The following is a 144,179-nucleotide window of genomic DNA, read 5'->3' on the forward strand; positions in this document are numbered from 1 at the left end:
TATAATTATGGAAATGCCGTTCTACCTTGAGCAAACATAGATTCTTCGAGCTTGACACCAAAAGTTGTTTTGGCGTAATGACATCAAAGTTTTTGGGACGAGCTCTCTCCGTTTGCCGGCCTGAGTGGCCGAACGATTCTAGGCGCTTCAATCCTAAACCGCGCGACCGCTACGGTCGCAGGTTCGAGTCCTGCCTCGGGCATGGATGTCTGTGATGTCCTTAGGTTAGTTAGGTTTAAGTAGTTCTTGTTCTAGGGGACTGTTGACCTCAGAAGTCCCAAGTGCTCAGAGCGATTTGAACCATTTTTCTCTCCGTTTCCCTTCCGCCTCTCACTATCGGATGTGATGAGGAGTGGGGCAGCATACTATCACATTACTAATAGGCAGTATTTGCGCAGATGATTCCCGCCCACCACGTTACGTCATCGACAATAAATGTTCGTGTTCTAGGCGACGTTACCCAGCGGATGACTAGGTGGAACGCTGCTTATAGTAGATTACGCTCTCTGCAACCATCTCCTGCCGACGACGATGGTGTTAATCTTCGAAAGCAGTAGTTTAACTCCCGGTTGACGTTAACTGAACACCGGCAAGATTTTATTCATGTTTAGGTGAAGTTTCAGAATGGTGAATGGGTTCATTTTTTCTCTGTCGAGTAACATGTAAATTTACGTTACACGGTGATACATAACAGTTTTGGAAATAACGATATTTATATTTCTCAAATTATTAACCGGGAAAATATGTACGTTAGTATCACATACTGCTGTTTACGTGGCAGTGTGACACTAGCAGTACAGCTTGTATTTCGCTCCAGTTTGTCGTCTGCCCCTAATAAGGACTTTTCAATACCATTTTACATATTTTTACCGAATATTAGGTCTAAAATGAAACTATTGCGTTTTTCCGCTTTCCTAATGCTAGCTCATAGTACTACTGTCATTGCAGGTGGAGACGTATTAACGTGACAGCGCCTATGCTCGACGTCAACTAGCAACAGCGACTCATAGATGGCAGCAGTAGCAGTGGAGGGTATGTAAAGTGTTTATGGCACTCGCAATACGGTCTAATCGTTGTCATAATGCGGAAACGGAGCGATTTATCTGACGTCCATAAGGGCAGGGGTAGAATCATTTGCAAAACGCGTAAGTTTAAAAAGTGTTGACATACCGCCTTGGCTAAAGTACAACGTGCGTGTCAAAGTGCAGTTCACAACCTGTGCCGAGACAACTGCTGCAGCGCGGGCTATAGATGACAGGTGTGAACGACGGCTCTGAAGTGTGTGCACGGAAAGGCGTTCAACAGCTGAACAAGTGACCGTGCACATGAACTAATGGCCCATCAAAAGTGTCTCTTCAAAGTTCGTTCAGCGAACGTTGCCATGTATGGGCCTCCACACCAGGCTCCTGTTTCACGCTTCCTTTCTGTTTGCTGTCCAACGGCGACGAAGCCTGGAATATGCAGTCCAGTACCGCAGCTGTACGTCCACTGAATTGCTACGTGTGTGCTTCCCAGATAAATCATCTTTTATGCATCATCGGACAGAAGGCCGTTGGCGTGTACGGCGTGAAATACCTGAAAGCATGCTTCATGGTCTGGAAATGTTTTCGTGAAGTTCCCTAGGTGATCTCGTCAATCTGGAAAGCACAATGGGTCACCAACAACACGAATTTACCCTTGGGGACCATTTCTGTCTTTACATACAGCTTGCTTACCCTCGGCACGATGGCATCTACGAGTACGACAATGGAACGTGCCACACAAATGGCTCTGAGCACTATGGGACTTAACATCTGTGGTCATCAGTCCGCTAGAACTTAGAACTACTTACACCTAACTAACCTAAGGACATCATACACATCCCTGCCCGAGGTAGGATTCGAACCTGGGACCGTAGCGGTCACGCGGTTCCAGACTGAAGTGCCTAGAACCGTACGGCCACACCGGACTGCTACAAATCCGTGTGAAATATGTTTGACATGTGTGTACATTTGTAAAACCAGGAGTACAAAGCTCAGCCAAATCTCCTGTAACGATTACAACTATGCTTGGTGCACACATTAGCTACAATCTGGAAAGAAATACTGAGGAAGTAAGAGCCACCAGTCTCCTATTGGGGTGAGCGTGATAACGTGGAAAGAGAAGGGGGGGGGGGGGTGAACAGACAGCGAGATGGGCGGGACAAAGGCATCAATAGGGGCAGGAGGAAATAGACAAAGAGAGAGGAAAGAGGAGAGGATGGACAGAGAAAGGAAAGAGGAGGAGATGGGCAGAGAGAAGAAAGCGTTGGAGATGAAGAGGAGAAGAGGAGAGGAGGAGAGATCAGGTAGCAGGAGATGGTAACAGAAAAAGCAGAACATGCGCGGAATTACAAGAACCGTCGGTGGTGCTTTACGAATGGAGCACTTAAACGAGAAAGAGAAACATGGAGTAGAAAAACTGTTTAGTGAATATTGTGATGTGTTTCCCTTGAAAGAAGGCAGATTGTCATTTATGGAGACAGTAAAACATTTTTTTTTTTTTTTGTCGTCAGTCTAGTGACTGGTTTGATGCGGCCCGCCACGAATTCCTTTCCTGTGCTAACCTCTTCATCTCATAGTAGCACTTGCAACCTACGTCCTCAATTATTTGCTTGGCGTATTCCAATACCTGTCTTCCTCTACAGTTTTTGCCCTCTACAGCTCCCTCTAGTACCATGGAAGTCATTCCCTCATGTCTTAGCAGATGTCCTATTATCCTGTCCCTTCTCCTTATCAGTGTTTTCCACATATTCCTTTCCTCTCCGAATCTTCGTAGAACCTCCTCATTCCTTACGTTATCAGTCCACATAATTTTCAACATTAGTCTATAGCACCACATCTCAAATGCTTCGATTCTCTTCTGTTTCAGTTTTCCCACAGTCCATGTTTCACTACTATACAATGCTGTACTCCAACGTACATCCTCAGAAGTTTCTTCCTCAAATTAAGGCCGGTATTTGATATTAGTAGACTTCTCTTGGCCAGAAATGCCTTTTTTGCCATAGCGAGTCTCCTTTTGATATCCCCCTTGCTCCGTCCGTCATTGGTTATTTTACTGCCTAGGTAGCAGAATTCCTTAACTTCATTGACTTCGTGACCATCAATCCTGATGTTAAGTTTCTCGCTTTTCTCATTTCTACTACTTCTCATTACCTTCGTCTTTCTCCGATTTACTCTCAAACCATAGTGTGTACTCATTAGACTGCTCATTCCGTTCAGCAGATCATTTAATTCTTCTTCACTTTCACTCAGGATAGCAATGTCATCAGCGAATCGTATCATTGATATACTTTCACCTTGCATTTTAATTCCACTCCTGAACCTTTCTTTTACTTCCGTCATTGCTTCCTCGATGTACAGATTGAAGAGTAGGGGCGAAAGGCTACAGCCTTGTCTTACACCCTTCTTAATACGAGAACTTCGTTCTAGATCGTCCACTCTTATTATTCCCTCTTGGTTGTTGTACATATTGTATATGACCCGTCTCTCCCTATAGCTTACCCCTACATATTTCAGAATCTTGAACAGCGTGCACCATTTTACATTGTCGAACGCTTTTTCCAGGTCGATAAATCCTATGAACGTGTCTTGATTTTTCTTTAGCCTTGCTTCCATTATTAGCCGTAACGTCAGAATTGGCTCTCTCGTGCCTTTACTTTTCCTAAAGCCAAACTCATCGTCACCAAGCGCATTCTCAATTTTCTTTTCCATTCTTCTGTTGTAAGCACCTTCCATGCATGAGCTGTTAAGCTGATTGTGCGATAATTCTCGCACTTGTCAGCTCTTGCCGTCTTCGGAATTGTGTGGATGATTCTTTTCTGAAAGTCAGATGGTATGTCGCCAGACTCATATATTCTACACACCAACGTGAATAGTCGTTTTGTTGCCACTTCCCCTAATGATTTTAGAAACTCTGATGGAATGTTATATATCCCTTCTGCCTTATTTGATGTTAAGTCCTCCAAAGCTCTTTTAAATTCCGATTCTAATACTGGATCCCCTATCTCTTCTAAATCGACTCCTGTTTCTTCTTCTATCACATCAGACAAATCTTCACCCTCATAGAGCCTTTCAATGTATTCTTTCCACCTATCTGCTCTCTCCTCTGCATTTAACAGTAGAATTCCCGTTGCACTCTTAATGTTACCACCGTTGCTTTTAATGTCACCAAAGGTTGTATTGACTTTCCTGTATGCTGAGTCTGTCCTTCCGACAATCATATCTTTTTCGATGTCTTCACATTTTTCCTGCAGGCATTTCGTCTTAGCTTCCCTGCACTTCCTATTTATTTCATTCCTCAGCGGCTTGTATTTCTGTATTCCTGATTTTCCCGGAACATGTTTGTACTTCCTCCTTTCATCAATCAACTGAAGTATTTCTTCTGTTACCCATGGTTTCTTCGCAGCTACCTTCTTTGTACCTATGTTTTCCTTCCCAACTTCTGTGATGGCCCTTTTTAGAGATGTCCATTTCTCTTCAACTGTGATGCCTACTGCGCTATTCCTTATGGCTGTATCTATAGCGTTAGAGAACTTCAAACGTATCTCGTCATTCCTTAGAACTTCCATATCCCACTTCTTAGCGTATTGATTCTTCCTGACTAATGTCTTGAACTTCAGCCTACTCTTCATCACTACTATATTGTGATCTGAGTCTATATCTACTCGTGGGTACATCTTACAATCCAATATCTGATTTCGGAATCTCTGTCTGGCCATGATGTAATGTAATTGAAATCTTCCCATATCTCCCGGCCTTTTCCAAGTATACCTCCTCCTCTTGTATTCTTGAACAGGGTATTCGCTATTACTAGCTGAAACTTGTTACAGAACTCAATTAGTCTTTCTCCTCTTTCATTCCTTGTCCCAAGCCCATATTCTCCTGTAACCTTTTCTTCTACTCCTTCCCCTACAACTGCATTCCAGTCGCCCATGACTATTAGATTTTCGTCCCCCTTTACATACTGCATTACCCTTCTAATATCCTCATACACTTTCTCTATCTGTTCATCTTCAGCTTGCGACGTCGGCATGTATACCTGAACTATCGTTGTCGGTGTTGTTCTGCTGTCGATTCTGATTAGAACAACCCGATCACTAAACTGTTCACAGTAACAAATCCTCTGCTCTGCCTTCCTATTCATAACTAATCCTACACCTGTTATACCATTTTCTGCTGCTGTTGATATTATCCGATACTCATCTGACCAGAAGTCCTTGTCTTCCTAAACTGCCCGAGCACACGGGCAAGACTATAAATGTCACACCATATCGGATACCAGAATCCCAGAAGGAGATAATACGACAACTGCTAGAGGATGATATTACTGTAGAAGTCCAAGCCCATGGAAAGTGGCACTATTTGTAATTCTCAAAAATTCGATTCCAGTACACACTGAATATATAGGTTGGTGCCTGATCATTGTAAGTTAAACGAGATTTCATTAGGGGAAGCATTCCCGATCCCGAATATATCGAAAATCCTGGATCAACTGCGAAAAGCTAAGTATTTTTTCACATTGGATTTAGCCATCGGATATCATCAGATATTGATGGAATCCTAGAACAGGAAGAATACAGTGTTGAATGCTAATTATCAGCATTGTAAGCAAAAGAGGATGCCTATGGGTTTGAAAGAAGCACGTAGTACATTTCAGAGGTTAATGAACACTTCATTGTTAGGACTGGAAATGTAAATGAAGTCCCATGCTTCTCGACAGAGCGTAGGAGAAGGATGCGGGAGACCCACACCGTCGTACTGGGCAAGGTCCTAATGGAGGTGGTTTGCCGTTGCCTTCCTCTGACCTTAATGGGGTGAATGATGATGAAGACGACACAACAACAGCCAGTCATCTCAGGGCGGGTGAAAAATCCCTGACTGCGCCGGGATTCGAACCCAGGACCACGTACTCGGGAAATGAGAACATTACCGCGAGACCACGAGGGGCAGACATTGTCAGTATTACAGGGAACAGAGGGTTTAGCATGTTTTGACGATATTGTCTCTTACGGAACTTCTTTAAAAGGACATAATGGGAAATTAAGAGAGATTTGTAACAGGCTTAAGGAACACAGACTGAAGTTGCAGAGAGTGTGAATTTTTACAAAAGTAAGTAATATTTTTGGGTCACAAGATAACCGATATAGCCTGATGAGTAGAAGACAGAGAATGTAAACAGATTCCAATTGTGAAAGACAAAGAAAGAGTTAGTAGGATACGTCGATCTAAGAGCTTACTATCGAAAACTTATAAAATATTTCTGTAGACTTGCAACCCTTTACGTAAACTGCTAAAGGACAACGAAGAATATAAATGGGAAAGGCAGCAACAGGAAGAATTAGAAGAATTAAAAAAAGTATTTATCAGTTCTCTCGTACTACAGTATCCTATTCGAGGATTATTTTATTTATTTATCGTATGGCAACAAAAGCATACATTGACAAGTACATAAAGTTTAATTTTACATTTACATCTAGTTAAGTATATACATACACTTTAGTTTTACTTTTTGGCACAAATTTTACACATTTTAAATTGTGAAATATACTAACTTAATATTACTGACTACTTTGACTGATATAATTGCAAGTATAAAAAAAGGCAGACACATTTAATCATAGTTCAATATCTAACGACTGAAGCCAACTAACAGCAGAGGGAGTATCATTAATAAAGTCACTGTATGGTCCAGGATACTTCCTCTGAGGATACTCTCTAACAATACGTTGAACAGTTTGTTCTTGGGCCCCACAATCACAGGCTGGAGAATATCGGAGTCCCCACTTGTGCACCATATCGTTGCACCTGGCGTGGCCGGTTCTTATTCTGTTCAGCCTCGTCCACTCACTTCACTGCAGATGGAATCCTGGCAACCTGGCAGTTGGGTCTTGGATACTTCGATGTGCTATTGTTGCAGCATTTCACCTCTTGCGTCACTCATCTTTAATGTCGAACTTCTTATCGTTCCTTCCATTATGCTACAGTGGATTGAAAGATTTTAAGTTGTCTGGGGGAGGGTTGTAACTTCGAGGAAGGTTGTTGCATTATTACGACAGACGCAAGTGGAACAGTAGTTGGCGCAATATTAACACAAAATTAAGTTGTACGTGACCTACCAATAGCGTACACTTCCAAGACATTACACAAAACAGAGAAACTATTCATCCATCAGGCTGGAGCGTTTATCATTAGTATGGGCAACGGAACACTTCTGACTACACATCTACAGGACGAAATTCAAGACAGTATCAGACCACAAGGCATTAATGTGGATTTTTGGTGTGAAAGACCCATCATAACGTTTATTAAAAATAAGACGGAACCTATAAGATTATTCATACAAGATATATGTTTATATGTAATACAGAACGACTGAATGGTAGTGAAGATGCACTAAGCAGAATGAGACAAAGTGATGAAGAAGCACAGGTAATAAAAGACAGTCAGATAATCAGAAGGATAAGAGAGGTTACTGAGTTAGATGAAGACACGTTAGAGCTAGGTGTGGAGCAGAAGGCAGAAATTATGAAGGAAGTACATGGTAATCCATTGGGTGGACATCAAAGAATTCACAGAATCGTGAATAGTCTGAAGAAATATGCTTCGTAGAGGAGAAATGCAAATAGGAGTTGACCAATGCATTAGAAAAATGTGATAAATGTCAACGAAATAAACTTACACTAAAGAAGACTAAGATGTCATTAGTTATTACAGAACTATCAAAAAAATGTGTTTGACAAATTTTATATGCATATAGTCGGTCGGTAATTGCGGGAAGTAAGAGATTTACTAGTATTTTAACTTTTCAAGACGATCTGAGCAATTTTACCGCAGCTGTTCCGATAGAGGTATGAGGAGCGGCTATACTAGCAGCAAATTCGGTGAAGAAATTGTTTTTATGTATGTAATTCATTAAGTAGTGTTTGAAGGATCAACGTTCAAATATTCTAAATCAAATAGAGTATGCAAAATACTAAGTAGGAAGAAGATACAGATAACCGCCTTCCACCCGCCGACGAATGGAGCATTGGAAAAGACATATTTGACACTAGTGGAGAATTTGAAGCATTTTATAAATGAAGGTCATAGCAGTTGGGGCAAATGAGTTCCATATAACACTTACGTTTTTAATAACACATCATACAGCAGCACATATATACACGTTTTGAATTAATGTTCGGAAGTTCGGTGAATTTGCCTAGAATACTACAACAGGAGGTAGACACAGTAGGGTATGATTATGATTATTAATTGTATCAATTGAAAACTAGGATGCAAGAAGAGCATCAAGTAGCAAGAGACAAAGTAAAAGAGACCACAGAACCAAGAAACGTTCATGATGATGGAGTATCAGACAACATTTCAGATATAAGAGAGTGTTACTGCATGATGATTCAGTAAGCGGGAGATCAGTTCAGAGGCCCATACGAAATAACAAAAAATCGAATTGTCTAACGTAGTAACCAAGATGGATAGGAGACAAGAACGGAAAATACACGCTAATACACTCCTGGAAATTGAAATAAGAACACCGTGAATTCATTGTCCCAGGAAGGGGAAACTTTATTCACACATTCCTGGGGTCAGATACATCACATGATCACACTGACAGAACCACAGGCACATAGACAAATGCAACAGAGCATGCACAATGTCGGCACTAGCACAGTGTATATCCACCTTTCGCAGCAATGCAGGCTGCTATTCTCCCATGGAGACGATCGTAGAGATGCTGGATGTAGTCCTGTGGAACGGCTTGCCATGCCATTTCCAGCTGGCGCCTCAGTTGGACCAGCGTTCGTGCTGGACGTGCAGACCGCGTGAGACGACGCCTCATCCAGTGCCAATCATGCTCAATGGGAGACAGATCCGGAGATCTTGCTGGCCAGGGTAGTTGACTTACACCTTCTAGAGCACGTTGGGTGGCACGGGATACATGCGGACGTGCATTGTCCTGTTGGAACAGCAAGTTCCCTTGCCGGTCTAGAAATGATAGAACGATGGGTTCGATGACGGTTTGGATGTACCGTGCACTATTCAGTGTCCCCTCGACGATCACCAGAGGTGTACGGCCAGTGTAGGAGATCGCTCCTCACACCATGGTGCCGGGTGTTGGCCCTGTGTGCCTCGGTCGTATGCAGTCCTGATTGTGGCGCTCACCTGCACGGCGCCAAACACGCATACGACCATCATTGGCACCAAGGCAGAAGCGACTCTCATCGCTGAAGACGACACGTCTCCATTCGTCCCTCCATTCACGCCTGTCGCGACACCACTGGAGGCGGGCTGCACGATGTTGGGGCGTGAGCGGAAGACGGCCTAACGGTGTGCGGGACCGTAGCCCAGCTTCACGGAGACGGTTGCGAATGGTCCTCGCTGATATCCCAGGAGTAACAGTGTCCCTAATTTGCTGGGAAGTGGCGGTGCGGTCCCCTACGGCACAGCGTAGGATCCTACGGTCTTGGCGTGCATCCGTGCGTCGCTGCGGTCTGGTCCCAGGTCGACGGGCACGTGCACCTTCCGCCGCCCACTGGCGACAACATCGATGTACTGTGGAGACCTCACGCCCCACGTGTTGAGCAATTCGGCGGTACGTCCACCCGGCCTCTCGCATGACCACTATACGCCCTCGCTCAAAGTCCGTCAACTGCACATACGGTTCACGTCCACGCTGTCGCGGCATGCTACCAGTGTTAAAGACTGCGATGGAGCTCCGTATGCCACGGCAAACTGGCCGACACTGACGTTGGCGGTGCACAAATGCTGCGCAGCTAGCGCCATTCGTCGGCCAACACCGCGGTTCCTGGTGTGTCCGTTGTGCCGTGCGTGTGATCATTGCTTGTACAGCCCTCTCGCAGTGTCCGGAGCAAGTATGGAGAATGGCTTTCCCATTTGTAATACCATAATTTACTACACCACAAAGAGATAAAAGTAACGAGAAGTAGCGGAAATGAGAATAGCGAGAAATGTAGCATTAAAAGTAGTGGCCACCTTCAAAGCAAAATAACCAGTGGAGAACAAATCGAGGAGGGCATAAAAAGCAGACTGACACGAGCAAAGACGGCATTCCTGCCTACAGCCTTAACTCGGGGGAGGAATTTCTGATAACGTACGTTCAGAGCAGAGCATCGCGTGGTAGTGAATCATGGACAGTGGAAAAATCGAAACAGAAGAGAATCGCAACGTTTGAGACGTGATGCTGGGGAAGAATGTTGAAATTCTCCGCAGAATCGACGGTGAAAAGAATACATGGGAAACACTGACAAGTTTGGTTTGTGGGCCGCTAGGGAAACATTGACAGGAACAAGGGACAGGATGATGGGATACGTATTAAAGCATAAGGAAATGATCAGGAAATGTAGAACTGCAGCAGAAGACAGTAACTGGAATACAACCAGTGTATAGCTGAGGCCGTAGGCACCAAGTACTACTCTGAGATGGAGAGGTTGGCGCACGGCAGGAATTAGGGAGGGGCCGCATCAAACCAGTCAGAAGACTGATGACTGAAAAAAGAGTGTATTATACAGGGCCTTCCGAGACTACTCAGGTTGAGAACATCAAAACCAAAATACTTTGATAAGAGACATATGGTCTCTGAAGTTAACTTGTAATGATAGGGACCATTTCGTTAGCGGTGCTGACGTAAGCTGTTGTATCGGTGTCGCTGACAGGGAACGTGTCCTGACACTCAAAACTGCTCTATACGCGGTTGGCTGGCTGTGCTGGTTGGATGTACCTCTAAATTTTGGACGAAGGATGTACTTCCAGCACAATGGGGCGCCGGCCTACTTCAGCACTGATGCGGAGAATCACCTGAGAGCCATCTTCGGGAATCGACGGATCGGCCGAGGTGGTCCACTGGCCCAGCGACCCAGGTCACATGATCTCACGTGCCCGGATTCCTTCCTCTGGAGGCGTTTGAAGCAGATTGCGTAGGGAACCATTGAGGAAGAAGTAGTAGACCTCGTCAGCAGAACTGCCTTCGCTGCCGGTTCCATTGCGGACGCACCAGAACGGGCACCACAGTCTATTGTCCGACGAAATGCTACGTGCATACAAGCCAGTGGTCGCGCATTCGAGCAGTTCCTGGGAATGGCACTGCTGTAATTAACATGCTAAACTGCCATCTGTGAAAGTTTTCCCTAGCATCTGAAACCATCGTCACGGAACTTATATACCTTAACTAAACATATTTGTTTAATATTTTTTTCATAATTCGGGGTCACAGTCATAATATATTATTTTAAAGTCAGTACCGCCATTAGACTGTTGTTTATCTACAGTGTTACTTTTACACTTACACAATCATGATTTCGGCTTCAAGTGTTTTCTGAAAGCAGGTTATACAATAAAAATGAAATACATAACAAGTGATATAACCGTATAACAATCCATATTTGTAATGCTTGCAAGTGTTATAAATTTCCTGGGATGGCATACTGTAGCATTAAAATACACTGTGAGACACGTTGCCATAAATATCGACTCTTAGACAATGTGTCTAATAGTGTATTTTAATACTACAGTACGCCATCCCAGGCATATGCTTTCAGTCATCTGAGCCAACCCTTCACTAGACTTCACAACGCTGGTGACCTGCAGCTGCTGGCCCACGCTTCAATCATTTTTCGAATGTACACTATAAGATCAAAAGTATCCGGACACCTCCATCAGTAATGCTGGAATATGGTGTTGGCCAACCCTTAGCCTTGATGACAGCTTCCACTCTCGCAAGCATACGCTCAATCAGGTGCTGGAAGGTTTCTTTGGGAATGGCAGCCCATTCTGCACTGAGGAGAGGTATAGATGTCGGTCGGCGAGGCCTGGCACGAAGTCGGCGTTCCAAAACATCTCAACGGTATTCTGTAGAATTCAGGTCAGGACATTGTGCAGGCCAGTCCATTACAAGGATGTTATTATCGTGTAACCACTCCGCCACAGGCCGTGCATTATGAACAGGTGCTCGCTCGTGTTGAAAGATGCAATCGTCAACCTAAAGTGGGAACCAAGAAGGAGCTTAAAACAGCAATGTAGGCCTGTGCTGTGACAGTGCTACGCAAAACAAGGGGTGCAAGCCATCTCTATGAAAAACATGACCACACCATAATACCACTGCCTCCGAATTTTACTGTTGGCACTACACACGCTGGCAGATGATGTTCCCCGGGTATTCTCCATACCCACACCCTGCCATCGGATCGCCACATTGTGTACCGTGATTACTCTGTCCACACAACGATTTTCCACTCTTCAGTCGTCCTTACATCAAGCGAGGACTCGTTTAGCATTTACTGACGCGATGTGTGGCTTATGAGCAGCCGCTCGACCATGAAATCAAACTTTCCTCACCTCCCGTGTAACTGTCATAGTTCTTGCAGTGGATCCTGATGCGGTCTGGAATTTCTGTGTGATGGTCTGGATAGATGTCTGCTTCACATTAAGACCCCCTTCATCTGTCGGCGGTCTCTGTTAGTCAACAGACGATGTCAGCCAGTACGCTTTTGTGCTGTACGTGTCCCTTCACATTTACACTTCACTATCACGTCTCAAACAGTGGACCTATGGATGTTTAACAGTTTGGAAATCTCGCGTACAGACGTATGACACAAGTGACACCCAATCACCTGACCCCGTTGGAAGTCCGAGAGTTCCGCGGAGCGCCCCATTCTGCTCTCTCACGATGTCTAATGACTACTAAGGTCGCTGATATGGAGTACCTGGCAGTAGATGAAAGCACAACGCACCTAATATGAAAAACGTATGTTTTTGGGGTGTCCGGATAATTTTGATCACATGGCTAATTTCAAGCTCTACTTTCGCCAACGTGTTTTTTCCGGTTCCGACACCTTCAAGTAATATGGAACGTATTCCTTGACTTGTCAGCACATTTCCTGTCATTCAATCCCTTCTTCTTTTCAGATTTTGAACTTGCTCGTCTCCACGCGGATTCTACGGAAAACCTCCTCATTTCCTGCCTTACCAGTAAGTCTATTTTTCAACGTCCGTCTGCAGTATCACATCTGAAACGTTGCGATTCCCTTCTGTCACTCTGATATCTTACTGCAACGAAGCATAGAGCAATAAACTGACTCACTGCGACTTTGATATGCGTCGGTTATCTCTGTCACTGGTTTGTTTTGGCGCCAGAGTGCGGCGCCTGCGTCCTCTGAGGTACAGAGGTTGGACAATAATACCGCGAGAAGTGAATGCTTGAACATAAATGCAGGTGCTAGCCAAGCCTCGAGTTTGCGCTGTCGTATCTGACCACGAACGTCAGCTGTGCAATGCGCTCAATACGTTGCAAGTGTGAGTCGTAGTCAGATGTATGTTGTGAGTGCTTTACGCCGGAGCTAAGTGAATTCGAACGTGGGCAAATTGATGATGCAAGCAAGAGAGCCACGGTATTTTGTATTTGAAGAGGCACCGTATTCGAAAATTATACCGCATACATGGAGAGCGGAAGTACATCATCTTCTATGTCACAACATGGACGTACGTATGTGTTGATTAAACTTGGCAGATCGCCATCGAAAAAGATTGTGACGAAAACCTGCAGCTGCAAAACTCACTGCAGAAGTGAATGTCGCACTCGTGAGCCCTGTCCTCACCTTTCGCGTACAGACGCAGTCCCCCCCCCCCCCGCATTTTTTCCTCTTATGGCTTCGATTTTATCTGCTTTGCGCAATAAGGACGGTAACGACAGCAAGGGTTTAGTTAGGTTAATTGTCAACCTTAATAGCGGAGAAGAGATGGAGGAACTCTCCTTGATTAGGAGAGTCATTACTTTTAGTCAATTCGATTATTGCTTTGACCAACACGTTTGTTTACTGAGGTGCAAGACCAAAACCTCATACCAGAACGTCAGATGCTTTCAATAACCATTAGGAAGGACCTTTATCAGAGACGAATTCTTTCACTGCCACTCGGTCTGCTAACCACTGGCCACTGGGCCTAAATCATAAATCATCAACACTTTGAATAATTCACTATCAGTTAAGTGCCACAAGAGAACAGCATCAATCAGTAACTTATTCCTGCTGTTCATTCAAACCTTTCTAACTTAATTCTTTGAGACAGAGTCGGGCCGTCCCTGGTCAATGCTATTCCAGTGAATAGTGAAAATTGCTGCTTAGCTTTCAGTTTCCGTGTTTCTAAAATATAAGTATTCCTATTCCACTTAATTTGATGTCCTTTGCTGGACACATACTACATAAAACACTCTTGTCTTCCTCTTTAAATATTACGAGTAACCATTCATTAGTGCTTACACTGGTCCATAACATCTTTCTAATGAAATCTCATTCTTTTCACTGTTAATAGGTTTGTTCTTGTCCTGTAACAATTTCACTTCACAGTCCTCCTGTTCGTACTTGTGCACTGAAACGAACTCATATGTTTATTTACATATCCCTCTTTGATTAACCATTTCTTGACAATGTAATTAATGTAATAATTATCATTCAATTTCAAAGAGCTATCCTCCAACAAGTTTTATTCTCTGGCTATATATGAGCATATTGATCTGCACCAGAAGTTCACTTACTTGGAAGTGGTAGCATTTTATAGAAATTAAAATCCTTTTTTTTCAATTATTGTAATACTAATCTCGTATCCCAATATCTTATTATTCATAAATACATTGATGTACATAATTTTCAATAATATGTATTCATGTTTCTCAATTGAGGCGTTGGAAATTTTAGTCCCTTAACTTATTTTGAATTAGCCTTAAATAACCGACAATTTCTGCTGTATATACAATCCGAGGGGCAAGAATGCCCTTTTAAGCTTGAATTATCGCACTTACTAATTGCTTGTATTCAATATTTACTTCACTAGATGAAATCTGTAATTGCTGAAATTGTCTGTTGAGTGTCATGAATGCAGCAATCCCCTTGAGACCATAATCTGTAGTCTTCAGAGAATACGTAACAAATTGTTCTAATTCATTCGTTTCGATTTCAGCAATCGCTCACCAGTCGCCGTTAAGTCTATAGTTTTATTCAAACCTGACAAAATGACGTTGACTGCGACCACTTGTTCTTTAGACAATTTCAGCAATTGTTCCTCCTCGACTCCGTACTGTCGATGTGTGTTTTGTAATATGGAGAATCTGCCTCGTCCAATGTTCCAAATAAAATTTTACTGATTTCTCCTACAAAGTAAAGATTTCTTCCCTTTTATCTCCTTATTGATCTTGTTAATTGACTTATGAGAGATTGTTCTCTCGCAGTCGTTCTGCATGGTGCATGAACTCGTTAACTAGCATATTACATTGTACTTGGGTGATGTTTATTTGCTCCAACCTGTCTTTACATTGTTGACTCATTTTTAACCCTATCTTTCTTAAAGCGTGAAAATTTTCGACTAGTGTCCTCAAGTTCACATAGGGTACTAATTTCCATGTTGGTTATCTCGACATCTCCTTTACCCTTGGTTCAGTGTGGGGCGGCGGGGGGGTGGGTGGACTGCTGTTGCCTGATGTGGGGTTGTGAACCACTGAGGGCTACGGCAGGACGAAGCCTCTCCGTCGTTTCTAGGTCCCCGGTTCAGTGCAATACAATATAACAGTCTTTATCGACTACGGGAAAGTTTTTGATAAAGTTAAAGGAATTACATTATGCGAATGTTTATAAAAAAAATGGTATACCTCATATCCAAACCTCCAGATTCCACTCAGATCGGTACCAAACGTGTGTCGATAGAGCATGAAGGAAAGCTCTCATTTAGTTCGAACTATGTGCTCTCGTCCAGCAGAACGGGATAAACCTTAATTAAAAGTGACACCCGAACTACGGCGCACAGGAAAAGCATAGCTGTGAATAACTAATGTATATGGCTTCTGTGGGGAAATTGGTAGAACATTAGATTGTCGCATGAAGCGTCCTTGGTCATACCTCAATGACTACAACTTTTTATTGCCTTCTACGTGAATGTGTTATACGGGAAAACATGTTTATGACATGTAAATGGGCGGTTTGAGTTTACAGCAACTTTCTCTTGGCAGTCTGCTTTCGATTCGTTTCTTTGAAAGTAGTGAACCTATAGAGTACATTTGTAGTTTCACAGAATATACAATCAGAATAGAAAAAAAAGGCCGGCCGCGGTGGTCTCGCGGTTCTAGGTGCGCAGTCCGGAACCGCGCGACTGCTACGGTCGCAGGTTCGAATCCTGCCTCGGGCATGGATGTGTGTGATGTCCTTAGGTTAGTTAGGTTTAACAAGTTCAAGGGGACAGATGACCTTAGATGTTAAGTCCCATAGTGCTCAGAGCCATAGAAAAATAAGGAAAAACATGCATCACACGTGCGGAAGTAATGATAGTAATAATAATAATAGCGGTTGACAATAGAGCTTGTGTTTGCTGGAATTGTGTGAATTGTGATTTTGTCTTCTGGTAGGTTATTTCGTAGGCGCAGATCACGAAGAACATTAGAGTATTACTGTTATCATTATTATTATTATTACTACTTCCGCAAGTGTGATGCAATTGTTTCTTTATCCTACTTTTCGATTTTTTATGTTTGTTCTGTGAAACTATAAATGCATTAGATGCTTCATTACGAGTTATGTCTGTTCTGTAGCACATGTGTGACAGAACACCACACCTATCTATACAAATTTACTCAACAGCTATGCTACTTTCAAGTACTCAAGCGAAAGCAGACTGCCAAAAGACCATTGCTACGAACTCCGAAAAGGCCTTTTCTATGTGAGGAAAATGTTCTACCATATAACAATTTCACACTTAAACAGTTAAAGAAAAATGGTCATCCCCGGGTTTCAACGCGGAATTTTGGATATGACGACCTCACCCTCTACCGACTCACCCATGAAAGGTCTAACCAACAGTTACTCACTGATACGCTTGTCCTTTGCTGCGTAGTTCTGGTGTTACTATTGATTACCGGATACGCATGTCCTACTGGATGACAGCAGACAGAACGAACTAAATCGGCGTTTCGATGATACTCTATCGACATGTAACATTCGACACTAATCTGAGTGTCTGACATCTGCAGGTTTGGGTGACAGCATCTAACAAGTATGGTTCAAAGCATATCTGCAGACAACAAAACCAAAGTACAAAAAGGAAATCCTTTTGCGTGAACAGTATCTCAACGAATGAGACAAAGGCTTCCTTTAACACCCACATTATTTAATGTGTATATGGACGACGTCGTAAAGACATGGCAGCATAAAGTACCTTACTATTACAAGCTTAATAATACATTTATGAATACACTCCTGTTTTCAGATGATCAAATAATATTAGTGGACTCTGAAGATAAACTACAGAGAACAGTTTGGTCCTTGCAAAAGGTAGCAAATGGTTAGAATATAACAATATGTAAAGATAAAACTAAGACAACAGCATTAGGAGCATCTAAGAGTGACAACAATAACTGAAGATAAACTGCAAGAACAAAAAACTACCTTGAAACACCTGCGAGGAGGCATCCAGTTGTAATGTATGGAGCAGAGACTTGGACTCTAACCATCAGTGAACGTAGGAGTATTGAGACAGGTGAGACTCACAAGTCCAGTAGCTGGTTACTAACGAGAAGATGTGATGAGAAACAGTGAAATCAGAAATGAATTGGCGCCTAAAGGATACTTCAGAAAACAGAGGAGAACAGAAAGGAGTCGTACGAACAAACAAAGCCGCGCGGAGTGGCCGTGAGCTTGAAGGCTCCATGTCACGGACTGCGCCACACCTCTCGCCGGAGGTTCGTGTCCTCTCTCGGGCATGGGTGTGTGTGTTGATCTTAGCATATGTTAGTTTAAGTAGTGTGTAAGTACCCGTGGTCTTCGGGTAGCGTCTTGGATTCATAATCAAAACGTCTTCCGTCCAGCGTTCGATCCCCACCACTGCCGAAATTTTGATAAATAATCAGCATTGGCCGCCGAAGACTTCCGGCTAAGAAATCAGCCTCATTCTGCCAACGCCCTTGTCAAAGAGGGCGGAGGAGCAGATAGAGGTTCAGGGCACTCTCTTGTCCTAGGGGTGAGAAATTGCCCCTAAAGGCGGAAGAATCAGCAATGGTAACCACTGCATTAAAGACACGTAACGTGTAACCACAGAACATGTGGCATGTAGTTGAAGAAGTGTCATGATGATCTCTCCATTGGCGAAAGATTGCGGAATAGTCCCCCATTCGGATCTCCGGGAGGGGACTGCCAAGAGGGAGGTTACCATGAGAAAAAGATTGAATAATCAACGAAAGGATAACGTTCTACGAGTCGGGGCGTGGAACGTGGTAGGGAAACTAGAAAATCTGAAAAGGGAAATGCAAAGGCTCAATCTTGATATAGTAGGGGTCAGTGAAGTGAAGTGGATGGAAGACAAGGATTTCTGGTCAGATGAGTATCAGGTAATATCACCAGCAGCAGAAAATGGTGTAGGATTCGTTATGAATAGGAAGGTAGGGCAGAGGGTGTGTTACTGTGAACAGTTCAGTGACCGGGTTGTTCTAATCAGAATCGGCAGCAGACCAACACTGACAACGATAGTTCAGGTATACATGCCGACGTCGCAAGCTGAAGATGAACAGATAGAGAAAGTGTATGAGGATATTGAAAGGGTAATGCAGTATGTAAAGGGGGACGAAAATCTAATAGTCATGGGCGACTGGAATGCAGTTGTAGGGGAAAGAGTAGAAGAAAAGGTTACAGGAGAATATGGGCTTGGGACAACGAATGAAAGAGGAGAAAGACTAATTGAGTTCTGTAACAAGTTTCAGCTAGTAATAGAGAATACCCTGTTCAAGAATCACAAGAGGAGGAGGTATACTTGGAAAAGGCCGGGAGATACAGGAAACTTTCAATTAGATTACATCATGGTCCGACAGAGATTCCGAAATCAGATATTGGATTGTAAGACGTGCCCAGGTGCAGATATAGACTCAGATCACAATATAGTAGTGATGAAGAATAGGCTGAAGTTCAAGACATTAGTCAGGAAGAATCAATACACAAAAAAGTGGGATACGGAAGTTCTAAGGAATGACGAGATACGTTTAAAGTTCTCTAACTCTATAGATACAGCAATAAGGAATAGCGCAGTAGGCAACACAGTTGAAGAGGAATGGACATCTCTAAAAAGGGCCATCACAGAAGTTGGGAAGGAAAACACAGGTACAAAGAAGGTAGCTGCGAAGAAACCATGGGTAACAGAAGAAATAATTCAGTTGATTGATGAAAGGAGGAAGTACAAACATGTTCCTGGAAAATCAGGAATACAGAAATACAGGTCGCTGAGGAATGAAATAAATAGGAAGTACAGGGAAGCTAAGACGAAATGGCTGCAGGAAAAATGTGAAGACATCGAAAAAGGTACGATTGTCGGAAGGACAGACTCAGCATACAGGAAAGTCAAAACAACCTTCGGTGACATTAAAAGCAATGGTGGTAACATTAAGAGTGCAACGGGAATTCCACTGTTAAATGCAGAGGAGAGAGCAGATAGGTGGAAAGAATACATTGAAAGGCTCTATGAGGGTGAAGATTTGTCTGATGTGATAGAAGAAGAAACAGGAGTCGATTTAGAAGAGATAGGGGATCCAGTATTAGAATCGGAATTTAAAAGAGCTTTGGAGGACTTAACATCAAATAAGGCAGAAGGGATAGATAACATTCCATCAGAATTTCTAAAATCATTAGGGGAAGTGGCAACAAAACGACTATTCACGTTGCTGTGTAGAATATATGAGTCTGGCGACATACCATCATCCACACAATTCCGAAGACGGCAAGAGCTGACAAGTGCGAGAATTATCGCACAATCAGCTTAACAGCGCATGCATGAATAATATACAGAAGAATGGAAAAGAAAATTGAGAATGCGCTAGGTGACGATCAGTTTGGCTTTAGGAAAAGTAAAGGCACGAGAGAGGCTAATAATGCAAGTAAGGCTAAAGAAAAATCAAGACGCGTTCATAGGATTTGTCGACCTGGAAAAAGCGTTCGACAATATAAAATGGTGCAAGCTGTTCGAGATACTGAAAAAAGTAGGGGTAAGCTATAGGGAGAGACGGGTCATATACAATATGTACAGCAACCAAGAGGGAATAACAAGAGTGGACGATCAAGAACGAAGTGCTCGTATTAAGAAGGGAGTAAGATAAGGCTGTAGTCTTTCGCCCCTACTCTTCAATTTGTACATCGAGGAAGCAATGATGGAAATAAAAGAAAGGTGCGGGAGTGGAATTAAAATACAAGGTGAAAGGATATCAATGATACGATTCGCTGATGACATTGCTATCCTGAGTGAATGAATGTGCTGAACGGAATGAACTGTCTAATGAGTACACATGGTTTGAGAGTAAATCGGAGAAAGACGAAGGTAATGAGTAGTAGTAGTGTAAGTCGGCTGTTTAGGTTTTCTTCTTGGTAACGCCACGTAACGCTCTGGTTTGCATTGTTGTCTGCCATTGTAGTGTTGGGCAGCGGCAGCTGGATGTTAACAGCGCGTAGCGTTGTGCAGTTGGAGGTGAGCCGCCAGCAGTGGTGGACGTGGGGAGAGAGATGGCGGAGTTTTGAAATTAGTAGGAATTGGTGTCGTGAAGTGATATATACGCTTCTGGAAATTGAAATAAGAACACCGTGAATTTATTGTCCCAGGAAGGGGAAACGTCATTGACACATTCCTGGAGTCAGATACATCACATGATCACACTGACAGAACCACAGGCACATAGACACAGGTAACAGAGCACGCACAATGTCGGCACTAGTACAGTGTATATCCACCTTTCGCAGCAATGCAGGCTGCTATTCAGCCATGGAGACGATCGTAGAGATGCTGGATGTAGTCCTGTGGAACGGCTTGCCATGCCATTTCCACCTGGCGCCTGAGTTGGACCAGCGTTCGTGCTGGACGTGCAGACCGCGTGAGACGACGCTTCATCCAGTCCCAAACATGCTCAATGGGGGACAGATCCGGAGATCTTGCTGGCCAGGGACGTTGACTTACATCTTCTAGAGCACGTTGGGTGGCACGGGATACATGCGGATGTGCATTGTCCTGTTGGAACAGCAAGTTCCCTTGCCGGTCTAGGAATGGTAGAGCGATGGGTTCGATGACGGTTTGGATGTACCGTGCACTATTCAGTGTCCCCTCGACGATCACCAGAGGTGTACGGCCAGTGTAGGAGATCGCTCCCCACACCATGATGCCGGGTGTTGGCCCTGTGTGCCTCGGTCGTATGTAGTCCTGATTGTGGCGCTCACCTGCACGGCGCCAAACACGCATACGACCATCATTGGCCGCAAGGCAGAAGCGACTCTCATCGCTGAAGACGAAACGTCTCCATTCGTCCCTCCATTCACGCCTGTCGCGACACCAATGGAGGCGGGCTGCACGATGTTGGGGCATGAGCGGAAGACGGCCTAACGCTGTGTGGGACCGTAGCCCAGCTTCATGGAGACGGTTGCGAATGGTCCTCGCCGATACCCCAGGAGCAACAGTGTCCCTAATTTGCTGGGAAGTGACGGTGCGGTCCCCTACGGCACTGCGTAGGATCCTACTGTCTTGGCGTGCATCCGTGCGTCGCTGCGGTCCGGTCCCAGGTCGACGGGCACGTGCACCTTCCCCCGACCACTGGCGACAACATCGATGTACTGTGGAGACCTCACGCCCCACGTGTTGAGCAATTCGGAGGTACGTCCACCCGGCCTCCCGCATGCCCACTATACGCCCTCGCTCAAAGTCCGTCAACTGCACATACGGTTCACGTCCACGCTGTCGCGGCATGCTACCAGTGTTAAAGACTGCGATGGAGCTCCGTATGCTACTGCAAACTGGCTGACACTGACGGCGGCGGTGCACAAATGCTGCGCACCTAGCGCCATTCGACGGCCAACACCGAGGTTCCTGGTGTGTCCGCTGTGCCGTGCGTGTGATCATTGCTTGTACAGCCCTCTCGCAGTGTCCGGAGCAAGTATGGTGGGTCTGACACACCGGTGTCAATGTGTTCTTTTTTCCATTTCCAGGAGTGTATATTATGACTATTAAGGTAACCTTTGTTTGTTCTGTATTAAAACCTTTCTTTTGCTAACTATGCCTGTCAATAGTTAGTGCCTTCAGTAGTTTGAATCTTTTATTTATCTGGCAGTAGTGGCGCTCGCTGTATTGCAGTAGCTTGAGTAACGAAGATTTTTGAGAGGTAAGTGATTTGTGAAACGTATAGGTTAATGTTAGTCAGGGAAATTATTTCGTAGGGATTTTTGGAAGTCAGATTGCGTTGCGCCAAAAATATTGTGTTTCAGTTTAAGCACAATCTTGTATAATTTTTCTAAGGGGACTTTTCATATGTCGACCCTTAGCCGAGGATACCTCACTGGAATCTTGTGATATTTTTCTTGTAGTTTGGGTAATTAGTGTAGATTTTGTTTATTGCTAGCGCGTAATTGTAGAGACAATTACCTCTGTAGTTGTAGTTTTTCATTGTTGTACAGTAAAACAGTTGTGGCATGCATGTAGATTTGCACCAAGTATTTCGCAGCTACACTTGCAATTAACTAGATATTATTTTTAGTGCTACGTTAATGTGTTCTCTTATTTTGCTCTTGAAATTGTGGCTTCCTGTGTTGTCGTGTGAAATATTGTGACAATAATGGCGTGTGAAAAACGTAACACTAGGCTCCAAAGTAAACTGAGAAATAATAGTGACGACGAGCGTAGCTTACCAGTACCACTGTGTAATGAATTAACAGACATTCTAAGTAGTAATTTGGTAACTATGCATAGGAAAATGGAGCGGGTGTCAAATAATGGTGTAGACAGTGAAACAGGGAAGCATTATCGATCGATCGGTCGGCAACAGCTCGCCTCAGGAATCCGAAATGACAGAACACAATATTGCAAATACTGTAGACTTAGGTTTTGGGTCCTCACCGTTTTCTAAAATAAGTCAAGACACTTTTTCTTCTTGTCAAAATGTGAATGTTGCTGGTGCAACTTCACTGCCGAAAAGCACTGAGGAACATGTTTCAGACACCAGTGCACTGTTATTACAGTTAATGCAATAAATGGGACAAAGGCTACAAAAGTTAGACACAACGCTTGAACAAAATCAGAAACAAATGGGACAAAATCTTCAAAAGTTAGACACAATGGAACAAAATCTTCAAAAGTTAGACACAGTGGAACAAAATCTTCAAAAGTTAGACACAATGGAACAAAATCAGAGACAAACACAGCAAAAGCTTCAAAAGTTACAGACAATGGAACAAAATCAGAGACAAACACAGCAAAAGTTAGACGCAATGGAACAAAAGCTTCAGAAGTTAGACTAAGTGGAACATAAACTTGTGACAAACACGTGAAGATTTAACTACTGAATTACATAAAATCGAATCTAAATGTCAAAAAGTCTGTAATGACGTAAAAACACAAATTTGTGAGCATTTTCAACCTATTTTTTCGCGGCATGAAAATGCATTACAGGATCACGAGGCAGCCATAAAAGAACTGCAAACTATTGTTCATGAAAATCATGAGACCTTGCAAGCTAAAATTGACTCAGTTGCATCTACCGATTCGGTTATGCAACTTACAAAATCTCAAGAGAACTTAAAGGACACGGTAGATACTCTGAAAATTGGTTCATAAAGACACATGGAGGACTTTAGTTCATTATCAGAGAAAGTAGTTGAACTTTCGGATCAGCTAAATAATTTATCTACGAAGGTAGATGATAGTCTGAATGACACAAAACCGGTAGTATTTAATGACACAGGAGAGTTCGAACAAATTAGGAAATTCAAACAAAATCAGAATCAAATTAATACGCAACACCAAAGAGAAATCCGGGAAGTACAAGATCAGCTGACACAGGTAATACAAGAATTACGTATTTCAGAGGACACTCGCACTCCAATACAGGAAGAGGGTCATAAAAATACGGAACTGCCACAAAATAATAACACAGGGCACTTCGGAAATTATGAAAGAAATTGGCAAGGTACACCGAATTTGGAGATGGAACCGCCGAAACAACGTAACAATGACCGACATGCGACTCGCCGACATTATGATTTTGACTATAAGCTGTTCATTACTACACGTAAATTCAAAACATTTAAGAATTCTGGCAGCGACATTCATCCACAAGCGTGGCTTCATCAATTCTCTCATTGTTTTCCTCCCAACTGGTCATTAGAACACAGATTAGAATTTATGTGTGGCTACTTGGAGGATGAACCAGCTGTAAGAATGCGATTGGTCATTCACAATTTCCACAGTGAAGGACAATTTTATCATGCCTTCCTCTCAGCATATTGGTCTCAAGCTACACAAGACCGAGTAAAACATGGCATCATAATGATGAAACATTTCGAACAATCTGAATTTTCCAGTCTTGTGAAGTATTTTGAAGACATGTGGCACAAGAATCAGTACCTGTCAAAACCATACAGCCCCTCAGAAGTCATCCGCATTTGCTTAATCAAATTGTCTGAACATTTACGACATATTATTTTGGCAGGACGTAGCAAAGACAACACTGAAGCTTTTCAGCGACTCTTATAAGAACTGGAAATTGACACTGACAATCGCGGAACGCGAAAACAAAAGCACGACAATTACAGGTCATATCCGTCGCAATTCCGCGATGAAAGAAATAATAACTAGACACGACCATGCCATTCTCACAACACAAATCGTAACCAAAACAGACACCACCCATATGACAACCACTGGCAGAGTAATAGTTACAGAGAAAGATCGCATTTCCGTAGTAATGAATATTACGCAGACAATCATAGAAACAGGCAATACGGGAACCAAAGTAAATATTATCAGGGGAGACAGAATAACTTTAGACGCAACGGTCCAGCGCGCAGTTACGATTCAGGGAGAAATTCTCCACCACATGACCGACAAACACAAAACTATTTGAGCTACCGACAAAACGACAGACTTGAATTCCATCAGAACTGGCGAGCTTCAAACAGGGCTGGGCCTTCTCGTCAAGGTGAATTTGTAGAAGTTAGGTCTCCTAATCCCAATAAAGACGCGCGCCAACAAAGAGACAGACATTGACTCACACCGCAGGCAGCCACCTGCGCCTGCTGGCTCAGAGAAACATAACAGACACTAACCTTGAGAAAAGATTTAGCATTCCTTACCGACGTATAAAACATGATAATTGCTTTTCAGTTGACCGTCTGCGTACTAGGAAGAGTAAAGGTTTACACCACATTTCACATGTAAAACCGTCTATTGAAATATAATCTGCTTTTTAGCTTTGGCTTGCCATAAAACATTTCACTTCACATTTCTAGTATGCTTTGTCACACTGAGAAACTGTTAACATGCAACAATGTTTTGAAGTTAACTATCCAGTCTAGAACCTAGGGAACATTTTTAAACAGAAATTACGAATGCATTGTTATAGTGAACAGACGACTCAGTGTTGTTATTTGTACATTCTTGCTTGTTAGTTGCACGATTACGTAACGACTGTAAAGCTTACATACTTAGAACATATACTGTTAATGAGATTTTAATGCAACATTTTGGTTTAGTTGAAAAGACCTTCTTTATTTGAAGTACTTTCTGTGAGATTAAAGATGACTTAGCATTTGGTTTCTTTGATAGCTACACGATTATAGCATTACGATACTAATGTGTGACACAATTTACAATGTTGCTTTTGCGGTTTATGTATTTTATATCTGCACAGTTTTTCTGAATTTTTCTGGAAAGTAAAACATGTTTTAGTAGTAACTTTGTGGTACAGCTACAATGAGACAGCCTTTTCTGTAGCACAACAATACGTTACAGTACAGTACTTACTTCATCACAGCAATAAGCGTAGTAACTACGATATCTATACGCAAAGCTTCTCACTTTTGCTTATCATGAGGTAAGTACATTGACTTCTGCAGAATTTAGCTTTCGGAGGACGATAACTAAGACACTTCCACAGAGATTATCTTACGACAAGACGCACAGTTCAGCGCTACAGTACACGTATTTGAGTGATTAATTTTGTACTTAAAACATTTATTTTTAAAGATATTTGAATTACAATGATACAAAGGTTTTCCGTGATACATTTCATTCCATTGCTGTAATCTGTAACGCCTGAGGATATAATTACATTAATCCTCAGGGAGGTACACGCTTACTTTGTGTACCATGTGTATGGCAAGCACAAGGAGCCCTAGCTAATATCGTATTTGCTTATACAACTTTGCACATCGGTACCATATTTCTCTAACACAGAATTACACAGCTATCTTGATCATTTAACTGAGAGAGCCAAATATTCATTTCACTACATCAGTGACAGATGTTTACGTAATTACACGGTTGGATAACTTCACACTTATGTAATTCTATTTTGTCTGTACTTTGTGAAATGTTCATATTTTTTCGGAACCATTGTGATACTATGAGAGCTTTGAATGATGTATTTGGTATGGGATCATGATTTTTAAAGTACGTTTGAGGTAGATGACACTTTTGACATCAGCAGAGAATTTTTTTAGGTTTTGAAATTATTGGAGGAAGCTCCAACTATTTTGAGATTTGGCTGAGGTTTTATGATGTTATGATGACGATATGTATTACGCTGTTGCGGTATGTTTATGATCAATAAGTTGATGCTATATGAGGAATTTGATTATGCTATGTATTTCTTATGATTAAATATTGAAGAAGTGTCGTCAAATATGTATATGTGTAATAAAGCAAGGAATAATGAGTAGTGGTTAGGGACTCTGGTTTGTGAAAAAGGTTGTTGGAAACCAAGAATCGTACTTTAAGAGTTATGAAATGTATGTAAATGCGTGAATGTATTACAATGCGGACGAAAATTTTTTGGACGCTGTTATATCAATAGGATTTTGTTTCTACAGATTTGTAACGCAAATTCTTGACCTGTGAAATATTTTATATGAGAGTGCCACTGTAGCGGAAACTGCTGTCGTAAATATTTTCGGTAAGAAAGTTAAGTGACCTCCACGTAATGCATCATGGGCGCCCAGCTGCGCGACAGCCACCTGGAAACAAGCCATTAGTGTGTGCCTTTCAGAGGCACAAGGAAAAAAAGGAGGCCATTATCGTCGCTATTGACATTCGTTTGTAGAAAGCATCGCAAAAACGACACGCTCATTACTTGGAAAAGATACTTATTTACATCTGCACACCTGATAAGACAAGCGTCTTTCTACGAGAGTTGAGAGAATTTGTACTAACTTATGAAATGTCACATGAGTATTGAATGATATCTTTATGCTTTGCCTTTCATAGTTGCTTATTTCATTTGATATCTGGTTTCCAGCTGTGTTGCAGCATTGGTTTTATAAAATAAAATTAAATGCATTTGCTAATGTGAACATTTTCTGTCAACAGATCTATTAAATAATCATTTTATGATCTACGTTCTTCGAAAAAGGAGCACTTCGAGAGGAAAGAACAATAAGAAGGGATTAATAACAGTCACTGCATACTTAATTTTCTTTTCAACTACTTGGTAATTTTTTTGTGGTGCACCACTTTAATGACATAGACATTAAGATGTGAAATACATTTCCCTTATCTGCATTGTTGTCTTTACTGTAATATTTTTTCTGCTTGAGCTTTGTCATGTTTAGATATAAGTTATTGTATTTGCTGCTGCTGTTTGCCAGGCATAGTGCTACTAAATTTCACATTGTATTACTCTGTTAAGCTAGTTTTACTACTGGTTTATTTCTCTTGTTGCTGCACATTGGTTCATATCAGTTGTAAAGTTGCATTGCTTGGTAATTTAGATTTACTGTAGCTTGCTTTGCCCATTGCCATTTTTTTGTCATTGCTGTTTGTGTTAATGGTTTAATGCTGCTGCATTGCGTCGTCCCTTAGTTTAGCATCTGAGCTCAGTAGGTTTAAGTTAGCTTAAGAGGGGGTAGACTACATAAGAAACTAACTATGATGAATTGGAAGAAAAGAATTGAGAAGTTATAAGAAAATGGTTTGGCCAAAAAAAAGTAGTGTACAGTGGAGAAACACTACAGAAAGCATGCTTGGATAGGAATTTTTTTTGGCTGGAGCAAATGTTGAGATAAGAGGGTCGATCTATGGAATGAAGTTTTGGGTTGGACTGCAGTACCAAATGTTACCCTGAAAACAAACCCTGTCTTTTCCTTTTGTGTTATCCCACTATGTGTTTGTGTACCCTTGTGTATTTATTTTCTTCCTGTCTCTGTGTACTGTTTCAAAGAATTTTTTCTCTTGTAATACTAAGCTACATTCACTATGATGAGGAATACTGTTATCCTCAAATATAATTTGTATTAATGACATGTTATTTACTTCCTAAAGATGTTTACACATTATTTATTCTGTTTTGTTCTAATGCTCATGTGTGAAGTTGATGTTTCAAAAGTTATTCTGATCTTTTATGTGTGTACTTATGTCATAATTTTTGTAACACTGATGTATTTGTTATTTCGATTCTTTTGTAAAGCCTGTATTACTGCAAATATTATCTGTACTATTATGTTCTTTAATGATGTATTTTTTACCTTTGTTATTGTATTCTTATGTTATAAAATTGACACCAGTTCAATTGTAACTGACACCTGTTCAGCAAATTAAGTAACTTGTAAGTTACATTTCACTGCACACGTTTCTGTTGGCCATAGTATATGGACAATATGTGAGAAGCAGGGACTGATAGTGTTTGCACGTGTGTTAATAATTCAGCAAGGGACTGGGTAAGAGCATTGCTGGTTCTAAGGACATTTCAAAAAAAATTGTGAGTGCACAAGTGGTGGTTTATGGACTTGCTATATTTTCCACAAGACTCTTCGATGATGATTGTGCACCTGCACAGTCACAACAGTTGGCTGCTAGCCATCTCTACAAGGACTACAGTGGGTCTGCACCTCTGGTGGCCCACCAATACTATAATCTCTACAAGGACTACAGTGGGTCTACACCTTTGATGACTCACCAATACAATTATTTCTACAAGGACTGCAGTGGGTCTGCAAATCTGGTGGCTCACCAATACTACAATCTCTACAAGGACTACAGTGGGTGTACACCTTTGATGACTCACCAATACAATTATTTCTACAAGGACTGCAGTGGCTCTGCACCTCTGGTGGCCCACCAATACCATAATCTCTACTAGGACTACAGTGGGTCTGCTCTGTGATGACCTACCTAACAACAGTCTTCAACTTCAACTGACTCTGCTGTGGGTTTGCTCTGTTGTGGTGCATTACTTGTCTGCATGTAAAGTGTCAGCACTGTCTTCCCATTGGAAGGACAACACTACATCTTCAAGACTGCTTAGAAATCCACAACTTCCGTGTGAATTCTCTTTTACTACTCAGACTTTGAAAAAAAAGGAAAGTGTAATTTTACTGTGATGAATGATCATGACTGTCTTTATGGGACTGTGAGAACATTTTAGCTTTTGACCAACATTGTATTAATAAGTGTGTGCATTTGATACATTTCTTACAGTAATTATGAAAAAATTTTTCAAATTTGTATTGGCCACTGTCCAAAACAATTTTTTTGTGGGGAGCATGGGGGCTATGTAAGTAGGCTGTTTAGGTTTTTTTATTGGTAATGCCAAGTAGCGCTCTGTAAGAAAATCACTGGCTGTGCTGTGTGCAGTCTGTGGCTGGTTTGCATTGTTGTCTGCCATTGTAGTGTTGGGCAGCGGCAGCTGGATGTTACAGCGCGTAGCGTTGTGCAGTTGGAGGTGAGCCGCCAGCAGTGGCGGACGTGGGGAGAGAGATGGCGGAGTTTTGAAATTTGTAAGAATTGGTGTCATGAACTGATATATATATTATGACTATTAAGGTAAATACATTGTTTGTTCTGTATTAAAATCTTTCATTTGCTAACTATGCCTATCAGTAGTTAGTGCCTTCAGTAGTTTGAATCTTTTATTTAGCTGGCAGTAGTGGCGCTCGCTGTATTGCAGTAGCTTGAGTAACGAAGATTTTTGTGATGTAAGTGATTTGTGAAACGTATAGGTTAATGTTAATCAGGGCCATTCTCTTGTAGGGATTACTGAAAGTCAGATTGCATCGCGCTAAAAAAATATTGTGTGTCAATTTAAGCACAATCTTGTATAATTTTTCTAAGGGGACGTTTCAGTAGAAATGAGAACAGCGAGAAACTTAACTTCAGGATTGATGATCACGAAGTCAATGAAGTTAAGGAATTCTGCTACCTAGGCAGAAATAACCAATGATGGACGGAGCAAGGAAGACATCAAAAGCAGACTCGCTATGGAAAAAAAGGCATTTCTGGCCAAGAGAAGTCTACTAATATCAAATACCGGCCTTAATTTGAGGAAGAAATTTCTGAGGATGTACGTCTGGAGTACAGCATTGTATGGTAGTGAAACATGGACTGTGGGGAAACCGGAACAGAAGAGAATCGAAGCATTTGAGATGTGGTGCTATAGACGAATGTTGAAAATTCGGTAGACTAATAAGGTAAGGAATGAGGAGGTTCCATGCAGAATCGGAGAGGAAAGGAATATGTGGAAAACATTGATAAGGAGAAGGGACAGGATGATAGGACATCTGCTAAGACATGAGGGAATGACTTCCATGGTACTAGAGGGAACTGTAGAGGGCACAAACTGTAGAGGTAAACAGAGATTGGAATACGTCAAGCAAATAATTGAGGATGTAGGTTGCTACTATGAGATGAAGAGGTTAGCACAGGAAAGGAATTCATGGCGGGCCGCATCAAACCAGTCAGTAGACTGATGACCAAAAAAAAAAGTCTAGGGACAGATGACCTCAGCAGTTTGGTCCTTTAGGAATTCACACTCAGTTGAACAGCTGAACACACTAAAAGGATATCAGATGAACGAATACCTAAATTAATATACAAATACATACCTCACCGGGAAAAGAAATGTTGTGTTCTAAGAAGAGATGGGAGGGTCAGCTCGCTTCCGGGTGAAATTGGAAGAGGCAGGGATGTCTACACCAAAAATGGATATTATGATGAATACAGTAAGTAATAAATATCACGGATGATACAGACAACAGATATTTTCCTACGCTTCTGCCACATTATATCAATGAAGTTCTGCATATGTCTCTTTACATCGATGAAGTTCTGGGTGCAATGTGGACAGCGTGGACCGCATTGCAAACCCTTAACAACACCATGTGATGCAATATCCAAGGCCTCCACTGTCATCTAGGCCTAACGATTACTTGTAAACAATAGTCTTTAGTGTTAACATCTTACTTACATAACGAATAACTTCAGTAGCTTCTTGACTTTCATTGATGCAAGGTCATCGCGATACCGAAACAGAAGTAGCAATTAAATTTATCTCTGATAATTTTATCGTTGTGAACTTGACAATGGAAAGGACCTAGAGTACTTGTCACATTAAGCAGCGTTCCAGAAACTGGAGGAAAACAACATAAAACGCTGCAACTTCTCTAACAAATTTGAAAAGATCTTAACAATGTGTGATTCAATTAAATGTGCAACTGTACAGCTCAGCGGATGATCTTAGTGCATTTATTATAAACTTTTATTTACCCAACTGTTGTTGTTCGTAACTAAAGCGTCCTACAAGCTAGAATTAGGGGAGGATGGGGAAGGTAGTCGGCCGTGCCCTTTCGAAGGAAACATCCTGGCGTTTGCCTAAAGCAATTTAGGGAAATCACGGCAAATCTAAATGAGGACGGCCGGACGTGGGTTCGAACCGCCGTCCTCCAGGATGTCGGTTCAGGTCGGTTGTGCAATGCATGTATTTCATTTCACCCATTCACTCTCCCATACTACACATGAAATTTTGTCGTATTATATGATACGTCCCTCAAGCTTATAACGAAACAGTAAACTGACTAGAACTATGCTTTTGTATACTCCATCATCCAACAAGGTTCGTGACTAGATTAACAAAAATTGTAGAATTTAAAATGGCGCTTTTAATGACTCGGGTGTTGCACATAGTCTCCCTTCACTTGAGTACGGCTCACAGAACGTTCATACAACAATATTAACTATCAGAAAAGCCATTCTTTGGGATATTGGCTTGGAAGCCGAGTAGGTCATCAAAGCGTTGAAACTTCCCGTGAATTTCTGAACTATATCGTTTTGGGTAGGTTCGTATTGATACCACCAAATCTCGTCACGGGGATTGTACTTTCCAAAGAAAACTGTCCAAATTTTGCGTTTCAATCAAGTCGAGGAAGGTGTACATACGTCGTTGCGTTTGTTCCAGAGTTGAGGTGTACGAGACAAATTATGCACACGCGTCTGTCTCATTCGAAACGTTCTGGAGAACTTTTTGCACAATTAATTTATAAATGTTGCTCCATTGTGACTTGTGACAACAATGTCATACTATTGTCGTACGCCCATTACATAACACGACTGTTCACAACTGACTAGTCAAATGCAAATTTTAAATTTTATTTACTGATTTATTTATTTATTTATTTGCTTTGCGCAGCAAGGTTAATACAGCCAACAGTAATTACACAAGCGCCATGTTAACGTAGTTGTAATTTCCACAGTAGTTCATTAAAAAGAGTTTGACGTACAAACCTAAGTACTTAATGGAAAACAAAAACAATAAAAAATGAGTGCCTTACAGCCAGTAGTAGTTATAATATTACCAAGTTAACATGAGTGCAGTTTTCACAATAAAACGCTGATAGGAGTGTGAAGTACAAAGATAAGTTCGTAACATAAATTAAAAGCACAGAATTACGACCCAGGTTTCGAGCTGTGTCGGTTCAATTGGAGAATGGTATCCGCAGCAACTTACAATTCAAAGCTGTTACAACGCCGTAGTTTAAAAAAGGTAAGTTCTTAGTTCAAAGAAAAAGATAGAAACAAACATTCCAGTTTTCGCTACTGACTGGTTCCATGGGAGGACAACACGCAGACAACTCGTAGGTCAAAGCTGAAGACCAGCGTCTTTTAAATAGTTCGTGAGCAAAGAATATACACACTGTAGCGTCAAGGAAACCGGTATAGGCATGAGTATTCAAATACATACGTAAAAAGGCCGAATACGGCGCTACGGTTGGCAGCGCCTATATAAGACGACAAGTGTCTGGCGCAGTTGTTAGATCGGTTACTGCTGCTACAATGGCAGATTATCAGGATTTAACTGAGTTTTTGCGTGGTGTTATAGTCGTCGGAGCGATGGGACACAGCATTTCCGAGGTAGCGATGAAGTGGATTTTCCCTACGACCATTTCACGAATGTGCCGTAAATATGAGGAGTTGCGTAAAACATCACATCTCCGATATCACTGCCGCTGCGAAAAGGTGCTAATGGAATGAGACCAACGATGACTGAATAGAATCCTTCAACGTGACACAAGTGCCACCCTTCTGCAAATTGCTGCAAATTTCAATGCTGGGCCATCAACTGGTGTCAGCTTGCGACCATTTACGGAAATATTATCGACTGGGTTTTCGGAGGCGAAGGCCCAATCGTGTAAGCTTGATGACTTCACGACACAAAGCTTTATGCATCGCCTTTGACCGTCAACACATACATTGGACTGTTGATGACTGGAAACATGTTATAAGAACGTAGGCTTCCGCGGCCGGTGTCATAGTGATTAAAATTCTTCTGGGTATTATGCCGCGTCATTGGTAAAAACTAACAACAATAATAAACTAAAACCGACCTTTCCGCCGAATTGCAACGGCCTTCCTCAGGGCACGACTGGTTTTGCATGGTTTTTTTTTCTTTACTGTGATTTTAATACCCGCATAATAACAGGTAGGCTGGCAGCAGCGCAATACGCCGCTCTTCAGTCGAAGTACGCTTGTTCGCCCACTGCTTGAATACTGCTCAGCAGTGTGGGATTCGCACCAGATAGGGTTGATAGAAGAGAGAGAGAAGATCCAACGGAGAGCAGCGCGCTTCGTTACAGGATCATTTAGTAATCGCGAAAGCGTTACGGAGATGATAGTTAAACTCCAGTTGAAGACTCTGCAGGCGAGACGCTCAGTAGCTTGGTACGGGCTTTTGTTAAAGTTTCGAGAACATACCTTCACCGAAGAGTCAAGCAGTATATTGCTCCCTCCTACGTATATCTTGCGAAGAAACCATGAGGATAAAATCAGAGAGATTAGAGCCCACACAGAAGCATACCGACAATCCTTCTTTCCACGTACAATACGAGACTGGAATAGAAGGGAGAACCGATAGAGGTACTCAGGGTTCCCTCCGCCACACACCGTCAGGTGGCTTGCGGAGTATAGATGTAGATGTAGAGGTAGAAGCGTAATGATAAACAGAGAAGACACGTGAGTAGGAACAAAACGGCGGGGAAAAAACAGACACATGAACACAAAAAAAAAAAATGAAACCGTTCATACCCGATGACAATCCACACTACAAACTGTTGACACGACGCACAAACACTTAATATGTCGATGGCACTGGTGAACGATGGAGTGTGACGGTGGACACTGAACACTAAACACAACGACATACAGGATACACTAATGGCGATGATCTCCAGCGCACGAATGTCCATGTAGTGTGTGCAAGTCCGGGGACCTGCCAAGAGAGGAAGAAGGGTGAGGTGGGGGAGAGGGGAGAACAAAGATGGCAATGGCTGAGGAGATGGGGGAGGAGTAGAGGGACAGGGGAGGGGAAGCCCGGGGGAGGAGTCGGGAGAAATGGAGGAGGGAGGGAAGAGGGAGAGAAGGGAGGGTGCCCAAAGGAGCAAACACAAGAAGAGGGAGGGAGGACCAAAGTTGGTAGGTGGGGTAGATGGAGGGGAGGAGGGGAGGAGGAGGGCATCATCAGGGAGGAGGAGCTGGTGGAAGCCACCTTAGGAGAGGGTAAGGAGAGTGGAGAAATGGAGACCGGGTGGGACGTGGGAATACTGGCGCCGCAGCGGGCAGGGGTGGGAGAGGATGTCGAGACAAGCGGGTGAGGAGGATCGAGTTTGTGGGAGGTGTACAGGATCCGTATCCTCTCAAGGAAAAGGAGGAGGTGGGGGAACGGAATGAGATTGTACAGAATCCGCGTGGGGGAGGGGAGACAGATGCGATAGGCGAGGCGTAGAGCATGGTGTTCAAGGATTTGAAGGGATTTATAAAAGGTAGTGTGGGGGATGGAGATCCAGGCCAGATGGGCGTAACAAAGGATAGGGCGGATGAGGGATTTATAGGTTTGCTGGTGGATGCGGCGGGTGAGGATAGATTCCAGGACCTTGCTGAAGATCGAGGTAAGGCTGATGGGACGGTAAGAGGAGACGGTGGATGGCGGTTTACCAGGTTTAAGGAACATCAGGATATGTGAGGTTTTCCACAGATCAGGGTAGTAACCAGTGGACAGGACTACATTGTAGAGCCTTGCCAGGGTAGAGAGGAAAGAGACAGGAGCTTCACGAAGGCGGTAGGTGAAGGTGAAGGCGTGGTTATCGACCTGGGTGGAGAGAGTATCCCAGTAGGCATTCCAGTTGGCACGGGAATAGTCATGGACGTACTTTGGGTGAGGGTCATTACGAGGGTCAGGGCACGGGCGACAACCATCTGAAATGGTGAGGAGGACAGGGAGATGGTCGCTACCAATAGGCTCCAGGACATCAACCGTTATGCGGCCAAGGAGGTTAGGGGAGGAAAGTATAACATCGGGAGTTGAGTTGGATTTGGGACAGGTGTGCTGGGGGATGGGGATGAGGTCGCCTTGAAGGGAGGAGAGGAACTGATGCCACTGCCGTAACTGGACGGCGGAACGACTATGGATGTTGAGGTCGGCGGCGACCACATAGGAGGAGAAGGTACGGTCAATATGGGAGAGGAAGTCGAAGGGAATAGGGGCGTTAGGGCGGACATAAATGGCGGCGCAGGTGACGGTAAGGCCAGGGAAGATGAGACTAATGATCATGTGTTCGGTGGGGTCAGGAAGGAGAGTTGGAGCCGAACTGGGATCTGGCGGTGGTGACCAATGGCAACTCCACGACATGCAATCGGGATTATCGGAGCGGTGAAGGAGGTACGGCGACGTGTGAACGGTGTGGTGGTGTTGGAGGAAGGTTTCATTGAGGAGGAAGGCATCCACCCGGTGGGTGGAAAGGGTGTGCAGGAAGAGGTTCTTGTTGGTGGGAAGGGAGTAGATGTTGTTGAAAAAGATACAGTGCTGTCGCGCCGTGACAGGGATTTAGATGAGGGTGTCAAGATGGGAGAAGGTGAAATGGGCCTGGTTGTGGGAGTAGGTGGCATACATTTTGAGGTGGAAGACAGAATGGGCGGCTAGGGAGACCTGTTGGAGGGTGTGAGGGCGCTGGAAAGGGTGGACGTTTTGCAGGACAATGGTGAGGAACCTGATGATGTCCTCAGCAGCGGGAGGGGGGGACGAAGGGAATTGCCAGGAGGGGTGGGGGCGTCCAGAGGACGGACAGGGACGGTGAGTTCAGGAGTGGTCGGAGGAGGTCGGGCTTTACACTTGTGGGAGTAGGTGGGATGTGGGAGATTGCAGGTATTACAGGAGGGAGAGGATTGAAGGTTAGGGCACAGCCGGAGGAAGTGCACTTGCCTACAATGCGGCAGGTGGGGGCCTCGCGACACTCAGCTGTTGGGTGCGCTTTATAGTGCAGACACCTCTGGCAGCGCAGGGATTGAGGAGGGGAATGGGAGGGGTCGACCTTAAGGCGCTGGTTGAAGAGGAGGGCACCCTCCTTCAGGAGACGATCATTGGAGGGGGCGTCCTCGGAGAAAACCCGCATAAGGCGGGTGGGGCTGGCGAGTTAGAAATGCGGCGGACTGCCCGCAACTCCAGCGTGGGATGCACCTCGAGCTCTGCCAACACCTCCTCCTCCGTGATCGTCGGACTGAGCCGAATGATCACAGCGGTGAGGGTTGGCGGGCGATGCGGACGAAGACGGACGAAGACCAGAGTCAAACGCTGCTGGCGCTGGCGCTGGCGCTGGCGACGGTTGGCAGGAACGCCGCAGCTGTTGCTGCTGCCGCGGACGTGGCCGGGGCCGCTGCTGCCGCTGCTGCTAGAGGGCTGGCAGGCCGGCTGGCTGGCTGGCTGGCACCTGAAACCCTATCGCTTCGATTAGAACCGGAAAGGCACAATCGAAGGGCGGTATCCTTCCGGATTATCGCCGGAAATTCTTTGCATGGGGATGGGTGCTTCTATTTATTACAGACTATCGATATCTGACGTCACTGTTGTAAAACTTTTAATAGGGCCTCTAATATGATTGGTTAGTCATGACGTAAGGGAAGATCGAAGGAAAGAGGCTATTCGTGGATGTCCATGCCGTCAACTACTGGTAGCTGTCCGCCAATCAGCCTTCGGCTTCTGGTCGGCAAGTTTTCCTCCTGGTGTGTGCGGAAGTGGACTGACAGTTGCTCTACAGCTGTTTGTGCAGATTCGTCCGTGTCCCGTGTAGCTCCTGCCCTGCGACCACTCGCGGCCCGTTGGACTGGGATGGCCGGCAGCCAGAACGCCGGGAGTTTGTAGCCATCTTCTCTGCTGATGTTATCAGGCTGTTTAATAATTTCGGTCTTCCCCGTATTTCGCGTTCTCGCATCTACGATTCTTTCGCCAGTACCCGGGCTTCCTGGAACCTGATTGGTTGTCCACAGTCACGGTGGTGTTCCGCTATCGCAGATTTATTATGTTGTTGTAATAGTACGTAGCGTTCGTGTTCTGCTACTCGTAAGCTCACAGATCTCCCCGTTTGTCCTAAGTAGGTAGCTCCGCACTCACACCGTAGTTTGAAACACCTGCAATGTTAAGATTGTTGACTACATCCTTGGTGGAACCTATCATTTCATGGATCCTGTGAGTGCTTCGAAAAATCGGTTTGAAACCTCATCGGCGGAGGATGTTGCCTAGCCGTTCACTGGCGCCTTTTACATATGGTAAGTGCACCTGTGGAAGCTTCTCTTCGTTGCCTTCTTCTTGTGTTCTGCTCCCTTTGGTTTCAGCTACCTTTCTTATGACGTTGTCATCATAGCCGTTGGCACGAAACGTGTGTTGTAGCTCCTTTAATTCTTCTTTGATGTTATTTTCGTCGCTTATCCGGTATTCTCGGGCAACTAATTTATGCAGTACAGAATAATTTTGAGCTGAGTGGTGGTGGCCCTACGCGGGCAGGTACCGATTAGTGTGCGTTGGTTTCTGGTGCACTTTGTGTCCCTGTTTACCTTCGGCAGCTCTGTATACACATCTAAAAATAGCAAGGTACTCTTGTTTTCGGTCTCACGTGTGAACTTTATATTTTCGTGCAGGCTATTTAAGTGCTGGAGGAAGTTTCCCAATTCCGTTTCACCGTGAGGCCAGAGAACGAATGGGTCGTCCACATATCGTAGCCAACAACTGGGACGTAACGGAGCAGAAGCTAGCGCGGTCGGTGATCGGTTTATAAAAGAATCAGAATGAGCGTAAGCTGGTATTAACAACATAATGAAAGCGTTGCCTTAGCCGAGATAGGCTTTGCCTTAGCCGAGATAGACACAAAGTCAGTACCCACCACATCAGTACAAGTTTATACACCAACTGGCTCCACAGATATTGAAGTAATTGAAGTACTGTCAGAAGTGATTTATCGCCATCAGTATACACTACTGGCCATTAAAATTGCTACACCAAGAAGAAATGCAGATGATAAACGGGTGTTCATTGGAAAAATATATTATACTAGAACTGACATGTGATTACAATTTCACACAATTTGGGTGCATAGAGTTGCGCCTTGCGCCTTGGAGGTGCCCAAGGTTTCACCTACTTGACAAGTCATTCGGTGAGCTTATTGGATTGCATTTGTATATTTATGAGCCTTGGCAGTCTTGTACAAGATGTGGAACGCTGGCTATTGTCGATTTCCAATCACAGCGCCTACAGCTTTGTGGTTGTCCTTCCATGGAAGAGTGAAGAAGTCGGTACCCATTGAAGCTCCAAGTTTTACATGCAGAAGATCCAGACTGTCGTCAACCACTAGTTTCGACGTGGATTGCCCGTGAAACGCGACTCAGACTGTATACCACGGTGCTTGATGGTAGCTCGAATGTGCCAGACTGGTGATCCGGCATACATTAATCAACTACGGAAGGGATATGGCAACAATGAAACGCCGCATGTCCGAATTCTATCCTTCGCTACCTGCGTGGCTGCCCACCAGCGCAGGAAGCTCACATCGACCGGAAAAGGATAAAGGCGCAAATGGTGGCAAGAGCTCGTCCACAGCTCCAGGGAGCGATGGTGTGTACCTGTCGCCAGAATGCGATACAGAACGAGAGTCTCTCGGTGCACCACACTGTGCAAGAACGGAAACGATGACTTTAGTGCTTAGTTACAAGGCTTATCACCTGTGGTCGCAAAGGGTGGCATGTCAAGCAGAAATTACCAACGCGTTTGTGAACCACTATCAACACTTCCATTGGGAGGATGATAGCCCCATTGAGGGCTCCGATCCTACAGCCACTCATGTCTCCGGTGCTCTTACGCGAGTGAAAGCAAGTTCTGTGATGGAAGATTTTAGCTGCTAGGACTTTCATGGAGCAATCGCCAACGGTGTCATGAACAGGTTTTGGTAGGTTCTACTAAATTATAGTGATTTTTTCAAGTCGAAATGGTGGCGAGATGGAGGACAACGTACGACGATCTGTTAAAGCACATTACACCGATTCCATCAGCATTTATGGAAGGCATACTGGAGCACTACGTAAGCTGTCGCCGGGATTTACGGTCGCACACTGACGCTCCATCACTCTACTTAACGCTGACTATAAGCTGTTGTCCTGGCACTTCTTAGTAGAACCATTTCCCCGGAAAAAACGACGCCGGCGTATGATTATATGACAGCGCAGCAAACACTGTTAGCAGTTACTTCTGTAAAATATCTGGGAGTATGTGTACGGAACGATTTGAAGTGGAATGATCATATATAATTAATTGTTGGTAAGGCGGGTGCCAGGTTGAGACCCAGAAAATATTAGATGCAGGCTCCCAGGTAGATGCTATTTTCCTTGACTTCCGGAAGGCGTTCGATACAGTTCCGCACTGTCGCCTGATAAACAAAGTAAGAGCCTACGGAATATCAGACCAGCTGTGTGCTGGATTGAAGAGTTATTAGCAAACAGAACACAGCATGTTGTTCTCAATGGAGAGATGTCTACAGACGTTAAAGTAACCTCTGGCGTGCCACAGGGGAGTGTTATGGGACCACTGCTTTTCACAATATATATAAATGACCTAGTAGATAGTGTCGGAAGTTCCATGTGGATTTTCACGAATGATGCTGTAGTATACAGAGAAGTTGCAACATTAGAAAATTGCAGCGAAATGCAGGAAGATCTGCAGCGGATAGTCACTTGGTGCAGGGAGTGGCAACTGACCCTTAAGATAGACAAATGTAATGTATTCCGAATACATAGAAAGAAGGATCCTTCATTGTATCATTATATGATAGCGGAAGAAACATTGGTAGCAGTTACTTCTGTAAAATATCTGGGAGTATGCGTACGGAACGATTTGAAGTGGAATGATGATATAAAATTAATAGTTGGTAAGGCGGGTGCCAGGTTGAGATTCATTGGGAGAGCCCTTAGAAAATGTAGTCCATCAACGAAGGAGGTGGCTTCAAAACACTCGTTCGACCTATACTTGAGTATTGCTCATCAGTGTGGTGTCCGTACCAGGTCGGGTTGACAGAGGAGGTAGAGAAAATCCAAATAACAGCGGAGCGTTTCGTCACAGAGTTATTTGGTGAGCGTGATGGCGTTACGGAGATGTTCAGCAAACTCAAGTGGCAGGCTCTGCAAGAGAGGCACTCTCTATCGCGATGTAGCTTGCTGTCCAGGTTCGAGAGGGTGCGTTTCTGGATGAGGTATCTAATATATTGCTTCCCCCTACTTATATCTCCCGAGGAGATTACGAATGTAAAATTAGAGAGATTCGAACCCGCACGGATGTTTTCCGGCAGTCGTTCTTCCCGCCAACCTTACAGGAAAGGGAGGTAATGACAGTGGCACGTAAAGTGCCCACCGCTACACCCTGTTGGGTGGATTTCGAAGTATAAATGTAGGTGTAGATATAGATGTAGAACAAGAGACGCAGTGACCGTGGTGGTCTACTGGGTAGATCGGTAAACTCAGACACTGGAGGTACAGGGTTCATTTTCAGGTAGGAGAGGGGTTTTTCCTCGTTCCAGTCCCTCCAGCACGACACAGGTCCACTTAGCGTGATAACATGTTAGTACCGGGAATCCGTCCTGGATGTGGAAGGTCGCTGGTGCCACAAACTCGCCGGCCAGCCACTCCTAGAGGCGCGGCGAGCCTGCACTTCAGAGCACCGGACTTCACCTTCACCTAATAAGCAAGCGAGTTATCACACTACGAGAAAGAAACGTTCGCCAAAATTTCCTAACGTTACTCCTCGTCTGCGTTGCACAGTAAAACTGATATACACTACTGGCATTAAAATTGTTACACTACGAAGATGACGTGCTACAGACGCGAAATATAACCGGCAGAAAGAAGATGCTGTGATATAAAAATGATTAGCTTTTCAGAGCATTCACACAAGGTTGGCGCCGGTGGCGATACCTACAACGTGCTGACATGAGGAAAATTTCCAACCGATGTCTCATACACAAACAGCAGTTGACCGGCGTTGCCTGGTGAAATGTTGCTGTGATGCCTCGTGCGAAATGCGTACCATCCCGTTTCTGACTTTGATAAAGGTCGGATTGTAACCCATCGCGATTCCGGTTTATCGTATCGCGACGTTGTTGCTCGCGTTGGTTGAGATCCAATGACTGTTAGCAGAATATGGAATCAGTGGGTTCAGGAGGGTAATACGGAGAGCTGTGGTGGATCCCAACAGCCTCGTATCACTAGCAGTCGAGATGACAGGCATCTTATCCGCATGCCTGTAACGGATCGTGCAGCCACGTCTCGATCCCTGAGTCAACAGATGGAGACTTTTGCAAGACAACAAACATCTGCAAGAAGAGTTCGAAGACGTTTGCAGCAGCATAGGCTATCAGTTCAGGGACCATGGCTGCGATTACTCTTAACGCTGTATCACAGACAGGAGCGCCTGCGATGGTGTACTTAACGACGAACCTGGGTGCACTAATGGCAAAACGTCATTTTTTCGGATGAATGCAGGTTCTGTTTACAGCATCATGATGGTCGCATCCGTGTTTGGCGACATTGCGGTGAACGCACATTGGAAGCGTGCATTCGTCATCGCCATACTGGCGTATCACCCGGCGTGATGGTATGGGGTGCCATTGGTTACACGTCTTGGTCACCTCTTGTTCGCATTGACAGCACTTTGAACAGTGACCGTTACATTTCAGATTTGTTACGACCCGTGTCTCTACTCTTCATTCGATCCCTGCGAAACCCTACATTTCAGCAGGATAATGCACGACCGCATGTTGCAGATCCTCTATAGGCCTTTCTGGATAAGCTGCCCTGGAAAGCACATTCTCCAGATCTCTCACCAATTGAAAACTTCTAGCCAATGGTGGCCGAGCAACTGGCTAGTCACAATATGCCAGTCACTACTCTTGATGAGCTGTAGTATCGTGTTGAAGCTGCATGGGCAGCTGTACCTGTACACGCCATCCAAGCTCTGTTTGACTCAATGCCCAGGCGCATCAAGGCCGTTATTACGGCCAGAGGTGGTTGCTCTGGGTACTGATATCTCTATGCGTCCAAATTCTGTGAAAATGTAATCACATGTGACTTCTAGTATAGTATATTTGTCCAATGAATACCCGGTTATCACCTGCTTTTCTTCTTGGTGTAGCAATTTTAATGGCCTCTATTGTAAGTATGTAAATTTATTAAGATTTGCTCGGTGACGAGTTTTCCTACGCAAGAGCCAAATGTCTACAAACTCTGAGAAGTGGCAGATACGTGACACAAAGACCTCATCTGGTTAAGGTACTGAAATCTAACGCACATTAAGAGCGTCACGTCAGAAGACATAGATAAGATTACACTCATAATGAAAGACTTGTCAGTCATTAACGAAACGGAGTACAAAGTTCACTTGAAGAAATTTTAAATGTCTCGAAACTGCGGACTTCAAACTCTATTAGGTTGCAGTTATATCCATTGTCTGTGTGCCATTAGGCAGTACTTGTGCGTCTCTGGAGCGGAATGTTTAATCTCTTTATATGTGACACTCTTGTGTTAATCACCAGATCAGACAGATGTGGGAGACAAGGCTGTAATTAGGTACTGGAAGCACAAATGTTGGTACTAGTACATTTTTGTAATGTATACAGAGTTGATGATGCTACAACTGTTTAGAACCAAACATAATATGGTTTTACGAACTTTCGGGCCTGAACAACGTCACAAAATTGCTTAGAATTGGAAATAATTGAGGTTTATCCTCTTATTCTGTATCTATTCTCATAATACGCTTGAGTGCGTATCTACATTTCCTGTGGCCGTTCTCAAATTGACTTTTCGTTCACTCTTAAATGTGACTGGAAGACGTCAGAAGATGTGCACTGTTTGAGGTAAAAAGGAAAGAGTGTGCCTGTCACCATTATTACTTTGTATTTGTATGTAATTATAGTTACACGGCGCAGAAAAGGCGTCTGGCTCAAGAGAAATGCTTCTACGGCATTCTCATAAGAAATTAGTTTACAAATCTTGACAAGGAAAATTAAGTAGTCAACAACACCAAAGGCTTTGCAGAAATCTCAGATGTACACCCTATACTGCACTTGCATCTAGATCTGTAACAGCATTAACCACGGTCACTTTCCTGGTCTATAAGCGCTTTTCCTGCTCCGCTGTACTGGTTTTTGCCCTCTTTCCGTCCTTGGTAATCTACAAATCGCACCTCGCCACTTGCCGAAAGTCTTTTCAAAAGCGAGAACGACTTGAAATCGCTATTATCTGATTAGAATCAGCGATAACCTTCACTTATTACTTTGTTTGTCCACCGCATAAAGATGCTGAGTAATATTGTGAAGTATCACAGAACGTATATATACTGAATCCAATTACCGCGTTTAATTGTTGTCCGTACACAATGTTGACGCCGATTCTGTTGGCAGCCCTGCTCAGTGTCGTTACGGCACAAACAGCTGTTAACCAGTTCCCGGAAGGTTTCCTTTTGGGAACCGCCACGGCGTCCTACCAGATCGAAGGAGCGTGGAATGAGGATGGTGAGTTTATGCTAAAACCATCTGCTCCGTTCGCAGACGTTCAAAGTATATTGCGCGCATTTTCGAACAACGTATCTATGGTAACTGATTTGCGTCATCTCAACTTTTCGTCTGAAATACAGTGGTTACTTTAACTACATTATAATATGCAATCTCAGAATTGAAATCGCAGGTTATTCGAATGTACTACTTGTTCTACAAGTACCTTAGTTAAAATGGTTTCCTACCAATCTGTCTTATTTTCTTATAATTTGAATTTTTCTCTAAATTGTGGTTATCAGAAGCTTGCGCTTTCCCAAATTAGTAACAATCGATTAGAAACCTGTAACAGATGGCATTAACGAACAAAGTTGGCGTACAGTCACAGTCAGACAGCAGTCTTGAAAAATATGAACCTAGGTGACAAAATTGGTCTTGGAATCAAATCCTATAATTCCAGAATGAATTTTCTCTCTTCAGCGAAGTGTGCACTGGTTTGAAACTCTCTCGAGGCCCGGTTCGGCGCATACTTTTAATCATCCAACAAAATGTATAACTGTGTACACAGTACGATTACATAAACTTTCTTACTGCATTTTCACTTTATCAGTTAAATTTTCATTCTTGAATATTGATTTTCCTTTCTATAACATATTTGTCAACTAGTTTTCCTGAACTGCAAACTGACAAATTTTTAACAGAAAACAAAAATCGTATTCTTCCACATGACTGAACAATGAGTGAATAAAACTATAGTAACGAAACCAGAATGTATGTAATTTTATATAAATGTTTCTAATGCTCAGATTTCCTGGACATACGACACAGTACATACTTATGTTGAACGCTGTGTGCTTTACGTATAGGGTCTGTCTCCATACTTAATGACAAAGTTCATGATATATTCTTCACCGTTTTTATATATTTTTAAAAGTTCAGTTTATGTTTTCCACTCTTTCCCATTTTGTGCATCCCCAATAATTTGAAAGGCCGAAAGCTGGGCCGTAATTAAATAAACAACAATATAGTCAAATGGCGGTGTGTTCATTTAGAAATTATTTTATGACTGTTGCTCAGAAACATCAAAAATTTTATAATAAGAGATTGCGTGGATGTACGAGCCTATCCTCTGCGTACGTATGCTGTAATATGTTTCTGGAATTGAGAATGTTATTATGATGTGTTACGTTACACAACTGATCTGTCTCTTGTTATCTAGCAGCAAATGGCGTGCTGTAATTGCTTTAATCAGGCTTGAAAAAACATTTGAATAAATAAAAGATAATTAGTACAAGCAGCTCTTGCCGACACTTACGCGTCAAGAACAACCTCAATTATATACAAGAAAACTTCTCATCCCCCAAGCTTCCAAGGTTTTAAGCGAAAGTGTATCAATATCAGCTTACCGCAATTACCTTTGTGGGGCACGTTTGCTGGACAATGCATTGCAGTTTTGCATAAGGATGGCGCCCCTCCACTCCCACACCAAAATGGTGACTAAACCAAAAGTTCTCCTGTCACCTCCGAATAACATGTTAGTTTTTGAATCAGGAGTCACAGGATGGGGGCTGTGATGTTATCCATGCGTCTGGGTAAGATTACTCATTAACATGGTCCATCAGGAGATAGAAAGTGGACGAAAGCGATCGAAGGGTAGCGGTTGTAAGGGCAGATGAAAAAAAGTGCCAAGGCAAGCGCCAAGGGAAAAAAAGCCTCTGCGTCAGTAGGACGGGTAGTAAGGGCAGTAGCGGCTTGCTACCTGCGACAGTGCATGCACGGTGTGGTTATGTTAGTGCGAGGTATCGTGCATCGTTAACTTTGTCGTTGAAGGAGCTCGTTGCGAGCCTCCAAAGGATGATGAATGGTGGTTCCCCAGCCTCTGCACAGAGACTATGGATGGGGCTGATCCTGTAAACACTGGTGGTCAGCCTAATCTCCTCATGATGGATGTTGTTGTTGTTGTTGTTGTTGTTGTCTTCAGTCCTGAGACTGGTTTGATGCAGCTCTCCGTGCTACTCTATCCTGTGCAAGCTTCTTCATGTCCCAGTACCTACTGCAGCTTACATCCTTCTGAATCAGCTTAGTGTTTTCATCTCTTGGTTTCCACTTTGAATTTTAACCTCCACGCTTCCCTCTAATGCTAAATTTGTGATCGCCTGATGCCTCATATCATGTCCTACCAACCGGTCCCTTCTTCTTGTCAAGTTGTGCCACAAACTCCTCCCCAATTCTTTTCAATACCTCCTCATAAGTTATGTGATCTACCCATCTAATCTTCACCATTCTTCTGTAGCACCACATTTCGAAAGCTTCTATTCTCTTCTTGTCTAAACTATTTACCGTCCATATTTCACTTCCATACATGGCTACACTCCATACAAATACTTCCAGAAACGACTTCCTGACACTTACACCTATTCTCGATATTAACAAATTTCTCTTCTTCAGAAACGCTTTCCTTGCCATTGCCAGTCTACATTTTATATCCTCTCTACTTCTACCATCATCAGCTATTTTGATCCCCAAATAGCAAACCTCTTTTACTAGTTTAATAGCTAAGGCACTCTATGATATTCAGTGCATTCTGTGTTCTGGCTTACAGGTCTCGCAGGTGTACTGCACTAAATCCACAATAGCTCGGAGTGGGAAACGAGGCCCAGCGACCACGCTGAATCTTCAAAATGTAGAATGGTGTCTTTCACATGAAAGTCAGGTAAATTAAAAATACGACGGGAATAATTAAAATGAACAAGAACACACTTATCTGCAGAAAACTGTAAACCTGCCTTTACAGCCCTCTCCTCTTACCTCTGCGCTGTAAGCTGCAACTGACGCCTAGCAGTTGCAAGACTGCAGAAGGAACAGAAACAGCAAAATCGTTTACAAATAATAAACATTGTACAGGACCCTGTACCATACACATGGTACTATGTATGGCTATGGCAAATCGGGTCACACTTAAAACGCTGCCCTGTGGGACACCATTCTCTTGCTGAAAATGATTCGACAGCGTTCCACCAACATGGAATGTAAAAAACTGCTCCGACTGGAAAGACCATATCAAGATGGGTAGATGGCCAAGAAATCCTCTGATGAACTTGCTCTAGAATACTATGTCTTCCAGTAGTATTGTACGCCTTACTGATGTCAAAGATATTGGCAAAGGAAAGCCTTCTGAACAGCCGCCTCCAGTTTCGTCAGGTTGTCGACCGAAATGTCCGGAATCCACAATAAGGGTGGCTAAGGAGTTGCCTAGTATCCAACAACCAGACCAAACGGCGGTTAACGATTCACTTTTGGGTCTTTCCGACACAGTTCGTTAAGTGATACTCTCATAACTACTGGCACTCGTGCAGTCCTTCCCTAGTCTGAGGAGAGGTGTCAAAAATAACTCTCTCGACAAGTTAGGGAACTTACCTGCCAAATTAAAACATTCGAGGACGATTTTCTTTGATGCTGTAGGTAAATGTCGAAGCACGCACTACCGGAGTTGGCCGTGACCGGGTGCAGTATCACGAGTCTCAGACAGTGTCGATTCCAGCTCCCACACGGAGAACGGGCAATTGTAAGATTCAGTTAGATCTGAAGTCCAACTTGCCCCTCCCCACAGTTGCATGGTGTTATGCATGAGGCGGAACAACGGGCCTCATGGAAAAAGGGTGACCCGGCTGTGTCACGCAATTTCACTCTTAGTCTGGTCACGAGATGTGGCCATTAATTGCACGCGTTGACCATTTAGGCTGACGTGAGGATCAATGAACTATACTTGATGGGATTTATCTGGAATATTTTAGGTGATTAGAAAGTTAGTAGGAATACAACTAAATACTTGGCTTTAATTCAGCTTCAGCGGTGGACGTCGATCTTGACTTTGTACAATAATATTTACAAGTGCAGTTATACACCGAACTGCGAATACTTCTTTACAATTCTGATTGCTTCACACGTATAGATCAGTTGTCAATGCATAAACTGTACGTGGCGCCGGGCTAGGTCGTAGCTACTGACTTAGCTGAAGGCTATGCTAACGAGAGTCTCTGCAAATGAGATCTCTGAAGCTATAACGAGTAAACCATTATTGTAGAACTGGTCAGCGCGCTAGCTTTTCTCGTAAGATCAGCTGTGTGGCGGCGCTGGGTCTGCTAGCGTCGACAGTGGCGACTCACGGGTCCGCGTGTACTGACGGACCGCGGCCGATTCGAAGTCTACAACCTAGCAAGTGTGGTGCCTTGAGGTGACACCACACATGGTATTGGAGAATCCCTAGATCCTGGCTGACATTGGCAGTAGTCGCTGTAACATTCTCTGCCATCGGCTGACCGGTGTCTCTGGGCGTTGTGGCAACACTGGCTCCATCTGATGTTCTTGAGAGGGCTATGGGCTCTGAAAAAACTGCATCTTGACAAGTGCACTGACAAACATAGGTAAAGGTACTAGAGCTGCCACTAGGAACCTCTGTTTGTGTAGAAGCGTTGGCTGTCGAAATAGGCTTTTTAATGGCGGAAGGAAAAAGATTTAGTGAATGTGGGAGACTCAATGGTCTTATACATCTTCTTGGTCTTATCATACAGGACGCGTTTCGATGTTGTAATCTCCTGTGTCTTCCTTCTTCAAGAAACATACTGCTATCCCTACCTCAGACAGGGTGATCACAAGAGCAAGTTACATACTTCGGAGGAGAGAAGCATCCAGCTCCATCATGGACGGCCTTGCCTCTTTTTCACCAAGTGGCTACAGTCTTACATTCTAAGGTGTGCCCAAGCTCTTGCGTTTAAAAGAGTGCACTGGTTTCGGGGCAAAGGGCCATACGCTTAGGCGAAGGAAACCTACCTCCGGGAGTTTCGTGCTATTCATTGTAAGGGTGAGGGAGTCAGATTATACGAGCTCCGCATACATCTTTTCATATATTTTGCACATCAACGATCTGTTCATCATCCCACTCATTCTTCGGTTCCTCCTTTGGAATGTCAAACAGATCTCTATGTGACGCAGCACCTTCGATATGGATCAAGGTGTTGTGGGGCTCCGTTTCTAAGTCATATCCCCTAAGGCTTTTAGCATTCCAGAGGTTGAGTACTTGTTGCGAACTAACAGTTTCAAACAACAGTGTTCCATTAGGCACTAGCTTGACCGATTTCAGAGTATTTGGGATGTTCTCTAAATTTTTTTGAACATAAAAAAGCGAAACCTTGTCACTGCTGCCCTCTTTTAGCTTCGCAATCGGAAACACATTCTGAACTGCAGGATGCCTTCTGTCACTATATACGGAAGAACTGGAAAAAACTCTGTATTGTCTCTGAGTTAGGAGGACTGGCTACATTAGCCCTCTTGTTAAGGTGGTTGTTGGTACCTACCAGGCGCCCACCCAGTCTACTATGAGGAAGAGGAAATTTCGTTGGTTTCACCTCGACTCCACGAGCAGCTAGGGAAGTAAAAGCCCACCTAGACAGAGCTCCACCTGCCTGCGTAATCCTCATAACGCTAAGGTGCCGTAGATTCCCCAAAGATTGCCCACCAACAACTGTTGCTTGCCATTCATGGGCGCGTAGCACACCTTGAGATTGAGGCGTTTATAGAGGTTATTAGAATCCTCGTGATCCGGATGGTCAAGCCAAGATCCCCTTTTCCTGTGGCACACAACATTCCACTGCTGCACTGTACAGTGAGAGCTGAAGCATGCCCACAGCTTACAGTGACAGAGGACAGGTAGCGCGTACCAGTCTACAGCTCATGAGCCCTGGGGTCGCGAAGCCCATACTCAGAAAACGAATGCTGAGCCCCTGAGGGCATGTAGACGTGAGCGATTGACAGAAACATCGACAATGGATGTAACACTGACAGTTATCCTGCTGGAAGATACTATCGCCATTCGGCAAGACGTAAAGTATGATGGGATCCAGGTGGTTTGCAATAAAGTTCACGAAGTCGGTAGCAAGGCCAGATATTTGTGAGACCTATCGGACAATCAGCCTAAGGGCTCAAGCGTCCAAGTTATAGAAGAATGGAAAAGACAGTTGAATATCTGTTAGAGGAAGATCAGTTTTGGATTCGGAACGATAAACGCAGTTCTGATATTGGGATTGATAATGGAAGCAATGCTTAAGAAAATAAAAACACGTACGTATGATTTATCGACGTGGAAAAAGCAATAGTTGAGAAAAATCAAGAGCATTTCTTATCTCCCTCGCTCGTATCACTAGCTCTTGGAAAAAGTATAGCAGTATCTGTACGGGTAATATCACATAGAAAGCTGTATGGTCAAGAATCAAAATATTCATCTCACTGCATCCTCTATCCACTGTCACTGCTCGCAAGACTAAGATCATGCCACTAACACCTTGGCCTCTTTTCACGAGGCCCCAATTATTTTACATTCCTCCACCTGCTGACAGATGTGAGAGAGACTTATCAATAGCGAACACATTCTTCCACTCATTCATGGCCCAGTGTCATTGTTGCTGATCCCACTATCAAGTGGTCTACCTCTTGACCGCCGATAATGAGTCACACTGTTGGACAGCTCACATACCGACGGACATATGTGAGCCAGCAATACATAATTATCGAGGAACATTGGTTCCTGAAGCAGCTGTAAGCATCCAGTGCTACATCGGTTGAGTGTGTGTGTTCGAAAGCTGTCAATGTCATATTCGCAATTCTGTGGTCCCGCCTAAAAGGTGAATTAAATTAGCCCTGCCATTGACAACCTACAACTGAGAATAACATGTGGAGTCATTACCTAAGTAGTAACAGTACTCCACTATGACTTAATCGGGATCAGTAGTTGGAGTCTAACCCTAGGAGACGTAGAATAACTAGGCACTGATATTATATCTTTTTATAAAAACAACTTTCAAAGAAAAATATTCAAATTGAAAAACTACAGACATAGATCGTTAACTCTTAGGCATTAATCTAAATTTGAGATTGGCAAAACATGTATGACTTGACTAGAAGTCGCCTCACTGTTGAACCAACGGAAACATTAAGTGGTTGATACTATTTAGCATCGAAATAAAGGAAACCTCCACCTTGTGTGGCATTGACGATAAAGATCACTGCGATCAAGCAACTGGATCTTAATATAGCTAGTGTTAAAAATTCCCGTGGTGCGTACGTCACTAAATTCACTGCTGTGAAGAGCAATTCAGCAGTGCCGAGCTGCTCGGTGCCGAGAACGTGCGCTGCGTCGCTAAAAATATTGTGACTGCACAGAGGACACGAAACAGCGTCAGCTTGTTTCGAAGCTACTTCCGTGCTATGCTGGATACAAACCAAGAATTCTGCTTGTTCATAAGCCAGGAGCAGAGACTTGACTCAAGTGTGCAGTCGTGAAGAAGCACTTCGTAATACCTCAGTCTCCGCGAAGAATCACATCTTAGTGTCTCAGCTCGCAGAGAAACTAATACTGCCATTCCTAGAGGCGAAATCAGCAGTTCCGAACCTAATGGTGAGACTGTTCACTCACGCCTTGCTAGCAGTCTCAAAACGCTAGCCAGCGAAGTGTGTCCTACCAACACCTCCCAGAGATCCCCTCGCCGTGCAGTGCCCAGTTCAGAACAGACTTCAGCTCGTTAGAGTGAACTCTCCTTGCGGACTATCACCACGCCCGTCAGAAACGGAATGTCTCCACTCTGCGAGTCATGAAGCTGTCAGCTAACTGCCTTCAGCTCATACACAGTTCGGTAGGAATTTCTAGAACAAACTGTGACCTCTCCTCCATCTACAAGTCAGCCAACAAGATACATTTCTCTGTCTTTTTGTAGAAATACGCTAAATAAGGTCGGTGGCGGCGTTTTTAAGGTGCTATCTCTACGATCTTCTGCTTCCATCATCGTCTCGGACCCCGCCTCCTTAGCAGCCGCAGGGCGTCTGCGAGAAGCTCCTGCCCCCCTGTTTCTCGACGGGTAGCGTCCTCTTTTCAGAGCCATAAACCGAACTGCCTGTCCGCTTTATTCAAATTTGTGTATGTGTCGCGGAGTAACGTCCGTTTACATCAGCGAGGTGTAAGGTAGGGACCTATAACGACAGTTGATTCAGCAAACTACTCTACTAGCAGCCGTAACGAAGTGGCTTTCGAATGGGAATCGCAAACGTTTGATGACAAGGCGACAATTCATCCGAATTCTCCTCCGGGAAACAGCATTAGTGACATTTCGTATCATATGGTAGGAATCTCTTATCGACGTACGTACCTAGTAAGTGAGTGAGATATGCCTCCTTGCCTGATTTAGGTGTTCGTATGAACGTGAATGTCATCACTCCCAAGGAAATGCTGAAAACATAATAGTTTGTGACATAAGTTGCAACAAATGGAAGCAACAGCTTCACAATAACACGGTTTCCCTGTGCTCCGTCAAAAGATACGTTTCGAACGTTTTTGAAGTTGCGTTCCAGTTTGGAAGTCTTGACTCTTGAATTGTTTTGTTGTAATATAGTTCACAGCATTTTATTTGTTACATTCATTTCTGTGAGACGTTTGTGCCTATATGTGGTATCTCGCCTGCTCTCACTATTCGTCACATAGACTTGGGACGGTAACGTATTCTTACCTGATCACTCATATCCACTGCACTTGTTAATCTTGGACAATTCGCTGCTTCTATTTTGACTTTTTTCACGCTTTAGTACACCTTCCTCCTATTTTCATGAGTGATCTGTGTTCAGTTTTTGACGGGCTAACCACTGGGACATCTTACCATTAAATTTGAGGGGGGTGCGATGATAAGCTTCCTTCGTTAGGGACTTCTTAGAAATTACCTATTTCGTAGCTCTTGTCGTTTCAAGCAAACATGTTCTACATTTCGTCAAACAATAATTCGTTTTGTACGCAGGCAAGGGCGAGAACATCTGGGACCACATGTTGCACGAACACCCAGAGTACGGCACGAATGGCGACAACGGCGACGTGGCCTGCGACTCGTACCACAAATACCAGGAGGACGTGCAGATGCTGCGCGCGCTCAACGTCAGTATTCTCTCTGCAATAACTCATACAAACGTTTGTTTTTCCTATTGATAACTGGTATAATATTTTTACAGTTATCCTTCTTTGTCCGAAATTTCACCTATCAGTAGTCAGGGAGACATCTAATGAGAAATATTAACTTCAGGGACATTAAAATAGTTACCTTTTATTCTTTAAAATTATGTCTTTTCATTAAAGTGGAACGTACAAGGGGCGTTCAATAAGTAATGCAAAACTTTCTTTCGGTTCAAAAAATGCGGAATCCGTTATGGACAATGTGAAGTATTCCCACTTCAGCCTCTCTAGTTTCACGACGTTCCTACAGGTGATGGCGCTATACGTTGTTGTTCTTGTTGTGGTCTTCAGTCCTGAGACTGGTTTGATGCAACTCTGCATGCTACTCTATCCTGTGCAAGCTTCTTCATCTCCCAGACTTACTGCAACCTACATCCTTCTGAATCTGCTTAGGGTATTCATTTCTTGGTCTCCCTCTACGATTTTTACCCTCCACGCTGCCCTCCAATGCTAAATTTGCGATCCCTTGATGCCTCAGAACATGTCCTACCAACCGGTCCCTTCTTTTTGTCAAGTTGTGCCACAAACTCCTCCCCAATCCTATTCAATACTTCATCATTAGTTATGTGATCTGCCCATCTAATCTTCAGAATTCTTCTGTAGCATCACATTCCGAAAGCTTCTATTCTCTTCTTGTCTAAACTATTTATCGTCCACGTTTCACTTCCATACATGGCTACACTCCATACAAATACTTTCAGAAACGACTTCCTGACATTTAAATCTATACTCAATGTTAATAAATTTCTCTTCTTCAGAAACGCTTTCCTTGCCATTACCAGTCTACATTTTATATCCTCTCTACTTCTACCATCATCAGTTATTTTGCTCCCCAAATTGCAAAACTCCTTTACTACTTTAAGTGTCCTAATCTAATTCCCTCAGCATCACCCAACTTAATTCGACTACATTCAATTATCTCGTTTTGCTTCTGTTGATGTTCATCTTATATCCTCCTTTCAGGACACTGTCCATTCCGTTCAACTGCTCTTCCAAGTCCTTTGCTGTCTCTGATAGAATTGCAATGTCATCGGCGAACCTCAAAGTTTTTATTTCTTCTCCGTGGATTTTAATACCTACTCCGAATTTTTCTTTTGTTTCCTCTACTGCTTGCTCAATATACAGATTGAATAACATCAGGGAGATGCTACAACCCTGTCTCACTCCCTTCCCAACCACTGCTTCCCTTTCATGCCCCTCCACTCTTATCTTGTTTCTGTATAAATTGTAAATAGTCTTTCACTCCCTGTATTTTACCCCTGCCACCTTCAAAATTTGAAACAGAGTATTCCAGTCAACATTGTCAAAAGCTTTCTCTAAGTCTACAAATGCTAGAAACGTAGGTTTGTTTTTCCTTAATCTATTTTCTAAGATAAGTCGTAGGGTCAGTATTTCCTCACGTGTTCCAATATTTCTACGGAATCCAAACTGATCTTCCCCAAGGTCGGCTTCTACTAGTTTTTCCATTCATCTGTAAAGAATTCGTGTTAGTATTTTGCAGCTGTGGCTTATTAAACTGATTGTTCGGTAATTATCACATCTGTCAACACCTGGTTTCTTTGGGATTGGAATTATTATATTCGTCTTGAAGTCTGAGGGTATTTTGCCTGTCTCATACATCTTGCTCACCAGAAGGTAGAGTTTTGTCAGGACTGGCTCTCTGTAGTTCTAATGGAACGTTGTCTACTCCGGGGGCCATGTTTCAACTCAGGTCTTTCAGTGGTCTGTCAGATTCTTCACGCAGTATCATATCTCACATTTCATCTTCATCTACATCTTCCATCTCCATAATATTGTCCTCAAGTACATCGCCCTTCCACCTTTCTGCTTTCCCTTCTTTGCTTAGAACTGGGTTTCCATCTGAGCTCTTGATACAAGTGGTTCTCTTTTCTCTTGGGGATAATATTTCGGAGGTAAAATAGTCCTCCATTCGGATCTCCGCGCTGGGACTACTCAGGAGGATGTAGTTATCAGCAAAAAACAAAAAAAAACCACATACTTCACTGAAAAAATGCAGTATATTCCATTTTTGTCTCTTTCCTCGGTTCATTAAGGAAATGCTATGTATGTACAGTGGCGGGTATTTATGCTGTCAGTGTAACGTTCCAAGTACATTTTACTTCCCGTCAAAGAATCACATCGATATAGCGAAAGGAAAGAGAGTCAGCTTTCACATTCATCATTGTTGCTTCCAGTAGACAACTGCCATACCTACTGCAGGTACGTTTCCCAAACACTTGTAATGGAAACAGTTTCAGCAACAGTACCACATAATTAAATATCAAGAATGAAATATAGTTTGTAGATAACTGTGCAAGATGGCATACACCACAGTGAAATAAATACGCTCAATCAAAAACTTACAACAACCAACAACTGAGTTTAATCACAATACACTCGCCACAGAACACAGTATAAAACTTGTTATGCAACGAATATATGGATTACAAAAATATTTAATTAAAAAAGAGCAACTCTTCCATTCCGACTAGGTAATTACTTTGGGATGTGGTTCTCGCACATTCCTGTAAAAGGATCTGAAGAAGTTCTTGCTGGCGGCTAAGAAAGCGCAGTTCGTCGCCGCAATGGCATCGCTGATATTCTTTAGAGAATTCAGACGCGTCGACTGTGGCCAACGGATATCTTCACTTATCCATCAGAGTTTCTCGTTGTGGGCAACGCATAATGTCGATGAAACGGGTACCCAGACCAACTGTCCCAACGTTTACGTGCTTTCAGTGTGTCACAGCTGTACCTCGGGACGTTAACGATCTTATTTTCTTAATTCTCTCTCTTACAACAGATTTTCAACAGATGGTTCGGCACTCTCACTATTTATGAGAAAGTACATAATTTCCTCTCCTCCCCCCCTCCTTCCTCCACCATGAAATATGGCGTCTGTGGGGAGGCTTGCGTGCCTCGGCGATACAGGTAGCCGTATCATAACTGTAATTGTTGAGAGGCCACACATATGCGTGGTTCCTGAAGATATGCAGCAGCCTTTTCAGCAGTTCCAGTGGTAGCAGTCTGGATGATTGACTCATCTGTCCTTGTATCCTTGTAACATCAATCAAAACGGCCTTACTCTGTTGGTAGCAAACGGAGACCACATCCGTAATTTTTCCCGAGGACACGCAGCTCTGCTGTATGGTTAAACGATGATGTAACACTCTTGGGTAAAATATTCCGGAGTTCCGGAGCTAAAATAGTCCCCATTCGGATTTCCGGGCTGGGACTACTCAGGAGGATGTAGTTATTAGCAAAAACAGAAACAGAAACAAAACGGATCGGATCGGAGCGTGGAACTTTAGATCCCTTAATCGGGCGGGTAAGATAGAAAATTTAAAAATGGGAACTGATAGGTTTAATTTATATAGAATTCGAGTTAGTATAGGCCGGTGGCAGGAACAACAGAACTTCTGGTCAGCGAATACAGCATTATAATTACAAACTCAAATACGTGTAACGGAGGAGTGGCTTTAGTAATGAATAAGAAAATAGGAATGCGGGTAAGCTACTATCAGCAGTATACTGAACGCATTATCGTAGCCAAGACAGACATGAAGCCCAAGCCTACCCCAGGAGCAGAAGTTTACATGCCAACTTTCACCGAAGAGAATGAAGAGATTGAAGAAATGTACGATGACGCAAAAAAAAGAAAAAAAGTATTCAGGTAGTAAAGGAGATGAAAATGTAATTGTAATGTGGGACTGGAATTCGATAGTAGGAAAAGGAAGTAATGGAAACCTTGCAGAGTTATTGACAGAACGTAATTAAATCATCGTCAACACAAGAACCATAAAATAAGATTATATACGTATAAAAGACCTGGAGCACCGGAATGTTTCAGATTGACTATATAATGGTTAGACAGAGATTTAGAAACCAGATTTTAAATTTCCAGGGGCAAATGTGGACTCGGATCGCAATTTATTGGTTATGAACTGCAGATTAAAACTGCAGAAACTGAAAAAGGTAGGAAATTACGGAGATGGGACCTGGGTAAGTTGACAGAACTAAAGGTTGCTGAGCGTTTAACAGGAAAAATTGGGGAACGGCTGACAAGAACAGGGGAAAGGAATACAGTAGAAAGAGAATGGGTAGCTTTCAGAGACGAAATACTGAACGGAGCAGAGGACCAAGTAGGTAAAAAGACAAGGGCTTGTAGAAATCCTTGGGTAACACAAGATATATTTAATTTAATCGATGAAAGGAGAAAATATAAAAATGCAATAAATGAAGCGGGTGAAAGGTAATATAAGGACTAAAAAATGAGATCGACAAAAAGTGCAAAATGTCTAAGCAGGAACGGCTAGAGGACAAATGTCAGGATTTAGAAGGATATTTCACTAGATGAAAGATAGATACCTCCTAAATGAAAATTAAAGAGGTCGTTGAGGGAAAGAGAAACAGCTGTACGAATATCAAGAACTCAGATGGTGAATCAGTCTTAAGGCTAGAAGTGAAGGGTGAAAGGTGGAAGGAGTATATGGAGGAACTATACAAGGGACATTAACTTGAAAGCACTATTATTGAAAAAGAAGTGCACTTAGATGAAGACGAGAAGGGAATACGTAAAGAGGCCTTAAACATGAACTAAAGGAAATCAGATCACAACGAGGATCTTCAATCGTCGTAATGCGGCTTATACGTACAGGTGTAAATAGACCTCTTGTTATAGAAAAGGCGTTTGCAGTATGGGTATAGCTGCACTTTGTAAGGTCTAATAGCTAACGACAAGTAGCATGAACCACTGAAGTTCAAAGTCTATTTCTTTATGACTGCAACACGTGTCTTGAAGTTGTCTGCAAGTCAGAACCTTAATTTTTATCTCCAAAATTGCGTGTAAAGAAGAATATACTTTGCTATTGAAGTTATTTTATGGTAACATTAATTCTGCTGAGGGCAGGTCATTTGCAGCAATAGTTGTGCTCACATCTGCTACTAACATGAAGAAAGGCTAAATGAGCACATGTGCAGCTGAGCATAACAAATCGTAAAATTGAGAGATGAATCCAGAAGATGAAAGTCATCGCGTCCAGCCTCCTTCCCCCAGCGTACTGCGGAAACTCGACGTGATATGGACTCAACAAGTCACTGGAACTCCGCTGGAGTAATATTGAGCCATGTTGCCTGTACAGTCGTCAATAAATGGAAAATTGTTGCTTATGCATGATTTTGCGAATGAACAGAACTCTCGATTATATCCCACGAACGTTCGATGGGATTCTGGGCGGGCGAACTGGTGACCACGCCATTCGATCGAACTGCCCAGAATGTTCTTCAAACCAATTGAAACAGTAGTAGCCCGGTAACCTGGCGTATTGCCATCCACAAAAATTCCAGCGCTGTTTGGCAGGAAATGGTCTCCAAGCAGCCGAACATTACTGTTGCCAGTCAGTAGTCGGTTTGGCTGGACCATGGGACCCAGTCCATCCCATGTTAACACAACCCATACGATTATGAGCCACCACCAGCACACAGTGCTGTTTTGACAATTTGGGTTCATGGTTCCGTGGGGTCTGTGTCACACTCGATTCCTACCATCCGTTCTTACCAACTGAAATCGGGACTCATATGACCAGGCCACCGTTTCCGATCGTCTAGTGTACAACCGATGTAGCCGCCAACCCATGAAAGGCGCTGCATGCGATGTCGTCCTGTTAGTAAGGGCACTCGCACCGGTCGTCTGCTACCATAGCGCATTGACGTCATATTTTGCCGCACTGTCTTAATGGATACGTTCGTCGTACATCTCACATTAATTTCTGTCATTATTTCATGTAGTGATGTGTTACGTCTGCCACAGACGGCCCCTGCCAGGCAGACTGCACTCAGTACACCAGTGTGTACCATATAACATACACAAGCACTTGCAGGCGCAACCAAGAGGAATTACAATTCTTCACAATAAACAGAACTTGCTGGAGACTAATGCGAACCTTTTTCTGCAGAGGTCGCCTCACAGACACAGGGAAAGTTGGAGTACTCCGCCGGCTTTATAAGGCCAGCGCAGCAGCAGTACAGCCAGTTCCTCGCCGAGCTAGGACCAGCTCCGACGGACCTAACCGACGCTCTTAATGAATAGTTATTTGTGTTCTTTGTGTGTATATTGTGATGTTTCGAGAAGTGTAGTTCAGTTTCAGTAAACTACATTATACTGAGTGTTCTACAATACTGAGTATTCTTCACGATGCTTGTCTGTTAAAAACGCGCGCGCTGCTCTCAGCCGTTGGCCACTTCATTGTCTGTGGTGAAGGATAATGCTTGAAATGTGGTATTCGCGGTACACTCTTGACACTTTGGATCTCGGAATACTGAATTCCCTAACGATTTCCAAAATGGAATGTCCCATGCGTCTAGTTCGAACTACCATTTCGCATTAAAAGTCGTGTCGCCACAATCACGTCGGAAACCTTTTTACATGAATCCCGAGTACAAAAAGCTGCTCATTTATACCTTTTGTACGCGATACTACCGCCATCAGTATGTGTGCACATCGCTATCCCATGGCTTTCGTCAATCACAGTAACTGCACTTCGATCCAGATAGTAATCAGAAGCTACCTCTGGTTCGAAAATTTCACACGAGCGTGAAGATAATAGCTACCTTGGTACTATTGCGTGCCAACTGTGGGTCAACTCCTTCTCACTCACATAGACATCAAGGATAAACCTTTCTGCGTCCGTCAGAAGAAACAAGCAGGTGGAGTAAATCACACGCTGTATTCCTACAGTTTCTTCGAAGCACAACAAAACTGTTCAGTGATTTTCTTTGTGCTTCCAGACCCTACCTTGTCCTGCAGGTTCACCGGATAGCTCTCCAACTGAGAAAGTTCTATCGTGGGATAAGCTCTTCAACCATCTCGGCATTTGGACGATGTATACCGTCAGTAGGACAGACCCTGGCTCTATAACAGTACAGATAATATCCAGTAACTCTGTGAATCAATGCTAAACCGAATAATAGCTTACATAAGAGCCAGAAGTGGGCCAACTCGTTATTGATTTTATGAGTTTGTGAAGCTGCTTCTCTTGAACAAACTATCCAATTTCTCAGAAACTGAAATCGCTTATTTGTCTGTACATGAATATCACATCTGCCGAATTCCGTCCGATACGGATAATTCCTTCAGTGTGTTGTTTTTTTTTATTCTTTTGTGTATATTTCCACTATGTCCGAATTAAGTGTCTTTGAACGATATGCTTTGAGTATAAAAAAACTTGTTCTCTTAATGGTCCCTGAGCGAGACGAGATCTTATATCTAGCCAGATGGTCTCCTCCACAATCCAAGCACTGTACATAAGTAGCAGTGCACTGGGTTGACGAGTCTCCTGCGCCATATGTATTATGGCGCTCGAAGAAAGACGCTAGGGTTTAACATCCCCACCAATAAAGATAGATCTCGGATGACGAAAGAAATCGGCCGTGCGCTTTTCAAGGGAACCAGTTCGAGCTATTTAGGCAAATCACAGAAAACCTACATTTGGAAGGCCAGGCCAGGATTTTAACTGCCGTCCTCCCGAATGCGAGTCCAGTGTCCTGGCCACTGAACCTCCTCGCTTGGTACAGCGCTCGAGACTACGGCATTGAGTCTGAGGGATTCGTCATATTGACGGACCTATGGAAAGTATGGATGCACTTAATACCTAGACCCAAGCAGACAATCGTACTTGCGGGACAGAGAATCTCTTCATATCAATCACTTTAAGAACAGATTTGATTTCGAAAAATATTTCCTGTTCGTCAAATTCTTAAGTTGCTCCTCAAATAACAACCTGCCTCCTATGTAAGTAAGTATGAAAGCCACTAAACTGGACTATACTAACAAATTCATTGTACTAAATGGTTAGCTGGGAGTGCTTCCTTACTTGCAAGTCGATCCTGTTTTTACCGGCAGGGGTAATATTAACAATTTTGCCTTTGGTTTCTGGATGGTTTAAATTTATTAATTTCCAACACACGCTGAATGCATGTTTCTAACATCAACCAGTTACTTTCGAATACAAACGCAGCAAGGAGCACAGTCATTTGGTTTATACTAGTTGTTTTTAGCTAGAGCTGTCTAATAATAGTAGTGACATTTTTCTCATCAGACTGTACCTAAAGCGTTATTTTGAATGGAAACATCTTGTGCGCCGACACTTTCGAGGCTATTTCCTGCAGCAATCTTATTCTCAAAAGCATGCAGAGTGTCAACTTCATTGACACCATTACTGTTTTCATCTGCTTGCTGGGCTTCCATATTGGCTGCATCCAGAGGACTGGTATAACACCACGCTACTAATGCGTCACAGAAAGCAGCTGTGAAAAGGTAAGCAGCCGCTGGGTGGCGGCACAATCCACACACAAACACTGAAGCACTACTTGAGCAAACGGGGCGACACAGACTGCGGTACTCTGGGTGAAGAAAGAGATGCTAGCTCGCCTTATACCCCCTGAGACGTTGCGGGACGGGTGAATTGCTTTTCGTTATCAGTCAGTTACGTGCCTATCAGAAGTATATGTACTCGTTTCCTGCACGGACAGCAACAGTTCGGCTTACATGAAACCCTGACGGTGATTTCGAGTAATTACTGCCCTTTCCTGCCTTACTTTTCGTGTTTTGTCTGTTACGACTAACTTTGTGCGACCGTTGTGTGCTCTTGCCGTGCCCTCGTAATGAGTTCTGTAAAAATTATTACACAGTGGTTATTAAAGTAACTTTTGTTTCTCTTTTGTTCGTGAACAGGCGGATGTGTACCGGTTCTCCATCTCGTGGGCCCGCATCCTGCCAACCGGGGACCTCGACGTCATCAACCAGCCGGGCATCGACTACTACAACAATCTCATCAACGAGCTGCTCGCGAACGGAATTCAGCCCGTGGTAAGAGACACACACAAGTGTGTTTAGGTGGTGCAATTTTTTACTTGTGTTGTGTTGCAATCTAATGTTGGAAACTTCATCTGCAACGGAAGAAACTGCTACTGGAATATGTTACGGAAAGGAGGACTCAGTTTATTGTACAGTGGGCTGCTGGATGTGAGACAAAATGTTCCCTCCTCTTAAATCGATGTGCGCTGTTTGCATTGACTTACTGATGCCACAAAATTACTTCTTTCAATTTTCAAACATTTTTTTATTTATTCTGAGTAGCATTTTAACGTATTTTCCTGCTCTGTGCCATGTCCACTGTTAGTACTAAAGCTAGTTATGTAGAAATATTGTTCCGCCATATGAACTCGACAACTGCGAAAAGAATTCCGGATCAACCAGTTCGTGGAATGAGCCCATGTTCTAAGGAAAATGGGTATGACGTCTTCACTCGTCGATATAGACTGAGAAGCGAAAATATTGTGTGCTCCTGCTTAATAGCACGGTGGTCCACATATGGGACGCAAGGCAGCAGCGATTCTAAGTGATATGGGTTATACGAAAGCCTTGCTGGGTCTCCAGCACCAGATGTCTATGCGCGGGTGACGCAGTTTCCGTAAATTACGGGTCGACATCCTGTGGGCGTGAAGCCTGCTCCCAGTAGTGTTCCAGATGTGTTCCGCCGGATTAAATAGCACGATTCAGTCCTTGTAACGCCGACTGTTATCCTGTTTGACGATTCCATCGCCGTCGGGGAAGACATCAGGTATGAAGGGATGCAGGTGGTCTGCAGTAATATTCACGCATCAAATGATTGTGGACAAGAGAACTATTCAAGTCTGAAACATCTATGATGTACACAGGGTGTTTCCGTAAGAGCGTCCAAAAATTGATCAGGACATAGAGGATGCACCACTGAATAATGTGAGGTAGGGAACCTGGGGTCGCAGAAGCAAGTTTAAGGAGATAATAGGAGTAAAATCACAATACTGTGTACGTTTTTATTTACATCAGTTTCAGTTAACTGCAAATGCCATCATTGACACAATGAACGTACAATTTGTACTGTGTCTTACAAAATGTGCTGACACTAATGGCCAACAACTCCAATTAAAGCATTATCGGCGGACGAGATCCTGACGGCCCTGACTAATATCCCTGGTGTGTTTCAAATCACACCACATGCAGCTACGATTCTGGCAACTAATTCCATCTCCGTATCTACTGGAGCCTAATACACACATGAGTTTTGATATCCCCGTAGCGAATAACCAAGCGGATTCAGGTGAGATGTCTTCGCAAGTCATGAAATAGGACCTCACCCTCCAATTCAGCGACTAGGTAGCACAGCATTGAGATAATTGCGGATATCCACACTGAAGTGAGGCGGTGCATCGTCATGTTGTATCGACATCCTCTCACGAACAGCCAAGGGTACGTTCTCCAACAACTCAGGTAGAACTCTTCAAACGGTTCAAATGGCTCTGAGCACTATGAGATTTAACATCTGAGGTCATCAGTTCCCCAGACAGAACTACTTAAAACTAACCTAAGGACATCACAGAGATCCATGCCGAGGCAGGATTCAAACCTGCGGCCGTAGCAGCAACGCGTTTCCCAACTAAAGCGCCTATGACCATTCGGTCACAGAGGCCACCTAGAACTCTTCGCCAGAACCTCAAGTACAAGAGGCCATTCAGATGGCCAGGTAGAAGATGTGGCCCATTGAGACTGTCGCCTTCATTGCCGCCTCAGATATTCATAGCAAAACGTACTCGATGGCGTGGCTCTACTGCAGCGTGAAGGTTTTCCTCATCCTACACATCGCTATTCCCGCTGTTCGAAATTCCATCGCGATCAAATGAGGCCTCGTCAGTAAACAGCACGATCTGGAGGAAATCTGGTCGATGAATCCATTGTTGGAGCAACCACTGAGACAATACAACCATCGGCGCAAAGTCAGTCACAAGCACTGCATGGGCTCGTGGTGGGTGATATGGGTGTAATTGTTTGTGGAGTACTCGCGACATGCTGGTACGTGCAAAGACCATTTCACGTGGAATACGACGAGTACTTGTAGTGGGGCCCGCTGCAACACATACCAAAGCCTCCTCTTCAAAATGCGAGTGGTCCTCGTATTGCCAGGTCCCTCGTTCCTTGTTTACATTGAACCAGTCTCCCGCAGTTGTCAGTCGGAGAAATAAACACTCTTCGTGACGGAAATTGCCTGTTGGGAAATCGTTCCCTGTACAGCCTTTCAGTAGCGAGAGGATTGCAACGTACTTCCCCACACGCAAAAATCAAATGGTGCTAAGCACTATGGGACTTAACAACTGAGGTCATCAGTCCCCTACACTTAGAACTACTTAAACCTAACTAACCTAAGGACATCACACACATCCATGCCCGAGGCAGGATTCGAACCTGCAACCGTAGCACCAGCGCAGTTCCTTACTGAAGCGCCTAGAACCGCTCGGCCACGCCGGCCGACACTTACCCACACACAACGCGTATGTCAGTGAGTTCTGCGAAACTGTACCAGTACCGCTAGATGGTATTGTATTATACGTCACTGAATAGCACTGAGTAATGAATGGGGCTGTCGCTGATTAATATCACGTTTTGTCATGAGACAATGTAAGTACAACAGAGCCACCTTATAGTAAAGCAAAGTAAACAAAACCTGTATCATGACTGCTTGGTATTCAGTCACGTCCTCCTTATATCCTTGCAGGAAATAAAGAATGTACATGTAAATAAACAGCACAGTGCGCGTCAACTTTTACTAATGTTAGCTGTAATCAAACTGGAAAACAGTTATGCTAGACGAAACAGTAGACAAGTTTACTTCCTTATCTTCGTAAGCTTCTCGGACCCTTGTTTCCCTACCACAAATTGTTCAGTGGAGGATTCTCCATGTCCTGTTACATTCCTGCACGCTCTTACGGAAATACTCTGTAGATGCAGACTGAAGCAACGAATGAAAATTCCGATTTGGACTGAGGAGAGAAGCTTGCTAGGGTGGTCCGTGCAGTTGGGCAAAGCTCTATCGATTGGGCTACCCAAGCACGACTCACGACCCATCCTCGCAGCTTCAGTGCTGCCAGTACCTCGTCTCCTACGGCCCAAACCCCACAGAAACTCTTCTGCGAACCTTACAGAACTAGCACTCCTGTTAGTTCTACGAGGTTTGCAGGAAAGCTGCTGTGAAGTTTGGAAGATAGGAGGCGAGGTACTGGCAGCATTGAAGCTGCGAGGACGGGTTGTGAGTGCTTGGGTAGCCCAGTGGGTAGAGCACTGGCCCGCGAAAGGCAAAGGTCGCGAGATTGATTCTCAGTGCAGCACACAGTTTTAATCTGACAGGAAATTTAATTTGTGCCTTATCCTGCGTTGTACTCTGCCGTTGGACACGCCACATATCGTGGCCAATCCAGGTTCAGAGAGCGGGGGAGTGCCTAACTAAGCTTCAGAATGGGAAAATATTTTCTTCGAATGCTTCTATTTTTAAAACGTTCGAGGATAAATGATATTTAGTTTATACAGTTGTACTAGCAAACCAAAGAGTCAGTGACACTGATAGTAATGATTATTTTAACAGCGTCTTTTATGTACAATTATGAAGAAAATATCATTGCATCGTGAACGCTGCGTACATTTTCATCACAGAAAAGGAAGCTAAATATCCCCATTGAGGGCAGACACTTATTTGTTGCAAAACACGATTCATCTGCACCACTCGCCTCTCTAGAGCCACCTGGCTCACCCACACGCTGCTCCCACATTTAAAATCAGCCAAATTAAAATGCGTGCACCGTAGTGAGTCCTACTGTTTGTAAATCACTCGACTGGTGGGCTCGTTCCTTTTCAACTGGCAGAAACTAGAGGACTTGCTCTGCCAATGCTCTGTGTCTGACCGCTGCCACTAATGATAACAATAATGACAGCAATAATCATAATACTGCACGGGAACTACAGAAGTATAGTGGGCCTTACATAGTTACTATTGTGCTATACTGTCAATTAGCTCCATCATCTGTTGGGAAGTAAATAGTGTAGCAATTTCTGGTTCATTTCGGGTATTAACCACAATTCGGAGAAAGCATTTTTATTTATTTTGTGCGCTTATGTCTATTTCTCCATATTACTATTACAGATTCATAGTGAAAAGTACAACGTTTGTGTGTAGTGAGTGGACTATGTGGAGAGGATGTTCATACAGTCTTACACTCGCTTTCACCACCTTGTGACATGCTTTAATGCTAATATTTGAAAAAGTGATTATTTGTACCTTATTTTTCGCATTCCTTTCATATTTTTGTGGTATTTAATCCTGCAATGGTTCCTTCATTATTTTTGATCTAGCATTGTCTCTCACTGTTGGCCTTAAATTTTCTACATTTAAAAATACACTGGAACTTGAAACTCGGGGTGAGCAAGGTATTCCTGTTTTATTTTCTTAAAAACTGCAGTCTCTCTCAAGTAGCCACAATTGAGTCCTTGTCTGCCTACACCATTGAACTTGACAAAATGGTTCGCTCGTTTGAATGGTTTGTACGGGCCAAAGAAGCCCGTTTACTTATTTTCCCAAGTAACAGTACCAACCTCTGACACTGTGCCCGTTCTGCATCTCTGGTGTCTTAAAAAGCTTTCCCTGGCTACATTTTGCCGAATCATGACCTACCCTGCTGCAGTCAGCCTACTTCCCAGAATAGTATGCAGTTTTGCTGAGCCTCATTAGCCAGAAGGGTGAGCGCCACTTTCCGCCTCTACAAAGCCACTTCTCTACTTCTGAACATGGAGAGTAGTGCTCCTGCCGTAAGTGGGTGAGCATGTATACCCAGTTAACACAGATTTAGACAGAGTCGCAATGCGTGTATCCAGTAGGGAGTCCCGTAAACCTGAAAGCATCGCCGCTTTCTCATTCTCCTATCTATTAATACTCCATTTTTTAATATACTTTTGCGTGTGACACTCATTTAATGATGAGTTGTGTTGGACTCAGCATCCGAACTTTGTCCGGCAGTTAAATTTCATGCATGTGTAGACACGTGATAACCACGTTAATTTAATTCATCCGCTTTTCATGCATTTGTTTCGCCTTCATCGATTTCTATGATTAAATATTTCGCGAATGAAGTGAAGAGTTTTGTAACCATTAATTTTTCGCTAGTCATGATCTTGTTGCTTTGTTATTTTGATCCTCAGACCACGCTGTGAGCCACTGGATAACCAGTTTAACTAAATTCATCTGTTTGTCATACATTCGTTTCGATTACAGTCAGTTGTGTGATTGAATATTTCGGGAGTAAAGTGAATAGTTTTGTGATCGTTAATTTTTCGTAAGACATAATCTTGTTGCTTTGTTACTGATTTTAAGATCACATGCCGAATGGTAGGTTTTAGGACTGCTTAACAGAAGAATAATTATAAGTGGCTGAGGAATCCATCATCGTGCACTTTAGTAAGTTATAGATCGTGTGATGAATGCTCCGTGATTTACCTAATATACGAAAGGGATCCTCCTTGGCTATTCTTCCTTCCCTGAAGTGAGTTATTTCCTGGTTGATTTATCTTCAATGGCGGCTGTATGTTAATGCTCCCCATTCCTTTCTAACCATTAAAGTGATTTTCTCGTAGTAACGGTCAGGCTCCGTCCCAACACCTCCCCCCGCCCACCACTTTTTCCACTCTGTTCCTTATCGAGAGAACTGACTGCTTAAATAAGCGTTCATGCACAAATAATGTTAAGTTGTTGTAAGCTAATCGTGTCCCATTTGTAATCCGTACTGAGGTTTGTTGTAATAAAGATGTCGGAAATTTCTACTTTTAATGACATACACGACAACGAAACCGTAGATGAAAAGCATGAAATTGCAAAGTATCTGTCCCACTCTCCGTAACCAGAACAAATAAAATCAAAAAATAGAATTTGATTTTCGTACGATCGTCACGGATGTCCCGTTGTTGTCGTCCTAGTATTTTGCTAAATTAAACCTAAATATCGGGACGTCACCTTTCCAAGATGCGTTCCTAAAATTGCACTATGAAAGCTTAGTTGAATATCGTTCGATGTAGTAAAGGAACAATCGTGTCGTGTCGTACTGTTAGACACTAAATAAAATTGCACTTGATGTAGTGAAAGAAGGTGCTTGCTTTTGGAATGTTGTAATTATGTGTTTATTCTTTTAGATCGTTATATGAAGGCAGTCTTTCTTATCCACCCTCCTCATGCTTATGATGAAAAGTTATCGTCAGGGAATCATAGCCTTTCCTTCTTGCATTGTGAACGACGTATCCTATCAGAACCCTGTTTCACAAGCCCAGGCAACTCTTTTCAGTCTTACGGAGTAATGATCACTGATAATTATAATAAACGTTTAAAATAATTTAGTTTCGCGAGCAGTTTTACCCAACAAAGTTTCATTTTACCCCTCAACGAGGAAATTACCTCCAGTCTGGGAACCACTGCCATAGATCAGTAGCACAAGAACACCCAGTCAGCTTAGCCGTTTCCATGACTCTCCACTGCACGTGCCAGGCTGTGATAATCGGCACCTTACCAAGGTCGCTCATCTCACTGGAGTTCCCCATTTAAGGTTCAAATGGCTCTAAGCACTATAGGACTTAACACCTGAGGTCATCAGTCCCCTAGACTTAGAACTACTTAAACCTAACTAACCCAAGGACATAACACACATCCATGCCCGAGGCAGGATTCGAACCTGCGACCGTAGCAGTCTCGCAGTTCCAGACTGCTGCGCCGAGAACCGCAAGGCCACTTCGGCCGGCTACGGCCGGATCGCCGCCAGAATGGTTCCCCATTCGTTTCTGCTACGACTATATACGCTGTTCGACAGCAAACATGCAGCAACCTGAAGGAGGCATCTAAGCCAGGTGGAATCTGCAGCACGCATTTGCGGCGACGAGAGCTGCACACGATCAGTATTTCAGCGCAGGCGCGTAACACGGGCGGCATTAGCGCCACATGCGAATGCTGTTTAAAGCGGGAACACATACGCATACCAGAATTGTTCTGTCGTGTCGTAATTTTGCTCTTACAAGGGAACCTCCCCATCGCACCCCCTCAGATTTAGTTATAAGTTGGCACAGTGGATAGGCCTTGAAAAACTGAACACAGATCAATCGAGAAAACAGGAAGAAGTTGTGTGGAACTATGAAAAAAAATAAGCAAAATATACAAACTGAGTATTCCAAGTGCAAGATATTATTTTTGTTATTTCCTTTTTTTATCGTGTCTTAGAACGACAAGGGACTGACAGAAAAACATCTCAAGCATGATGAAGTAATGCTTAAAGTTTCAGCTGCGCATCGTTGGTAGGGGGGAGGAGCCTTCACATTCGACAACGCGCTATAGGTGAGTAAGAAGGAAGATTAGGGTCAGACGTGCTGTCCAAGGCCATTAGAGATGAACAGGTGAAGTAGTTGGCGGGTAGTCACGTGTACATGACACACAGTGCCACTAAATGCCATGATATTGTCCCAAGCGCCATCCATGCACAGAGGTAATTTGGACTGTGTACATCCCAGGCGACGACTTAGTCATTCTCCAGCCAAAAAATGTGATTTCTCCATTAAATTTGAAGATAAGCATCTTTACTGCTTTTTGTATTCCACTTCCTGACAGCTCTTGTAAATTTTCCTGGAAACCATTTTTATGAAGCTGCAAATAATTTCAGTGTGGGAGAATCCGTTTAAGCTATTCCATAACGCCACTTTGCATGGCACTGTGTTGTTTTCACGTTTACCGTTATTCCAACAGTCATTTATTCGACGTAAGCGGTTTCCACTTCTGTTCACTCCAGTGGAACACGTAACATGAGATGCGTTATACGTCACTAAGAAGTTTATTTAAAAAAGCATTGTCGTATAGACCTAGACTCCATTCTGAATGCGAGCCCACATAATCCATGGCGAAGGCTAACATTTGCTCCTCTTCATGGTCTCTACTTGACATTTTTAGAAATAAGTACTTCTCCGATTACATCTGCTGAGAAAGTATGGCCTAGCTCCTTGGGATCTATAACATAATGCAGCTTCAAGAGCTCTCCTGTAGTGTTTGCTCATCATTTTATATGACTAATGTCTCAACTGTAGCGTTTCGCATAGACGCATAGACACCTCTTAGAGTTAGTTGGCAGTTGATGGCTGGAGTGCTGACATCACGATTACAGGTAGTATACGTAAACCAGTTATGTTGGCTGCTGATGAAGCGTATACATGGTGGTCCATTGATCGTGACCGGGCTAAATATCTCACGAAATAAGCGTCAAACGAAAATACTACAAAGAACGAAACTTGTCTAGTTTAAAGGGGCAAACCAGATGGCGCTATGGTTGGCCCGCTAGATGGCGCTGCCATAGGTCAAACGGATATCAACTGCGTTTTTTAACTGGGAACCCCCATTTTTATTACATATTCGTGTAGTACGTAATTAATGTTTTAGTTGTACCACTTTTTTCGCATTGTAATAGATGGCGCTGTAATATTCACGAACATATGGCTCACAATTTTAGATGGCTTCAAATGGTTCAAATGGCTCTGAGCACTATGGGACTCAACTGCTGTGGCCATTAGTCCCGTAGAACTTAGAACTACTTAAACCTAACTAACCTAAGGACATCACACACATCCATACCCGAGGCAGGATTCGAACCTGCGACCGTAGCAGTCTCACTGCTCCGGACTGCGCGCCTAGAACTGCGAGACCACCGCGGCCGGCACAATTTTAGACGAGCAGTTGCTAACAGGTAGGTTTTTTAAATTAAAATACAGAACGTAGGTACGTTTGAACATTTTATTTCGGTTGCTCCAATGTGATACATGTACCTTTGTGAACTTATCATTTCTGAGAACGCATGCTGTTACAGCGTGATTACCTGCAGATACCATATTAATGCAATAAATGGTCAAAATGATGTCCGTCAACCTCAATGCATTTGGCAATACGTGTAACGACATTCCTCTCAAGAGCGAGTAGTTCGCCTTCCGTAGGCTAATGTTCGCACATGCATTGACAATGCGCTCACGCATGTTGTCAGGCGTTGACGGTGGATCACGATAGCAGATATCCTTCAACTTTCCCCAGAGAAATAAATCCTGAGATGTCAGATCCGGTGAACGTGCGGGCTATGTTATGGTGCTTCGACGGCCAATCCACCTGTCATGAAATATGCTATTCAATACCGCTTCAACCGCACGCGAGCTATGTGCCGGACATCCATCATGTTGGACGTACATCGCCATTCTGTCATACAGTGAAACATCTTGTATTAAAATCGGTAGAACATTACGTAGGAAATCAGCATACATTGCACCATTTAGATTGCCATCGATAAAGTGGGGGCCAATTATCCTTCCTCCCATAATGCTGCACCATACATTAACCCACCAAGGTCGCTGATGTTCCACTTGTCACAGCCATCGTGGACTTTCCGTTGCCCAATAGTGCATATTATGCCGGTTTACGTTACCGCTTTTCGTGAATGACGCTTCGTCGCTAAATAGAACGCGTGCAAAAAATCTGTCATCGTCCCGTAATTTCTCATGTGCCCAGTGGCAGAACAGCACACGACGTTCAAAGTCATCTCCATGCGATTCCTGCTGCATAGAAATATGGTACGGGTGCAATCGATATTGATGTAGCATTCTCAACACCGACGTTTTTGAGATTCCCGATTCACACGCAATTTGTCTGCTACTGATGTGCGGATTAGCCGCGACAGCAGCTAAAACATCTACTTGAGCATCATCGTTTGTTGCTGGTCGTGGTTGAAGTTTCACATGTTGCTGAACACTTCCTGTTTCCTTAAATAACGTAACTATCCGGCGAACGGTTCGGACACTTGGATGATGTCGTCCAGGATACCGAGCAGCGTACATAGCATACGCCCATTGGGCATTTGGATCACAATAGCTATACATCAACATGATATCGACCTCTTCCGCAATTGGTAAACGGTCCATATTAACACGGGTAATATATCACGAAGCAAATACCGTCCGCACTGGCAGAATGTTACGTGATACCACGTACTTATACGGTTGTGACTATTACAGCGCCATCTATCACAAGGCGAAAAAAGTGGTGCAACTAAAATATTCATATTTCTTTACGTACTACACGAATATGTAATAAAAATGGGGGTTCCTGTTTTTAAAAAAACGCAGTTGATACCCGTTTGACCAATGGCAGCTCCATCTAGCGGGCCAATCATAGCGCCATCTGGTTTCCCCCTTCAAACTAGACGAGTTTCGTTCTTTGTCGTTTTTTCGTTTGATGCTTATTTCGTGAGATATTTGGCTCGGCCACTATCAATGGACCACACTGTATATGAATCGTGACAAGCATCAACTAAGACCAGAAGATGGCGCACTGGAGCGTAGAAACTGGTAGCTACACAATAAATAAGATCATAATGACGGCTGTAGGCGTTTCATTTTCTTACAATAGTGAAACGGCCGTGGTCCGCGAGACCTCCAGTCAAAAGGACGATCATATAAAAGCATCTGCCTGAAGTCAAGATGACTGGTGGGAAACTGTGAAGCGTCAACGGCCACACTAAAACGTTATTAGGGTTCAGTACATACGTTCACAATGACTACAAATGGTCGTTGTCCTGCAGCAGCCTACGCTGTTGCTACGTCAGCCGGGTCCTGGATCCTAGCTGACGTACGAGTCAGCTCAGCGTCTGCACGCCCAGGTGGTGACGTCAGCGAATCTGGCGGCGTGGCGGCTGTTCAGCGCGAAGTGATTCTCGCTCGCTCCGTCCGAATTCTACGACGACGCTCGATGACCGAAGCGCGATGTACCTGCTGTCGGCAGTCGTGTGGTCGGTTGTTTTCCCCCCTAGCCCTCGTCCATTTCAGCGCCCAAAGGCGCCTGAGTGTTGAACAGGAACGTCAACCCCAAGAACCGCTGTTGCTGGCTTTCGCGTTGAAGTGCGATACTAGCAATACTCCAAAATGTCGTGTCGTTTCTCCATTAATAAATGGCAGGAGGTGAGCAGCATGAAGTTCATCCAGTTGAGTACCGCTAGTTTACACTGTTCAAAAATGGCTCTGAGCACTATGGTACTTAACTTCTGAGGTCTTCAGTCCCCTAGAACTTAGAACTACTTAAACCTAATTAACCTAAGGACATCACTCACATCCATTGTCGAGGCAGGATTCGAACCTGCGACCGTAGCGGTCGCGCGGTTCCAGAATGTAGCGCCTAGAACCGCTCGGCCACCCCGGCCGGGTTACAGACTGTGCTGGAGCATATAGTTCTTAGATTCACTAAATTATCGTAATCACAGAATCGAGTGCTGTGAATGCCATCGATTCCAATGTTCAGCTCATGACGGGAGGTGAAGAGCTGGAGTATTTAAACTGAGCTAGCGCGAGGCTATGACGCAAAGTTCGATTCGCAATGGCCGAATGTCTTCCCCTTATTCTGCTACAGTCCGTCCCTGGAAGCTGTGCGGTCAGTACGACGGAATGTCATGCTTAACGGACCAGGCTCGATTGCCGGCTGGGTCGGAGATTTTCTCTGCTCAGGGACTGGGTTTTGTGTTGTCCTTATCATCCTCTTTTCATCCAGATCGACACACAAGTCGCCAAAGTGGCGTCAGCTTGAAAGACTTGTAGCAGCCGACCAGTCTACCCGACGTGAGGCATTTCCATTCTGCTACATTCACTTAACAGGTTGTTAAGTGCTGTTTCGGTCCCTCACTATGTGCTCTTACAAAACACATACAGTTTCTTGCAACTTGCCTTACGGGCTATGAGCGTGGGGTTGATCTGAGATTCTGTTATTCTGCGCAACGGATTAATCTGAGATGTACCCTTTTCCCTGCGGCTCTTGCAAGATCCAATTTCCACCCCCACACTACTACAGAAGTCAGACAGACGCTCCTAACGTTCTAAAGAGAAATGCCTGAAAAACTTCCGGCAATAAACCTCTTCTGGAGTCGTCCACTGTAAGGAAATGAAACAAAACTTCACATAATTTCTTACGTAACTAGTGGGATACTTGGGTACTGGAGTATGGTTCTCAGGAGAGCTTCTGTAAAGTTTGTAAGGTAGGAGACGAGATACTGGCAGAAGTAAAGCTGTGAGTACCGGGCGTAAGTCGTGCTTCGGTAGTTCAGATGGTAGAGAACTTGCCCGCGAAAGGCAAAGGTCCCGAGTTCGAGTCTCGGTCGGACACAGTTTTAATCTGCTAGGAAGTAAGTTATATCCTGGTTCTTTTCGGAATGTGAAGTTACCTCTCAAGGAAAGGATTCGCTAATGAAATTTCTATACAGAGTTTAAGATTGTTATTGATTTGGCAGAATGGCTGAGAGACGCGCCTACTCAACTTGAATAATTATCCCTTAGAATATTGCTAGGTCCGGTCGAGGCTGTCGCGTGTGAAATTCAGTGAAGTGTACTGTTGTGGAGGAAATATGGGGCTCGCAATAGCTGTAGTGCACAATACCGTAAGGTGCGATGACTTCTGTCTGCGCCACTCACTGCTAACAAATAAGATAACTCTCGTTCTATCTGGATTGACCTTCGCCAATCAAACTCTCCTTACTCCCTGAAGAAGTCAAGGATTCCTATTCGCCCCTAGTCTAACTATTGACATGGTACACCGGTCAGATAACCAGCCCACCGCGATGCCACTCAAAAATTCTCTCGCAGGCGTTTAACTATAACTCTGTCCGATCACACCGCACAACAAGTGTGTTGGCCAACACAGTGCACAACGCTTAATCGCAAGGACTCAATATAGAGAGTCGCACTTCGATTCGCTCTTGACAGAGGTGCTCTCCCAGTGAAGTACTGAGGAGAGACTTGTTCCTCGCTCCAAGAGCGACAACGCAACGGCGCCTGTCCATGCCAGATGTGATGGTGTATATCCTTCTGTCTTTTCCATTACTCCTTGAGCTCACGGCGTCAGAAATATCGTCTGCCAATCGGCATTGAATGAATTTTCGTTTAAGGCGACCAATCTGGAAATCATTAGTATCAGCGTTTGGCGTTTGCTGTCTCCTTGTGAAAATCTCTGAAACTGCGTGCTATGTGTAAAGAATGCGTAGGCTGGCCGCTCCCACACAATGTAGCAGAATTTGCTTTTAAGCCGAACACGGGGTCATTCCACCTTTCCCTCGGGCGAACGCTGTCTGCTCCAGGGGCGTCCATCGACCGACGTAGATGGGTTGGGTCTGGCCTCCTGGCGTGTGGTTGCCTCTCTCAAACTAAAAGCTCCTGTGACTGTCGTGTCTGGAATGTATGTGTGTTCTACAGCCTCGAGTATTTCAACCACGGTGCGTACTTGCGATTTATTAGTTATTTGCATATCGTTTACGTGAATTCATACAACATTGACTTTATCTTATCGAGTTTGTTTCGAATGAAGCGTCCTGATGTGCGGAATACGATTCTGAGGGCGGAATATGTAAGCAATGAAGGTCAGGAGACCACGTCGTCTTACAGGGCTAACGAATATGCTTGTCCCCCTTCCTTTGGTTTTCCGTCCTCTTTTCTGCTGAACGCTAATTCCTTACTCGAGTGACAGTTACATCGACCTGACCCCGTTGCGACTTAATGCCTCGCTTCCTGTTAGTCTGGCATGACTTGAATTTGCCTGAGGCAATGTGAGTTAGTTTTAATATTTTTTCTGATATCTACCCCTTACTGTTCTGTGTCGTAACAGGCAGAGTGAAGAAAAGTTGACTTTCGGATAACTTTTCAACACGGGCAGCCTTTGTTATCAGTTTTGCAATATTTTCGGCAAAATAAGGCGAAGAAATTATCGTCTCTGTGCTTTTGGATTTTATTAGTATATCTGGGCAAAAGCACGATTTTTGAAATAAGGTCTGTGTTGACGGTAACTACTTTCGAATCCAATATTTAAAAAAATCAAATAATAGCTGCACTTTATTTTATAATTGTTACAATAGATCTTCCCGCATAAGATATAACTTTTGTACAAAAGCTAATGATACTTTGAAATATTAGTGCTGTATCAACTATTTCACCTTTTATTTTTATGAAATACCTACATATATTAGCCACAAATAAACCAGATACTGATAGCAAGAGTCTCTTATTAGAAAGGTGGCGTTGTCAGCATTCTGTCAGATTAGATGTTGGTTTTAATTCTGTAGTCATATATCCGAAGAACTTCCTGTTTTTACACATAGCTCGTAGCAGAAGTAAGTCTTACAAATGCCACGATGTATTGCTAAATCCACAGTAACGGAAGTTAAGTTTATGTAGTGTCACCGCCAGACACCACACTTACTAGGTGGTAGCCTTAAAATGGACCGCGGTCCGTTAGTATACGTCGAACCCGCGTGTCGTCACTATCAGTGAATTGCAGACCGAGCACCGCCACACGGCAGGTCTAGTCTAGAGAGACTCCCTAGCACTCGCCCCAGTTTACAGCCGACTTTGCTAGCGATGGTTCACTGCCTACATACGCTCCCATTAGCAGAGACGACAGTTTAGTATAGCCTTCAGCTATGTCATTTGTTACGACCTAGCAAGGCGCCATATTCAGTTACTATAATTACTTCAATAATGTATTGTGAACAGATAATATTGTGAATCATGTACCTTCAAGAGCGAAGTTCATCATTAATGAATTAAAGTTAAGTATAAAACGAGTAATGTCCGCTTTCTGAATTCTCATTCCTTGTCATGTTCCAGACCCCACGTCAGTATAGTTCTTCCCTCCTCACGCCAACCTGCGTGAGCTAAAACGCGTGCATTTCTGCCTCCATTCGTAACACGGTGTTGGCTCGTCTGCTAACACAAAAATTTATTTGCAGGGGAAAGTTAGATTGCGTTCCAAAAAACAAGAAGCTATTTTTATGAATATAAAAGTGTTACGAGTGAGCAGAATGACATGAGATTGGTAACATGAAGCTATAATTGGGCGCAGGTGACGATGTACCACTGGGACCTGCCACAGGCGCTGCAGTACATCGGCGGATGGCCGAATCCACTGCTCGCCGACTACTTCGTGGAGTATGCCAGAGTGCTGTTCGAAAACTTTGGAGACAGAGTAAGTGCCGGCGGCTCCATTGTTTCTCGCACCGCCTTCTGCTCATTGCGATACATGTCTGAGCTCCGCGGTCGCACAGGTGAAGTGGTGGATCACCTTCAACGAGCCGTCCGTTTTCGTGAACGGCTACGCGTCCTCTGGTGGTCAGGCGCCGTCGCAGAACGCCTCCGGCATCGGGGACTACCTGGCCACGCACACCCTGCTCAGGGCACACGGGCTCGTCTACCGCCTCTACGACGAACAGTACAGGGCCACGCAGAACGGTGCGTTTCATAATTTACTTGCATTACTTTGCTGTCGATTTATCTCAGTCTGTCAACCTGAACACGGCGTTTAAAGAAAAGTGTAACGTATTAATTAATGTAAAGCAATAGTTTACTTTTGTTCTACGGTATTACTTTTATTGTGTCATTCATTTGCTGAGTATTGTCACGAAAGAAGTTACAATGTGTGTAAACAACACTGGAAGAGAGGTTCCACGTCTACATTGAAGCAAAAACATACACTAAGTAACATCTTTGACTGTGTGGTGGTAAGGCAATGTAAAAAGTAAAAAACTGAACAGTACATAATAAAAGTAAAAACGGAAAAGACGGAAAAAACGGAAAAGACTAAATCAAAAGAGGAACAGCGTGCCTACATATTAATAAACAAAACTAATAAAACGAAATAAAACTAGTACTTGACAAGGCTACTTCAAGAGGTATGGAACATGGACAATGATACACAAACCAATTGAAAGAAGAAAGAATTATCAATGTAACTACAGAATTTATAAAAAAGGCTGAACAACACACAAATACAAAAAGAGCAAACACGAAAAACACTAACATTATACTCAAAACTGTGACTACGTAACAGTTTGAATTAAATAAATGAACCAAATAAAATAAAAACAATATCTGATGAGACAACTACAAGAGGTATTAAACCAGTTAGAAGAAAGATTTAACAATAGAAACTACAGTTTATATGGATCACACAGACAATTTCAATAAAATGAAAGAACTTAATGAATATAGGAAAATAGGAATATGTAGGAACAGACAGTGTTGGAAGTAATGAGAAACAGAGATGATTATGCGGAGCTTGGGAGAGGGGAAGTGTTGAGCTGTGTCTGGTCATTTGGGATTAGATCAGAACTGTGAGCAAGATGTTTGTTTATTTCCAGGGCTTTCAGCAGGTTGAGTAAATGGCCTTTGTTTGCTAAGTAAAGTACACGGGACACTGGCTGGTAGTTGTGACCCTCACTCAATACATGCTCAGTAAATGCAGAGTCAGAATTCTGCAAACTCCAGCTGCGTTCATGTTCAGCCAATCTAATTGATATGTCTCTGTCTGACTGACCAATGTAAAACTTGTCACAATCAGTACAGGTGATTTTGTATACACCACTGCTGGCTAATAACTGGATCTTATCTTTGCTATTAAAAACACACTACTGGCCATTAAAGTTGCTACACCACGAAGATGACGTGTTACAGACGCGTATTTAACTGACAGGAAGAAGATGCTGTGATAAGCAAATGATTAGCTTTTCAGAACATTCACACAAGGTTGGTGCAGGTGGCAACATCTACAACGTGCTGACGTGAGGAAAGTTTCCAACCGATTTCGCATACACAAACAGCAGTTGGCCGGCGTTGCCTGGTGAAACGTTGTTGTGTTGCCTCGTGTAAGGAGGAGAAATGCGTACCATTACGTTTCTGACTTTGATAATGGTCTGATTGTAGCCTATCGCGATTGCGGTTTATCGTATCGCGACATTGCTGCTCGCGTTGGTCGAGAGACAATGACTGTTAGGAGAATATGGAATCGTTGGTTTCAGGAGGGCAATACGGATCGCCGTGCTGGATCCCAACGGCCTCGTATTACTAGCAGTCGAGATGACATGCATCTTATCCGCATGACTGTAACGGATCGTGCAGCCACGTCTCGATCCCTGAGTTAACAGATGGGGAAGTTTTCAAGACAACAACCATCTGCACGAACAGTTCGACGACGTTTGCAGCAGCATGGACTATCAGCTAGGAGACCATGGCTGCGATTACCCTTGACGCTGCATCACAGACAGGAGCGCCTGAGATGGTGTACTCAACGACGAACCTGGGTGCACGAATGGCAAAACGTCTTTTTTTCCGGATGAATCCACGTTCTGTTTACAGCATCATGATGGTCGCATCCGTGTTTGGCGACATCGCGATGAACGCCCATTGGAAGCGTGTGTTCGTCATCGCCATACTGGCGCATCACCCGGCGTGATGGTATGGGGTGCCATTGGTTACACGTCTCGGTCACCTCTTGTTCGCATTGACGGCACTTTGAACAGTGGACGTCACATTTCAGATGTTTTACGACCCGTGGCTCTACCCTTCATTCGATCACTACGAAACCCTACATTTCAGCAGGATAATGCACGACCGCATGTTGCAGGTCCTGTACAGGCCTTTCTGGATACAGAAAATGTTCGACTGCTGCCCTGGCCAGCACATTCTCCAGATCTATCACCAATTCAAAACGTCTGGTCAATGGTGGCTGAGCAACTGGCCCCTCACAATACGCCGCCAGTCACTACTCTTGATGAACTGTGGTATCGTTTTGAAGCTGCACCTGTACCAGCCATCCAAGCTGTGTTTGACTCAATGCCCAGGCGTATCAAGGCCGTTATTACGGGCAGAGGTGGTTGTTCTGGGTACTGATTTCTCAGAACCTATGCACCCCAATTGCGTGAAAATGTAATCACTTGTCAGTTCTAGTACAATATATTTGACCAATGAATACCCGTTTATCATCTGCATTTTTTTGTTGCTGTATCAATTTTAATGGCCAGTAGTGTAAACTGGGCTGTCGTGTTCATAACATAGTAGGAATGCCTATACTTGGAGGCCTTCAGTGCTATGGCTACAATCTGTGATACCTCTCCCAGACATGGTAACGTACACCATTTGTACAATGGGTGGGGAAGTTGAAAAATGTTCAAATGTTTGTGAAATCCTATGAGACCTAACTGCTAAGGTTATCAGTCCCTAAGCTTACACACTACTTAACCTAAATTATCCTACGGACAAACACACACACCGACACCCGAGGGAGGACTCGAACCTCCGCAGGGACCAGCCGCACAGTCCATGACTGCAGCTCCTTAGATCACTCGGCTAATCGCGCGCGGCAATGGATGGGGAAACCGACGGGGCAATGAGGAGGGGGCATAACTTTCCGTTTTTGTTTCCTATGCAAAATGTGGTCAATAAGGACAGGATTGTAGCCATTGGCCATCTAACTCTGCTTTAAAATTATCTGTGGGCAGGGGGAAAGCTGCGTGTTTGTGAGCTGTGGGCTGTTGTGAGCAAGAAGGTATTACTGTGTCTGTAGTTGAATTTTTTTTATAAATTTTGAAATAATGTGTCCAAGTACTGATGTTAACGGTGAGATCTAACACGTTTATTGAGTTGTTGCCAACCTCCATTGTGAACTGAATTTATTGATGTTGACTGTTTAGGTTTTTCAAAAATGTGCTGCCTTGTCTTGTAGTACCAGTCCTCGTCACATATCTAAATCATTATTTGATATTTGGACTCAAAAGTTCTTTTTTCAGAAAATGTTGTTCAAAATGCTTCATAAATATTTCAGCCAACAGTGGACTAAGAGGGGAACGCATAGCTAAGCCATTTATTGTTTATAAAGAGCCACCTTGGAACTGGAAATAGTTTGTGCCAAGCATGTCTGAGTTGCCAGTCTCAAGTCATTCAGTTCCACAGGATTGACATTAGACTTGTACATCAACTCTGTCAGAATATCAATGCATCCCACTGCTGGAATGTTTGAAAACAAACTGTAGGCATCAAAGGACACTATTTTATCACTCTGTGACAAAGTGTATCTTTCTTCTTATTTACAAGATCCACAGAGTTTGAAATACCATGCTTTGGTTTGAATTTGGTCTTGTTCTTAATTAAGGCATCCGCTTGAGACTTCCCGATATCAAAGTAAAGGCTTCAGTACTGTTTATACGACATAAAGTTTTAACATGTACTCGAGCTAGTCACTCCATTATAACTCATTTATTAATGTGTCTTCGATCGGCCAGTCTGGCTCCACCTGCCGATGTTGACCGGATCAATTCTAAATTCCGGTACATACGTAATAACAAGTTTTCTGTTCGCCGACGTTTTATCAGTGACACAGCTTATCACCAGATCTTTGGTTCAAATGGCTCTGAGCACTATGGGACTTAACATCTGAGGTCATCTTTACTTTGAGTTCAATCATCCCTTTCCCCTACTGAAAGTGCTACACCATTGATATCCTGGACTACGGCGTTGTTTCGCTTCTTCTTCTTATCACCATGATGGAAGGCGCCTCATCGTGGTATGGCGTAATTCACAATTTGATCCCGAGCAGTGAACACATTCATTGCATTGGTCTTCGTCTGACTAGTATTCGGGACTTATGGCATCAACGTGATGTACTGTGTGTGTGTGTGTGTGTGTGTGTGTGTGTGTGTGTGTGTGTGTGTGTGTGTGCTCGGTCACGCGCGCTTTGATTTTGCGGGCGCTTTGAAGAGGTTATCGGCGCCCTGATACATTTAAAAAGAAATGCATGTTGATGAAATCGCAGAAATTGTTGCACACAGTGGAGATGAAATCTTCAAAACGACACTCATGCACTTACTCTCACCTCGCTCGAACTCATTCACACAAGCATTCCATCTCATACGCCTTAAGACAACGGTGATAGTGTGAAAGGTGCTATACTAGGGATTAAACACAAGTAAAACGACAAAGGAGCTACAACAACGGCATAGGCAAACGTGACCGGCTTACCACTTACAAAAAACACGGGCTAGAATTTCATCTTATCAATACATTAAGAATCTCCCTAAAATCTTGGAAAAAATGTACACTTTACAGATCGTTAAAACTCTAACCACACTCGTTAGAACGCCACTTAAAATAGAGGGCAGCTCCATCGGAAAATCTGTTGCTACACTCTGGTCTGAAAATAAATCACACAGTAATAAAATGTGTAATAATGTGTAATACATCACACAGTAATAAAATGTGTACGCCTGTACGCGACAAGCACCACACATCGGAGGGTCCTCTCGCCAGAGCGAGAAGCCACGCATAATAGGGCTCTGGCGTACTCGAAGACGAGTGAAGAGGAACTTGTCACGTAAACGCTGCTGGAAGGAGGTACTCCGTGACCAAATTGTGGACTTCACTAGACGGAGCTTCATTTCCAGCCCGTCGTCCTCCCACCTACGCAAGAGCCTGTGTCTCAACAGCGAGGCAATAGTTCGTAGAGGGGTGGCACACCAAACTAACTGACGGTCGCAGCACACTTCTTCCACTGCTATACCTGCTCTTTTATTCCCTGGCACCTAGCAGAAGGTTACCGCTTTGCACTGTCGTTTGTAGCAGGAGGAGAGCGTCCTAGGTATTCTGGACTACTTTATCTGTTGGGTAAAAGCGTTATAGAGAGTGTATGGTACTAAGAGAATCGCAACAGATAAGGAATTTAGTACTCGAAATACATCTCATCTGCCCCAGTGTCCGCATGATCAAATACAATTTCGCGTCGACGACAGTCGGACCTTGAGGACACGATCATGGAAACAACAGAGCAACGAACGGAATCCCCCTGTTTTGACCCACCTGTAAAAACAGCTATGAAGTTGTGGTGCTGAGTTAAAAACTTCTGTAGGAGTACAACGTCTCCTACACTGTACTAAATCTAAAATTGCTCTTGGCCTCTACAATAACTATGGTGGCAGACGGTTAAAACCCTGGATTTGGGATTGTACATGCTCCATACCAAGTGACTCTACATATGCCACACGTGGTTCACAAAGGCCCTTGTTGCTCGTAGTCGATTGGATAAAAAGCGCGTCAGAGGTGGTGCGGTACGTTGGTGAAGTCGGAAGTGTGAGGAACTTACATACCTCACGCACCATGAGAAGCTGCCGTCGGATTGTAAGTGGCGGTTCACCAGTCTCAGCACAGAGACTGGGTATGAGGCTGGTCCTATAAGCATCCTTGGCGAGTCTGTTCCGTCATGGTCGACAACGTCATTGATATTCAGATAAGAAGGCGTCGATGATCCATATACTGTGAATCCATAGTCTAGCAAACGGACAAAGCTCTGTAGTACTGGAGCAGGCGTGCTCTCTCTGTTCCACAACACCTGTGGCTTAGGTACTTTATCATCTTCAGGGTCTGGCTTTTAAGTGTGCCAATCACTACAATTTGATATAAAAAAAAAAAAAGAAAGGCCCAGAAAACTCAGAGTCTTTAAAAAGCAGAACTGTGTCCCTCCTATGCAAGATAGGTAAATAAAAAAGACGACGAGAACGATTAAAATGGAGGCGCACATCAGCAGAAAAGTGAAAAACCTGTCTTTGCATCCCACTACACTAACCTCTGCAGCATAAGTTGCAAGTGGCGAGTCTCTGTTACAACATTGGAGGAGGAACAGAAAACATCAAAACCGTCCACAACTAAGGAACATTGTGCGGGATTCTGCACCGTAGGCGTGACACTGTTTATGGTCGTGGCAAAGTAGGTAACACTTAAAACACTGCATTGAGGGACCCCATTCTCTTGCTCAAAACGATCTGGCAGCGTGAGGAGGGTGATAAAAATTGTCTCCCTCCCAGAGTTGGGAAAGTGCCTGTTTGCCCCATCTAATTAAAACATTCAACGACGATTTCCTTTTGTGTTGCTGGCAAATATCGAAGCACGCAGTACCGTATTTGGTCTTGTCTGGGTGCAGTATCACGAGTCTCAGACATTGTCGATTCCATATTACACTAGGAGCAAAGGTAGCTGTAGGACTCAGAATTGTTGGATCTGAAGTCCAACTTTCTCCTCTCTGCAGTCGCACGGTAGCAGCGAAATGCTGGATCCTGTCTGGGATTGGCTACAGTCTTTGTAAAACGTTCTGTCATCGTCTGAGAAAGGTCTGCAGTTATTGTTTGGAGACACACATTTTTCATCACTGCTACTGTCTGTAAACGACTTTGTTTACCTAAAATCCTGGTGACGGCTTCCCATACTTATGTAAAACAAGTGGGATTGTTCATGGAGTTCAGGCAAGAACGCTTTGCCGTGACGTTTCCCTTATGTCCTTAATTACGCGTTGAGCCTTTACCCTCACAACATCGAAGGTTAGGAGGTTGCCTGTCGCTGGACGGTATTTAGACCGTCGAAGGGCCACACGCCTTTTACGGTTTGCTGAACGGACTCATCAGTACACCAAGGTGTAGGTCGCCCCGTAAGACAACCAGAGGACTTTGGGATACATAACTCAGGGGCGCGATGGGTTACTCGTGTGATGTGGTAGACCCATTCTTGGACGCTACGTTCTCGCGGTTTTCAAATACAGCCATTTGGCTGAACTGCGTCCACTTAGCACTGCTGACAATCCATTATGTTGGCTTATGTTTGGATAATGCTCCAACCTGTAGCTGGATCCACAGTGGGAAGTGGTCACTCTAAAGTCATCAGTTGCCTTCCACTGAGCTGAGTCTGCAAAGGCGGGAGAACAGTAAGACCGATCGCTGGCTGGGGACGATCTAGTAGCAGCCGGGAAATGACTGGGACTGTCTGTATTGAGGATGAACAGCTCCTGAGATATCATGTGGTTCTCCAAGATTTTACGAATTACATTTCCACACAGGTTCTTCTCTTGCGGACGAGAACACTGGTACTGGGTTCGCCGATAATTAGTTTTCCTTATCCGATCATCTGAAGCTGCTATCTCAGTTAAACGTCTTCTCCGTCTGCACTTACCCGTTTTCCCTCAGACGATCGTATGGTTCCACGGGCACTACACTGACTATGCAGTCGGGTATGACAATACCAACCCCACATTTTTGACCAAGATATGACGAATTCGCATTGGAAATGGCAGAGGCTTCCACGTTATCGTCAAGCTACTGGAGATTTAAAGGGCCTTTCCCCTTGTTCTGGAGCCTTTCCGCATTGCGTTCTTCCTAGAGAAAAAAATTTGTGTTTCCTTTCAGCCCCAAAATAGTGGAATTTATGTGCATTAACTTTTATTAAAAAATGTTCCACGCCTGTATTGTGAAGCAAGGGCTGTGTGAGTTCTATAAAACGAAATGCAAGAAAGTGGTTAGCGTTAAAGCTCTATAATCGGTGGGTCACTGGATCGAGTCACGCTTATGTTTTTAATGTATATCTGTTTTTCAACAGTCGTGATATTATTTCATATCTATAAAGTTTTACATGTAATATAACGAAAAACTACTTGTATTTATATGAAAGTTTGATGAATGCACAGTGGTATTTGGCTGTTTTCTGATTTTAAATATCATGACAAATACCATATTTATAACTGTCCACAAGTATCTACCAAATGCATAAAATGTTCCTGAAAAATGTATGCCCGTCGTGATTTCCAAAATGCGATACACTTGTACGTCCTTTGTAGCTGGACGGTTCAACCTGAAGACACAGAGACAGGCCCAATTGAGCATTTATCTTGGGTAGCGATGTGACCCTACTAGTGTTGCAAGAACGAAGAATGTTCGTAAGAAATTTTTGAACAACACAATTTTTTTTACTTCAAAAATGAACATATGATACTCATTGTCGTAAAAGTCTTCAGTTTCGCAAATAGTTCTTCTTCAGCCACTCCGTAGGAATGGATGAGGTCCTCGTCAATAGTAACTGTCTTTTCTAGTAACATTTCGACGTTAGGCCTACCATGTTATTCTCCCAGTGCCACAGCATCTGCAGAAATCGTTGTGGATGGTTCTTATCTTCTTGAAGACGATTACCATAGTGTGCGAAGGCATCTATTGACTGGCGTTTTGCGGCTGCATTTTGCATTGAGTCTTCATGACATTCATCATCCGCCTCCATTTTTGTAGTAAAAATGTTAATTTTGCGATTTTCGAAAAATTCACACATGCGCGAGGATCTGTGTCTGCAGGTGAACCGATCGTCTACAAGGTAGTTCTGTGTATCTTATCCCACTGCAAGTACGGAGTGTTCAAAAAGTCTCTCCGGAGTGCCGTATGATTGTTAGCCACGCGTTCCGTATGCCGCAGTGAATATACCGAAATGAAACTCAACGAAATACAAGTTATTAATTCATTTAAGATTCTTTTTTCCTTACAGTGTCCCCCCTGTTGCTGAATACACAGTTCACCTCGTCTAATCATCTTTTCAAACACAAGCTGCAACATTTCTTCTGTGACAGAAGCAGTGAAAGTGGATATTGCAGTACTCAGTTCATCGATGGATTTTGGACGGTTTTTATAGACAGTTGCTTTCGCTGCACCCCAGAAGAAGGAGTCAGGTGGTGTTAGGTCAGGCGATCGTGGAGGCCAAAGTCCCTGTGAAATTATGCGATCACCAAAAACATCAGCAAGCAGTGACATTGAGACGCGAGCTGAATGCGCGGTTGCACCATCTTGTTGAAAATAACCGTTCAGTATTTCACTTAACACAAGTTCTCCTATGAAAGGGTACAGAATATCACTGCAGTATCGTTGTATGTTTATTGTTTCGTTGAAAAATATGGGACCCACAATCCGACGTCTAGAAATTGCGATCCAAACTCCTATTTTGACAGAATGAAGTGGTTCCTCATGAATACACAATGGATTTGCAGTACTCCACATACGAGAATTTTGCGAGTTCATGTACCCGGATTAATGAAACGACGCCTCATTAGGGAAAAAGGTTTCATTAAGAATATCCGTTCCATTTTGTTTAACGAAGTTTTTGAACCATTGGCAATAATGCAGTCTCTTGCAAAGATCAGTATTTTTCAGTTCTTACACGACTGTCACGTTGTATGGGAAAAGTTCTAATTTTTTTCTTAGAGCTGTGTGGGCCGTCGCGACACTAACATCGATTTCCTGGGCGAGTTTTCTTACTCACTTGTTGGGACTCGTGGACATTTTATCGGAAATATCGAGTAGTTTATCCTGAGACAAAGCGCTTGGACGACCACTTCTCGGTCCATCTGTCACTGAACCCGTACTTCGAAATTTGTTAATCAAATCTCACACAGTATCGTGATGTGGGTGTGTTGTCTACGAGAAAACTGAACTAAATGTTTGACGAACTGGAACTGCGTATTTACCGCCAGCTTTGAACACTTGTTCAGCTAAAAACACACGTTCTTCAGTGGTTAGCATTTTAACAGTGACAAAAACGCAACAAACGAACAAAGGAATAAACTTAAACGTTCCCATAAACACGTAACGACATACACCAACGATACTACTGACGCTGGCTGAGATAAACGAAAACAGTGGAATGTTGGGAGAGTCCACTTGAAGGGACGTAACCCAGGCAGGCAAACAATCATACGGCACACGTAGCGAACAATCACACTGCACTGCGGAGAGACTTTTTGAACAACCGCTATAAGGAATTTCGCAACACATAAATGTTTACGGAAACTTTATCCGTTTGTTCGTTCTCTTGTTTCACTTGTCGATAACTATTAATATAGTACTTGCTGTAATTATGAAAATCAGTAAAAGGCCCAAAGAAATCAGTAAATGTTCGTGAAAATACGCGTGTTTTTTCATTATATAACCTTTCAATTTCACATATGTATGAAGTAATGGTAAGATCAATAATATGACCAGCGTTGAAAATATATACATAAAAAAGAAGAATGAGTGGGCTTCAGCCAGCTATCTACCGTTTACAGCTCTAGACTTTAAAAAAATTAAAAAAGAAAAATAGAAAAGCAGATTTTATCTCTGTCGTCGTTGACTGTAGCTATTTTTATATATATTTTTCTTTCGTTTATTTGTTTATTAATTTTTTATAGTTCAACAAAGCGACAGCAAGAGTGCCACAGAAATGAAATAAACTATGAAACAATATACCTGAAAATGGGCCAGGACAAGAATACCACAAGGACCGGTCAACTCAACCGGTACCTTGACGATGAAATACAAGGTTCAGCACATTTGCGAGTAAGTCGTGGTACAAGGGCGGGCGCAGACACTTCCAATATGCGGTGTCAAAATATTGGTGACAGGCGATTGGGTCCGTGATGTCCCCTCCATCTACAATGTAATGAACATAGTGCCCCAACAGCCATGGAGTTGTACTTGAGTTTGTCCTCGGAAAGTAGGAGGGGTCTGGACAAACAGGATATCGGCCGAAAAGGCAGTGTCAGCGGCTCGAGTTAGCAACGCTAATCGTTTTTTAAGCCAATGCCAGTTCGCTTCGTCAGCGTGACATTATTTAGAAGCAGCATATACTAAAACGGTTGCTAAAAGTTAATGTACATTTTGGTTATGAGCTCTGAGTAGCCAATGAAAGTGTTCACTGCCATGATGAAGGAATAATGTCGAGATCAGTTTTGTTTTCATAAGGCAAGGAAGTACTCTGTGTTTATAACATATAAAATAGTCAATGAAATGTATTTTCTTTAACTAGATGTTAACTACATGACTGTTAATGCCCAAAATGAAAATTGATTCCAGGTAGCGTAGGGATCACGTTGAACATTGGAGGAAGCGAACCAGCTTCAAACTCAACGGAAGATTTGGAAGCCGCTGAGAGGAATCTTCAGTTCAGTGTGAGTAAGATAAATACATTTTCAGTAATTCAGAAATACTTGTTTTCATCCGATAACAAATTTTGAGCAGTAATAATATAGTTACCGCAATGGATTAACATGATGTACTCCCTTCTAACAGTGTAAACAGTTCACTGACTACCAGAGATATCATTATGATGGTAGAATGAAAACCATACTACGAACCGCCTTTGATCAGCCTGAGCCACACTTCCAACACGGCGCGGAGAGCGTAGCGTGAGATGAATGTCTCTATATTTATTATTTTAAACAAAAGCATCTATTCCAAATAGTTTATACTCAATTGAAATTAGACAGCAATTGAGTGACACTTACAGCAATGTCTTCTGGGATAGTGAACAGCAGAGTGTTTAAGGCAGCCCTCCTCTTCAAGGCATATTTCGTTCCCTTATTTGCCAGTTTTACAATTTTGTACCGCTTCTGCAGATATCACGTAGCGTTCAGTAAGTACAGCGGTAGTGCAGAACGCACACCGTAGGGAGTAAGGTTTCGGTTCCCACGCTGGCAGGGTCAGCAGGTGGACCATAGGGCGTTGCCAGAGGACGGTGGTGTGAGGCGCTGTGGCTAGAGAGGAGAACGCTGGCTACGTCAGCAGCAAGGTACAGATGGGTCGAACTCGTTCATTCCTGTGAACTACTTCATTCATTTCACTCTCTGCCGTGAAGCGTTCAAAGGAAGTAGTTCATTCATGAAGTACGGAAGCCAGGCGAAGTTGCCCAGTTCGCCGCTCAGCCGCGGTTACGCTCGCTTCGCCTCGGTCGTACAATAGAGCTTCGTAACACTTCATAATTTTACCAACAGATGGCCGAACGAGGCAGTAACGTGCACACAACGTTTTACGCTCTTACAGCGTCTGAGGTAACTTAAATAGAGCATGGTCGAAGGGGACAAAGGAAAGATAAACAGAGGAGCCAGTCACATATAAACAAGCTATTACATTTAATCTTGCTCGACATTTTCTCATGAAGCCCCCAAAAAAGTCTTTATCTGCCAAATGAAACAAACTAGGGCTACCAACGAAATGTAGTCCAATTTTATGTTCTTTTTTAAATTTAATCCAAAATAGAATGAGTATGTTTACAAAGTCTATATACCTACGTTACGTAAGTATTCAGAAGTTTTCCTGTAGATTTTATTTTTGTTGAGAATAATAACCCTCCAGATTCAAAACGTAAATTGTCACATGTAGTCATTGGTACGATTTCAGATAAAATCCCTCTTTCAGTGTTATTAACAAACTTTTTATTTTCATGTTGGCTGTGCGTGCTCACACAGCCAGCCTCTTCGTTTGTATCTTTAATATTCATTTGTCTACAAGCGCTGCCAACGGTAGGCTACCCGTTGACGCGAAGTTTAACTGCATAAATAGTCACGGGTAATGATGTCAGCATTGCAGGAAGCAGCTGACGCTGCCTTCCCCTCGCCCCTCACCTCCATACCCCTCGTAAACCTGTCGTTCCCCACAAACACCGCGCGATTCGTCGACAGGCAGTAGAGGGAGGACTGAAGTGAAGGGAGGATGAGTGAAGTAGCGCCGATGCAGTGGGAGAGGGAGAGGGGAAGAGAGTAAGTGAACTAGAAAAAGTGTGGAGTGTGCTACCTGTGAAGAGTTTGTAGTACCAGTTCATTGAAATTGAGTGGTGAGATAACACTTCACTGGAGCGAAGCGTTCATTTGAACGACCTATTCACGAGCTCCCCATCACTACAGAAAGGTAGTGTACGTAGGCAAAGCACAGTTTTACTCTGGCGCTGAAGCAAGTGATCTTATTTAACAAATATTTGCTACCGAAAGTCACCTTTTTCCCGTACGGATATTTGGATGAACCTACAAGTCATAAGAATTTCTTACAACAATATTACGACGCCAGAAATTGACCTTCTTAATAAATAAATGAAACATGTTTAAGCAACCAGCTACGAAATGTCACGAGTGTAAGTAGGAGGTACAGGCTGTGCGCTGTAGTCGCCAGTCGCTGATAGGATGGCTTCCAATCTAGATCTGTCGTAAGACCTTGCTCTCAGGAAACTGTCAGTTTCCAATTAAATCATTATTAATTGTGTCGATATTGTCGGTTTATGGAGTTAAGTAAATAAATACATGATAATGACATCCCTTTTGAGCGTTGTCGCGAATAATGTAACGTTCCGCTTGTACACAGAATCACAGCAAGAAGAATTGTACTTTACAGGGAATCTGACGGTGCCGATCCTGCTTGTGTGAGGGACATAAACTTCCAGAACTTTTCTGCAAAACAGATCGAAAGAATCCCCAAGGACGGATTAACTTAATCTCCGCAAAATTCGGATGGAAAATTACGGTCAGCATTACACTCTGCCTCTTATACCATCTTCTACGGTCTCACTGGCTAAATTGAAATTTTCTGGGGGTTTAGTACAAGTGGGTGGTTCTTGCTGTCAATAGTGACGAAGTCTCATTAAACAGAGTTATGCGATGTCTCGAGAAGGAAAAAGTTTTCAGGCTCAATCACAACTGCTTCCAAAAGGAGTGTAAACGTGGCAATGTACGAGGGCCTATCAGGAATTAGGGTTATCAGACATATATTGAAACGTGTACATTTCAATTCATACGACCACTACTGCCAATTGGTAGTACATACATTAGGTTATTTTCCGACATAGTCTCCACATTGGTTTAGGCACTTGTCGCTTCGTGGGACGACTCTGAATATATCCTTCTGGTAAAAATTGTGTTCAGCCACATTTCCACGAAGCGTCTCACCTCCTTGTCTGAAGTGAATCGTCCCCTCCTATTTGCTCCTTTAAGTGAGGGAAAAGGTAAAAGTTGCTTGGAGCGAGGTCCGACTTGTAGGAATGATGGTCAGTGACGTACCAGAGAACAGTTTCAACAGCGTGGTGGTCCTCTTGGCAGTACGAGGTCGCACGTTGTCGTCAAGAAACATTGCGCCCTCCTGCGCAGTCATGTAAAGGTCTTGCAGTATCGGTCAGCAATCACTGTCTTCCCTCTTTCCAAAAACTGCACGAGTATGTCCCAAAACATTGGGGCCCTCACCTTCCCTGATTTTGGAGTCACCTTAAGCTACTTTGTCCTTGGAGAGGAGGGGTGTTTCCACTCCACTGACGGCCGCTTTCTGCGGTGGTCCATCCAAGTTTCGTCAAAAATGACAGTGCTGTGAATAAAACCGTTCTCTTCAGTGGAGAACCGGTGTAAAAGTTGCAGGCTTGCCTCCATGCTCTTCTCCTCGTGTTAGTTGGATAGATTTCGTGGAACCCATTGGGTACAAAATTCCCAGTATTGCAGAATATCGAAAAATTCGTGACGAACGCTTCCGGAAGGCACTGTCAGTTCTACCGTCACACCGTGTAAGTTGATTCCGAAGTTATCCTGAATCAGCTCCAGCACGCGAACTGTGTTCAGAGCTGTTGTTGCCATGCTGGGTTGGCAACTGTGATCCTCGTCGGTGACGTTTTCTCTGCCGGTCGCAAACTTTCGACAACATTCTGCATGGTGATGAGCACTCAGTACAGTCTCTCTCTAAAGCTCTACCAATTGCCAGAGAATTTCAGCCATGTTTACATGTTTCGCCCTCAGAAGTCGAGTAACTGAGTGGATTTCTTGGTGAGACCAGTTTCAGAGGCGAGTCGCCATTTGTGCTCACCTACAACTATCACATTTTCCAGAGGCATGTATCAGAATTACCGCGCGCAACTAATTTCTTTATGACAGTCGAAACTTCAGTAATAGCGTTCTTGTAACCTGAATTCCTGATCACACCCGCCCCCCCTCCCCCCCGCTAGTTGAGACACTGACTATACTGGGAAACTGATCAGCTGGTTTCATCTTCGCGTTGTAAACAATTACGTATAGAGTACTAATTGAAACTATTAATACAAACCTTAGGTCGCAGTTTCTGAAAGACGACAGGGGAAGGAAGAAAAGAGTTCAACCTCTTGCGTGTGGAAATAGATGGTGAGTTTATAATGGGTAATTTGATATGATTTCAAGTGGGGCAAATATTGGCAAGTTGCTTTAACTGTTCAATAATGTAAAATTGTGCATTCCACGTTACGAGGAAAAACGTAGTATCCTACAATACAATATCAGTGTGTCACAATTGGAATCAGTCAACTATTGTAAATACCTTGGTGTAACTGTAGAGGTGTGAAAAGTAACAATCGCATACATAGGCGGCAGAATTTGGTTCACTGGTAGAATATTAGGAAAATGTGAACAGTCTAGAAACGAGAACGCTTACGAAACACTCTTCGGACCCATCCTAGAATGCTGCTAGAGTGTGAAGCACTCATACGAAACAGGACGAACAGCAGACAGAGCTCGTACAGAGTCGAGCAACACGATTACTCACCGGAGAGACTGGGGAACTTGAAGTGGCAGTTTCTTGAGGGCGAACGCCAACTGTACCTTGAATCTATAAAGTTACAACAATCTATTGTAAGAGTGGACTCTAAGAATGTACCAAAACGCCCTGTGTGTCGTTCCTGTAGGGATTGCGAAGATAAGATTACACTAATTATAACACACAGAGGTGGTGATAAGCAGTCATTATTGTTTTACCTATTTCGTTTCTGTGTTGCTGCGGGAAAGCGGAAATGCACAAATTATAAGAGAAGCATATTTGTCTGCTGTCATCAGGGAGGACTCTACGCGCACCCCATCTACAGCCAGGACGGGGATTACCCGGCAGTAGTGCGCCAGAGGGTGGACGCCAACAGTGCTGCAGAGGGGCGGCCCCGTTCACGGCTGCCAACTTTTACAGAGGAAGAGATTGCGTACCTCAGAGGTAAGTTTACGCCACATTAACATTTACTCTCGTTCTCCTATGTCAGTAGAAAGCACATCATTCCGCTATTTCTTGAACATAAAATCAGATCTGGAACGAAAGTTCTTCTTGTTATAGACAAGACACATTATATCTTCTTCACGATTTTCACAGTTGTCATTTTACTGCAACCTTGTGTTTGTATGCAAATCTCTTACGCTGAGGATTCCAGTTACCTTCTATTCACACAAGGGTGTTATTCAATGGTTGTGTGTTTATAGTTTCTCTAACTGGAGCATTGTAGTTAATTGTACCCTCTGTACATTAAAATACTCTTTCAGCATAGCATTCCATTCGCTTAAGTATTCGATGCAACTTTACATGTTTAAGATATTGTTGTGTCAATAGAAAGTTTTGTTTCGAATCTATATAATTTGCTTACCACTAGCAGCTACCATAACCAGTTTCATCACCCGAAAACCCTTGTGGGAACGAGCAAACATTCACTGTCGCTTACGTTTTTCCACCTGTTTCTCCCAAGCAACAATAACACGTTTTCCCGTTTGCAAATAGAACCACCGGAGTTACGGGGAACCCACACCCGACCCTAGTGATGTACAGGAGCTGAGTTGAAGCCACTGAAATAAAATGGATGGAATCGCGGTCAGGCTCAAAAGTTCAGTTATGACTACATGTTCCTTACATTACAGGCTGAGATTTCCTGATTAGGATTTCACTTACCTCACTTCGTCTACATGCATTTCAAAGATATAAACCACAATGTTCCCATTCCTCTCACTTAACTGTATTTCATTTACTTGCTGAATACTTGCTTCAGTTACGATATCAGTCCCACTGCCACGTTCTAGTTCTCTCTTCTATTAATTTGAGATTAGTTAGTATCACACGCTAGATATGTTAAACTTGTTCTGTTTTCTGTTTATTGTAGTGCCTTATAATTTTTAATGTCGTTTCCACTAGAAATTCCATTATCTTCATTTTGTATTCTGATATATATTTTATGAGCAACATAGGTCATCTTTTTCACCCATATCCAAAAAGCGATAGGAAGCTTTCAATAGATTTTTTGTTATCTCTTATTACTGTAACAAAGAAAGTGGGAAATCGTATTGAAAATGTGTTTAGAACGCAGATGGACGTTTGGTAATAAATGGCGTAGCGCAGATCTTTTCCATTCTTCTAAGAGTTGACAGCTTGACTATGAAACAATGTGTACAAAGTATGATGCCTTAGACGTAGAGATTTCAGGGTCTTCAGTTAACTCTAGATTCTCTCGCACATTTCAGAATGAATAACATGTAAACGTGATCACCTGACTAAAGCTGTGTCCTGTCGCAGGGGCGGCTGACTTCTTCGGGCTGAATCACTATTCGACGAGCATCGTGACGTCAGGCGAGGCCGGCGTATCTCCATCCAAGTCCAGAGACTCTGGCGTTGTCAGCGTCAGTAGTGGGGTGAGTAAGCCGGAGGCCGACAAAGTGTCTTCAGCCAGATACCTCTCTGAACTAACTAAGGCGGAGACAATCGACAAAATTCTCTGACAAAACTTTCACTAGATTTTCATCTCACACTTATTGACGTCAAACCATTGGTAATTATCACGCTCCATTTTTTTTACAGATCAACGGCACCACGAATGAGAAGTTTCTGACCCTAGCACATTAGCTTCAATTCGCGCTCTGTGCCCCCTCCTGCTCTTTGGTGCTCTCCTCTGCGGTACGTTAATTCGGCGGCGTCAGAAACGATGACAGGGGGAGGGGAGGGGGTGGGAGCGGCCTATGGGACTGCCGCCCCTCTCCTCCCTCCATAACGACACCTGTTTCTTCTTAATCTCGAATAAAAACATGCAACATAGCTTTCAGTCCCAGCAGTCTCGATAATTTTCTCGCCCTTGTAGTTGGCCTCAAGACCTTACAGACACAACTCAACATATCGCTCTTAGCGGAACACATTCGACAGATGTAAATATAATTTCCAGAGTACCCCAAAGTAGGACCGCTCAGTGTCTACAAATAGTCTGGCAGAAAGAGTCGGAAGCTCATTAAGACTACTGCTGATGACACGGGTGTCTATGGAAAGGTAGCAACGCCAGAAGACAGCATCGATTTCCATAACGACCTGCAGAGGACTGACTAATAGTGCAAGGACTCGCAGTTAACGCTAAACGTGAATAGACGTGACATATCGTGCATACATAGGAAAAGAAATACACTAATGCACTACTACTCTGGAAACTACAGAAAAATATATAGGAATGACAATCCAGAACGACTTTAAGTGGAATGAACACATAAAAAGTAGCAGGATAACCAGATGCCAGACAGATTCATAGGGATAATCTGAAGGAAATGTAGCTCATCGACGGAAGAAGTGGCCTACAAGGCGCTTGTTCGACCAATTCTTGAGTACTGTTCATCAGTCTGCGATCCTTACCAGGAGGGACTGGTAGAAGAAACAGAGGAGGTCCAACGAAGAGTGGCGCGTTTCGTCACGGGATCGTTTAGTCGGCGCGAGAGCGTTACGGAGATGCTCAGCAGTGGCAGACGCTACAAGAGAGGCTTGTGTATCATATACAGTTGTTCTACTGAAATTTCGAGAGAGCACTTCTGTGAAATGTCGGGCAATATATTGCTTCCTCCCGCATACCTCTTAAGAAAATTCGAGAAATTAGAGCCAATACAGAGGCTTACCGACAATCACTCTCCTCACGTGGCATAAGCGAGTAGCACAGGAAAGAAGAATCAGTTAGTGGTATCAGAAGTATTCCCCACCATGTATCGTTTGGTGCCTCGAGGAAAATGATGAGATTGTAGCTGTAGATGCTATTATAACAGATTAAGGAAACATCGTTTAGAGCATTTGGAGACGGCATGGCGACACAAAACTTCTATGAGCTCAGTCCCCTTGTCATTCAGAGCAAAACCCCGGATTTGACTCTTCTGGGGGAAAAACAATTTCTTGGTGGGAATGTGCTGTGTTAGGTACACATAATCCGTAGTTTTCTATGGGTATGTCGTCGTTTATGTAGATCTTGAACTTAAGGCCTTTTCTATGCTTGGGATGCTTCAATTATTAAAGTCGCAGTCCCCATTCAGTGATTCCACAAATCCGACATGTGTACTTCATTGCTGACATGAGATGAATTAAACTGGTTGCAATATACTCCAGAGGTCAGGTCCAAGAGGTCACCTGTGCTATGTAAATTCCATGCCATGTAAATGCTAATGAGTCAAAACGTATATTCATATCATAATATTTATTATATAAACAGAAGTCACAATAGAATTTTACAGAAACAACAGACATCGGCCATGTTTTGTCACCGATGCCAACCTATATTTAGATTGCATTCAGAGGAATGAAACTGATGAGGGTCTACACGACCTACTGCAACATGAGCTCGCTCTAAACTGCCATTTGGCGTCTCTGTAAGACCTGTTTATAGACAGCTCTCTCTCCATCAGTTTAAGAGATGTGAGGCCACGAAACAGGTGCGTAAATAACAGAATTAAGCTGCGTGAAAGCTTTTTTAATTTATATTAGTGTTAGCTTTTTCCTTTGTATATCCTTCGCAACGTATATTAATGTGGGAACAATCAAACTTGAACTACAGTTCGTTCCGACGCGTTCTGACATTTTATCAAAACAAAGTAAATATAATTTTTTAGAAATTTAAAACGACTGCGAATTGATGTGTAAAATGTCTCATCTTGAAAAAAAAAATTGAGGTCATTACAAATACGTTGTTAAGTTTTGTGCGTCTGATATTTCTGAACCTATGAAAATTTTAATACGACTGTTTTTAGTAAAATGAATTTAGCTGATATGTTTGGGTTATACATATGATCTTCTGCAGTGAAGCATCAATTGAATTAAATTTATATTTCGAAACAATCGTTTAATTCAATTTTAATATTGCACCACCACCGCTACCTTTGTTAATATGTGATGCAGTCTTGATACTGGTTACACGAGTAGGTCCCCTATGAAACTTATTATCCTATTACTGTTTTTAGTGGTTATAGACTCTACACTCATAAGTAGTAAACTGTGAGGTGATGAATTTAACTGGTTTCAACATTCGAAATATCGGTTTCTTATATGAATCTTAAAATAAAATTTCAAAGTCATTGAATGGTATGAATGGAATCAGCAAGCAATTAACGATATTGCTTTAAATATGTCTTACGTACAAAAAATCGCATTAACACGATATTAATTTAGATTAAGGTCAAAGACTCTGTTACTACGTGCCGCTGTTGACTTTGCTTTAATAACCGATAATTAATATTGGAATTATTTCTCTAACTCAGATCAAATTCGGTCTCCATTTACATCATACTCCACAAGCCACCTAACGGTGTGTGGTGGAGGGTACTTTCGGTACCACTATCTGATCCCTCCATTCCTGTTCCACTCGCGAATAGTGCGTGGGAGGAATGATTGTCGGTAAGCCTCTGTATTGGCGCTAATTTCTCTAATTTTCTCCTCGCGATCAATACGCAAGATGTATGTGGGGGGAAGTAATGTGTTGTCTGACTCCTCCTGAAAAGTGCATCTCTCCGTGATGCACAACGCCTCTCTTGTAATGTCTCCATGAACAACTCCGATCGCCAGACGGACTACAATGATCAAATCAACTCTCCGACTGTAACTAATCAGGGCTCAACGTCGGAACATCTGTGAAATTTAACAGCACCACATTCCGCGAGAAAGTGCCAGAGAAGTTCAGTAGGGACGTTATAGGAACTGATACGTCGAACATGCTGAACGTCGCAGCTATCTTCCCACAGCTAGACTACTAAACGCATTAATCATCACGTGTCTCAATTAGGGGCTGGCAGTAAACCTGGTATGATCCGCCCATATTCCAGGCATGTTGAATTGGTAACAAAGCCAGAGACATGACTGGCCGAGAAATAGCAAGTTGTTAAACGAACTCATGCATCATCTAGTTGCAAATTGTTTTTCTGCTGATTGCCGTACTCTGCAGGATTAAATTATTCACTTTTGTGCTGTTGTCACTGCGAACGTGGACCGAGCCTTCTGCTGAACGCTGTTTGTATGATTTCTTACGTTGGCGATTCTGTAAGTGCTTCCTGATTGTTTACATGTCCATGTCAATTTGACCTGTTATACAGATATAAAGGGTCTAGCGATTTCAGTCTCTGATGTTATACAGTAATGCAAGTAAAATAATATCACTGGGGTTCCTTCAGCGAATGCAGTGATAAATTGGTCGCATTTAATGGATTTCAAACTCCTCTATTGGTAGCGCAACGGAGAATGGACGTATTGCGAATATAGTTAACGAAAAATTTTACGAACCGCCTGATAAGCAAATGATGAATGTCAGATGAGAGTTAGGTTGAACTTTTCATTTCGTGTGGATCTGGGCTGAAACAATTCTTTCTTTGCTCACTTTTAGGTGAGATATCGGTAACGATGTCTTAAAGAGTGTAATGACGCCATTACATTGTTGATTTGTGAAAGGAGACGATGAAACCCGGTTCCGGCATGTAGCGTACTTACCTCAAGTAACGCCAAAGGAACAATAGATCTTAACACGTTCTTCAATGGATGGCTCACCCATCAGCGAGATGATACTGCGTCACTCCATTAGGCTTAGTAGACAAGCGTGAAATTTAACGCGTGGAATCTAACGAGTGAAATTTAAAGGAGGTCTAATGATCAGTGATTGTGTTTCAATGCCTATACTTCTCTTTTTGACCAAAGAAGGACGATGAATGTTTTTCGACCACCAGAACTCTAACCGAATACATCGCAGTCCATCAGCCACATACAAGTGCGAACGACATGGGTTGCTGAGAGCACTGTGTCGATCGTATTGCAAACCACATTCATTGATAGGATACCGTTTGACGTGCGACAGGAGGAAGTAAAGTCTAGGCCATTCTGAATACCCATAAAGTAATTACTGTAAATGTAAATACAGATCATGTTAAAGAAAATTGCGGATGGGAAATACGAGGGAGATACAATAAGTAACGCAACACATTTCTTTCGGCCAGTTTCGGTTGAAAAGTTGCGGAATTTGTTGTTGGCCGTTGTGCAATATTCCTGTTTTATTCCCTGTAATTTCATAAAGAGCCGCTAGGTGGCTGCGCTTTTCGTAGCCTTCAAAATGGCGTCTGTAACTGAGGTACGTTTCAAGCAAAGCGATGTTATTTACTTCATTTTGGTGAAAACTAGAGTATAGCAGATATTCAAGGGCAGAACGTCTACGAATAGCTGGCAGCGAACAAAAGCACGGTGAGTAGTTGGGCGAGGCTTCTGCCATCATCCCAACAAGGTCGCGCAAATCTGTCCTATCTCTAGCCTGCCGAACGGCCGCACAAGGCAGTGACTAGTGACTCCTACAACGCTGGAACGTGCGGACACACTCACTCGACATGCTTCACCGATCACAATAAACACCTCGCTGCTAAACTGGACATCTCTGTTGGTCGTGCTGACACATTGGCCCACTCAAAGGCGTGTCCTCGCTAGGTTGATGGCCGCCTAACACAAGAGCATAAAGAACAACGAAGGACCATCTGTGCAGAACTGCTTGCGCATTACGAAGCTGACCGTGACAATTTTTTGTCACGGGCGATGAAACGTGAGTTCTTCACTTCGAACCAGAAACAATCCATGTAGTGGCGCCACACCACCCCTCCTCCGGAGAAAACTTTCAAAGCCACACCCCCAGCCGGTTTGATGTCCTCCCTCATGGTGCAGATCTGAAGTGTATTGTGCTACGCCCAGGAAATCGAATAAACGACTTCAGCGTTTTCGTCACCACAAAATTGCAAGCGAACATCTCTTTCTCCATGACAACGTAAGTCTGCGCATCCGAGAGGAGTTCGCAAACCTTCATTGGACTGTTCTTCCTCATCCATCCTACAGAGCGGATCCCGCGCCTTCCGACTTCCATCTGCCTGTCACCATGAACAATGCGCTGCACGGGATGATACAAACGTTGTCGATGAAGCGAGGCGTTGGCTCCGACGTTAACCAGCAGAGTAGTACCAAGTGGGCTCACAGCCCCTGCCAGTAAGGTGGCGTAAGGCCGTCGCATCGAACGGAGGTTATTTTGAAAAATAGGGTTTTGTAGCCAAAAGACTGGGAAGTAATATGACATATTGGAATGCTGAATAAAACCAGCCTGCTTTCATAAAAAAATATTGTTGCGATGCTTATTGAACACCAGTCAGAGGAAGAAATGAAGTTGAATAAGCAATATCACTGATATCAGTGTATGTGATGCAGTTGCACATTAGTACTTGTTGCGTGGAGTTGATCTGCTATTCAGTTATACTGCGCAACGGATTAATCTGAGATGTACCCTTCACCCTGTAGCTCCTGCAAGATACAATTTCCACCCCCACACTACTACAGAAGTCAGACAGACGCTCCTAACGTTCCAAAGAGAAATACCTGAAAAACTTTCAGTAATAAATATCTTCTGGAGTCGTCCGCTGTAAGGAAATGACACAAAAATTCACAAAATTTCTTACTTAACTATTGGGATACTTGGTTACTGGAGTAGTGCTAGTTAGTGTAAGAAAAACATGAAACTAATGAAAATTATTATTTATTTTGCAAAAATTCTGAGGAATCAAAATGGAGCTTTTAGTTAAGAATTGAGCAAGCTATATCCTGGTTCTTTTCGGAATGTGAAGATACCTCTCAAGGATAGGATTCGTTAATGAAATTTCTATACAGAGTTTAAGATTGTTATTGATTTGGCAGAATGGCTGAGAGACGCGCCTACTCAACTTGAATAATTATCCTTTAGAATGTTGCTAGGTCCGGTCGAGGCTGTCGCGTGTGAAATTCAGTGAAGTGTTCTGTTGTGGAGGAAATATGTGGCTCGCAATAGCTATAGTGCACAATACCGTAAGCTGCGATGACTGTTGCCTGCGCCCCTCGCTGCTGACAAATAAGATAACTCTCTATCTATCTGGATTGACCTTCGCCAATCAAACTCTCCTTACTCCTTGATGAAGTCAAGGATTCCTATTCGCCCCTATTCTAACTACTGGCGTGGTACACCGGTCAGATAACCAGTCCACCGCTATGCTACTCAAAAATTCGCTCGCAGGTGTTAAACTATAACTCTGTCTATTCACACCGCATAATAAGTGTGTTGTCCAACACAGTGAACAATGCTTAATCGCAAGGACTCAATGTAGAGTCGCACTTCGATTTGCTCTCGACAGAGGTGCTCTCCCAGTGAAGTACTGATGAGAGACTTGTTTGTACCTCTCTCTTTGAGTACACGTACGAGCGCGCAAGCTCTCGTTCCATGTTCTCGTTCCAAGAGTGACAACGAAATTGCGCCTCTCCATGCCAGACGTGAAGGGGTATATCTTTTGGTCTCTTCTATTAATCCTTCAGCTAAAGGCGTCAGAAATATCGCCTGCAATCAGCATTGCTCTTCTAAAACGGGAGAATGACATTTCGTTTAAGGCGACCAATCCGGAAATCTGTAGTATCGGCATTTGGCGTTTGCTGTCTCCCTGTGAAAATCTCTTAAACTGCGTGCTATGTGTAAAGAATGCATAGGTTGGACGCTCCCACACAATGTAGCGGAATTTGCTTTCAAGCCGAACACGGAGTCGTTCCCCCTTTCACTCGGGCACATGCTGTCTGGTCCACGTGTGCCGAGAATGGCTCGTCCTCTGAAGGGACCGGCCTCCTGGTGTGTGGTCTGCCTCTCTTGAACTAAAATCTCCTGTGACCGTCATGTCTGGAACGTATGTATGTATGCCAGCCTGAAGTATTTCAACCCTGGTGCGCACTTGTTATTTGCATATCGTTTACATGAATTCATACAACATTGACTTTATCTTATCGAGTTCGGGTTCGAATGAAGCATCTTGGTGTGCAGAATATGACTGTGAGGGAGACCACAACGTCTTACAATACATATATTATAACTGCCTAATACCTATTACTAATTTGCACTATTAATAAACATATAGCATCAGTAAACCTAATCCGACAGTAATTATAGCAATGAATGGATGTTATAACAAGGTGCTCTACTTTATTATTCTAGTTTTTCAGCAGCTCTCTTATTTCTTTCTGGATTATTTTAAATAATATTTAATATTTGATGGGAGATCTCATAACGATTTCTTGAATTTGTTATTGTTATAACCGTATGTTACATGCGACGGACTTTAAAAATTTCCCGAGCAGAACATAATCTTCTGAAAGAAAAGCATTGTGAACAAAACCCTCTACAAAGACCGAGTTCAATTTATAAAACTATGTAAGCTTCCATGACAATAAATTAATCATCCCAGTAGGAATCACTACTAGCATCATGTAATATCGTGTAATTCTGTCTCTGTACTTAATCGACACCTGGATTAGATTGTGAAGCGAATCCTCTAGGTACGTCTAACCCAGGTTGAACAACACGCAATTCTACCAGATTCCGGGGACGCTATTGGCATATTACCAGCTACTCCAACGTGTCCCATAGATTTTCTATTACATACAAATAAGGTAATTTTGCAGGTCAGTTGAGATGTAATAGGGTTGGACAGCGTTTAGATAATCCGTCACAAATTCTTCCAGCCCGATGAACTTTGCTGTTGTCATCTTTATGTGCCTGTGTTAAAAACGATCTCACAAATTCTTCCAGCCCGATGAACTTTGCTGTTGTCATCTTTATGTGCCTGTGTTAAAAACGATCTCTTTGGAGGTGATCGACTCCAAATCTCCACGACATGCTGTCCCCGTGGCAATGTTCTCTCGCTAACAGGTTGCAATGCACCTTCATTCATTGCCTGCAGCAATACGATCACTTCCGGAAGAGACGTTGATTCAAAAGCCGTCAATCCCTTTCGGTCAGGGACCACATTTCTGGCGTCTTGCTTCGTTGCTACCTGTGTTACACCTCTGCTTGTAGACACGGGATCAGTCCGCCGCTAAACACCAAAAAATCCAGCAACTTCACACACGACAGCACTTTTTTGACACTGTCACGTCGTTACATTTACCCATGTTTACGTACAGTGTCATCTTGAAACATGAACGTTCCAGTTTTTGTTACTGTCTGATGCTCATGTAGTGGTAGTGCACACGCGGTTGAGCACATGACTCGATTGCTGCGCCATCTGTAAAGGTCTAAAGATTCCTCTGCGCTTGCGCACTGAGGGACGAACTTTCTGTCCGGTGAGCTTACTTTTTTGGCAAGTACACCAGATAACAAGATTACTTTAAAATTAAAAGGAAATTGATCTTTTTAACTGTGTAGGCTGTTGCATGTGATTATGGTACAGATATAAAATGGGGGGATCAATCAGGAGAGAAACAACGAAGAAACAAAACGCAAATATGATGATGATGCAAATTTGTGGACCACATTCTAGCCCCAGGGAACATACACTGACAAAAATCATGGGATAACGATATGCACATATATAGACGGCGGCAGTATCGCGTAAACAAGGTATAAAAGGGCAGTTGCATTGGCGGAGCTGTCAAAAAAGTGGCTCTGAGCACTTTGGGACTTAACTTCTATGGTTATCAGTGCTCTAGAACTTAGAACTACTTAAACCTAACTAACCTAAGGACATCACAAACATGCATACCCGAGGCAGGATTCGAACCTGTGACCGTAGCGGTCGCGCGGTTCCAGACTTGCGCCTAGAACCGCTCGGCTACTCCGGCCGGCGGCAGAGCTGTCGTTTGTACTCATGTGACTGGTGTGAAAAGATTGCCGACGACATTAAGGCCGCGCGACGGGAATTAACAGACTATGAACACGAAATGGTTGCTGGAGCCAGACGCATGGCACATCCCATTTCGGCAATAATTAGGGAATTCAATATAACGAGATCCAAAGTGTCAAGAGCTTACCGAGAATATCAGATTGCAGACATTGCCTATCACCTCGGACAACGTATCACTCAACGACCTACAGCAGTGGCGTTTCCGTAGAGCTTTCAGTGCTAGCCGATAGGCAACACGGTGTGAAATAACAGCGGAAATCAACGTGGAACGTGCGACGAACGTATCCCTTTGGACAGTGCAGCGATATCTGGGGTTTATGGCTTATGGCAGAGACGACAGACGTGAGTGCCTTTGATAACTGCATCTCATCGACTGCAGCTCTTCTCCATGGGTAGTGGCCATATCGGTTGGGCCCAAGACGACTGGAAAACCGTGGCCTGATCAAATCCGCTTTCAGTTGTTGAGACATGATGGCGGTGTTAGAGTGTAACAGAGACCCTACGAAGCCATGAACCCAAGTTGTCAACAACGAACCGTGCTAGCTGGCGCCGCGGGGGCAGCCGTGTGGATATAGGGGTCTTGTCACGGCTCCCCCTGCTCCCCCCGTCGGAGGTTAGAGTCCTCATTCGGACATGGGTGTGTGATTCGTCTTAGCGTAAGTTAGTTTAAGTTGGATTAAGTAGTGTGTAAGCCTAGGGAACGATGACCTCAGCAGTTTGGTCCCACAGTCCTTACCACAAATTTCCATTGCTAGATGGCGGTGGCTCCATAATGGTGTGGGCTGTGTTTGCATGGAATGGACTGGGTTCTGGTTATATTCGACTACTTAGAGACCATTTGCAGCAATTCATGGAATTCATGTTTCCAAATAAAACTTGAATGTTTACGGATGATAATGTGGCATGTCACCCGGTCACAGCGGTCCACAAATGGTTTGAAAAACTTTCTGGACAACTCGAGCGATTGATTTGGCCATGCAGATGGCCTGACATTAATCCCATCGAACATTTACGGGACATTAACGAGATGTCATCTGGTGCACAATATCTTGCACTGACAACACAGTGCCAATTATGGACGGCTGTAGAGGCAGCATGGTTCACTATTTCCGCAGGGGACTTCCAACGACTTGTTGAGTTCATAACTCGTCGAGTTGCCAAACAGAGGTCCGACAAGATATTAGGAGCTGCCCCATGACTGCTGTCACCTCGGTGTTGTATTGCAACAGTGAAAAGATATTAAATGTCATAAAGACAGAGAAACAGACACATTAAAAACATATAACCATCTGTAGTGTAAGGATAAAAGTTAAAACGACAAAACCAGTTCCAACTAGTATTAAAGTTCTTGACAAATTATAAGTGGAACTTGAGCCCCTCGGACCTTTGCCTGTTTCAGGCATGTGCTCTACCGACTGAACTATCATTTTTTGAAAACTAAAAATTATCTATCGTGCTGAAATACCTACAACGAACTACAACGTTACGCAAATGTCGTTGCAAAGATTAAGCATGATCAATACGGTCTTCAAGTTATTTACACTGCGCAAACAATTAATAAATTAAAGAAAACTAAAAATAAAAACTGAAGACAGTACCAGAGTACATTTTGTATCCACAAGAGTATAAATGTTTTAAAACAAAACAACTGAACATTTTCCTGTACTGTATTAATAAACTGTTTTAACTGCTTTTATCTGTAAATTAGAGAAATTAGACAGCAGGACTGGAAAAGTTGCCACAGCATATAGATTTCTTTTTCTAAAATAAGAATTTCAAGTGTATTACAAGAAAGCGGACATGCGATATTTATGTTAATGACATAAATGATTTGTTCAAATTTGTTGCAGATGAAAATGACTTTTCTAAATTTTTGTTGATTCTACTCTATACATACTGAAATTAGACGCGAAATGCTTTCACTCTAAAACATCCTACGTTACACAAGTGCCTTAGCCATAGCCTAGAGAATTCTCCCCAGAATGAATTTATAGAAGAGTATCTGTAAAGTTTGCATGGTAAGAGAGAAATCTTTTGCGGAAATAAAGTTCTGAGGGAATTAGTGAGTTATACTGAGAAAAATACAGCTCAGTCGCCAGAACACTTTCCTAAAACAAGTAAATTTCCAAGGTTCGAGTGCCAATCCAGCACACAGTTGTAAACTGGCAGCAAATTTCATATCAGAACACACTCCGCTGCAGGGTGGAGAGTCATTCCGGAATTAGTACATTGCAAGCCCCGTTAATAGTACACTTTCTACAGAAATTAAGAGGCTGAAAGCAAACGGATGGAGAGCCGTGAACAGGTCACTAAGCGACGGGTACTGAGTATTATATTATCTGAAGCGACGGTTAGCATTATGTTGGTGATGACGATGAGTATTTCTCTGGTATAATCATAAATGAGACATAATATTTTATGAGAATGTTTGGATGTCGCTACTGCAGCGGCACTTTCTTTTTCGTGAAGTTATCACTTGTCATACTGCCATCCTGTAGAGTAGGATATAGGAATGGGGAGAGGGGGTTACCAACTCTCCGCTATCATATAGTAACGTGTCTCCACTTTCTCTCGTTCCAGCAATATCCTTGGGGATTCCGAAACTTGCTGAACTGGATCGCCAACGAATACCCGGGCTACCCTATAATGGTGACAGAGAATGGCCTCGGAAATTCTGGTGGTCTGAACGACACCGACAGGATCGACTACTTAACAGTGAGTGCGCTCAGTCATCTCAAGACACCACTAATACTTAGAGATTAACTTTAGCATGGAAATTCACTTAATGTTTTAAAATGTTCGACGCAGTCGTACCTGACGGCGCTTCTGCAAGCAGTCAACACGGACGGAGTTCCGGTGATCGGCTACACCGCCTGGAGCCTCATGGACAACCTGGAATGGAACAGAGGATTCGAGTAAGTCTTCGTGCATTCTTATGTTACTTTGCTTTAGTTCATGGCTAAATTTTTAATAACTTGCCTGCGAAATTGCCTTCGAACTATAAGAGCTGCTAGCCTGCTATTACTAATGACGAAGGTTTTTGTAGAGGTGTTGCTGGATGAATTAACAGCAAATGTTCAAACACTGTATTACCTTTGTGTTGACATCTATGATTGCACTTACTAATTTGACTCGTAGCTAGGCGCAAACGATTCTAACTGACGCCAAATAAGGGCTGAGGCATCAGGTTTCCTAAATGTATCCTTTTTGTGTAGATGAATGTAATGAATATTAACTGTGGGGCGTACCCGGCATCATTGGCCACAACAAATATTCATCAGTTGCTAAAGAAAATGCCTTAAAATTACATGACCATTCTGTGTGACTAACAACGAGCCTTTCAATGCTCAGAGCATTCTCTTCTTATGTGAGAATTGTAATCGACTCGCCATTTGCCCAAATATTGAGCTCCTGCAATAAGTCAGAATTTGGCTTCACGCTGTGCAGATTACGTACTCTCTGGTGGTAGATACACCCTGATCTCACCGGGAGTGGAGGAGAGATCCCTTCTTTTGGTTACACAGATATCTTCGTGTGCCAGATTCCGACTAGTACGCCACTCTGGTCATCCAAAGTTTTGTAATTACAACAGATTATATAACATATTCCTAGTGAACTTGTTGCGCCAGTTTGGAATAACATTTCATGTTTTCAACATTATTCCCTACAGTCTATAACACAAGAGCACCTGACTGTTACATACAGGGTGTATCAAATCGTAAGGTCATTTCTTGATCACATAATAGAGGATCTTATTTGCTACAAAAAATCTTGAACAAATTTTCTGTATTCGTCACCGTTTTGGAGTTACGTGTTTAACTCCCTAACAGCGAGTTTCTCTTTCCTTAATTTCTCAATTAACGGACTTCTCTTGTAATTCATGTGTGTTGTCCCCATACATGACAAAAGGAGCGTTTGGAAGATGGTGAGTTTGCACGCCATATTGACCATCACACGTTGCCAGCCATTGTATGAGTTTCTTTAGTTGCAATTTGCGTACGGTTCTGTAGCTGGTTACAGCATTCAATGTTACTGATATTGTGCTTCTTATATTTAGCCCCGAGTGTGTTTCCGGACAAGACGGCTGCAGCGATTAAGTTCAAAGCTAAAACTCGTGTTTCAACATCTATAATGTTTACTAACGAGAAACACCAAGACAGGCACGTTGTCTGTGGTTTCTGTAACGGTAATACGGCAACGGCTGAAAGGGAATACCGAGAGAGGTTTCTGCAATAACGCAGTCCGGGAAGACGGGTATTTCAAGCAGTTCACCAACGCTCGGAGGATACAGGAGCGCTACAACCTACGCATCATGTGGTCGACCAGGAAATGCTCCGTACCGCGAAGAAATTCTTGATATTGTCGAAGAACTTCCTCCTATGAGAACAAGGCGTCCTGGGTGTTACGTTGGTCTCTCTCACTCATCTGTCTTCTTCACTGGTAACATCTTCATCTGTACATCTGAACCCTGAGCAACAATTAAAGCCACAAGATCATAGGCATCATCTCGCATGCTGCCAGTGGTCGCTACAGATGGTTAATGACCAACCAGATTTCGTGAACCACAACTTATTGACTGACGATTCAGGGTTCACATGAGATGTTGTTATTGACAGACACAACTTACACATCTATGCTGACGAGATTCTTCGTGCAACTGGTTCCATCTAATTTCAAAGAAAATTCTGTGTTAAAGTATAGTCGGTGGTATTATGTTTGTCCCATTCATAATGGTTCTAAGCCATCAGAATGGTTTGACACTGTCCATATTTTCCTGTCTTGTGTTAATCTTTTAAGTTGTACACCTGTGCTGCACTCAGCAACCACTGTAAACAGTTTTCATTTTCTGACCTTTGCTCATACAACTACATTTGGTCTCTACCGCTTCTTAGAGCGAACATTTAACTATTCGTGGATACCGTAGCAGATTTATATTACTAAGTGGCTGAAACTATAATCTAGCCTCAGTTGCAAGTCGCCCAGCTAACGGCTTCTAAAGGTAACAAAAATTTAATTTTCCATACTCCGTGTCATTATTGACCTAAATTTAAAAAGCTGTCATAATCTGCTGTGTAGTTTATGTTAAATTTTTAAGACAATAACTCAAGTAGCAAAGTTAGAAACAGTATCTATACGTCTCGAGGCAACTTAGTCACGGCGTGCCGTTGAAACAGTCCCCGAGGTAGATGAAGTCGCTCTCTGTGTTCCAGAGGAAGCCTCTTGGCTCGCAATGCCCTGGACATTCACAGAGGGTTGGTTTACTGATAGTTGGGAGTTCCAAACTTAGGCGCGTGGTGGGGCCGCTTAGGGATATGGCCGCCAGGGAGGTGAAGATATCCAGTGTGCACTCTGTGTGCAAATCGCGAGGAGTCATTGCGGAGGTGGAAAGCGTGCTTTCAGATGCCATGAAGAGCACAGAGCGCAGTCAACTGCAGGTGATGGGTTTCGAGTGTGTGCCCCGTAATCCATCATTCCCTTTATGTTGTACATGTTTCCATGTTGGGTCATTTGTACTAATCTATTCCAATTTGAGCTTTTGAAATTGAAATGTGTTGTGTATCGTGTGGTTATTGTTTCATGTGTGTTTAATTTCTCTTACATTGTGATCGCTTGTGGTCAAAGAGTCATGTACAGTCCATGTTTCTGCCGCGCGGGATTAGCCGAGCGGTCTGAGGCGCTGCAGTCGTGGACTGTGCGGCTGCTCCCGGCGGACGTTCGAGTCCTCCCTCGGGCGTGTGTGTGTGTGTGTTTGTGCTTAGTATAATTTAGGTTAAGTAGTGTGTAAGCTTAGGGACTGATGACCTTAGCAGTTAAGTCCCATTAGATTAAAAAAAAGAAAAATGTCCATGTTTCTACCCCTCCTAGTGCTCTGTCGTTCATTAGAGTAATGTCAATTTTGTTACTGGATCCGTATAATTCCCATCCATCTTCATTTATAACATGTAGTTGTGTCTCCTGTATAGCGTCATCGACTGTTGACTTTCATCAGTTTTGTCAGAGTGCCATAGTGTGGATTGGGCGTTAATGTCTGGCCATATAATTAGGTTCTTGTTTCTAGAATTCGGCGATATATCTTTTATTATTTCTACATATGGTTCTATATTGTGCGTACAGTCATGCGATCACCCATGTATCTCTACCCTTTGTTATTTCCGCCGTGGCCGGGATACTGTTGCACAGCTGAGAAATCTTTATGGTGTTACATTTTCTATTAAGAACCACTAAAGTGGCCTTACAGTTTTGGCTGTCAGTTATTGCGACAGCGTCCCTGGGTAGGTTGATTAGTTTTTCTAGGGTTGTTGCGTATGGTTCCTGCAGGCAGAGAACGTCTGCTTGCAAGTCCAGCGCAACCTGCGGAAATTCCGCACTTGCAAGAGTGCTTCTATTGAGTTGTAATATATTCATGAGTGCTTCATATATAAGTAAAATTTACTACCAGTCTGTGAGTAGTCGTAGTCTTTTCTGCCGTGAGCCCTCACCTAGGCCTTATAGATCTGGTGTGCTACACGCAAGTATCACTAATTTTTATAGTTCTGTAGGATCTGTGGGGTGTTCTCTGTTTCAAGTGTCAATCTATGTGATTCTTCTGTGGTTCGAAAGCAGACATAGCCACCCGGAGGATGGAATAGTAAGCAGTCTTTGGGCCGTTACAAATATATCTTTATGCTCTAACCTACTAAGTCTTAAATTTAATTCTACGTTGTTGCAGTCATCATGCCATTGTTTTTGACTGTCTTTTCCCTTCTTTTTCTATGTACGGGACAATTCCATCAACAGCGCAGATAGCAACGGTGTGGCATCTTGCTGGATCTTCTGTGGTGGTGGTGTTGTTCCGTGTTGTGCAGCATTTATCTTGTCAATAACACTTTTCTTTTTAATGACACTATAAACTACACTTTCCTCATTACTCTCTTTTTTTGAGTTTCCCTACTTTTACTGTGCTGCTGTGGTTACTTGTGTTGTAGTGCTGTATTGTGTTGTGCACGGGCTGCAGGATTGATTATGCCTCCCGACACGAAATTCACTGGTTTAGTGTAACCTCTACATCTATTTGTGTGATACATCTTCGGTATATCATGTTCCTTGGTGTTGTGTATATGTGTTCACAGAGTTTGACTTATCTGTATTCAATGTTGTTGTATGTGACTGTTTTCTTTCTAGTTGTTGTTGTGTGCCTTCTGTAGTACTTAAAATTCCAGCTTATCAGTTAGTGCCTTCAATGACTGCTGGTAATTTACCCAGTAGTACAGCTGTTTTTTTCCAGCTGTTTCGCTACATCATAGTGTGTGGCACCATTAAACGCCATGTCATCTATGAATTCTGCAGTGTTGACGTAGCTGTGTTGCAGTGGCTGCACTCCTTGGAGAGATGGAACGTCATGTGTGCAGGTAAAGTCATCAGAGAGCAGTCCCATCTGGCTGCGCCATGTCACCGCTCTCTGATGCTTCCGATTTATGGTCGAAGGTGACTTGTCCTTTGTTTTGTGCTTCCTAGTTTGGGTAAGACTACTCTCACTCTCCATAGTCGAACTTTTGAAGCAGTCAATCCTATAGGAATCTTAGGGTCTGGCGCGCACGACGTTTTAGTTTGGCACACTGTTTTCCACGGTTTTTTCAGGGGGTGCAGATGTCTTGTTTCTGCGCCCTACACTGTGACTTTTTTATGGCCTTTTCTCCGGCAGTTGGCTCACGTGATGTCTGTGTCTTTACACTGATTTTTGGTGCCACAGCACTTTAAGCAGATTGGAACTTGTGCAAAGTTTTTTAACTGTTAAGGACTGAAACTCTCCATAGACTCTGTCCCGTTTCGTTGTAATTTTGTGTACTTTCTGCGTGACCTCTATTACCTGATGGTCGCCCGTGACGTACAGTTGTGCTGTCAGTGTCCCTCAGTTCACAAGAAGCCGCGACCCCTGAAGTCATACCAGACGGCTCCCCACACGATGAGGCCAGCAGCAACACAGCTGTGCCTCTACAAAAAACTGGAGTAATGGAACCTCTCCCCAGGTTGTCGTCCAGGGTAGGGTAGAATCGCGACTCATCGCTAAACACAATGGGGTACCACTGCGAACGCAGCCATTAGTGTAGTAGTGTTGACGGCAGCCTGTGCATGGAACTGTAATTTCACGCATATCAGCGCCCCCCCCCCCCTCCCCCTTCCCCTAGCCTACATTCTTCAGTAAACCTACCTTCCCTTCGCTACCCTATGATACCGTTCCAACCGCTTAAAAGTTTCATAACTTCCACATATTTTACGTTCCCCTGTTCCTCATTTATTCCGTTTCCTCGTCATCGTCTTGAGATGTGGTCTTTTAAGTTTGCACAGCTGTGGCTGCTGCTGTCTCAGTTTAACACCTCAGAAGAAGTACCTACTCACCGAATTGCTCGTACTAACTCATCCTGCTACCTGCTACCTACCTTCCTATGCGTAAAGACGCAACAGCTTTCACCAACTTCCTTTTCTTTTTTTCCGGGGATTGGTTTGATGCAGCTCTCCATGCTACTCTATTCATCTCCAAGTATCTGCTGCAACCTACATCCTTCTGAACCTGCTTGGTATATTCATCTCTTGGTCTCTCTCTACGTTTTTTCCTCCACGCTTCCCTCCAGTACTAAATTCTTATCCCTTGATGACTCAGAACGTGATGTACCAACCGATCCCTTCTTCTTGCCAAGTTCTGCCACAAATTCCCCTTCTCCCCAATTCTAGCCAGTACCTCCTCATTAGCTTTGTGATCTACCTATCTAATCTTCAGCGTTCTCCTGTAGCACTAATTTCTAAAGCTTCTGTTCTCTTCTTGTCTGAACTGTTTATCGTTCACGTTTTACGTCCATACATGGCTACACTCCATACAAATGCTTTCAGAAAGGACTTCCTGACACTGAAATCTTTACTCGATGTTAACAAATTTCGTCACAAACGCTTCCCTTGCCATTGCCAATCTACATTTTATATCCTCTCTATTCCGAGCATCATCAGTTATTTTGCTCCCCAAATAACAAAACTCATTTATTACTTTAAGTGTCTCATTTCCTAATATAATACCCTCAGCATCATCTGATCCAGTTCGACTACATTTCCCTATCCTCGTTTTGCTTTTGTCGATATTCATCTTATAACCACCTTTCAAGACGCTATCTATTCCAATTAACTGCTCTTCCAGGTCCTTTGCTGTCTCTGACAAAATTAAAATGTCGTCGGCGAACCATAAAGATTTTTTTTTCTTCACCATGGATTTTAATTCCTACTACAAAATTTTCCTTTTGTTTCCTTTACTGCTTGCTCAATATACAGATTGAATAACATCGGGGAGACGCTACAACCCTGTTTCACTCCCTTCTCAACCACTGCGTCCCTTTCGTGCCCCTCGACTCTTAAACTGCGATCTACTTTCTGTACAAATTGTAAACAGTCTTTCGCTTCCTTATATTAGCCTGCCACCTTTAGAATCTCAGTTTTTATCACCCTATAATCATATGACCAGAAATATTTTCCCTCTACTTATTTAGCTTCGCTTATCACTACTGAGCCCCGCTTTAGCTAAGTCATTTATAAAAAATGGTTTAAATGGCTCTGAGCACTATGGGACTTAACATCTATGGTCATCAGTCCCCTAGAACTTAGAACTACTTAAACCTAACTAACCTAAGGACATCACACAACACCCAGCCAACACGAGGCAGAGAAAATCTCTGACCCTGCCGGGAATCGAACCCGGGAACCCGGGCGTGAGAAGCGAGAACGCTACCGCACGACCACGAGATGCGGGCAGTCATTTATATTTTCAGATTCTCCTGCTTCTATAAAACAATTAAGAATCTAACGTTTGACACCCCAGTTTTAGTTGCATTCATCTGTGTCCTGAAAACGCCCACCGGATCAGCGCCGCCACGGAAATGCGAACGAGCGACAAGTTTACATCCTAGAATTAGTTACCTCTTCATATTACCTTTCAAGACTGTATGTCTCTGATACAGCTGATTATGTCTTAAAGCATTAATTTTCAATGCCATCTGCATCCTCATACCGCTGATCATTGCTGATTCTTCCACCTTCAAGAACAGCTTTCCGTTCCAGGAGCTACGTGCTTCCTTGAACATTAATCTACACTCCCACCATCTTTTGAAAAAGCCGTTGGCAGAATGAAGATGATTTCCATTACTGGAAATTTCTGACCATCCTAAGTGATTATTTTTGTTGAAAATCAATGACTGGATTCAAACCCGGTTGCCAGAAGCATTCGATTAGTAGTCGGAGACCCCAGTGGTCCTTTAACCCTTTGGAACCATGCACACACAGTTGTGTGGGTATGTTTTATTTGCGTTGTAGCGCCATATTATTGAACTATGCAGTAGAGTGTTTAGAAAAAACATTGTGCAAGAATCGGTCCTTTGTGTACAAGGTATCTTGTCTTAAGCATTTTAAAATTTCAAGACGGCGGGTCGGAGACATCTGTCTCGAGAAAAGTCTTAATTGTGTATTATTGATCGCGATTTGTCATTTGAAAAAAATATGTCTGAGATTCCGAAGAGACTACAGAAGCAATTAAAGTCTTGTCTGCCAAAAAAGTTTTAAATACGTTCATAGCAACAGTGACTGTGACATCCAAACGCACAACTGTCGTATTAGGACAATGTTATTGGCGCCTGCTTGTTTTCAGTAAATGTCTGAGGTTATAATTCGGAGAATAGTACGGTAGACTAACACTTCATTGCCACAGAGCGTTTGTTTCTCACTTGTGAGGAAATTTTAACTTTATTAAATGAATTTAAAACAAATTACTTCAGCGAACAAACAAGCGCAGACCGGGAGAAAGCTCTTAATTTTACGATGAAGAGTAAAATCTCAAAAATGCATCTCTAACAGTACTGGTTTATCCAGAAGTTCTGGAAAACTTTACTAGGTAACAAATTGGGTAGAATCCTCAACGAAGACCTCAAATATCTCAGTGGTCTATAATACTTGGATTGGCTCAAACGTTACCATCAGGTGAAAGTCTGTATTTCGACAGATACCTCACAACTTTGCCATTACTGCAACAGCTTCTTGAATGTAGTCTGGAAGGATCAGCCATGATAATTGAAAAACGATTAAAACCTGTTCATCTGACAGAAGAAAAAACCTGAAAGAGTCCAGCAGGGACGATAATAAAATAGTCGTTATCCAGAGGAAAGACTCAAAGGCTGTTACACTTGCCTCCACTTCTACAGGTTGTGACCCTGTAAACGATGTTTGAAAATGCAATAAAACAGGAAAGAAGTACACATCAGTACCATGTTCTGTAGATGTAATGCGGTACAATTAATTTATGAGGGGAGCTGACCTCTGTGAACAAATGATTGAGGGCCTACAGGACATCCTTCAAGACGAAAAGGTGAACTTTAAAAGTTTTATTCTTTTACTTGATTTCAGTAGTATCAGTGTCTGGATACAATGCAAAGCCACTAAAGTACGAAAGAAAAATACTTCAGATCCTTGGAAAGGTCACTGGAGAAGTGCCAATTTATACATCTTCAGGTCAATAACAAGTAACAGGCGCGAAACAAAATACAGAGTGGCGCACGAAATTTGTTACCATTTTGTTTTTGAATATAAACTTTACTGTCAATACAGTATGAAAGGAACATATACTACAATGAAGAGCCTTCCATGAAAATTTGTTCTAAGACAGCACATGCCCAATACGTCCACCATTTCGTTTCGTAACTTCCTTCAAACGAACACTGAAGTTAGTGATTACCCTATGGCACATGTCTTCCGTAGATTGATTTTAGCTCTGGTCTGCTGTTGGTTTTCATACTGCTCATAGCACTAGGCAAAACAACAGCAAGAAGAGGACAAGAACAATAGGTGTGTAGTGTAACGTTTATTTGTGTTTATCAAAGTACATTAACAACTTAGTAAATGTCACTCTAAGGAGGGACAGAAATGTGTAAGTTTGTCTTGGAGCAGACAGTCGTGTGGGTCATAATATTTTAATCAAAATCGGAAAATAAAAATTGGTTATCTATTAGTATACTATGCTATGAATATTTTAATTACATAAACCCATTGATTTCAAAATGTCAATTCGTCTACGTTCCATTACCTTTTTGTACTGTTGTTGATGTACATCACCGTAATTTCTTTTTTAATTATCTCTTCCTTTGCTCTTACAACTCTCGATCTCATTATAATTTCACCGGCAACCTGCAAAATTCGTGTTTTTCTCCCAAACTTTAATCCCTTTCCGTGTCGTTAAGTGCTTACTGTGTGCACATCTAGAATTACATCACGGAGAGTCAAAGAGCCTGGCTTACTCCCTTCTCGAGTGCTGCTCTCCTTTCGTGTCCTTCGGCTCTTATAACGACAGTCTAGTTTCCGTAAAAGTCATTGGCAGCTGTTCACTAGAGTATCAATAATGTTCAGTCAGGTATTCGATGATGGTAGCCATCCGTATGAACAGTGATTTTGTATGTTAAATATCGTTAAAGTGAAAGTAACTACTGGATGGACGTCAGTAATACAAGGACGTGGCTTTCTTTTGCAGTGTCAAATTTGGTCTGTACGAGGTGGACTTCGACAGCCCGAACAGGACAAGGACTCCGAAGGCCTCCGCCGGCGTCATATCGCAGATCTACGAGAGCAGAGAGGTGCCACAGCAGTACTTCTCGTAAAGCCGTCTGGACACATTACTGCAACTTGTCTTCGTCAATGTGCTGTTAAAATAAAGATCCTCTGACAATTAGCAAAATGTTGGTTCTTTCCCAAATCCTAACATTTTTTTGTAGCCTTTAGAACGACTATAACGTTTGGGACGTGTTGAATTATACAACCTAATGTAGCTTCAAAGAGCAAAACATGTCATAGAGACCATGAAGCATTTCATCGCACGCCACACCCTGAACTTGTTGCCCGAGTTTTTCACAATCTACGTCTTTGACGAACAGGTATGTGTGTGTCTAGGTTACGACTCCTTTGCGGCTCTGCCGTCTGTGAAAACGATGCTCAGTGGATCATGAGACGTTATATTGTAACAAAAAAATAAGATAAAAAAACAAGAACGAAACACATGGTGAAGTAGGAAACAAGTGATATATATGAGAAAAAAAATTAGTAATAAGTCAGTAATTAATTGAAAGTTATGTTATAACATCACATCGTACTACTAAAATTCAATCCAAAGGAAAACTGTAGTTCAACACCTCACCGACAACGAGACCATTAGAGAAGCATGCAATTAATTATTCTGTAATAGATAATATCAACGATAAGCACTCCACCCACCTCCTTTGCAGACATCGCCTCTGGACATGATAATCACCACATTGGCGATTCCTCAATGCCTCAATGTGTTCTGTCAAGCGATCCATTCTTTTAGTCAACTTCTGCCATAAATTTCTGATTTCGCTGATTCGATTTAGTAACTCTTCATTACTTATTCCAACTTTCCATCTAACCTTCAGCATTCTTCCGCAGCACTGCATTTCAAAAGTTTCTGTTCTCTTCTAGTTTGAACTGCTTATTGTCCACGTTTCATTTTCGTGAAAGGCGTTTCTCATCTGCTCAAGCCTGCATTCCATACGAACACCTTCAGCAAAGACTGTGCTAGACGTTGACAAATTTCTTTCAGGAACTCTTTTATGATATTAACAGCTTGCTTTTTATATCCTCTCCACTGTAACCATTGTCTGTTATCTGATTTCCACAGCATCGTCTGATTTTATTCGGATACATTTCATTACCTTTGTTTTAGTTTTGTTGATGTTCATTTCATAACCTCGTTTTAAAATATTATCCATTCTTTCAATTGCTCTTGCTTGTCTACGACCGAATTACAATGTCACTGGCAAACCTTAAAGTTCGTACAGGTTGATTCAAAATGAATACCACAACTTTGAAAATCTGTATTTAATCAAAGAAACGTTATGGAACATTGGGTAAGTAATCAATGTGAAGAGTACGTAACAAAGCATTTTTAAATAGAAAACAAGTTCATAAATGTTCAATGTGATCCCCTCCAGAAACTCAAGCGACATGAACTCGATACTCAAACTCGTTCCACACTCTCTGTACCATCTCTGGCGTAACAGTTTGGATAGCTGAAGTTATTTCTTCTTTTAGTTCCTCAAAGTTAGCTGGTACAGGTGGTCAAAACACCAAGTCTTTATCATATCCACATACCCCCACAGAAAAAAAATCACAGGGGCTGAGGTCAGAGCTTCTTGGAGACCAGTTACGAAGTGATCTGTGCCATGGGTACCTTTCGTTCAAATAGGCATGGACAGATAAGGGCCAATGGGGTGGTGCCCATCCTGCGGGAATACAAATTGATGTGCATCTTCAAGTTGAGGGAACAGCCAGTTCTGTAATATTTCCAGAAAGGTTTGCCCAGTTACAGTTCCACCTTCAAAGGAAAAAGGATCAAAAACTTTACTGGCCGAAATGGCACATAAAACATTCACCCTATGTGAATCATGTTCATACTGAATTGTTTCCTGCAGATTCTCAGTGCCCCATACACAGAAATTGTGCCAACTGACTTTCTCTGTTGTGTGAAATGTTGCTTCATTGCTTACACTAGTTTTGAAATGAACCAGTCATCTGTTTGCATTTGCTCAAGGACAAATTTGCAGAATTCGATTCTTTTCACCTTATTGACTTCAAAAAAAGCTTGAATCAGTTGTAGACAATAAGGTTTCATTACTAACCTATTCCTTAGGACTCTCCAAATGGTCGGATGCAGAATTTTCAGCTCTCTGCTAGCTTGGCGGATTGATTTTCCTGGACTGCGAACAAACACTTCCTGAATGTGGCCAACATTCTCTTCTCTCGTGCGCTGCCATCTGGAACTTTTCCCTTTACACAAACATCCTTTCTTTGTAAATTGTTTATACCAACATATGATACACCACCTATCAGGAGGCCGAACACCATACTTGATTCGAAATGCAGGCTAACAACAGTCGTCGATTCACTTCTGCCGTACTCGATAACATAAAAAGCTTTTCATTGAGCAGATGCCGTCTTTGCACTGACAACAGAAATGAAGATTATGTGGCCAACAGCACTCCTCGCGACCAAATGAAACTTCAGAGCTTCCTTCAATCGACGACAGAAAGAACGTAGCTCTCCTTTTCTTCTTTGCAGAGTTCTCGATTTTCAAAGTTGTGGTATGCTTTTTGAATCACCCTGTATTTTTTCTTGATCTTTAATGCCCAAAATTCTGCTCTGTTTCTTTTACCGCTTACTGAATCCATAACTGAATTAACACCGTTGAGAGACTGGAACCCTGTCTCACTCCCATATGGACTCCCGCTTTCCTTCAGTGTTCTTTGACTGCTGTAACGACGGTCTAGTTTCCATAAGAGTTATAGAAAATTTTTCGCTCGCTGTGTTTTGCCACTGCTACCTTCAGAATTTCAGTGGTGTTGGTTGCTACATATCTCTTCTTGTTCCAGATAGGTCCAGGTATATGACGTTAAGGTCGGGTGATTCAATAGGGCCAGCCCAAGTGCGACAGCGTTCCCGATTGTGCTACAAAACCAGGAATGTGTGTATATGTGCAACCTTGCGAACAAGCTCGTTGTCATTTTGGAAGACAGCAGAGACCACAGCATAGCCTTCATGGAGATGTGGAAGAAAGCGCAACAGTTTGTCAACGAGAATGTTGAAATAAACATCCTGATTAATATTGGCAACCTGTATGTTTCTGCCCGAGTCATGCAACACAAAACATTTCCACAACGTCACACATCCACCCTGGGCAGATCTACAATCTGCAGACAATCTGCACCGAACGCTTCATTGGATAGTCGGAGCCCACGCCACCTTGTATTGTTTAAAAAGAGGCAAAATCGCGATTTGTGGGCCGCTTTACAGGTGTCGAGTCAGCTGGTGTCTAGTTAAGGCACTGAAGTCCATCTTGATGAGCTGCTGCGAGCAATTTCCTTTAGCGAGACACGCGATTCCAAACATCCATTGCATGCAGTTGCATTCGCAATATTGGCTCCGACGTTAGCGTTAACGGACAGCAGAAATAGCTGTCTGGAGCGAAACCAAATATCACTGGCACTCGTCTCCTTCTTCCACAACGAGGGTCCTGACGCCATGATACATGTCTGTGAGCGGCACACCAGTCTTCGTAAACCACGGTTGACAGTCCGCGATAATTCACCGACAAATCGCACAAATTCATTCGCGGTATGGTCATGGTCGCGTTCAAATTCGACGTTTCATTTCTGCCTGTGTTCCACGTCTCCTCATCCATCGCATCTTAGTACCCTGATTCCATTAATTGCCTTACACAGCACTTCACCGTCCGCCGGCTTAGCTGGGTGGTAAGGTGATTGCCTCCCACGCACTGAGTTGGAGATTTTCTCTGCTCGGGGACTGGGTGTTGTGTTGTCCTCACCATAATTCCATCCTCATCATCGGCCGCAGGTCGCCCAATGTGGCGCCGAATGAAATAAGATTTGCACTTGTCTGCCGAACCCGATTGGGCCATCCCGGCCAACAGTGTCATACGATCACTTCCTGTCATACTACTTCACCGTGTAACGTACCTAGGCGATGAAACTCTTAAATTATTTAGTGATGCAGCCACACGAGCAGAGCAGACTCTGGCTGTAATATTAATATTATTCACTAACAATTTGCTAATTAACTTGTTTCATAAACAAATGAAGCTTCTTACGAAGCTCTCGCCCTTTTGTGTTCGCCTTCTGGAAGCACAGGGACGTACCTTTGTGTACTCGCGACAGGCGACGTATATTATTGCCAACAACCATCTATGGCACTGCAAATAAACCGAGTGACTGAAAAAATTAGCTTTATTTATTAACGACTAACATGACGAATCACATGCGAGATTAAATTCTTTACTCTCAAGTTTTTGCACCAACAAAGAGCAGAGCCTGACCGGACGTTTGCTGCCAAGAAGAAACTAGAAAACAGGTAAAACTATGTATTATAATTTCAACCTAAGTTCACGCAGAATACGAATCCAGAGTCCGCGACAACGAGGAACATGAGAAACGGTATGACTCTGGTGATCAGTGAAGCGTAACATGCCTGCCTAGAGCCGGTCTGCAACAGTTGCAGCGCTCCAAAGCGACTGGTATCGACTTTTAATGCGGTGACTAATACTTTTTCTGGCGAGCTTATGGACCTGCCTTCTTTCAACTCGTCTATCGACTAATGAGACTAAATGCGCTGTACTACTGAATAGGCGCCACAGAATAACACACACAAAGCACGTAAGTGGCAGGAAGAAGTCCTATGTTCAATAAGGTTTCGGTCACTTCTACCAACATTACTGTTCCCTTGCCCAGGAAAAATAAAGTACAAACTGAGTTTTAATACTGAAACGGGGAAGTATAAATATAAACGAAATATGATTTATATCAATGTACATAGTATACAAAAATTATGAAAATCTAGATGATGTTACGATGTATCTGACGATTCTACGTCCGGTGACCGTGGAAGGGATCTGTTTGCTCGACAGCCTGTTCGTTACGATTCTCCAGCGAACGATGTCGGCTACTTCTTGATTCGCTTCCAAAATAGCACAGAGGCGGTAACCTTGTTAACATCTCCATGTCATACGAGGACACTCAGTGGCTCTCATTAATTCTCACGAAAATGAATTCTCAACGTCAGAGGCCATGTAGGGTTCAGCACTCCTTACCATTTGTGTAATGCCAGGTAGCTAAACTGTAACATAAATTTAATTTCAGCCACATCTATGCTCCTTCGAATTTCCAGTTCTCGCAACCTTTAGTTGCAGAGACAACGGAAAAAGCATGCGAAGTTCAGAAGAACGCGAAATCCCGAAGATTGACTAAAATTTACAGATGCGCGAAATTTGGCACGGACTTCAATGCGAGATTCCTTTAATAGGTTCCACAACGAAACATTGTCTCGAAATTTGGTAGAAAATCCGAAGAAATTCTGGTCGTATGTAAAGTACACAAGCGGCAAGACGCAGTCAATACCTCCGCTGCCCAATGCCGATGGTACTGTTACCGACCACTGTGTCGCTAAAGCGGGGTTATTGAACGCAGTTTTCCGAAATTCCTTCACCGGGGAAGACGAATGGAATATTCCAGAATTTGAAACATGAACAGCTGTTAGCATGAGTTTCTTAGAAGTAGATAACATAGGGGTCCAGATTGTATGCCGATTAGGCTCCTTTCAGATTACGCTGATACAATAGCTCCCTACTTTGCAATCATATACAACCTCTCGCTCACCGATAGATCTGTACCTACTGATTGGAAAATTGTGCAGGTCGCACCGGTGTTTAAGAAGGGTAGTAGGAGTAATCCATCGATCTGCAGACCTATATCATTGACGTCGGTTTGCAGTAGGGTTTTGGAGCATATACTGTATTCAAACATTATGAATCACCTCGAAGGGAACGTTCTATTGATACATAATAAGCATGGTTTCAGAAAACATCGTTCTTGTGCAACGCAGCTAGCTCTTTATTCGCACGAAGTAATGGCCGCTATCAACAGGGGATCTCAAGTTGATTCTGTATTTCTAGATTTCCGGAAAGCTTTTGACACCGTTCCTCACAAGCGACTTCTAATCAAGCTGCAGGCCTATGGGGTATCATCTCAGTTGTGCGGCTGGATTCGTGATTTCCTGTCAGGAAGGTCGCAGTTCGTAGTAATAGACGGCAAATCATCGAATAAAACTGAAGTGATATCAGGTGTTCCCCAAGGAAGCGTCCTGGGACCTCTGCTTTTCCTGATCTATATAAATGAGCTAAGCGACAATCTGAGCAGTTCTCTTAGGTTGTTCGCAGATGATGCTGTAATTTACCGTCTAGTAAGGTCATCCGAAGACCAGTATCAGTTGCAAAGCGATTTAGAAAAGATTGCTGTATGGTGTGGCAGGTGGCAGTTGACGCTAAATAACGAAAAGTGTGAGGCGATCCACATGAGTTCCAAACGAAATCGTTGGAATTCGATAACTGGATAAATAATACAATTCTCAAGGTTGTCAATTCAACTAAGTACCTGGGTGTTAAAATTACGAACAAATTCAGTTGGAAAGACTTTTTTTTTTTGTCATCAGTCTACTGACTGGTTTGATGCGGCCCGCCACAAACGCCTTTCCTGTGCTAACCTCTATATCTCAGAGTAGCACTTGCAACCTACGTCCTCAATTATTTGCTTGACGTATTCCAATCTCTGTCTTCCTCTACAGGTTTTGCCCTCTACAGCTCTCTCTAGTACCATGGAAGTTGAAACGTCCCCTTAGAAAAATTATACACGACTGTGCTTAAACTGACACACAATATTTTTTTAGCGCGACGCAATCTGACTTTCAGTAATCCCTACAAGAGAATGGCCCTGACTAACATTAACCTATATGTTTCATAAATCACTTACCTCACAAAAATCTTCGTTACTCGAACTACTGCAATACAGCGAGCGCCACTACTGCCAGCTAACTAAAAGATTCAAACTACAGAAGTCACCAACTACTGATAGGCACAGTTAACAAATGAAAGATTTTAATAGAGAACAAACAATGTATTTACCTTTATAGTCATAATATATATATCAGTTCATGACACCAATTCTTACAAATTTCAAAACTCCGCCATCTCTCTCCCCACGTCCACCACCGCTGGTGGCTCACCTCCAACTGCGCAACGCTACGCGCTGTTAGCATCCAGCTGCCGCTGCCCAACACTACAATGGCAGACAACAATGCAAACCAGCCACAGACTGCACATGGCACAGCCAGTGATTTTTCATACAGACCGCTACGTGGCGTTACCAATTAGAAAACGTAAACAGCCTACTAACATAGCCCCCATGCTCCCTACAAAAAAATTTACAAATTGTTTTGGGCAGTGGCCAATACAGATTTGAAAAATTTTTTTCATAATTATGATTACAATAGCAAAGAAATCAAATGCACACACATATTGATACAATGTTGGTCATAAACTAAAATTTTCTCACAGTCCATATAGACAGTCCTGATCATTCATCACAGTAAAATAGTAGTGTTTTTCTCAAAGACTGAGCAATAAAAGAAAATGCACACGGAAGTAGTGGATTTCCATGCAGTCTTGAAGAAGTAGTGTTGTCCTTCCAACGGAAAGACAGTGCTGACTCTTGACATGCAGACAGGTAATGGGCCACAACAGAGCAAACCCACAGCAGAGAAAAATAGTACACTAAAGACAATAATGCAGATAAGAGAAATGTATATTCACATCTTAATGTCTATGAAATTAAAGTGGCACACTACAAAAACTAATTCTAAAAAAAATTAACAAGTACTGGAAAAGAAAATTATATATGCAGTTACTGTTACTAGTCCCTTCTTATTGTTCTTTCCTTTCCAAGTGCTCGTTTTTTTGAAGAATGTGGATCATAAAATTATTATTTAACATATCTGTTGACAGAAAGTTTTCACATTAGCAAATGCATTTAATTTTATTTTATAAAATCAATGCTGTAACACGGCTGGAAAACAGATAACAAATGAAACAAGCAACTATGAAAGGCAAAGCATAAAAATATCATTCAATAGTCATGTGACATTTCATAAGTTAGTACAAATTCTCTCAACTCTCGAAGAAAGACGCTTGTCATTGTCAGGTATGCAGATGTAAGAAAATATGTTTCCAAGTAATGAGCGTGTCGTTTTTGCGATGCTTTCTACAAAGGAATGTCAATAAAGAGGATAATGGCCTCTTTATTTTTTTCCCCACATGTGCCTCTGAAAGGAACACACTAATGGCTTGTTTCCAGGTGGCTGTCGCCCAGCTGGGTGCCCACGACGCATTACGTGCAGGTAGTCACTTAACTTTCTTACCGAAATATTTACGACAGCAGTTTCCGCTACAGTGACAGTCTCATATAAAAATATTTTCACAGGTTGAGAATTTGCGTTACAAATGTGTAGAAAATTAAATCCTATAAATATAATAGTGTCCAAAAAATTTTCGCCAGAATAGTGATACATTCACGCATATACACACATTTCATAACTCTTAAAGTACGATTCTTGGTTTCCAACCACCTTTTTCACAAACCAGAGTCCCTAACCACTACTCATTATTCCTTACCTTATTCGTAGACACTTCTTCAATATTTCATCATAACAGATACTTAGCATAATCAAATAACTCATATAGCATCAGGTTATTGATCATAAACATACCGCAACAGCGTAATACACATCGTCATCATAACATCATAAAACCTCAGCCTAATCTCAAAATCGTCGTAGCTTCCTCCAATAATTTCAAAACCTAAAAAATTCTCTGGTCATTTCAATAGTGTCATCTACCTCAAACGTACTTTAAAAATCGTGATCCCATACCAAATACATCATTCAAAGCTCTCATAGTATCACAATGGTTCTGAAAAAAATGAACAGTTCACTAAGTACAGACAAAATACAATTTCGTAAGTATGAAGTTATCCAGCTGTGTAATTGCGTAAACAACTGTCACTGACGTAGTAAAAAAAAAGTTTGTCTCTCTCAGTTAAATAATCAGATATCTGTGTAATTTATGTGTTAGAGTAATATGGTACCGAAGTGTAAAGTTGTATAAGCAAATACCATATTAGCTAGGGCTCCTTGTGCTTGCCAAACACATGGTACACAAAGCAGACGTGTACCCCCATGAGGATTAATGTAATTATATCCTCAGGTGTTACATATTACATCAATGGAATGAAATGTATCACGGAAAACCTTTGTATCATTGTACTGCAAATATCTTTGAAAATAAATGTTTTAAGTACAAAATTAATCACTCAAATACGTGTACTGTAGCGCTAAACTGTGCGTCTAGTTGTAAGATAATCTCTGTGGAAGTGTCGTAGTTATCGTCCTCCGAAAGCTAAGTTCTGTAGAACTCAATGTACTTACCTCAGGATAAACAAAAGTGAAATGCTTTGCGTATAGATATCATAGTTACTACGCTTATTGTTGTGATGAAGTAAGTACTGTACTGTATGTATTGTTGTGCTACAGAAAAGGCTGTCTCATTGTAGCTATACCACAAAGTTACTACTAAAATATGTTTTACTTTCCAAAATAATACAGAAAAACTGTGCAGATATAAAACAGATACACCGCAAAAGCACAATATAAATTGTGTCACACATTAGTAGCGTCGTGATATAATCCTGTAGCTATCAAAGAAACCAAATGCTAAGTCATCTTTAATCTCACAGAAAGTACTTCAAATAAAGAATGTCTTTTCAACTAAACCAAAATGTTGCATTAAAACCTCATTAACAGTATATGTTCTAAGTACGTAAGCCTTATAGTCGTTACGTAATCATGTAACTAACAAGCACGAATGTACAAATAACAACACTGTGTGTCTGTTCACTATAATAATGCATTCGTAATTTCTGTTTAAAAATGTTCCCTAGGTTCTAGACTGGATAGTTAACTTCAAAACATTGTTGCATGTTAACAGTTTCTCAATGTGACAAAGCATACTATAAATGTGAAGTGAAATGTTTTATGGCAAAGACAAAGTTAAAAAGCAGATTATATTTCAATAAACGGTTTTACATATGAAATGTGGTGTAAAACTTTACTCTTCCTAGTACGCAGACTGTCAACGGAAAAGCAATTATCATGTGATTACGTGGGTAAGGAACACTGGAATTTTGCTCAAGGTTAGCTTATGTTATTTTTCTCTGAGCCAGCCGGCGCACGCGGCTGCCTGCGGTGCGAGTCATTGTCTGTTTCTTTGTTGGCGCGCGTCGCTATTGGGATTAGGAGACCTAACTTCTACAAATTTATCTTGCCGAGAGGGCACTGCTCTGTTTGAATCCCGCCAGTTCTGATGCAATTCAGGTCTGTCGTTACGATCATATCGTCTGTCGTCATGTCGGTAATTTCTGTAATTAATTTCTTGTCGGTCACGTGGTGGAGAATTTCTCCCTGAATCGTAACTGCGCGCTGGACCGTTGTGTCTGAAGTTATTCCGTCTCCCTTGATAATAATTATTCTGGTTCCCGTATTGTCTGTTTCTCTGATTGTCTCTGTGATATTCATTACTACGGAAATGCGATCTTTCTCTGTAACTATTACTCTGCCAGTGGTTGTCATATGGGTGGTGTCTGTTTTGGTCACGATTTGTGTTGTGAGAATGGCCTTGTCGTGTCCAGCTGTTATTTCTTTCATCGCGGAATGGCGACAGATATGACCTGTAATTGTTGTGCTTCTGTTTTTGCGTTCCGCGGTTGTCAGTGTCAGTTTCCAGTTCTTGTAAGAGTCGCTGAAAAGCTTCAGTGTCGTCTTTGCAACGTCCTACCAAAATAATGTGTTGTAAATGTTCAGGCAATTTGATTAAGCACATGCGGATGAGTTCTGATGGGCTGTATGGGTCTGAAAGGTACTGATTCTTGTGCAACATGTTTTCAAAATATTTCAGAAGACTGGAAAATTCAGATTGTTCGAAATGTTTCATCTTTATGATGCTATGTTTTACTCGGTCTTGTGTAGCTTGAGACCAATATGCTGAGAGGAAGGCATGATAAGATTCTCCTTCACTGTGGCAATCGGGAATGACCGATCGCATTCTTACAGCTGGTTCATCCTCCAAGTAGCCACACATAAATTCTAATCTGTGTTATAATGACCAGTTGGGAGGAAAACAATGAGAGAATTGATGAAGCCACGCTTGTGGATGAATGTCGTTGCCAGAATTCTTAAATGTTTTGAATTTACGTGTAGTAATGAACAGCTTATAGTCAAAATCATCATGTTGGTGAGTCGCATGTCGGTCATTGTTACATCGTTTCGGCGGTTCCATCTCAAAATTCAGTGTACCTTGCCAATATTTTCATGATTTCCGAAATGCCCTGTGTTATTATTTTGTGGTTGTTCTGTATTGCTATGTCCCTCTTCCCGTACTGGGGCGCGAGTGTCCTCTGAAATATGTAATTCTTGTATTACTTGAGCCAACTGATCTTGTACTTCCCGCATTTCTCTTTTGTACTGTGTGTTGATTTGATTTTGATTCTGTTTGAATTTTCTAATTTGTTCATACTCTTCAGTGTCAGTGAAGGCTACAGGTTTTGTGTCATTCAGATCATCATCTACGTTGTAGATAAGTTAATGAACTGATCTGAAAGTTCGGCTACTTTATCCGATAGTGAAATTATTTCCTCTGTGTGTCTTTCTGAACCACGTTTCAGAGTATCTACTGCGTCCTTTAAGTTCGCTTGAGTTTTTGCAAGTTGTGTAACCGAATCGGTAGATGCAACTGAGTCAATTTTAGCTTGCAAGGTCTCATGATTTTCATGAACAATAGTTTGCAGTTCTTTTATGGCTGCTTCGTGATTCTGTAATGCATTTTCATGCCGCGAAAAAATAGGTTGGAAATGCTCACAAATTTGTGTTTTTACGTCATTACAGACTTTTTGACATTTCGATTCGATGTTATGTAACTCATTAGTTAAATCTTCACGTGTTTGTTCAAGTGTGGTGTCTAACTTTTGAAGCTTTTGTTCCATTGTGTCTAACTTTTGAAGACTTTGTTCCATGGTGTCTAACTGTTGCTTTGTTTGTCTCTGATTTTGTTTCATTTGCTGCATTAATTGCAATAATAATGTATTAGTGTCTGGAATCTGATCCTCTATGCTTTGCGGCAGTGCATTTGCACCGGCAACATTCACATTTTGATAAGCAGAAAATGTGTCTTGACTTATTCAAGAAAACGGTGAGGACGCAAAACCTGAATGTACAGTATTTCCTAGATTGTGTCCTGTCGTTTTCGATTCCTGACGCGAGCTGTTGCCGACCGATCGATCGATAATGCTTCCCTGTTCACTAATTGTTTCACTGTCTACACCATTATTTGCAGCCCGCTCCATTTCCCTATGCACTATTACCAAATTACTACTTTGAACATTAGTTAATTCATTACATGGTGGCGCTAACATACTGCTTTCGTCTTCACTGTCATTTCTCAGTTTACTTTGGAGCCTAGTATTACGTTTATCACACGCCATTATTGTCACAATATTTCACACGACAACACAGAAAAACACAATTTGAAGAGCAAAAATAAGAGAACACATTAACATGGCACTGAAAATAATATCTGGTTAATTGCAAGCGCAGCTGCGAAATACTTGGTGCAAACCTACATACATGCCACAACTGTTTTACTGTACAACAATGAAAGACTACAACTACAAAGGAGATTCTTTCTACAATTACGCGCTAGCAATAAACAAAGTCTACACTTATTACACAAACTACAAGAAAAAAAATCAGAAGATTCCAGTGAGGTATCCTCGGCTAAGGGTCGACATATGAAACGTCCCCTTAGAAAAATTATACACGACTGTGCTTAAACTGACACACAATATTATTTTAGCGCTACGCAATCTGACTTTCAGTAATCCCTACAAGAGAATGGCCCTGACTAACATTAACCTATATGTTTCATAAATCACTTACCTCACAAAAATCTTCGTTACTCGAACTACTGCAATACAGCGAGCGCCACTACTGCCAGCTAACTAAAAGATTCAAACTACAGAAGTCACTAACTACTGATAGGCACAGTTAACAAATGAAAGATTTTAATAGAGAACAAACAATGTATTTACCTTTATAGTCATAATATATATATCAGTTCATGACACCAATTCTTACAAATTTCAAAACTCCGCCATCTCTCTCCCCACGTCCACCACCGCTGGTGGCTCACCTCCAACTGCGCAACGCTACGCGCTGTTAGCATCCAGCTGCCGCTGTCTAACACTACAATGGCAGACAACAATGCAAACCAGCCACAGACTGCACATGGCTCAGCCAGTGATTTTTCATACAGAGCGCTACGTGGCGTTACCAATAAGAAAACGTAAACAGCCTACTTACAAAGTCATTCCCTCATGTCTTAGCAGATGTCCTATCATCCTGTCCCTTCTCCGTATCAGTGTTTTCCACATATTCCTTTCCTCTCCGATTCTGCGTAGAACCTCCTCATTCCTTACCTTATCAGTCCACCTAATTTTCAACATTCGTCTATAGCACCACATCTCAAATGCTTCGATTCTCTTCTGTTCCGGTTTTCCCACAGTCCATGTTTCACTACCATACAATGCTGTACTCCAGACGTACATCCTCAGAAATTTCTTCCTCAAATTAAGGCCGGTATTTGATATTAGTAGACTTCTCTTGGCCAGAAATGCCTTTTTTGCCATAGCGAGTCTGCTTTTGATGTCCTCCTTGCTCCGTCCGTCATTGGTTATTTTACTGCCTAGGTAGCAGAATTCCTTAATTTCATTGACTTCGTGTCCATCAATCCTGATGTTAAGTTTCTCGCTGTTCTCATTTCTACGACTTCTCATTACCTTCGTCTTTCTCCGATTTACTCTCAAACCATACTCATTAGACTGTTCATTCCGTTCAGCAGATCATTTAATTCTTCTTTACTTTCACTCAGCATAGTAATGTCATCAGAGAATCGTATCATTGATACCCTTTCACCTTGTATTTTAATTCCACTCCTGAACCTTTCTTTCATTTCCATCATTTCTTCCTCGATGTACAGATTGAAGAGTAGGGGCGAAAGGCTACAGCCTTGTCTTACAACCTTCTTGATACGAGCACTTCGTTCTTGATCGTTCACTCTTATTATTCCCTCTTGGTTGTTGTACATATTGTATATGACCCGTCTCTCCCTTTAGCTTACCCCTACTTTTTTCAGAATCTCGAAGAGCTTGCACCATTTTATATTGTCGAACACTTTTTCCGTGTCGACAAAGCCTATGAAAGTGTCTTGATTTTTCTTTAGCCTTGCTTTCATTATTAGCCGTAATATCAGAATTGCTTCTCTCGTGCCTTTACTTTTCCTAAAGCCAAACTGATCGTCACCTAGCGCATTCTCAATTTTCTTTTCCATTTTTCTGTATATTATTCTTGTAAGCAGCTTCGATGCATGAGCTGTTAAGCTGATTGTGCGATAATTCTCGCACTTGTCAGCTCTTGCCGTCTTCGGAATTGTGTGGATGATGCTTTTCCGAAAGTCAGATGGTATGTCGCCAGACTCACATATCCTACACACCAACGTGAATAGTCGTTTTGTTGCCACTTCCCCTAATGATTTTACTAATTCTGATGGAATGTTATCTATCCCTTCTGCCTTATTTGACCGTAAGTCCTCCAAAGCTCTTTTAAATTCCGATTCTAATACGGGATCCCCTATCTCTTCTAAATCGGCTCCTGTTTCTTCTTCTATCACATCAGACAAATCTTCACCCTCATAGAGGCTTTCAATGTATTCTTTTCACCTATCTGCTCTCTCCTCTGCATTTAACAGTGGAATTCCCGTTGCACTCTTAATGTTACCACCGTTGCTTTTAACGTAACCAAAGGTTGTTTTGACTTTCCTGTGTGTTGAGTCTGTCCTTCCGACAATCATATCTTTTTCGATGTCTTCACATTTTCCCTGCAGCCATTTCGTCTTAGCTTCCCTGCACTTCCTATTTATTTCATTCCTCAGCGACTTGTATTTCTGTAATCCTGATTTTCCCGAAACATGTTTGTACTTCCTCCTTTCATCAATCAACTGAAGTATTTCTTCTGTTACCCATAGTTTCTTCGCAGCTGCCTTCTTTGTACCTATGTTTTCCTTCCCAGCTTCTGTGATGGCCTTTTTTAGAGACGTCCATTCCTCTTCAACTGTGTTGCCTACTGTGCTATTCCTTATTGCTGTATCTGTAACGTTAGAGAACTTCAAACATATCTCGTCATTCCTTAGAACTTCCGTATCCCACTTCTTAGCGTATTGATTCTTCCTGACTAATGTCTTGAACTTCAGCCTACTCTTCATCACTACTATATTGTGATCTGAGTCTATATCTGCTCCTGGGTACCCCTTACAATCCAATATCTGATTTCGGAATCTCTGTCTGACCATGATGTAATCTAATTGAAATCTTCCCGTATCTCCCGGCCTTCTCTCAACTGCATTCCAGTCGCCCATGACTATTAGATTTTCGTCCCCCTTTACATACTGCATTACCCTTTCAATATCCTCATACACTTTCTCTATCTGTTCATCTTCAGCTTGCGACGTCGGCATGTATACCTGAACTATCATTGTCGGTGTTGGTCTGCTGTCGATTCTGATTAGAACAACCCGGTCACTGTACTGTTCACAGTAACACACCCTCTGCCCTACCTTCCTTTTCATAACGAATCCTACACCTGTTATACCATTTTCTGCTGCTGTTGATATTACCCGATACTCATCTGACCAGAAATCCTTGTCTTCCTTCCACTTCACTTCACTGACCCCTCCTATAGCTTGAGCCTTTGCATTTCCATTTTCAGATTTTCTAGTTTCCCTACCACGTTCAAGCTTCTGACATTCCATGCCCCGACTCGTAGAACATTATCCTTTCGTTGATTATTCAATCTTTTTCTCATGGTAACGTCCCCCTTGGCAGTCCCCTCCCGGAGATCCGAATGGGGGACTATTCCGGAATCTTTTGCCAATGGAGAGATCATCATGACACTTCTTCAACTACAGGCCACATGTCCTGTGGATACACGTTACGTGTCTTTAATGCAGTGGTTTCCATTGCCTTCTGCATCCTCATGTCGTTGATCATTGCTGATTCTTCTGCCTTCAGGGGCAGTTTCCCACCCCTAGGACAAGAGCGTGCCCTGAACCTCTATCCGCTCCTCCGCCCTCTTTGACAAGGCCGTTGGCAGAATGAGGCTGACTTGTTATGCCGGAAGTCTTCGTCCGCCAATGCTGATTATTTATCAAAATTTAGGCAGTGGCGGGGATCGAACCCGGGACCGAAAACGTTTTGATTATGAATCAAAGACGCTACCCCCCCCCTTTTTTTTTATTCTCATTTTGGTCGCTTTTGTTCGTTGCATCTGCTCGGGGCCGACGTCGAAAGGCATCCATTTATGTTCGTTGTTGATCGATTGACTCAGTTTTTTTATTACATAGGGCACGTAACCCTCTGACCGAACACGCTGAGCTACCGAGCCGGCTCCCTTAGACCACGGAAAGACTACATACATAATATTGTGGGGAAGGCGAGCCAAAGGTTGCGTTTCATTGGCAGGACACTTAGAATATGTAACAAGTCCACTAAAGAGGCAGATTACACTACACTCTTTCGTCCTCTGTTAGAATATTGGTGCACGGTGTGGGATCCTTGCCAGGTGGGATTGACGTAGAACATCGAAAGGGCGCAAAAAAGGGCAGCTCGTCTTGTATTATCACATAATAGGGGAGAGAGTGTGGCAGATATGATACGCGAGTTGGGATGGAAGTCACTAAAGCAAAGACGTTTTTCGTCGCAGCGAGGTCTATTTACGATATTTCAGTCACCAACTTTCTCTTCCGAATATGAATATATTTTGTTGACCCCAACCTACATAGGTAGGAATGATCATCAAAATAAAATAAGAGAAATCAGAGCTCGAACAGAAAGATTTAAGTGTTCGTTTTTCCCGCGCGTTGTTCGGGAGTGTAATGGTAGAGAGGTAGTATGATTGTGGTTCGATGAACACTTAAATGTGAATTGCAGAGTAATTATGTAGATGCAGATGTAGCATACAAAACAATGTCGGCTCAACTATTAATAATCAATTAAAAGCGTGAAAAGAATAAATGGGCATCTCCGTTTGCAAAATAATTATAACTGCATGTATATTTCCCACTCTCAGCAGAATTTACAGATATGTCTCAATGTTTTATTATCTCCGCTTCCTTCAAATTTTTCACTCTGCTGATTTCAAATTTTCTGGTAGGTTCCGACTGTGTGCCAGACAGCGAAAAGCAAGGGAGAGAAGTGGAGAATCTGTAGGACATTTCGTGATTAATTCATTCATAATTAACTCATATATTTAATTCATAATTAATTTTCTTCAACATCAAATATAGAAGTATAATAACGGTTATCCATTGGTTATGAACTGTAGATTAAAACTGAAGAAACTGCAAAAAGGTGGGAATTTAAGGATTTGGGACCTGTGTAAACTGACTAAAGCAGAGGTTGTACAGAGTTTCAGGGAGAGCATAGGGCAACAATTGACAGGAATGGGGGAAAGAAATACAGTAGAAGAAGAATGGGTAGCTCTGAGGGATGAAGTAGGATCAAGTAGGTAAAAAGACGAGGGCTAGTAGAAATCCTTAAGCAACAGAAGGAATATTAAATATAATTGTTGAAGGGAGGAAATATAAAAATTCCGTAAATGAAGCAGGCAAAAAAGGAATACAAACGTCTCAAAAATGATATCGACAGGAAGTGCAAAATAGCTGAGCAGGGATGGCTAGAGGACAAATGGAAGGATGTGGAGGCTTATCTCACTAAGGGTAAGATAGATACTGTCTACAGGAAAATTAAAGAGACATTTGGAGAAAAGAGAGCCACTTGTATGAATATCACGAGCTCAGATGGAAACCCAGTTCTAAGCAAAGAAGGGAAAGCAGAAAGGTGGAAGGAGTATATAGAGGGTCTATACAAGGGCGATGTACTTGAGGACAATATTATGGAAATGGAAGAAGACGTAGCTGAAGATGAAATGGGAGATACGATATTGCGTGAAGAGTTTGACAGAGCACTGAAAGGCCCGAGTCGAAACAAGGCCCCGGGAGTAGACAACATTCCATTGGAACTGCTGACGGCTATGGGTGAGAAAGTCCTGACAAAACTCTACCATCTGGTGAGCAAGTTGTGTGAGACAGGCGAAATACCCTCAGACTTCAAGAGAATATAATAATTCCAATCCCAAAGAAAGCAGGTGTTGACAGATGTGAAAATTACCGAACTATCAGCTTAATAAGTCACAGCTAGAAAATATTAATGCGAATTTTTTACAGACGAATGGAAAAACTGATAGAAGCCGACCTCAGGGAAGATCAGTTTGGATTCCGTAGAAATGTTGCAACACATTAAGCAATACTGACCCTACGACTTATCTTAGAAGCTGGATTAAGGAAAGGCAAACCTACGTTTCTAGCATTTGTAGACTTAGAGAAAACTTTTGAATATGTTGATTGGAATACTCTCTTTCAAATTCTAAAGGCGTCAGGGATAAAATACAGGGAGCGAAAGGCTGTTTACATTTTGTACAGAAACCATATAGCAGTTATAAGAGACGAGGGGCATGAAAGGGAAGCAGAGGCTGGGAAGGGACTGAGACAGGGTTGTAGCCTCTCCCCGATGTTATTCAATCTGTATATTGAGCAAGCAGTAAAGGACACAAAAGAAAAATTCGGAGTAGGTATTAAAATCCATGGAGAAGAAATCAAAGGACTTGGAAGAGCAATTGAACGGAATAGACAGTGTCTTGAAAGGAGGATATAAGATGAACATCAACAAAAGCAAAACGAGGATAATGGAATGTAGTCGAATTAAGTTGGTTGGTGCTGAGGGTATTAGATTAGGAAATGAGACACTTAAAATAGCAAAGGAGTTTTGCTATTTGGGGAGCAAAATAACTGATGATGGTCGAAGTAGACTGGCAATGGCAAGGAAAGCGTTTCTGAAGAAGAAAAATTTGTTAACATCAAGTGTAGATCTAAATGTAAGGAAGTCGTTTCTGAAAGTATTTGTATGTAGTGTAGCCATGTATGGAAGTGAAACATGGACGATAAATAGTTTAGAGAAGAAGAGAATAGAAGCTTTCGAAATGTGGTGCTTGAGAAGAATGCTGAAGATTAGGTGGGTAGATCATACAACTAATGAGGAGGTATTAAATAGGATTGGGGAAAAGAGAAGTTTGTGGCACAACTTGACTAGAAGAAGGGACCAGGTGGTAGGACATGTTCTGAGGCATCAAGGGATCACAAATTTAGCATTGGAGGGCAGCATGGAGGGTAAAAGTCGTAGAGGGAGACCAAGAGATGAATACACTAAGTAGATTCAGAAGGATGTAGGTTGTAGTAAGTACTGGGAGATGAAGAAGCTTGCACAGGATAGAGTAGCATGGAGAACTGCATCAAACCAGTCTCAGGACTGAAGACCACAACAACAACAACAACAACAATAACGGTTACTGTGTGGGAATCACAAGAACACGCCGCCATTTGAATACGTGCCTGTATCTCACTGGGCACCTGGTGAAAATGTGTCAGCCAATGAACTCGCAAGATACCGCCCGTTCACCCTACATGGAGCCTGGCGTGTTTACTGTATCTTCATCGCTTGCAACAGTTCTTCTGTATCCGGTGTACTTTTGCGCCCTTGAGGTAGTTTTGTCAATGAGTAGTACTACTAGATATAAAATAAGTTAAAAATTCAAACTTTTGCTCTGTTTCATGAGAGCCCCCCTTAAGAGATGTCCGAACACATAGAACCACTTCTCAGATTGCTTGACACAGCGACATCTGGGGATAACGTTGTCAAGTGACCTAAGTGGAACGGCGACTTAATGTCAGTTGTACGGAAGGCGATTTGGGTTTATCGGAAGCATTCTAGGAAAGCGTAGTTGATCTATATAGGAGACTGCCTGCAGAACACTTGTACTACCCATTCTGGGATACCGCTCCAATGCCTCATATGCCCACCAACTCGGATTAAAGGCAGGCATCGAAGCTACATTTGATACTGATAGATTCGGTCAACACTCGAGCGTTAAGGACATATTCCGTGAGCTCAGATGGGAATACTCGGAGTGATGAATGTCTTTCCGTGATACACTGCTCAAAATGTTTACAGAACCGGCACTGGCGACACACTGCAGAACGATCCTGCTAATACCAAAGTACGCCTCGCGCAAGAACCGCGAAGACGAGGCAAATGAAATCAGGGCTCGTACCGGTATATGGAGGCAGTCGTTTATGCGTCGCTCCATTTGCGAATGGAAAACAAAAGGGAACGGCTAACAATGGTACAGGGCATCCTCCACCACGCACCGTATAGTCGCATGAGGAGTATGTATGTATGTATATAGATGTAGCTGTATTTAACTATAACGAAAGTCATATTAACATCGTAATATCTTAATCTTTCGAGATTTTAAGGCATTGCATGCGTTACATACGTATTCACGTCCCAAACACTTCTTTCTGTGCGATCGATTGGGTGTGATTAAAATAACGCAATGTAATAGTTTTTAATTAATAATTCAGCATCAGTTATACAAGACACAGTGAACACGATAACTGGAAAATCGACATCTTGTTTAAAGGACAAGACAACGGAATAAATTTATACCTCTCACACAGCAATTTTTTTGGAAATTTGTGGTAAGGTCTTATGGGACCAATCTGTTGATGTCATCGGTCTCCAAGCCTACACACTACTTAATCTAATTTAAACTAACATACGCTATGGACAATACACACATCCATGCCCGAGGGAGGACTCGAACCTCTGACGAACGGACCGTGCAAGGCGCCTGACTGTGCGGCTACTCCGCTCTGCTACACAGTAAATAGTGTTGGACATAATGTAATACGAATTTATATTGTTCAGTTTCTAGCAAATGAAAATTTTCTGTGTTAATCAATGACAGACATCAACGGCCATTTTTCTTAGTATCATTGTGAATAAAATGGAAATATAAAATGACAAAGTGATCTGGAAGCTCGGTTTGGAATATTCTTCACTAATAAATCAGTACCTTTTATTGTTTTTTAGGACCAGACAAAACATAGCTCATTTTGCTTAACTTCAGTCTGTATTGAAAAACCGAATTATCATATATGACACTGCAGATGAACCCAGAAAAAGTATTTATTGTGCTATAGGCGTGCAATAGAAACGTTGCATGACTGCAGGTATTCCAGTAGTCTCTTCAAAGAAGAAGCTGACATTCTCTTCTTCCTTCCTAAACTAAGTTTCAGAGAAGAAGAGTGTGTAAATGTTCTTAACAATTTACCTGACGACCTATGACAAGATATTGCGAAATCCATCAGTTGAAAACAAATGTACAAAGGTCTCTTGTTATGTCAGTCCATTTTCAAGTTATTTCATTATTTGCACAGGAAGTAGATAACTGTTATCTTCTGACACACTCGTATCAGATTCGTAAGAAGCAAGCACTGTTTGCTCGGTCATTGTGGGAAAGCTGCAGGTTCTCTCAATGTAATGCTTTTTATCTGTCAGCTGATTTTTATAGCCTGTCGAGAAATAGCCGAGTACAACAGCTTTCTAAAGGTTGAAAGTTGATACAGACTATAAATGTGTTTTCATAGAGTTCCTCCTATCTGAGACCTTGTCTCATTCTGCAAAACATATGTATACATGAATGAATAAAGTAACTTGAAACAATGTAGTAAAAATCCATCAGGTGAAGTTAGCGGAGCTGTTATAGTTCTCCGGCCGCAGTGGCCGAACGGTTCTAGGCGCATCAGTCTGGACCCGCGCGATCGCTACGGTCGCAGGTTCGAATCCTGTCTCGGGCATGGATATGTGTGATGTCCTTAGGTTAGTTAGGCTTAAGTAGTTCTAAGTTCTAGGGGACTGATGACCTCAGCTGTTAAGTCCCATAGTGCTCAGAGCCATTTGAACCATTTTGTTATAGTTCGAGATTTTTCTTTGCGGGATGGTACAAAATAACGATGATGGAATGTTTGACTGATAGATGTGAATGGACCCTGAGGGACGCAGATCTGCTTTTAATTGCAGTACGTATATGATGGTGAATCGTCCTAATTTTCCCGATAACAAACGCCACCATAACTGTTGGTACCGTCTTTTATACTACATCGTGTTTCGGGAGCAGACTTCGCTTAGCGCTGACCTCACACATCGTATACGTTTGACAGAGCAACGACAACACGTTCCCATTTTCAACAAGTGGTCAAAACCTGGTCCTATAGCATTAACTCAGCTCATTCTGTTTCTACATGGCTTGCAGAATGTGTTAGATATAGCCCTCTCTGGCTTCTGCTGAGTTCTACCTTAAATTGGGACCATCACATGCGCAAAGCTGCAGGGATGGCCAGGCAGAGTCTGAGGAACAGTTAAAAGATGCACAGGAACTGTCTAAAAACACGTTGGAGTTGTACTTAACAGAGAGGTTCGGAAAAGGTGACTCGTTTCGAGATATGTGAGTGCCACGAATATGATTCACTAGTGGCGGTAATCATTAAGAGACTTCTAAGTAGAACACAACACGGGTATGTGGTTGAATGGAAGGACTTGATTCCAGTTTCCAGACGACATTTCTACCAGAGATCTGAATAGCCAGTGCACGTTTCTCACGACCTTAACCAACACACTATCTAATGTGTGTGATAATTCACAATCAGCCATCACCTGTAACCCAGTGCATATATAGCAGAACCTCTGACGTGGTATTGAGACACAATGTGTTACAAATACTGGAGAAATATCTAGCGGCGGCACGAGGGAATTGCAAATACCAGCTTCATACCACGTTGCCTAGCCGAACAACTTTCTAAATTTGGTGATTTTATTACGAGCTTACACGGTTAGCAACGAATAACAACGCTGTCGGTCTGTTAATACACTCTCTGGCGATCACTGTCGGTATTCAATATCGAGATATTTGTGAGGAAAAGCTACTTCATTTGGACGTAATGCTGTACCTCGATTTATATGGCTTGTATGGTTTTTAACATGGCTATCGTTAGCAATTCTTTTGAGCACCTGTAGAACCAAGACCGCATGTGACACTAACATGGCCATTGCGATCTTGTTTCTAACATCAGGTGTCATGTACGATGATTACGCCTGAATATCATCGCGAATGTAAATAGATGATTGTACAGTACGTTCATTCATTGTTAATTCTCGAACATATGCACCAAAGTATTCCCGACAGCGACCTACATATCTCTAGTACTTCGATCATAGTGTTTAATTTACGATCTTTCTATAAGTGGACGGGTGTTGCAGAGCATTTTCGCATTCCTTTGACCAACGCTTCCTGCTTCACTGGCACCAGTTCAATTTGCAGCTGACCAGACATTGACCACTACATTCCACGTTTCATAAAGGAACAGTGTGAAACGAGGCTCTAACCTCTGCCCCCCCAGTCAACAGCACAGGGTTTCTCCAGATACGTGAATGTCGAGGAGGTTAGCACCCATTATCGGTGTATAGTAGATATGAAACTGCTGTGATGATACAACAGACGGAGAAGAAGAAACGGGCGGCTTTTATGCGTGATGGAGCTCCTGACGGACGGAGTTTGCAACATTTTACGTAAATCAACTGCGCTCTCATTTCTAAAGTATTGCTCTAGTGTCAGTGTCATTACCAAGGAGGTATTTGTAAGAGAGAACATAAACAGTTGCACACCTAAAGCTGCAAAGTTCTACGCTTAAAACACGCTATAATGTTAGATAGTTACAGTTTCCGACTTAATAGCCGTATGGAATGCAACGCTGTTACTATCGCAATGTAAGAAATATATTCCAGCGCATGACATGTATTCTCCTTGCAGGTTTCACGACTTTAAACTATGGTGACAAACTGTAAAATGAAAAACCACCTCCTTAAGATATCGATTTCTTGTGATACATGCACAATATAGCTTTCCAGAGGTGTGTAGCCCCCACTGTTCACATCCGATCACGGTTTAGAAATTCTACCATACTCGTATCAGTCCTGTATAAAATGACCGTCAGAAACGGAGAGCCGGCCAGAGTGGTCGAGCGGTTATAGGCTCTACAGTTTGGAACCGCGGGACTGCTACAGTCGCAGGTTCGAATCCTGCCTCGGGTATGGATGTGTGTGATGTCCTTAGGTTAGTTAGGTTTAAGTAGTTCTAAGTTCTAGGGGACTGATGACCTGAGAAGTTAAGTCCCATAGTGCTCAGAGCCATTTGAACCATTTTGAACGGAGAATGCCTCTTACAAAGAAAGAGACAAACGCATCGCAGCGGCATTTGACATGTAAAACTATACGACATGTCACCACTAACCTCGAAAATAGGACATCCGTGAAGCAGATGTATACACAGGGATTGTAGTACCTTACAAAGACCTGTCGCAAACTTAGAATCGCTGTAATTATGAAACTGAAGACTCGATTTTATACCCAAGATGCGGCAGGGAAATGGAGTACGACACATAAACCTTCTTTCGTTTTGGGGAATGGTCTAAACAGGATGGAAGGTTCTGTTATCGATCGCAAGTAGACAGTGCTATAAGTCACCCACAGAACACGCAGTTGTAATCGAGTTTGCACTGCTTCCATCTCAACGTTTTCTGGTATTCCTATTGCTGTTGTATACTTGTTCCCATGTACAAAAATTGGTCTACACCAATCAGAAGACATGCAAGTACAATTTTGTCAAAAACTGACATTTTGAGCCTCTGGCTGTGTACAAAATACAGGTTTACTCTTACACTGAAGATTACAGCAATCAGCCATTTTTTACAATGTTGTTTATTTATTTAAACAGCACCGTTTGTTTCGTAAGCGCCTGTACTATACAGTATCGTAGTGGTTGAATGAGACTTGTCATAGTGTACAAAACAACTGTGCCCTCTTAAATTATAGCTTGTTGTTGTTGAACGTAAAATGAATGTGTCATATCCGACATTTGACTTAATGGCATGAAGATTGTATTCTGTACTGTTATTTCAGGTGTCTGAATTGTTAGTAATACATATGTGATCATCAGGGATTGGCAGCGGCGCACTTTTCTGGATGTCACAAAATAATGAGATGCTAATTGTATCCTGTAGTTGGACGAAAAAACTGTACCAATTTTGCTCTAAAAACTAAAAAAACAACGGATTGTTCCTGTTTTCATTGAAAGTGGACATTTATTATCATCGAGACTGTGTTTTTCTTTTTTAATAATTGCTTTATTATCGGAGTCGCGTTGATGTCAAATATTAATGTTACAGCCCAGTTTCCGGAAAGGTGTGGTTACCTACGGAATTCCCTAAGCGGTCGCGGCTGTCCCTTTAGAGGAACAATCCGCTGTCGGGGTAGCCTCCACTTATCACAGTTTTGTTCTGATGGATGCCAGTGCAGCAGTCTATTATAAGTGTAGCTTCTGTCGGCGTCGATAACTGCTCAACAGCTTGCTTGCTGCAGCGCATCCTACTGAAGACGCTGTTGTGTGAGGTGGCGGCCGCCTTAGGCGGAAGGCTTCCTATTTCGCAAGCAGGCGACTTTTGAAAAGCCATCTGGAGCGGCGGGTTTGGTGTGGTGCTGCTAATTTCTCTTTTTCGTTAGCTAAGGCCGTCGCCTCAAGGAAGGCACATGCCGCCAGCGGAGGCCGCTAGCGGAGGGCCTGGTGTGACCAGTGACTGCAGAGGTGTGGCGGTCGAGCTTCTAATAACCCTACCAGAACAAAGGTCAGAATTTAATAACGATTGTGGTGTTGCTCACGCTGCTAAATACTGCATTTTCGGGCAACAACAAAGTTATTATGTGGCATGTGTTATTAAATCACAGTTAATAATGTCATTTCATGTAATAATTAATAAACTAGGCACTCATATTTTCGCGTTTCCCACGCTGGTCTCGTCGTAAAATCATGGCTCAATCGTTGAAAATCTAGCTGGTGATGATTCCAAGCTCGGATGCAAAGAGGCCTAGTTTTATTCTGCTATATTCAAAAGTTTTGTAAATGCGCTTCACAAATCATTTTTGAAGATTACACTTTTGCAGGACAATGGTGATGTAAAAAAAAGTAATCAGCACTCCGAATTTAAGTTAAACTTCCTTTTAATTGCAATATCACGTAAACACAAAACATCACTTCACAATACAAAACATACTTGAAAACATCTTCCTCACATTCACTGTTAAAGTTCACATTTTATAAGCGGACTACGTTAAGCGTCTTTCCAACATGACGTCCAACACTTGACTTTCTCAAGGTCCGACTCTCTAACAACTCAACAACTAACTAATAATCGCTTACGCGCCCAAAATTCAGAGTTACAAGTACGTCAAAGATCATAGTGGCAAAAGAAAGAATACACATAAGAATAATATCATTGCAAGATAAACATATCGATGTATCACAAATGAAATCAAGTCTGAATGTTATCTCAGAAATATGTAAACTACCTTACAGAAACACAGTAGAATATTACTGGTATCGAGAGGTTCAGGTGAGGTGCCGTAATGGTTAGGTAATTCAAGTACCATTACAAGTTGCATAAAAACTGCGACACACTCGCCGGAGCAGCTGGCCATTTGAAAAAGCGGTCTTCAGCGTTCTCCAGAATATGATTGTTGTTCCTGAGGAGTCCAGTCTTTCTGAGAAACACATTTAACAGACTGCAAGAAAGATATGCATTGACGTTAAATACACAATTGTTCTCCATTGCAGAGTTGCTGGGGGCAAGGGGGTGGTGTGCCTACTGGGGGTGATCGCTGGACACAGCCGCGCTCTGACCGTGAGGGTAGAGTGTACGGGCTCTGACCGGAGCGGCTCTGTCGATAAATTTTAGAGGAACAAGTTACACTTGAGGCGGCCAGATGGTGGAAGGCTGAGAGCGACCAACGACGATGAGGAGATGGCTGTTGTATGCAGAAAAACTACGAGGCGATAGGTGGATTAGCTGGCCATTTGAAAAGGGCCTGTGACCTCCGGTAGGTGGAGGAAGGGAGGGAGGGGAGAGGTTTTCCATTGCTGGCAATTTGTAAACCATTCTCAAGGAGAATTCACATTCAGTTATCGCCCCTTCTGCTGTATTTTGGTACAACGATTTTTTCCCGTACATGTGTTGCACTGTGACTTGTTCATTACATGTGCTGTTTGGGACAACGATTTTTTCCCGTACATGTGTTGCACTGTGACTTGTTCATTACATGTGCTGTTTTTTTTATAACAATTTCGAAGTGTAATTAGATCTGTGATGCATTTCTTCCTTCAGCTGTGGTATTGTGTATCGACTTTTGTTACCTAGGCTGCGGGGTGATTTTCGAGCACGTGTCTGTAGGAAACTCTGATGTCTAACACCAACAGATACTGTCCTCAGGCCGGCCGCGGTGGTCTCGCGGTTCTAGGCGCTCAGTCCGGATCCGCGCGA

General features: G+C 42.8%; 1 protein-coding gene across 1 annotated transcript; it reads left to right on the plus strand.

Moving 5' to 3' along the window:
• Positions 1-43,967: 43,967 nt before the first annotated feature.
• Positions 43,968-116,960, plus strand: LOC126281895 (myrosinase 1-like). The gene is made up of 11 exons (XM_049981213.1): positions 43,968-44,155; positions 52,969-53,102; positions 61,909-62,043; positions 76,967-77,089; positions 77,169-77,352; positions 88,575-88,669; positions 93,326-93,473; positions 94,812-94,927; positions 106,808-106,942; positions 107,036-107,142; positions 116,757-116,960. Exons 1-11 carry the CDS (start codon positions 44,020-44,022, stop codon positions 116,881-116,883), a joined length of 1,440 nt encoding a protein of 479 aa, XP_049837170.1. The 5' UTR covers positions 43,968-44,019; the 3' UTR covers positions 116,884-116,960.
• The last annotated feature ends 27,219 nt before the right edge of the window (positions 116,961-144,179 follow it).

The sequence above is a fragment of the Schistocerca gregaria genome, chromosome 7 (genome assembly GCF_023897955.1).
Source record: "Schistocerca gregaria isolate iqSchGreg1 chromosome 7, iqSchGreg1.2, whole genome shotgun sequence".
In the NCBI taxonomy this organism is placed as follows: domain Eukaryota; kingdom Metazoa; phylum Arthropoda; class Insecta; order Orthoptera; family Acrididae; genus Schistocerca; species Schistocerca gregaria.

Excerpts from the sequence above, each read along its gene's own strand:
- LOC126281895 (XM_049981213.1), top strand. The coding sequence starts at position 44,020 with ATGTTGACGCCGATTCTGTTGGCAGCCCTGCTCAGTGTCGTTACGGCA. Across the intron at positions 77,090-77,168 it reads TCGAAAACTTTGGAGACAGA|GTGAAGTGGTGGATCACCTT; the intron begins GTAAGTGCCGGC and ends GCGGTCGCACAG. Across the intron at positions 107,143-116,756 it reads GAATGGAACAGAGGATTCGA|TGTCAAATTTGGTCTGTACG; the intron begins GTAAGTCTTCGT and ends TTTCTTTTGCAG.